The sequence below is a fragment of the Ascaphus truei genome, chromosome 5 (assembly GCF_040206685.1).
Source record: "Ascaphus truei isolate aAscTru1 chromosome 5, aAscTru1.hap1, whole genome shotgun sequence".
Taxonomy (NCBI): Eukaryota; Metazoa; Chordata; class Amphibia; order Anura; family Ascaphidae; genus Ascaphus; species Ascaphus truei.
Window position 1 is genome coordinate 191,935,298 of NC_134487.1, and position 144,179 is coordinate 192,079,476.

Consider the following 144,179-nt stretch of genomic DNA (forward strand, 5'->3'; position numbering starts at 1 on the left):
TCTCTGGCCATTTGCACAACAGTTTCTGTAACCTCTGCAACAATCTCTGTAATGTGACAAAATAACCAAAACTGTGAAGTGACAAAATATATGCTGAAATTGATATTATTCCGTTATTGTAAAATCTGTGAAATGTGTATTATTCATGTACTGTAACTAATATATTTTCTCCGCTTTCTTCTATGTACACTTTCTGCTATTACTCTGCCCGAGTCCTATATGAAGTTATTGTGCTGTTATGTGTAGCCTATATTTTCCCTTCTGCCCCTTCCCACCCCCTTCCTTTGGTTTGGCGGCCTATGGATGTTTACCTAGTCTGATTAATTCCCTTGGCCAATCAGATTATGCTGTATAGGGTATTTAATGAGAGGTTACATAGCGTCACCATGACTCCAGACGAAGCTACACTGTTTAGTGAAACGCGTAGAGTCGCTGCCTGTGACGTCATCAGCTACCGCCCGGAAGCCTACCGGTTGTTTCCCCGCGATACGAACTGTACCTTTGGCGTGCTCACCGTGTATAGGGTGCAGATCACTGGATGCCGATATCTTGCGCAGTGAAGATTAAGGACACAGAGGATCCCCGTTCCGGTCGTGACATTGGTGTGTCAGCTGATCCAGGCGACCCCTGCGGTCCGGAACGTGAGGTCCAAGACGGAGGAAACTGGAGCTGGTGATATCGCTTGTTTTATGGGCCCATTTTGATCTATGACACTGTAAGTGTTAATTTTATTGCGTGTATAAAGTGTTATTATTGTGTTACGCTATGGAAGCCTCTCTTCTTTCCCTATTACCCTGACTGACGAGGTGCCGTGTGTGCTGTTAACATCATATCAGTTATCCAGCTGTGGGGTTGTTCATCTATCATCTATTACTACAGAGTCAAGCATTTGCCACTGATCTCTGACATGCCTGATTTTATTTGATACCACGCGAGTCTCCATTCACCTGATAATTTCACATCACATCGTTTGATTCAAACATTATTTGCACTATTTTGTGCTTTTTATTCCTTTACATATCGATACCTGCGCTCCCCTGATTTTCGAGAAGTCTCTCTAATGCCTTGGACATCTGAGACAAAATCAGGGCACAATTTACACCAAACACCATTTAAATTGGATTGTTGGACCTCATTCCATGCCTCTACGATGTTTCTTACTGCATGAAGAATGTTGTAACCCTTTCAAAATTCTTTCAAGGTTGGACCTCTTTCCATATCAGTTGCTCTAATGACCTGGGCAAATGTTCGCCTAAGATAGTAGGCCTTGAATGAAGCAACAACCCCCTGGTCCATTGGCTGTATCAATGAGGTGGTGTTGGGGGGCATGAACACCACCATGACGTTTGGATGGTGGTCACCCAGGTACACTGGATGGCCAGGAGCATTGTCCAGGAGCAGCAATGCTTTAAAATCAATGTTTTGCCTTGTGCAATATAATTGCACAGCTGGAATAAAATGATGTTGGAACCAGTCCTCAAAAAGGCTCCCTGTTACCCATGCCTTATGGTTGGACTTCCAAATCACTGGAAGTGTGCTCTTTGCATAACCCTTGAATACCCTAGGGTTTTCTGCATGATAAACAAGCAAAGGTTTTAGCTTAATCACCTGCAGCATTTGAACCAAGCAGAAGAGTCAGCCTGTCCTTTGCAACTTTAAACCCAGGCATAGATTTTTCCTCTTTTCCTATGTAGCTTCTACTGGGCATTTTCTTGCAGTAGAGCCCAGTCTCGTCTGCATTTAATACTTGACAAGAACAATAGTCACCATCCTCTATAATTTTGGCTAATGTAACAGGGAAGGTTTTAGCTGCCTCCTCATCAGCACAAGCAGCTTCACCGGTCACTTTAATGTTATGCAAGTTTGCCCTCTCTTTAAACCGCATAAACCAGCCCTTACTTGTAGTGAACGTTTCATCAGTGGACCCTTCTCCATGCTGGTGCTTAATGTCCTCATAAAGACTCAAAGCCTTCGCCTGAATTAAGGCTAAACTAATGGGCACATGATGCTGGGATTGATCTTCCAGCCATATGATGAGGAGTTTTTCTACCTCTGCAATATGCCCAACACGTTGCCTTATTGTTGTACCTTGAATAGGAGCTGAGCCCTTAATCTGTTCCAGGATTCTTGCCTTATCTTTATAATTGTCACAATATTGTGCGAGGTATATCCAAGGCACGTCCAATTTCTGTGTTCGTCTCTCCATTCTCAGAGCTCTTTATAATGTTTTGTTTGGTCTCTAAAGTAATAGATTTTCTATTCCTTTTTGGAGCAACATCACTTTGCTTCTTGCTTTTATCAGGCATGTTTAAGGGCCTAAAATACACCACGAAACCCCCACACAGACTGTTCAGAATGATTTCCCTGACCTGCAGCCTTCTGATTGGGCAATTGTTGCAATTTTGCAAAGCGTCGTAAGAGCGTTGGAAAAGCCGTTCAGGCATCAGAAAAACTGCCATACGATTACATTGAACAGCGTCGGATAAGCCATTCGTCGTAAAATGAAGCGTTGTAAAACGAGGACTGCCTGTCCTATAGTATAGTCCTATAGTATAGTATAGTATAGTAAGAGTAAAACATCACTAGTATCTTTTAGATAGGATCTCTGATTTTTAACGAATGGCTGTAAGAAGCTATATAAATTCAGAGATAGGTTCCATGAACTCCAGTGCTCAATATTATTGGCCTTCCAGGCGGTTTCACAACATCCTTGTGCAATTTAGGAAGGAAATAGAAGACTGGGAATTTTGGATTTTCAATGTTAAGAAACTTAAATTCATTTTCCTTCAATATCCTTGTCCCCAAACCTGCCTTACCCAATAGTCACACACAGCATGCAGTGCTTCCACGGAAGCCAGGGATTCTGGGTAATTACATGTGTGACGGGCAAGGGTAACCAGGCTTCATAAATAAAGGTTAAGCCCTCTGGTTACCCTTGTGTCCCATGGGTCCCTGGCAGCCACCTAGCACTATAAGTATATATACAAGAAAGAGAGCCCCTCTTTCTATTGGCTGGCAGAGAGGGATTCCCACGCTCCCATTGGCTGCTCCTTCCCCCTCTGTTCTGGGGATAGCCGAGCGGAGTGTATGTAAGGTGCTGACCGAGAGAGCGAGGGTGCGCAACCAATCCGCGAGTCGATGAAGCTAAGACGGGCTTTTCAAAGTTGCTCTGTTCGAAATAACAGAGCGTCCGGCTTATTTTGGAAGCCTGAAAAGTTTGCCTCGTAGAGACCACGTCCCGTCTTTTGCGTCCAAGTTCTGAGAATTGAACTAGCGGCCGCGGCTAGGAATTGAAGCCGAAAAGAGGACCAGGAGAACCGGGTGTATATCCCGGCCAGGGTAAGCTCATCCAAGTGTGCGCCCTGCACCTAGGAAAGCCTAGATTTTTACTCTAGACCCCCAGGAAGTGTATCTTTAACTGTTCCATGTGTATGTCTTCTTGTTGTACGTGGGATTACCAAAATAAACTCAATTTGTTTTTACGATCTCGTTTTGCCTAATGAATGATCCCGCTAATATATACATGGTGTAAAAACTACCAGGTCCCCCATGACAATATGCATATGGGTACATACGCCTAACTACAGAGCTCTGGTAACTCAGGGCTCACAATGTACTGTTATCAAAATCCATAACGGACAGTATGTTCCGAGTTTAACATGAATTCACAAAGCCAATTACATGCAAAGACAACAGTCATCAGTTGTCTTATTAGCATAGGCTAAACGGCATGTTAAACCCTGCCTTGCGTTAACTTGAAATAACATGGCATTAAACCTGTCTTACCCCAATAGTGGTGTTACTCCCATCCAGACCCTGAATAGGTGTTTAATAACATTTAAAAAAAGATAAGACAGGAGAGGAAAAGAACACTGTAAATAACGGTATGCTTGTTAAATCTTAATTAACTGTGGTCCGTCACTTACGCAGACCCTGTAAAAGGCCTACTTCAGGGTATGGATGTGAGTAACGCCAGGTTTCGCTATGATCTAACTAATGCGTCGCTAAATCCCTGCGTTAACTATAACTGAGCTCTGTGGGCATGCGTTGTTAGTGGGAACGCCTCTTTTGCATATCATTAGCACTCACGTCCGTTACAGTTAAAGCAATGCCCTGTCTTAACAAAAACAGCACTTAACTCTGTGTTATTGAGCTTTGAAGATTCCCATTAGCCCTTAACAATGCGTTACCTTAAGTTATTACATTGTTAAGTCAATAACGGAGCTCTGAAGGTCTGGGCTCCAGTACTCAACCTGAAATTATTACTGAGTGCAATTGGGGGTAAAACCTATGATCAAAGCTCAATTATTATTCCCGGCTCACTCACAGGATGTAAGTGTGCTCTTATTATAAGTTGTAGCTCCCGTATCTGGTTCCCTGTGTGGGCTGTCACGAGGGTCCTGTCAAGTCTCGTATACAGTATACAGTAGCAACTGCAGAAAGAAATGAAGACAGTCGGACACAGGTTGTACCACTTCAAAAACAACGTTTCAGGAGGAAGTCCGCTCTTTGTTATAAAACCTATGATATAACTAAGTAAATGTATTCACCCATCAGCTGTACCACAAAGATAAACATGCAGATAGACAGCTTCAAGCAGGAGCGAGGTGTCTGCAGGACTACAGCCTCAACGCAACACTTTTCAACATCAATGATCTCATATTGAATGAGTCAGAGGTTGAATGCCTGCTGTATGCAGATGACCTGCTCATGTTAACTCCCACCGCAGAGGATATGCAGGTGCACTGAAAACTACTGCGAGTCCTGGGTCCTACAGAAGAACCTAAACCTACTGCGAGTCCTGGGTCCTACTGAAGAACCTAAACCCACTGCGAGTCCTGGGTCCTACAGAAGAACCTAAGCCTACTGTGAGACCTGGGTCCTACAGAAGAACCTAAACACACTGCAAGTCCTGGGTCCTACAGAAGATCCTAAACCTCCTGCAAACACTGAGTCCTGGACCCTAAAGGTGTACCTTGAAAGACCACAATCATCACCGTACAGAAAATAATAAAGTACCAAAACAAAGTCAACTTTTATGGCCAGTGCATCTTAACGGGGTCACAGCCAGTGCATCTGAGATGTCACCAAGACACCTGGTTCTGTCCCCACATTACCCAACTTTTATGTCCTTTCATGTCTATTAACTCTTTCTGTGAATTTAGCAACACACGAACAAAATGTCATGTTGATAAAGCATCCCTAAACACAGAGAGACAAGAGAGAGGAGAACATCCGTTTGTCTGAGATGTTACGTAAGAGACACGAGGATGGTCTGGGAGTTGATGCTTCCTGGTTGAGGTCGCATCTTGTGACCTGTGCTCTAGCACCGACATGTGACACTTCAGGAGTTGGGGTACCCTGTGTGGTGTAAGAGAATAGGGGACCAGCTGCCTTCATAATATCTGACTCTTTCCCCTTTCTTCCTGTACTTCTGTTACGTTCCATCTTTCTGTAACTTCCCATCTTTTTCACCTTCATTCTTAGGCTTGTTTCATAGTTGGTGTGTGCGAATGCTCGTGTTTCATAGTTGGTGTGTGCGAATGCTCGTGCACGTGACGCACACTTTTCTGTGTACGGGTCCTTGCTGTGAGCGACAGGCTATGACGCGCACGTGTGCGTATATATATATATGTGTGTGTGTGTATGTGTGTGTATAGATTATTTGAAAATTAATAATTTATTATATATTATATAATATTTTAAAAATTAAAAAAAAAAACACAGAAGTGAGAATGAATAATTTATTAACATGTGCAACTTTGATAAATATATACACACACACACACACACACACACACACACACACACACACACACACACATTGCAGCCTCACTCTGAGCGGCAGCAGCGCGAAAACATACTTTTCTGAGTGTTTCCCCCAAGCCACCCACTATATTACGGGCCTTACATGCGCTCTCTTTCCAGCTTTTTTGTCTTTTTCTATTTTTGCTTGTTTCTTTCTTGTTTTCGTTTCTCATCATTCCTGTTTCCAGTACTCTCTTTTGTTAATTTCACACTTGTTACCCTTCTCTATTTTATTCGCTCCCTCTCGTTACATTATTTTCTCTCTCCCTCTCTATCTTCCTCCTTTTCTCTCTCCACCTTTCGCTCACTCTATCTTTACCAGCACTTCAATGATAGAATAGGTTAATAGAACTGGGGCTGTATGATGACAGGTTTAGGGACACCCAGTGACCCCTCTATCACCCTCCTGTCCCCAAGAGATGATATAATGAGGTAATAAACTAAATATGTAACAACCATACAATAAATCAGCGCTGTAATATTGACCAATCAGAACGCTTTTTCCAGCTACAACCAAGGTCTATGGCAGTGTTTCCCAACTCCAGTCCTAGGGGAACCCCAACAGGTCAGGCCTTAAGGATATCCCTGCTCCAGCACAGGTGGTTCAATCAGCGGCTCAGTGATTTTGACTGAGCCACCTGTGCCGGAGCAGGGATATCCTTAAGACCTGACCTGTTGGGGCTCCCCGAGGACTGGAGTTGGGAAACACTGGTCTATGGTATTATCATTACAAGCGCCTTACCCATACAACTTGCACATGCCGAGCACTCTGATTGGGTCAGGATGTCATCATGAATACACACTATCCCTGCTCTACTTTAATTTAATGTTTCATGTCAAACCTGCACCCTGGCTCAGATCTACTAAACTTGAGTTAATATCACACACAATAAAACGTGTAAAAAAAAAACCTAAAGAATGCGCATTTTTTGGGTCGACAAATATCCTGTTATTCACAAATATTTCTAACTTCATAAAACCAGCGCGATTAGAAAAATAATTATCATATAAATTGACGTTGCACATCACAAAAGATAATGCAGTACATTTACCGCTTGAGATAAAATTGAGTTAAAAAAAATCACATGAGGGGAAAGGAATAGGATTTCTTACAAAACACTACGGCATCAAATAATTTAACATCGTTAATGCCTGAGCCTACCAATGTATTGCAAATGTAATGCTTTCAAGCACCAAATGGGGTTAATAAAACTCTGGTCCTACATGGGATTGACCCTTTAACCCATTAAACATGTCACTGTCTTTAGGTCACTTTGGTGCTACATGGGACTAACCCTTTCTTTAAGCTACTTTAGTCCTATATGGTACTGACCCTTTAGAGAATTAAAAAAGACATGCATAGTGGTAGAGATGGTGTTTTATGGTTGAGTGCTTTAAACTGTTTGCAGCTCAGATAGAGGTTGCTAGGTGCCACTGCCAGGCATGGGGTGGGGGCCCTTAAAGGATTCTTGGAATTCCCGAAGGGTAATCATCTCACAGAAGAGTTTTATCTGCAATCCCGTAACTTCCTCTGGCATCATCGAGGACAGGGAACAGGTTGCGTCATATGTATCTGACCGATAAAACATAATAATGACCTCATGGCCATAAATTAATCGACCACCCTACAGAAAAATCCCGTGGGAACATAGTGCCTCCAACCCTGGAAGAGACTTGTGTGTCATAGGGAGGAGCTGATTGTTATCACAAGCGGAGATCCTTTGTCCCACCCAGTCAATCTGTTTCCTACAAACGATGAAACCATAGACCATATTAGATTTTATCCCATCATTTATAACTCAGTAGTGTCATTATCTATGCCATATAAAAAGCACCTAACGTCATACAGTCGAACGAATGTCCTAATATTAAATATTCCAACTGTAGTACATTGCTGATTATTATCTCCTACTTTCTGACACCAAAAGGTTTCCTGTCTATTACATTCAGCACAGTATAAGGATCCCTTCATTCTATGTAATCTGGTCACTCTCCTACTCACTGTAAAATGTCAGACCCTATTACATTTTATCCCATCATTTACAATCCTGTAGAGATAGATATAAAACTGCGCACTAGAAACTGTGACTAACAAATAAATATTAATAAAATGTAAAAAGTGTCAAAATATAAGGTCACAACTACAAAAAAGAATACATGACCTTAGTAACGGAAATATAAACGGAGTTGGCTGCTAATCAGATGGGATGTCTCAGCATCACAGGAACTAAAACAGGGACAAGAAGAAGAGAGCACAACTCAGAAGTAATATAATATTCAGGGAAGAAGGTGGAGGTTAGTGTCCTGGACGTGCGGTACGTACCTCCACCTTTTTCACTAAATATTACATTACTTACTACACTATGAGTTGTGCGCTTTTCTTGTTTTTTTTTCTGTTATAATCCTGTAGAATTTCTTTCTAATAACCTCTCGGTCCTATACACTTTCAGCCCAGGATAATGAACATGCTGCAGTGTATAACGGTGCCGAGTATCTCTATACACTTCCACCCTCTGATAATTAAAATTATGTCTTGTATAATGATGCTTAGTATCTCTATACAATTCCAGCTCCAGATCATTTACATGCTGTATAATGGTGCCGAGTATCTCTACTGTATACACTTCCTCCCACTTATAATGAACATGCTGCACTGTATATTGATGCTGAGAATCTCTATACACTTCCTCCCACGGATAATGAACATGCTGCACTGTATATTGATGCTGAGAATCTCTATACACTTCCAGTCCCTGCTAATGAACATGCTGCACTGTATAATGATGCGGAGTATCTCTTTCCGCTAGAGCGCTCATACTGCATAACTAGAGGCCTCTCTCATTCAGACTGCAAAAACTTCAGGCCGCACTGTCCTTTTAAGGATCGCCACGCCCCCCCAATGACGTCACTCCGGGAAATGAATGAGGAAGTGCTGCACAACACACATCAGACACACAACATAACAACACACAGTCAGAGAATAGTGCACTGAGGCACACACAGCCACCCTTCTGGCTCCTGCACATGACACACCAGGTAAGGACTAGAAGTGTATATGTGTTGTGCCACACTGTGCCGCCCTCTCAGAACCCCCCCCCCCCCAGGGCAGGCTCTGTTGTGTTGTTGTGTGACACTTTGTTATCACTGCAGGATGTCCCCCCCAGCAGGACGAGCTGGCCTCCCCCCCCTACACACACACAGAGCTGCGGGTCCTGGGAAATGAAGGAGCGTTTGGGGACAGGAGGTTTCGGGTATGTCCTGCGCTGGCAGAACAAGGTGAGAGACCTTATTCCTGTACCACACTGTGGTGTCTGTGTCACTCTGTCCTATTTCTCTCACACTCTCCTTTTCTCTCACACTCTCACCCTTTCTCAAATCAAATAAGCTTTATTGGCTTGACTGAAAAACATTTCAGTATTGCCAAAGCATGAATAACAGGGGGTAGGGTATAATGGTTACACACTACATGAATAACAGGGGGTAGGGTATAATGGTTACACAGTACATGAATAACAGGGGGTAGGGTATAATGGTTACACAGTACATGAATAACAGGGGGTAGGGTATAATGGTTACACACTACATGAATAACGGGGTAGGGTATAATGGTTACACAGTACATGAATAACGGGGTAGGGTATAATGGTTGTGCAGTGCATGAATAATAGGGGGTAGGGTATAATGGTTACACAGTACATGAATAACAGGGGGTATGGTATAATGGTTACACACTACATGAATAACGGGGCAGGGTATAATGGTTACACACTACATGAATAACGTTGCAGGGTATAATGGTTACACACTACATGAATAACGGGGTAGGGTATAATGGTTACACTGTACATGAATTACAGGGGGTAGGGTATAATGATTACACACTACATAAATAGGGGGTGGGGTACAATGATAGATTACACACTACATGAATAATTGGGGGTAGGGTATAATGATTGCACAGTACATGGGTAACAGTTACACACAGGGATGTGGGGGTTGGTGTGCGTCTCTCAGCCTGTGACAGGTGCTGATATAGTGTGCAGCCAGTACTGCTGTGGTTTAATCTCCCAGGAGGATCGCTATTGTTTGGTTCTCTTCTATATTTTTAAAGTTCTGGTTAAGAGCTGTGAGTTTCTCCAGGTAGGGACTCCTCACTTCAGAGCATTGTGTGCAGCGCAGCAGGAAGTGTGTTTCATCTTCTACCTCTCCCAGCTCACATCGCTGGCACAGTCTCATCTCCCGGGGCTTCCAGTTCTGTCTGTTTCTATTTCCAGGCTGTGGGCACTCGTTCTGTACTGGCCCAAGGTCTGTCTCTGTTTTGGGTCTTTTACCTTCAGTAGGTAGGGTCCCAGAGGGTATTCTCTCTGTAGGCTGTGGTAGGTCTCCAGCTTCTTTGAGCGCTGGATATCATTTTCCCACATAGTCACACACTGCTTCTTCATTTCGCTGATGATTGAGCTGATTTGTTTTTTCTGCAGGTTGTTAATCTGTGTGGGGTTTTGTTCTTGGAGTGAGAGGACAAGTTGTTTGGCACAGGGTTTAGTGAGGAGGTCCTGGTTTTTCATTGCTCTGTAGCAGTAAGACTGTGGGTGGCTGTTGTTTAGGTGGGCCCAGAATGTCAGTGCTCTCTTCTGTACAGTGAGCAGTAGAGGAAAGCGGCCCAGCGCAGCCCGGCATGCATTGTTTGATGTACTCCTGTGTACTTGGAGAAAGGTTTTGCAGTATTTCGGGTGGGCTGGTATCCCATTTAGTGGAGTCTGGGTATGTCACAGGACCCCACACCTCGCTACCATACAGAAGGATGGGGGTGATGCTGTTGCATATTTTCATCCAGCTTCTTATTGGTGGTTTGAGGTGGTACATCTGTTTCCTTATTGCATAGAATGCTCTGCGGGCCTTCTCCTTCAGTGTATGTATGGCCAGGTTGAATTTCCCTGATGAGCTGATTGTTACTGTCGCGGCCGAGTTTATTCGAGCATTTGCCCGGTCTCGGCCGCGACAGTAACCGGGCGCGCGCCGAAGCCTCGGAGGAGCAGTCCTCCGATCGGGGCTTCCCCTTCCCCTCTCCGGGTCCCCCGGAACCCCCCACCGCCGTCCCCCACATCGCGGGACACCAGGGCTCCCTCGGGGGTGATGCGCGGCACGCCGAGGGGCTGCGGCTCGCAAGCCGGGACATATCCCGGCTTGCGGAATGAGCCGCAGTCAAATAAAGTGTGCCGCCTCTGTAGACCAAGGTATGTGTAGCTAGCTGTCTGTTCCAACCATATCGCAATTCACAGTGAATGACTGGATGTTGGATGTGTGTCGCTGTCTCACCTTCCTCTGTTCCTTCTCTCTCTGTAGGACACTGATGAACAGGTTGCTATTAAGCAGTGTCGCCAAGAGCTGAGCCCCAGAAACCGTGAGCGATGGTGCCTGGAAATTCAGATCATGAAGAAGTGCGTCTCTCCCTCACTCTCTTTCTGGGTCTATCTCTCACTCTGTCCTGGGCTCTCTCTCCCCCTCAGGGTCAAGGATACATTATTATCAGGACATTTTGTACATGTTGATAAAGTAATACACTAAATTGGTTAAGATAAAGGAACGGTCACAAAAAATAAGGTTTTCTTTCACTCTATCTTTCTCCCTGTCTCTCATATTCTATATCCCCTCCCCTCATTCTCACATTCTATATCTCCACTCCCCTCTCTCACTCTCGCATTCTATATCTCCACCCCCCCTCTCTCACACGTGTTCTCTCCACTCCCCTCTCTCTGTCGCGTGTTCTTCCCTTCCCTCTTCTCTCTCGCTCGCTCCCCCTCTTCTCTCTCGCTCGCTCCCCCTCTTCTCTCTCGCTCGGTCCCCCTCTTCTCTCTCGCTCGCTCGCTCCGCCTCTTCTCTCTCGCTCGCTCGCTCCCCCTCTTCTCTCTCGCTCGCTCCCCCTCTTCTCTCTCGCTCGCTCCCCCTCTTCTCTCTTGCTCGCTCGCTCTCTCGCTCCCCCGCTTCTCTCTCGCTCGCTCGCTCCCCCTCTTCTCTCTCGCTCGCTCGCTCCCCCTCTTCTCGCTTGCTCCCCCCTTTTCTCTCTCTCTCGCTCGCTCCCCCTCTTCTCTCTCGCTCGCTCGCTCCCCCTCTTCTCGCTCGCTCCCCCCTTTTCTCTCTCTTTCTCTCGCTCGCTCCGCCCCTTCTCTCAGGTTGAATCACAGGAACGTGGTCTCTGCTCGTGAGGTACCTGAGGGGCTGCAGAAATTGGCCCCCAACGACCTCCCACTGCTGGCCATGGAATACTGCGAGGGAGGAGACCTGCGCAAGGTATGTACTGGTGTGTTCTCCAAAAGATAAGGGGAGTGGGGGGCTGCACCATGTAAAAGGAGAAAAGAGAGACTACATAGAGCAGTATTCCTAGTGCAGGTGTAATCAGAACCGTGACGTAACCTTCAATGTTTCTACTCACAATGGAGTGATGTAAATGGGCATTTCCAAATCAGTGGCATAATGGTCCATGTGATGTCGGGTGGTCCCGGTGATCTCAGAGAGAGGGAGAGACACAGCAACAGACGGTATATGGAAAAATGTAAACTTTATATAAACGTGTAAAAGCAAGGCTTACAAAGGTGCTAGTCTTTACAGCATTAAAACCCACCGACTTCCCGAAAGCCGGCTGAGCCGCCATCCCACCGCTCCTGCTTCTTATGGGTCAGCTCACCTGGCTTTCGGGAAATTGGTGTGTTTTTAATGCTGTAATGACTATCGCTCTCTGAGATCACCGGGACCACCCGACATCACATCGACCATTATGCCACTGATTTGGAAATGCCCATTTACATCACTCCATTGTGAGTAGAAACATGGAAGGTTACGTCACGGTTCTGATTACACCTGCACTAGAAATTCTGCTCTATGTAGTCTCTCTTTTCCCCCTTTTACATGGTGCAGCCCCCCACTCCCCTTATCTTTTGGAGAATACGTTTTGAGAAGACGTTTGGAACAGTCTTTGTAAAGGGTTGAGTGGAGGATCACACCTCTTATATATCATCTGTGTATTAGCAAAATATATATCTATATCCGTTTCACACTGATTTGGTTATATACATAATCATCTTATCTGAGATCACTTTAGATTGTTTCACTTATCTATTTTATTTCTGCACTTAGATATTTAATTTTATAGGGAGTGTTGAGCGCCACTTGTTTTTTGTAGTCTATGTAGCGGTATGTGTGTGTGTGGTGACGCTGTGTGTGCCTGACATCTGTGAGCGTGCATGTGGCGCAAGTCTGGGAGTGACACGTGTGTGTTCACAGCGAGGCCGGCGAGGTGTTCCTTTGTTGAGAGCTTTCCCTTCCTTGCAGTACCTGAATCAGTATGAGAATTGCTGTGGGCTGCAGGAGGGAGCGATACTGACTCTGCTGTGCGACATTTGTGAGTAAACCGTCAAACACACAGACATATGCTCGCCGACACAGTTACACAAACACGTGTGGATGCAGTTGCAGCCAGACGCAGTTACACACACACACATGCGGATACAGTCACAGCCAGACGCAGTTACACACACACACATGCGGATGCAGTCACAGCCAGACGCAGTTACACACACACACATGCGGATGCAGTCACAGCCAGACGCAGTTACACACACACACACATGCGGATGCAGTCACAGCCAGACGCAGTTACACACACACACATGCGGATGCAGTCACAGCCAGACGCAGTTACACACACACACATGCGGATGCAGTCACAGCCAGATGCAGTTACACACACACACACATGCGGATGCAGTCACAGCCAGACGCAGTTACACACACACACACATGCGGATGCAGTTGCAGCCAGACGCAGTTACACACACACACATGCGGATGCAGTCACAGCCAGACGCAGTTACACACACACACACATGCGGATGCAGTTGCAGCCAGACGCAGTTACACACACACATGCGGATGCAGTCGCAGCCAGACGCAGTTACACACACACACACACATGCAGTCGCAGCCAGGCGCAGTTACACACACACACACACATGCGGATGCAGTCGCAGCCAGACGCAGTTACACACACACATGCGGATGCAGTCACAGCCAGACGCAGTTACACACACACATGCGGATGCAGTCACAGCCAGACGCAGTTACACACACATGCGGATGCAGTGGCGGACACAGAAGGACAGTGACACAGAGCCAGGACAGGACACTGACCCACACATACAACAGGACACTGACCTAATCACACACATTCACTTACACACAGGGCAGGGCACTAACCCCCCTCCCACGCACACATGCACACACACATTCACATACACACAGGGCAGGAAACTGCTGAACCCCCCCCCCTCCTCCCCCCCCCCACACACACACACACACACACACACACTCCAGAACACATACAGGGCAGGACACCGACACACACACACACACACACACACACACACACACACACACATTCCACAACACACACACAGATAAGGGCATTGACCCCCCCACCCACACACATTCGAAAACACACAGAGCAGGACACACACCCACACACATTCCAAAACACACACACAGGGTAGGACGCTGACCCACACACACATTCCATAACACACATAGGGCAGGACACTGGCGCACACATACATATTTACATATTCCAAAACGCACACAGGGTAGGGTACTGACCCTCCCCAGCCCCCCTCCTCTCCCCCCCCTCCACACACACACACACACAAAAACGCAGGGCGGAACACTGACCCACACACATTGCAAAGCACGCACAGATAAGGAAGAATCCAGGAAGGATCAGCCAGTGCGCTGCCGAAAAAAGCAGCGCTGGACGTAGTGACCAAACAAAAGGTATTACATAAAATATATACAAGTGGGGGACTGACAAATCCTCTGCGTAGGTGCTGTATCACTCTTTGATTTGTCAGTCCCCCACTTGTATGTATTTTATGTAATCCCTTTTGTTTGGTCACTACGTCCAGCGCTGCTTTTTTCGGCAGCGCACCGGCTGATCCTTCCTGGATTCAACCTTTGCTACACTTTTGCCTGGGAGCACGCCTGCAGGAGTCCTCGCAGCGGACCATGAGTTGTTTTATCAGACCTATTCAACATTATTGTGCTGACTCATGAGCCAGTTGATTTACAATACATACAATACATGTATGTGCATAAACACCCCCCCCCCCTCCCCCGGGTCGGTGTGGTTTGAATGCGCTGGCAGTTCCGCTTATGCGGGATGTCTGTGACTGCCTCCCATCTCCCTGAATAGCGTTTAGTCACACTTGCAATTCTTCATGCTGTTACATCCACGGTCACGAATACAGACATACAATTCTGGGCTTATTATAAGGACTTCTGCTGATATATTGCTCAAGTTTGAACTGAGGACTTTTATATTGATTACCAACTGTATGGTTTTTTTTGGACGCACCGGATTTTGGGACTGGTTTCCAGCCCATTTAACCAAAACACACACGGCAGGATACTGACCCACGCAAACACATTCCAAAACAAAGAGTAGGACACTGGCACCCCCCCCTTCCACACACACACAGCAGGACACTGATTTCCCCCCCTCCCCCCCAACACACACATTCCAGAACACACACACACAACAGAACACTGACACACACACACACATTCAAACAGCAGGACACTAACCCACATATATTTACACACACACACAGATATGCGCAGAGTGTGTGTGTATATATATATATATATATATATATATATATATATATATATATATATATATATATATATACACACACACACACACACACACACACACACACACACACACACACACACACACACACACACACACACACACACACACACACACACACACACACACACATACATATATACACACACACACACATACATATATACACACACACACACATACATATATACACACACACATACATACACACATACATACACACATACACACACACTGGTTGACAAATCACCAAAAAATCTACACACACACACACTGGTTGACAAATCACCAAAAAATCTACTCGCAACACAAAAAAATCTACTCGCCACCTAGTACCAAACGTGTGCTGCTTGGGCCAATATTTACTCGCCCGGGGGTTAAATCCACTCGCCCGGGGCAAATGTATAGGTTTGTCGAACACTGCATATACACATATACACATGTATCCTCCCTCACTGTTGCCTCCTTTGAATATTCCTGCCTAACACCTCCACCTTGCTTGGGGTGATTTCTGCCTCCCTCTTTACCTGAATAACTAATGGTAAACCTCTCACCAATCGGTAATAGTGAGAGCAACCGGTGCAAAGGAATAGTACCGACAGAACAAACAAACAAGAAGACACAGTCTCCCAAAGATCCCTTTTTAACTGCACAGCAAGGCTGCTATATGGAATAGGGGTACAATACTCCCTGACAGATAGTCTAATTAGCTGTATGGGGTACAGAAAGTAACCGCTCCCAGCACTGTGGGAGGACAGTTACCAATAAAAGCCTAGTGCAGGCCAAAATAATAAAGGGATGACGTCATCGCGTTGACGTCGGAGGTCACGGGCGAGACCGTTCTGGTGTACTGGGGGGCAGGTGTGTTTTGACTAGTGGCAGGCACTGCAGCCGGTATACAACTTGCGCACCGATTACCGTGAGTAGACATTGAGCTACAACATTTGCAATATGGTTTACTTTGGCTTTCCTGACACATAGGCTTTATTGGAGTTTGGCCATCAGATTACCATTTCTGCTGTGTCATTTGCATCTTGTCACTACTACCGTTGATTATACCGATACTTACCATGATTACACACCCTTGCCACTAACATTGAGAGGAGGCTTTATCTAGGGAGATATATATTGTTATGTTATACATAGGACTACGAACTCGGGAGAAGGGAAAAGGGATAGGGGAGGGGGAAGGGCAACCCTCGCTACAGCTAGGAGAAGTGATAGTGGTGCTACTATCTGGGGTGATAAATCGAGAGATCACACAGAGAGAAAAGAACTCCAATGGAGAGCACTCAATCACAGAACAAGGCAATGGAGATAGGGGTGTAGTAACATATGGTGAGGAGTGAATGAGTTAAAAATAGTTTAATGGGAGTAAATACTCAACTAAAATAAATGGAACACTAGGATAACAAATAATTTAGACTCAACGGTGAGCCAAAAAAGCGGCGAAATAAAAAGGCCGGATACAGCGCGTTACGTATGTGCTGCCTTCCTGAAAGTGTGACAGGATGCAGGTAAGTGAATATGTACAGCCAGGTAACCTGTTGACAGATACAAGAGCTGAGAGTCCAGCCACTAGTAAAGGCTTAGTGTTTAGCCACTGCTAGTAAGGGTACTCTCATGCAAACTAGTAATGTAGAGCAAACCTACCCATGAGATGGTACGGCCATAGGGTCAAGCAATGTGACCAAGAGAAGCACAGTGAGTGTCAAAGTAAATCTGGCTTCATGTGTAAGGGTCTGGATAGTGGTTAAGTCTGTTCTGACTGGCCCAGAATCACAGTAAGACCTCAGTCTCTAGTGTGTGTGTGTCGAGATAAGCACACTAAGTATAACACTAGGGCTGCAGCTCCCACTCACTTAGGGGGGCTGGTAAAGTCAGCTAACAGCTATGGTCAATGGTAGGCAGGTGTGCAGCTCGAACAGTAGTACACAAGTAGTGTCTACTTACAACAGTGTGGGTGAACAGGGTATCCGGACAAACTACAGCAGTCCCCGTGATGATGCTTAATAGCTATGCACCTACTTGCTAATGCTTGGTGCTTAAAGTCCTAACCGAGGGTGCTGCTGTAGATTAAAAACAAGGATATGCTAGTGCATACACATAGCTCGAGGCATAGAGCTAGTGGAAGAGGTCGCGCTCCGATCACGAGCGCTAGTCCCGCCCCTCTGACGTGATGACGTCACTGCCGACGTACGTTTCGCTAAACATGCTTTCTCAAGGCTGGACGGGAGCTTGTGTACAGCTCCCAGTATTTGCGAGAACATGTGCTCTGATAGGTTAGTAAGTGTCCTATTCTAGGACTGATGTTAAGTAAACAGAGTGGGTAGTGTTCGTATGTGTGTGTGCCAACAGCACTACGTGTGGACACCTGGTATATGCGGCTACACTCACAGCAAGACTAATTGGGCAGAGTCATGGGGAATAATGTAAGTATATGGCATGCGAAACGTACGTCGGCAGTGACGTCAGAGGGGCGGGACTTGCGCTCGTGATCGGAGCGCGACCGCTTCCACTAGCTCTATGCCTGGAGCTATGTGTATGCACTAGCATATCCTTGTTTGTAATCTACAGCAGCACCCTCGGTTAGGACTTTGAGCACCAAGCATTAGCAAGTAGGTGCATAGCTATTAAGCGTCATCACGGGGACTGCTGTAGTTTGTCCGGATACCCTGTTCACCCACACTGTTGTAAGTAGACACTACTTGTGTACTACTGTTCGAGCTGCACACCTGCCTACCATTGACCATAGCTGTTAGCTGACTTTACCAGCCCCCCTAAGTGAGTGGGAGCTGCAGCCCAAGTGTTATACTTAGTGTGCTTATCTCGACACACACACTAGAGACTGAGGTCTTACTGTGATTCTGGGCCAGTCAGAACAGACTTAACCACTATCCAGACCCTTACACATGAAGCCAGATTTACTTTGACACTCACTGTGCTTCTCTTGGTCACATTGCTTGACCCTATGGCCGTACCATCTCATGGGTAGGTTTGCTCTACATTACTAATTTGCATGAGAGTACCCTTACTAGCAGTGGCTAAACACTAAGTCTTTACTAGTGGCTGGACTCTCAGCACTTGTATCTGTCAACAGGTTACCTGGCTGTACATATTCACTTACCTGCATCCTGTCACACTTTCAGGAAGGCAGCACATACGTAACGCGCTGTATCCGGCCTTTTTATTTCGCCGCTTTTTTGGCTCACCGTTGAGTCTAAATTATTTGTTATCCTAGTGTTCCATTTATTTTAGTTGAGTATTTACTCCCATTAAACTATTTTTAACTCATTCACTCCTCACCATATGTTACTACACCCCTATCTCCATTGCCTTGTTCTGTGATTGAGTGCTCTCCATTGGGGTTCTTTTCTCTCTGTGTGATCTTATGTTATACATACACTAAGGTGTTCCAGAGTCTATTTAGACTTACATGTATATGATACATCCATATACCTGTCCATTCTGCCTTTGATAGATACCTCCTCACTTCACCCCACACCTAGATTCAGTTACCACCACTAGTGATTACTAGACCAATTATCTATTGGATTATCCACTCTATTCCCCTCTGGTGTTACCCATCACCCTGCGTTTTAATTGTTTTTATGCTATTTGAGTATGCGCCGTTGTTTTGCATTTAATAAAACTTTATTATTTTGCCTATATCAGGCTTTTATTGGTAACTGTCCTCCCACAGTGCTGGGAGCGGTTATTTTCTGTACCCCATACAGCTTATTAGACTATCTGTCAGGGAGTATTGTACCCCTATTCCATATAGCAGCCTTGTTGTGCAGTTAAAAAGGGATCTTTGGGAGACTGTGTCTTCTTGTTTGTTTGTTTGTTCCCTCTTTACCTACCTGGAGTAATTTCCTCCTGTTTGTCCGCAGCCTCTGCCCTCCGGTACCTGCATGAGAATCGAATCATCCACAGGGACCTGAAACCAGAGAACATCGTCCTGCAGCCGGGGGAGCACAGGGTGAGCGCAGGGCATGGGTGGGGAGAAGTGGGAGGAGATAGTGTGAGGTTGGTTGTACTGGCTTTGCCATTTTTAAGCCTGTAGGATGTGTCATACACACTTTAAGTTATGGCGGGTGACATGGTGTGCTCATTTGCATCTGGTGAGCAACAGACCCAAGAAGGGCCAATAGACCAGTAAGGTCCCCTACATCCCAGCACTCAATCACACTGCACAGTTAGATAGCAGCGGTATAACCAAAACAAGAACGAGCAGAGCTATGAGCATCCGATAACACAAATTGTATGTGATTGTATGTGATATAAAAGTAATTTTTTTTGTTTCAAATTTTTTTATTAGGCATTGATACAGTATGCATTTTTACAACTATATCTTGGCCTAATACAGGGTTTTTTTCTTTTTTGTTGTTAACAGAGATAGTTTCAACACTCTCCCGACCCTTCTTCCTGGGTTGACAGGGCTAGCGGGAGGGTAGAAACAGAAAGAGAGAGGGGGGGGGGGGGAGGGTCACATCCTCAGTTTCCGGTGGTGGGTTTCTCCTATGTCTCGTCTATTGCTTGTTGGGGGTGGGCAAGTTTTAATCTGCTGTTTGGGTCAGCCATGGTTCCCATATTTTATAGAAGGATACCGTTGTCCTTTTCAGAAAGGCTGATAGTTTCTCCATTACCATTACCTCTTGTATTCTTTTCTTAACTGTTTGCTTAGGGGGGGAGACACCTTCTTCCACGAGGCGGCCACCGCACATCTAGCCACCGTGAGAATGAAGGAGATTAATTTTCCTATTGGTCGGTCAATGTTCTCTATTGGCCTGGCCAATAAGTAGGTCAGCGGGTCAATGGGTATTGTGATATAAAAACAAATTTTAATAGTAATATAAAGTTCAAATGAAGGGTGTTCAAAAAACTTCCCGGTGCAAAAATGGACTTCAAAAATGGAAGCTCAGACACAGTACTAATGTAACTGTCACCCGCAATAGGGTAATGACCAGGCTGGGTAGCTTTTTGAGCCTGATACCACATCACATTGAGACTGGGAACAGCTGTGACATAGTACTTACCTAACATCAGTATTGCAAGTATACTTGCAGTTTTTAGTGACCTCTTGGTTGTTTTCACACACACAAGGTTTAGTACAGCTGGTACATTATCACTATTTCAGTGCTATCTTTACACACTCATACAGCCACAGTTATTGTACACTTTAAACGTGTCCAGATATAGGGTACATAAGATGACAGGGTATTAACCTTCTATTTCTATGTGGCTAAGGAAGAGGGGGGGGGGTTTCTCTTAACTCTCTTCCCCTAAGTTTAGTTACCTACGGCTGTACTATTTTACATTTCTACTAACTACAGGCACATTGTATATCTATCAGTTACCATCTGTAGTGACCCATGGATGCTACACGTTCTGCATACTTATTCTGAGTATGGAGATCTCTGTAATATAGTATCAATTGTAGAGTGGTCGTGGGAGGGGGGAATTTGCTTAGGAGCTCCCTTCCTCCAAGTAGGCTCATCTGTCTATTTGTGTTGGGCTACCCAGCCTGGTCATTACCCTATTGCGGGTGACAGTTACATTAGTACGGTATCTGAGCTTCCATTTTTGAAGCCCATTTTTGCACCGGGGAGTTTTTTTTAACACCCTTCATTTTAACTTTATATTACTATTAAAATTGCTTTTATATCACATACGTCATATAATTTCTGTTATTGGACGCTCTGCTCTTGTTTTGGTTATACCGCTGCTATCTAACTGTGCAGTGTGATTGAGTGCTGGGATGTAGGGGACCTTACTGGTCTATTGGCCCTTCTTGGGTCTGTTGCTCACTAGTTTTTCACATTGTGTCTACTGTTTGTTTTCCCCCACTGCACCGTCCACCCTATTCACTAACAACTAAATCTATATAATGGTTCCCAGCACTCAGTATGAAAAAACCGACACAAGCGTCAATATGTGAATGAAAATGGTATATTCAAGAGTAATACAGATCAAAAGCCAACCCTAATAGGAGCTAGGTAGGAATTTAGCATTGAACTAATCAGTAAAAAAAGGGGAGAGGGGGATGGAGGAATACATAGGGAACAAAACAGAGTAAAAAACAAGGGGGGGGGGAAAGGCATAAAGGACAACGTATAACAAACGGTCTGGTCGAGGTAATACAATGTAGGGTGGCAACGTTTCGGGGACTACAGCGCCCCTTCTTCAGGCCCGTTCCCACAGACTAGTACAGTCTGTGGTACTTTCCTAAGTAGTATACCTCCACCCAGACACTCCTCTCAAATTACCAACGTGTAATGATAAAAAGAAAGAAACTAGACCAGATGCACCCTAGTGTCAAAAATGAATAAACCGAACATATGTCTCAGGATAGAACAACAATGATTTTTGTCAACCTCAGGTCAGATAGCACAGTGATATTTTAAGCTAAAGAGAATATCCTCTGTAAGCTAAGCAATAGGCTGCACATGAGCTAAATCCACAATTAAGCCTAGTGGGAACTGTAATAAATCTGTCGGAGCACTCTGCTGCATGTGAGGGAAATACACAGAAAGACCTGGGATAAGCAGCAGTGAAACTGCAAGGAAAAAACACAATACAAATCCTCTGATATGTGCTGCTCTGCTCTCAATGAGGGTCCCCATTCACTAACGTTTAATATATGTAAGGAGTGCTGGTGTCATATTCGTTGTTGTAAGACATAAAAGTAACAATAGAAAAAGGAGTCCCTGCCCCGAAAAGCTTACACCTGTCTTACCGAAAGGTGGCGTTGGCTCCGTCCAGACCTAGAAATATGGCTTTTAGAGTGGAGAGAGACACACACACACACACACACACACACACACTTGTTTGAGGGGATATATATAGCACTTGGGGCGCTAATGAAATAGGACTCTCCTCTCCAGCAAAACCCATATTTCAGTGTCTGGATGGGAGTAACGCCACCTTTAGCTATGACCTAACTAACGGAGCTCTGTGCATAGGCGTTGTTACAGGGAACACCTCATTTGCATATCATTAGCACTCACGTCCGTTATGCGGACACAGAGGCCCGTTACGACTGAAAACCACGCTTAATGCAGCGTTAGTGAGCTTTGACGATAGGCGTTGGCACTTAACGAGACGTTAACACCTTGTTGCGTCAATAACGGAGCTTTGTGGATCTGGCCCAAAGGGCGAAGCCTGGGTTGGAGGTGGGACGAGCTACTAGAGGGCAACGTGCGTGAAGTCGGGACTAAAAACCAGAGGGTGGAACTTTTAGATGAAGGCGGGGCAAAAAACTGAAGGGCAGAGCCTGAAGGGAAGCCGAGACTAGATACCAGAGGGCAGAGCCGGGGTGGAGGTGAGGCTAGATACCAGAGGGCAGAGCCGGGGTGGAGGTGAGACTAGATACCAGAGGGCAGAGCCTGAAGGGAAGGTGAGACTAGATACCAGAGGGCAGAGCCGGGGTGGAGGTGAGGCTAGATACCAGAGGGCAGAGCCGGGGTGGAGGTGAGACTAGATACCAGAGGGCAGAGCCTGAAGGGAAGGTGAGACTAGATACCAGAGGGCAGAGCCGGGGTGGAGGTGAGGCTAGATACCAGAGGGCAGAGCCGGGGTGGAGGTGAGACTAGATACCAGAGGGCAGAGCCTGAAGGGAAGATGAGACTAGATACCAGAGGGCAGAGCCGGGGTGGAGGTGAGGCTAGATACCAGAGGGCAGAGCCGGGGTGGAGGTGAGGCTAGATACCAGAGGGCAGAGCCGGGGTGGAGGTGAGACTAGATACCAGAGGGCAGAGCCTGAAGGGAAGGTGAGACTAGATACCAGAGGGCAGAGCCGGGGTGGAGGTGAGGCTAGATACCAGAGGGCAGAGCCGGGGTGGAGGTGAGACTAGATACCAGAGGGCAGAGCCTGAAGGGAAGATGAGACTAGATACCAGAGGGCAGAGCCGGGGTGGAGGTGAGGCTAGATACCAGAGGGCAGAGCCGGGGTGGAGGTGAGGCTAGATACCAGAGGGCAGAGCCGGGGTGGAGGTGAGGCTAGATACCAGAGGGCAGAGCCTGAAGGGAAGATGAGACTAGATACCAGAGGGCAGAGCCGGGGTGGAGGTGAGGCTAGATACCAGAGGGCAGAGCCGGGGTGGAGGTGAGGCTAGATACCAGAGGGCAGAGCCGGGGTGGAGGTGAGACTAGATACCAGAGGGCAGAGCCTGAAGGGAAGGTGAGACTAGATACCAGAGGGCAGAGCCGGGGTGGAGGTGAGGCTAGATACCAGAGGGCAGAGCCGGGGTGGAGGTGAGACTAGATACCAGAGGGCAGAGCCTGAAGGGAAGATGAGACTAGATACCAGAGGGCAGAGCCGGGGTGGAGGTGAGGCTAGATACCAGAGGGCAGAGCCGGGGTGGAGGTGAGACTAGATACCAGAGGGTGGTGCCTTTGTGTGGAAGCAGGGATTGGATCCAGAGAGCAGGGCCTGCGGTGGAGGCGGAGCTAGGATTCACAGAATGGAACCTGGGGCGGGGGTTGGAATCCACAGGACAGAACCTGGTGTTGATGCAGGGGGGGGGAGGCGGGACCAGAGGCTGTAGCTGGGGTAAGATGGGTCGGGACCTGTCACTTTAGCCAGTAAACTCTTGTGCATACTTTCTGTACCTTGCTGTTTGCTGTTATAAAATTGCAAGTTCTTAGCTTGAGCATCTTTCAGTACGGTCTTATTTTCCTCACCAGCTGATCCATAAGATAATTGACCTGGGATACGCCAAGGAGCTGGATCAGGGCAGTCTGTGTACATCATTCGTTGGTACCTTGCAGTATCTGGTGAGTGACCTGTCCCAACACCCACCCCATAGAAGCCCTATAGCTGCTCCAAGCCAAGGTTTGCACCCTACATCCACTCCTTTTATTTGCTCTGTATTCACGCACGCATTCATTCACATGCACTCTTATTCACAGATGCTCAATCATATGCATTTTTATTAATGTGCACACTCAATCATATGTGATTTCATTCATGCATACGTGCTAATTCATATACTCATTCTTTCATACATATGCGCAGTTCATCATACACGCTCATTCACACGCGTGCTGTCGCTCATATGCGCGCTCATTCACACGTGCGCTCTCGCTCATATGCGCGCGCTCATTCACATGCGCGCTGTTGCTCATATGCGCTCTCATTCACACGCGTTCTCTCGCTCATATGCGCTCTCATTCACACTCGTTCTCTCGCTCATATGCGCTCTCATTCACACGCGTTCTCTCGCTCATATGCGCTCTCATTCACACGCGTTCTCTCGCTCATATGCGCTCTCATTCACACGCTCGCTCTCGCTCATATGCGCTCTCATTCACACGCGCTCTCATTCACACGCGCGCTCTCGCTCATCATACAGACATACAAAGGCAGAATACAGGATTATTGGCAATATACTGTAGTGTCAACTACAGTAGAGGAACGGAAACTGTGAGTCCTAATTTCAGGTATAAATAAACTAGAGATTGTGCAAAGATGGGCTACTGAAAATAATCATTTAGATCCTTCAAGATTGAGCAAGGTATATTTGTTTCAATAATAATTTATTCTTCATAGACAGCCTAATACAGGCATACACGTTCTGAGTGGAGAACTACTGTATCAGCATGATGGTATTTCTTAGGCTGCGGCCCCAGTACCTGCGCTGCACGCGCGTCAGCAGCCGATTTCCCTGGTCTGCAGGGAGCTGCAGACCAAAAGACAGGGGAGGCGTGACGGGGCCGTGACGTCACCCGGCAGGTTCGCCCTCATTGGCTGAACCTCCGGGGGACATGGCTTAGCGCTCCGTCGCGACTCCTGCTCTCAATTCTCTTGGGAGCAGGAGTCGCTGTCGGCGCAGCGGGCCCGGTCCCATGGTGCAGCGGCTATTGTCCCAGCAGCGTCCCCCACAGCGGGAACCTGGCCTTAGTTCTGTTCTCTGTGTCAAAGCAAAACCTTGATATAATTTTTCCGTTACATGGCAGTAACTCCTTTTCGTGATTAATCAGCAGTTATCTTTCAGACATTCATGGTAGAACAATGTCTTCCTAGACTTTTATCTCCAGACATCCTTGTGAGATGTCCATCAATCTCTGTTCTGAAAAATCTCCCTTATTCAGGACTGATGTAACTGTTCTTTGTATCTTACAATGATCTTTATTATCTTGTGCATACTTATCCTACAAATATTCCTAGGTTTCTAAAGATGCTCTTGTCTAACTGATTTAACTGTCTAACTGCTTTCACATCCCAGACTCATGAGGTCTGCTACGTTGAATTTCTACCCAATTTACAAAATCCTAATTATAATTGGCAGTTTATATAACAGATTAAATAGAAGATGAGACAAAATGGATTCCTGAATCACATGAGATCTGTCTGTCTGTCTATCTCCCCACATCCTCTCTCTCCCCTCTCTCCTCCCTCCTCCCTCCTCCCTCCTCTCTCCTTCTCCTCCCTCTCAATCCAGACACACCCACACACTTACCGACACAGTGAAGTGCTACCCTACAGCTGTTCTGTGATCAGCTGAGCCTAGCTGGCATCATCCTCTGATCTTCTCCTACCCGCCCAAACCGGCTCATTATAATCCGGGACTTCTGGTCACCGAACCTCAGCCGCTGTACCTCAGCAGCTGCCCACCGCGCAGGAATTGCCTGACCTCCCTCAACCATGCTTCCCACGGAACGAGGACTTGCTTGCGTGGAGCGTGGAGACTAGCTCCCTTCCTCCCGGCGCGCGGGACTCCCTCAAATGGAGCGAGGAGACTCTCCACTCCTTTCTGCGGTGCGCAGGAACTCCCTTGGGGAGGGAGGCAAGGGATACAGCATGGCGAGGAGAAGCAGCATGTGGAGAAGGGAGCCTAGCCCCTGCGGTCAGGTGCCCGCTCCTCAGCCTCTGCGTTGGGCTGGGAGATGCAGGTGGAAACACTGAAGATGCAGAAAAATGCTGGGAGACGCCGAACCACTCAACAGCGGGCTAAATGCACTCGCCGTGGGCGAGTGTATTTGTCGAGCCCTGCCTATAATTGTAACTACTCTTAATAGTTTCATAATATAGCCCTAGCCAATTCCAATCTGGCTTTTGCCCCAAACACTCCACAATTACTACCCCCCTAAAAGTTTGAATGAGATACAGTGAATCATAAGGTGTACTTAGTTTTTCACACTTGGTTTCTCCATTTTGATTTTATTTTTGTTAAATAAATCATGACACGGTGTAATATGTCATGTGTTGTTGTTCAAAAACCATAGAATTCAAAGAGGGTGTACTTTCTTTTTCACACAACTGTATGTTGCTACTTAGTCATGAACAGCAAGCTAGTGCTCATACTAAACAGGATACTGGTGTGCCTATAATGCTCTAAATAGTAGTTAAAAGTGCCATACAACCGTTTCTATGGAAGATCATTCAGACCCGATTCACCATATCTGCGTCATCGTGACGTCACTCCAAACGCACGTTTCACGCGTTGACTCGCGCTTCTTCAGGGGGAGGAGTACTCTACACCCAAATATACAGGGGTGGTTTTCCTGTGCATACCAATCATTACATGTATGGATGCCAACTTATCACTAATTAATTAAGGATTAAGGTATATTTCTGTTACTAGATCCTATTCTACACCCTAATATACAGGGGAGTCTTCACAAGCTCATTACACACACTGTGTCTCGAATTATTGCGTATTACATATTTTTGTGTAGCACTTTTAGGGTACAGATCAGTATGCAGACATACCTGCCACGTAATTATACTCTACACTTCACTTCTTCTCAAATTATGCACTTCTTTTTACCAGCCTCAGTATGTCTCTAACTCTATTCATATATCTCCATCTCTCCTTCCTTCACCACTTCTCTTTTCACATGAACTCCTTTCTTACCTGCGTCCTCTGACACCACACAGCTATATCCCCTGCACTAAAAAACACCCCTACAAATCATCCTCACACATCCTTTTTCTATCCATGCTTCTCCTCCTTGCCTCTGGGGATATCTCTCCCAATCCTGGTCCCTGTCTTATTCCTACATGCGCTCGTCCTCGCCTGCCAACTGCAACCTCTACTCATTCTGGTGTCAACCCCTCCAACCTCATACCCATCCCCTGCCACCCTCCCTCCTCTCTCCCATTCTCCTGTGCTCTTTGGAACGCACGCTCTCTTTCTAACAAGTTCCTCTCTGTACATGACTTCTTTCTCTCTCACTCTCTGCTCCTATTTGCTATAACTGAGACCTGGCTCACTCAGTCTGACTCTGCTCTGGAAGCTGCCCTCTCCTATGGTGGCCTTTCCTTCTCCCACACTCCGCGCACTGATGGCAGGGGTGGAGGCGTGGGGCTCCTGCTCTCCTCTCTCTGTCGTTACCGAACCCTTCCTATTCCTCCCTCTCTTGCTTTTCCCTTCTTTGAGGCTCACACTGTCCAGATTTTCTCTCCTCTCCCTGTTCATGTGGTGATCATCTATCGCCCACCTACCTCTACTCATCCCCCTTCTGCCTTTCTCTCTCACTTTGAATCCTGGCTCTCTTTCTTCCTCTCCTCAGACTCCCCTGTTCTTCTCCTTGGGGACTTCAATTGCCACATTGATGACCCCTCTCTCCCTTGGGCTTCCCGCTTTCTTTCTCTAACCTCTTCTTTTGGCCTTCAACAGTGGACTGCAGCCAGCACCCACAAGGATGGCCACTACTTAGACCTGGTTTTCACTAAGAACTTCTCTCTCTCCGATTTCTCCATTTCCCCTTTTCCTCTATCTGACCATTATCTCATCTCATTCTCTCTATCTCGCTTCTCCCCTTCTCCACCTCCATCTACACCCCTGTTCTGCAGAAACCTGCGCTCTATTCACTTACCTTACTTTGAGTCCACTTTACGCTCCTCCCTCTTCTCTCTCGGCTCTGCTACAGATCCCGACAACCTGGTCAGGAACTACAACTCTGTCTTGTCCTCCTCTCTTGATCTACATGCCCCACTTTCTCTCTGCCGCACTCGCCCTTCTAATCCTAGACCCTGGCTAAATTCCCACACACGCATGCTGCGTTCCTCCACTCGTTCCTCTGAACGCCTCTGGAGGAAGTCTCATATTCTCGCAGACTTCCTTCACTACAAATTTATGCTATCCTGTTTCAACTCTGCCCTCTTGCAAGCTAAACAAGCCTACTTTTCTGCACTAATCAACATGCACAAGTCTAACCCACGCCGACTGTTCTCTGTCTTTGATACTCTACTCAAACCACCCTCTGCTGCCTCTCCTTCCTCCATCTCCGCTCAGGACTTTGCTGACTATTTTAAGGAAAAGGTGGAATCCATACGTCAGAACATCCCCTCTGTTTCTGCTTCCCATCCTACACCTCTTCCTAACTCTCCTCCTGCCTTCCTTGACTCTTTTTCCACTGTCTCAGAGGATGATGTGTTGCTGTTGATCGCCACTTCTCCCTCTACCACTTGCCCTCTTGACCCCATTCCCTCCCATCTCCTAAAAACTCTTGCTCCTACTATAATCCCTACGCTCACACACATTTTTAACTCCTCCCTCTGCTCTGGAACCTTTCCATCCTCCTTCAAACATGCAACAGTCATACCATTACTCAAAAACAGCAAGCTTGACCCTACCTGTCTTTCTAACTATCGACCTGTCTCCCTCCTGCCTTTTGCCTCTAAACTCCTTGAACGTCTTGTATTCTCTCGCTTGCTCCATTTTCTCAACACCTATTCTCTCCTAGACCCTCTACAATCTGGCTTCCGCACTGCTCACTCCACGGAAACAGCCCTCACTAAAATAACTGACGACCTCCATGCTGCCAAAGACAGAGGTCACTACACTCTGCTCATATTACTCGACCTCTCTGCAGCATTTGATACTGTGGATCACCCTCTTCTCCTTCACATTCTCCATACTCTTGGTATTCGGAACAAAGCTCTATCCTGGATCTCATCCTACCTCTCCCATCGTACTTTCAGTGTCTCTTCTGCTAACACCTCCTCCTCCTCTATTGATCTCTCTGTCGGGGTACCCCAGGGCTCTGTCCTGGGACCTCTTCTCTTTTCTCTGTACACACTCTCTCTAGGTGACCTAATAACATCTTTTGGGTTTAAATATCACCTCTATGCTGACGACACACAAATATACTTTTCAACACCCGACCTTACACCTGCTATACAGACCAAAGTTTCTGAATGTCTTTCTGCTATATCATCCTGGATGGCCCTCCGTCGCCTTAAACTCAACATGGCTAAAACAGAGCTCCTCATACTTCCTCCCAAACCTGGCCCTATTACCTCCTTCCACATTACTGTTGGAACTACGATCATTCACCCAGTAGCCCAAGCACGCTGCCTAGGGGTCACACTCGACTCCTCTCTCATATTCGCCCCTCACATTCAAAACATTTCTAAAACTTGTCGCTTTTTCCTCCGCAATATAACAAAGATACGCCCTTTCCTCTGTTGCTCGACTGCTAAAACTCTGACTCAGGCCCTCATTCTCTCCCGTCTTGATTACTGTAACCTCCTGCTGTCCGGCCTTCCTGCCTCTCACCTGTCTCCCCTACAATCTATCCTAAATGCTGCTGCCAGAATCACTCTACTCTTTCCTAGATCTGTCTCAGCATCTCCCCTCCTGAAATCCCTCTCCTGGCTTCCAATCAAATCCCGCATCTCACACTCCATTCTTCTCCTCACTTTTAAAGCTTTACACTCTTCTGCCCCTCCTTACATCTCAGCCCTAATTTCTCGTTATGCACCATCCAGACGCTTGCGTTCTTCTCAAGGATGTCTTCTTTCTACCCCCTTTGTATCTAAAGCCCTCTCCCGCCTTAAACCTTTTTCACTGACTGCCCCACACCTCTGGAATGCCCTTCCCCTCAGTACCCGACTAGCACCCTCTCTATCCACCTTTAAGACCCACCTTAAGACACACTTGCTTAAAGAAGCATACGAATAGCACTGTGAACATTCTGAACACATGATACATAAAGATTGGCCCCCTGCAGACGCACTTACCAGAACTCCCTCCTACTGTCTCTGTACGTTCTCCCTACCTACCAATTAGATTGTAAGCTCCTCGGGGCAGGGACTCCTCTTCCTTAATGTTATGTTTATGTCTAAAGCACTTATTCCCATGATTTGTTATTTATATTATCTGTTATTTATTCGATTACCACATGTATTACTACTGTGAAGCGCTATGTACATTAATGGCGCTATATAAATAAAGACATACAATACAATACAACTCTACAATACTGATGGCAGCATTCTCATACATGAACTGACTGCCAATACTAAATGACCTTGTATTCATCATAGAGGATTTTAAACGCACTATTGTAAATATATCCCAGTCATATATTTATATATTGTGGCATATTCGTTGAATAAATACTTGATTTGTTTTTTATTTTAAGTGTTCAGTGTGAGTTTGAGCCATAGCTCAGAGATTCAATTTGTTCTCCACACCTAGCTGTAACCCATCTGCAAGAGTGCAACTTAAAGGGTATCTCTTGTGTTTCACTGATTAGGGAAACATGTATGTGTTTTATGTCTATCCATATTCCCTTTGCACCTCAGTATTTCTACATCACTGATTAATAGGTTGAGCGGTAGGACAACTGTCTGTCTCTATTTACTTGATGTAACCATATATTTGTCATAACTCTGTGCCCAGGACAAACTTGAAAACGAAAGGTAATTCTCAATGTATTACTTCCTGGTAAAACATGTTATACATAAAATAATATGTATTAATGCATTTATTTCTTTAAAAAACTGATATAGAAATGACTTAATTATAGCCAATTTGTTTCTGGATTAATGGATAACGTGCAATGCATGTCTGTGACGTGTGTAGCTGCCTGCATACCATTCAGAGAGGAGGGGGCTACGTGGGTGATAGTGCTGTGGATATTTACAGTACAAGACATGAGAGCTGTTAATTGCTCTTAGAGAGATGGATGGAGTAGACTGTCAAAAAATCTATATAGGAAAAATGATTGGGATAAGTCGCGGTGCAACAGGAACAAGGCAGTACCCTAACCCTTCCAAACAATAATAACAATACAAGTAGATCCCAGCACTCAATGAGAGAATACTCAAGAAATAAGCAAAAAATAATAAATTTAATGAAGAAATAAAAAATAATGACATACTGACACGTGATAGCCAAAATAAGGGGGGGGGGGAGGGGAAGGGAGGCAATGGCTCAAGGTGTGAGTAAAGCACCTAGGGGGAAAAACATGAATAGGAGGACAAGAGATATTGGAAGGAAGGGAGAGGGAAAACAGAAGAAGGGAGGGGGGTGTTGGCAAAAGGGAGAATAAAGGCAAACGAGGGGGCAACGTTTCGGGGATGGACCCCTTCTTCTGGCCCATTCCCAGTGTTCTGTTAGACCATAGGTACTTCCCTCATCCTTTATCCTGCCCTCCTAAAACCAAAACTGATAAACAATTGCAACCACAAAGTCTGTATGAGAATAAGCTCATATGCACCCAGAAGGGTACAGATAGGTGCTTTCATTGAGTGCTGCGATCTACTTGTATTGTTGGTAATTGCTCTTAGTTCAGCATTGTTCCCTACCCTGCATTTTCCTCGCAATTCTTTTCTTTTATATCGTTGCTAAACTTTTCTCCTGCTTCTTTTTCCACAAAGCATACTCTTTGTATTGTATGGAACAACCTTGTGTCTTATCTTTAAAGTATTGGTTTTGGACCCATAACACAGCACATTGATACTCTGATACTCTGGGTCTGGTTCAGATGCTTTCTGCCAGCTCTCCTGACATTTAGATGGTATCACTTCTTGGTCACAGATCAAGACCAGCTTGTTCACAGACGCAGACTTTCTTTTACATTGGCGTACTAAACTTCTTGCCATCAATTTCTTTAAATAAACTGTCATCCTGTTTTCCATAAGGAATCCCACAAATCGACATACCCTTCTTTGTAAGTGAGGCCAGCAACAAAATCTCAGTCACCTGAAATAAACTGCTGCTTCACACCTTTCATTTGCATTCCGATCCCTCTTCAGGAGTGACACTAGGCATCGCTGGACCAGGAGTGTCTCTTTGGTTCGGTTTGGTCTTGGTGGCCACCGTAGTCGCTTCTGGGTGTAAGATACTGCTCAGGAACTGATCTCCTTCTGGAAAGTGTCCTAAATCTACTGCTGGTTCAAGTGTGTCCGTACACTTTCATCAAAATGTGCCTGGAGTCTTTCTTGCCGTAAGGTACACCCTTTCTCTCATAGGCTTCCCCTTTAGAAGTGTACGTGGCACACAATGGGATGGAAGATTGTCCATTAGATCTGTCAAGATTGAGGCAGATATCTTTGTTCCAATAATCATTTAGTATTCAGAGACAGGAAGCATATTACAGGCATGCACGTATAGTACAGGTTCAGAGTGGAAACTAATCAGCATGATGGTATTTCTTAGTTCTGTGTTCTCTTTCCCTGAGCAAAACCTTTATACCATTTTTTTTGTAACCAGCTATTCGTGCCAGATACTCCTCTTTCTCACGATCGACCAGATTATACATAGCAATTAGTATTAAGAAAGTAAGAAAACAACATATTTTCATCTTTAACAGTTATCTTTCAGACATTGATGGTAGAAAAATAGGAAGACCTTGTTCTCTCTCCAGACATCCTTGTGAGATGTCTACTCATATTATCAATCTCTGTTCTGACAAACTTCCTTATTCAAGACTGATTTAACTGTTCTTTGTATCTTACAATTATCTTTATTATCCTACAAATATTCCTAGGTTTCTAAAGATGCTCTTGTCAAACTGATTTAACTGTCTAACTGCTTTCACATTCCAGACTCATGAGGTCTGCTACGTTCAATTTCTACCCAATTTACAAAATCCTAATTATAATTAGCAGTTTTATATAACATAGATAAAATAGAAGCTAATACGACTAGCATTCCTGAATCACATGAGACCTTTCTACAGTTACTGAAATGGTGTATGGTCATCTTAAAACGTCTCCAGAAAGATTGAAGGATCTTAATATGTACAGCTTGGAGGAGAGAGGGCAGAGGGGATACATAATAGAAATATATATATAACAGGCTTCGGCATAGTATAGAAGGGAATCGCATCTCGTGTTGAAATATCACCTCTATGCTGACGACACAAATTTACTTTTCGACCCCTGACCTTACAACTGCCGTACAGACCAAAGTTTATGAATGTCTCTCTGCGATATCATCCTGGATGGCCCTCTGCCGATTTAAACTTAACATGGCAAAAACAAAGCTCCTCATACTTCCTCCCAAAACTGGCCCCACTACCTTCCACATTACTGTTGGAAGTTCAGTCATACACCCAATAGCCCAAGTACGCTGCCTAGGGGTCACACTCGACTCCTCTCTCACTTTCTGCTCTCACAGGCAAAACGTATCTAAAACCTGTTGCTTTTTCCTCCGTAATATAGCAAAGATACACCCTTTCCTCTGTTACTCGACTGCTACAACTATGACTCGGGCCCTCATTCTCTCCCGTCTTGATTACTATAACCTCCTGCTCTCCGGCCTTCCTGCCTCTCACCTGTCTCCCCTACAATCTATCCTAAACGCTGCTGCCAGAATCGCTCTACTCTTTCCTAAATCTGTCTCAGCGCCTCTCCTGCTGAAATCCTTCTTCTGGCTTCCTATCAAATCCTGTATCACACATTCAATTTTCCTCCCCACCTTTTAAAGCTTTACACTCTTCTGCCCCTCCTTACATCTCAGCCCTAATTTCTCACTATGCACCATCCCGACTCCTGCATTCTGCTCAAGGATGTCTTCACTCTACCCCCTTTGTATCTAAAGCCCTCTCCTGCCTTAAACGTTTCTCACTTTCTGCCCCGCACCTCTGGAATGCCCTTCCCCTTAATACCCGACTAGCACCCTCTCTATCCACCTTTAAGACCCACCTTAAAACACACCTGCTTAACGAAGCAAATGAGTAGCTCCGTGGCTAACACTATACACCTGATACATAAAACTTGGCTCTTTGCAGGCCACTTACCAGTGCACTCCTTCTGTATCTGTATGTTCCTCCTACCGATTAGATTGTAAGCTCTTCGCAGCAGGGACTCCTTTTCCTAAATGTTCCTTTTATGTCTGAAGCACTTATTCCCATGATCTGTTATTTATATTATGTTATTTATATGATTGTCACGTGTAATACTACTGTGAAGTGCTATGTACATTAATGGCGCTTTATAAATAAAGTAGCAAGAAAATAACCAGGGTTGGCGCTCAAGAGAAGATAGTGCCACAAGGAAATAATCCAAATTAAAACAGTGAAATAGTGACACCCTCTGGTAACCAGGGCTCACTACAAGAAAATAACCCAAAAAAGTGCAATAAACATATATAATAAAACTAAAATGAATAAACAAAGGATACCCACTCCACCTAGACAAGATGGGAAAGTCTTCGTTTCCCCTGGGACGTAGTGGGTAGAGGTGACAAGGGAGCGGGACACCATGCACATGTAAAAGAGAGATCACAAAAATAGTACAGTACTGTATAGCACAAAAATGATAATCCTATGAAATTCTGCAAAGGTTATACTCACAAGCAGACAGTGAGTAAAGGCATTTCACACATAAAGTGTACACGAATAGTAGTCCCACGTAGAGGGGCGTCTGGGGACCAGGATGGGATGGATAGGGTGCACTACAGCAGAGGACAAGAACACACCATAGCACGAACTGTGCAACAATTTAATGAATTAAAAAACACTTCACAAGTGCTCACTTACAAAGTATAAGAAGTTATTAGGCAATAAGGAGGTACAGGCATATGATGATCTCACCGCCCCTTCCTCTCCAGGAATCGAGATTAGGTCCATTCCAAACCTAATCACGATTCCTGGAGAGGAAGGGGCGGTGAGATCATCATATGCCTGTACCTCCTTATTGCCTAATAACTTCTTATACTTTGTAAGTGAGCACTTGTGAAGTGTTTTTTAATTCATTAAATTGTTGCACAGTTCGCGCTATGGTGTGTTCTTGTCCTCTGCTGTAGTGCACCCTATCCATCCCATCCTGGTCCCCAGACGCCCCTCTACGTGGGACTACTGTTCGTGTACACTTTATGTGTGAAATGCCTTTACTCACTGTCTGCTTGTGAGTATAACCTTGTGACGACGTGATTGGTCAAAACTGGCGCTAATTAAATACTAGTGATCACTTAAAATACAGTGCATATATATAACACACATATAGTGACCTTAAAGAATGTTGTGACTAAAAATAGTGCAATAGTGAAAATATAATATAAGTTGTAACCCCCTGCTCAGACCCTCTGGAAGGGACTGTCTTGACTGGTCCCAGATGATAAATACGTATTTTCTCAACCCAGGGGGAGCATGTAGGGAAAAAAACAACAAAGAAAAAACACACTCAGTGCAGACAATAATGTTCAGGTGTGAGATAATGTGATGCTTGGCCCCTATGTGCTGCCTACTCACAGAATGTCAGTAGGATAGGTACAGTGGCGGGATATGTAGAGTCTGGTGGGTCTCTCTGGATATGAACAGGAAGCAGCTGGGACTGGGATGTCAGTAGCAGATGTACATGGAAAGATAAAGACAGACCTCCATGGTGCAGATCAATGGTATACAGATAAACTTTATGTAATAATAAAAATGTGCACTCACAATGTTTAAAATAAATACAGGCGTTTTGTCACTGTATAAGTGATAGGAAGGTAAGAGTGGTTGCCGCAGCTCACCGCACCGCCGATGTCCCGGATAGGTTTTTCCCCAGGATCCCTGTGGCTTCCTCTACACCATAACAGTGTGGGGATCTGCTGCCGAACCGGAAGTGACGCGACGGAGCTGATCGTGCCCACCGGAAGTGACGCGTCGCGCCGGAGACACCGCTGGAGGAGATCCCCACACTGTTATGGTGTAGAGGAAGCCACAGGGATCCTGGGGAAAAACCTATCCGGGACATCGGCGGTGCGGTGAGCTGCGGCAACCACTCTTACCTTCCTATCACTTATACAGTGACAAAACGCCTGTATTTATTTTAAACATTGTGCGTGCACATTTTTATTATTACATAAAGTTTATCTGTATACCATTGATCTGCACCATGGAGGTCTGTCTTTATCTTTCCATGTACATCTGCTACTGACATCCCAGTCCCAGCTGCTTCCTGTTCATATCCAGAGAGACCCACCAGACTCTACATATCCCGCCACTGTACCTATCCTACTGACATTCTGTGAGTAGGCAGCACATAGGGGCCAAGCATCACATTATCTCACACCTGAACATTATTGTCTGCACTGAGTGTGTTTTTTCTTTGTTGTTTTTTTCCCTACATGCTCCCCCTGGGTTGAGAAAATATGTGAGTATAACCTTTGCAGAATTTCATAGGATTATCATTTTTGTGCTATACAGTACTGTACTATTTTTGTGATCTCTCTTTTACATGTGCATGGTGTCCCGCTCCCTTGTCACCTCTACCCGCTTTATAAATAAAGACATACATACATACATACATACATACATACATACATTTTCAGAAACAGGGTAGTGCTAGAACAAGAGGTCATACTCTGAAGCTGGGGGGGGGGAGTCTCAGGAAAAGTGAGGAAGCCCTTCTTCATGGAAAGAGGTGGTGGATTAATGGAATAGCCTCCCAGCAGAGATGGTAGAGATTAATACAGTAAGGGAATAAAAAATAATTGGAATAGACACACGGCTATCCTAAACACAAGAGAGCCCAGGATCAAAGGGGGTCTGAGGTTTAAAGCAGGTCGTAAAATGTGCAAACTATGTGAGCAAAATGGTTATTATATGCTATCTAGTTCTTTGTTTGTGCCTCTCTTTCTCAGGCCCCAGAGTTACTGGAGCAGCAGAAGTACACTGTGACTGTTGATTACTGGAGTTTTGGGACGCTGGCTTTTGAGTGTATAACGGGATTTAGACCCTTCCTCCCAACCTGGCAGCCCGTTCAGTGGTGAGAACTATGTATGTATGTATGTATGTACATGTACCTTTTGATACTCTCCCTGCTGTGTCCTTCCAGTTGGACAAATGGTTTTATCAACAGTGGTTTTATTTATACTCTGTTTTTTTCCTTTCTTTAACCACGAATACCAACACTTTATTGACAAACATCTACAACACTTTGCACTGTCTATGCCAGGGGTGCGCAAACTGGGGTGCGCAACATTTTGTGGTGGGGGGGGGTGGATTGCGTGATGCCTCCAAGTCCCTTACCTTGTCTCCGGCGGCTTCTGGCAACGTCACAGATAAGGTAAGGGGGTGGGGGGGCGCAAGCAGGGGTGGAGAGCAGGCAGGGGGGCGCAGAGAAGGAAGTTTGGGCACCCCTGGACTATGCTGCAGTGAAGTAACTGATACAATAGTAGTTCACGCCATTTTCTTTTATCAATCTATCGATAGCTTTAGATGGAGATCTAGATGTATTGATAGAGATCTATATCTGTGAATGTACATACACTGTGTAATTACATACATTCACCCATCCACTCACACACATCTACATAGAGGACTTTTCTGTGGTCTGTATCCAGCCTCCATCTTATATCCCATTTATGCAATAGGACTTTTAATGAGTGTAGAAGCAGCTGCCTTTTAGGAGGAGTAAGTCCCTGCACCTTATGGTGTGTGTTTTTGGAGTGCAGGCATGCAAAGGTGCGTCAGAAGAGTAACGAGAATATAGTGGTGTACGAGGACCTCCAGGTAGAGGTGAAGTTCTCCAGCGTCCTTCCAACACCCAATCATCTCAACGGGTGAGCAGTGTCATTCCTGGCAGAGCATCTTACGGGCATTTGCTCCCTGTTTCTGTGTCTGTCTGTCTCTCAGGAACTTGGCTGTCCGATAAGAGCGTTGACTGCAGTGCATGTTAATATGGATCTCTTGCTCTCAGGATCCTGGCTTTGAAATTAGAGCACTGGCTGCAATGTATGTTGATGTGGCACCCCAGGCAAAGAGGATCGGACCCACAGAACCCAAATGTCGGCTGCTTCCAGGCCCTGGACTCCATCCTCAGCCTCAAGGTGAATGAGTGTGCGACAGAGAGAGAGCGTGAGTGCAGTATGCGAGAGAGAGAGAGAGAGAGGGGCCTTATGGATGTTTATGCATCAGAGTATTTATGTGCACATCTAGGTGTATACGTGTGTGCAGTACATGCACATGAGTATGTTTTATATGTGTGTGTGCTCTACTGTATAGTAAGTGAATGATTGAATATGTGTGAACATGCATCTGTGTACATGTGTACCTGTGTTTATGTGCTTCTGTGGCGTGAGTTTTTTAAATTAAATCTAGTATAGCATGTTGTTCATATAGGTATGTGTGATCTCTATTTATGATTAGGGGTATGTATATCAGTGTGTAAATGTATCTAAATCTGTATATTTATATATTTGCATATATTCAACTATAATTGGGTAATCCTTGTATGAAAAAGTGTACTTTTTAATGTGATATATATTCCATATTTTTTCCATGATGACCTTCTTGAATCAAAACCAGTCTTTTCTTAAATATCTGATGGGGTTTATATTAACCAATTCCATGCCTTTTTATTTAATTTTTTAAACAAAATGATGTATGAATTAGACAAACCTATGAGTAATTAAGAGTGAAGGTATGTGAAAAAGTAAGTGAAGCCCTGGGTTTATCAGCTAAATTAAAAGGGATAATTAGAATCAGGTGTTTTAATAATTAAGTAGATCTTCAGGTGTGAGTTCGGGAGAACACGCCCTATATAAAGATCAGAACCTTTGTGAGTTTGTTGTTCACCATACATGTTTGTGGAAACATGTCATGCCATGATCAAAAGAAATCAATGAAGACCTCATAAAAGCTGTTATTGATGCTCATCAGTCTAGAAATGGTTACAAAACCATTTCTAAGGATTTGGGGCTTGCCTAATCCACTTTCAGACCGATAGTCTACAAATGGAGAAAATTCAAGACCAAAGTCACTTTACGCAGGAGCGGTCGTCCTATCAAAATTTCTCCAAGAAGAAACTGGTAAATCATCCACAAAGTCACAAAGAACCCTAGAGTAACATCCAAGGATCTGCAGGCCACTCTTGCCTTGGCGAATGTGAATGTTCAGGACTCGAGTATCATAAAAAGGCTGAACAAGAATGGTGTTCATGAAAAGATAGCCAGGAGGAAACAAATGTTCTCTAAAAAGAACATTGCTGCTCGTCTGAAGTTCGCCAAAGAGCACATAGATGATCCACAAGACTACTGGAACAATGTTCTCTGGACAGACAAGTCAAAGGTAGAACTGTTTGACGAAAACCAAACACTGTGTTCGAACAGAGGAACCTCATCTCAACTGTCAATCATGGTGGTGGGAGTGGGATGGTTTGGGGCTGTTTTGATGCCTCAGGACCTGGACTGCTTGCCGTCATTGACACAACCATGGACTCTGCATTGTGTTTTTAGATTCTAGAGGAGAATGTCAGGCCATCCATACGTGAGCTGAAACGGAAGTGGGTCATGAAGCAAGACAATGATCCTAAACATACAAGTAGATCTATAAAAGAATGGTTGCAGAAGAAGAAATTCTACGTTTTAGAATTGCCAAGTCAAAATCCGGACCTATATCACCATCAAAATGTTGTCGCAGGACCTGAAGCGAGCTGTCCATGCAAGGAAGCCCTTATATGTCATTGTCCTTGAAGCAGTTTTGCAAGGAGAAATGGGCCAAAATTCCTCAAAACTGATGTGAGAGACTAACCACCAGTTACTGGAAATGCTTTGTTGAAGCTCATGGGGGCGCCACCAGGTACCGAATCTAAAGGTTTACATATTTTTTCACACAGGATATTGAATGTTGAAGCATTTGTGGATAAATATATGTTAAAGTATCAGGTTTTTGTGTCATTTGTTTCATCAGGTTATCTTTATCTATTATTAGGACTTAGATTAAGATCTAATCACCGTTTGAAAGTGTATGTATGTATGTATGTGCTCCCCTCTCCCCCTGCTACTGTCTATACTGAACGTGTGTGTGTACCTGTGTGCATATATAGATAAGAGACAAAGAAGACCTCAAGAACTACAGACCAATTAGTCTACTTCCAATCATTTACAGGATTTTTACAAAGATACTCCATAATTGACTGTAGCAGACCCTGGATTTTGTCCATCCTAGAGAACAACTGGGATTTTGCAATGGATACAACACAATGCGCCACATCCAAGTTGTACAAGAAGTGATTTCCCACTCGGTGTAGGATTCCTACATTTATGAAAAACCATTTGATTCTATTTGCACCCAAGCAATAATAAATGCATTCTGAAGAGAAACTGTTGAAGAAACGTACATTAATATTATAAAGAACATTGATAAGAATTAGATTGTATGATGATACAAGCAAAGGTGTGCAACAGGGAAACGCCATGTCATCCAAAGCTTTTCACACTTGGAGAATTGTTTACGATGGTAAATTGGGAAGAAAAAGGAATCAAAATCAACAGTGAATACTTGAGTCACCTACGATTTGCAGATGACCATTATTTTTGCCACAAGTCCAGAAATCTTCCAGTAACAAATCCGAGAACTCGCCAAGGAAGTATGAAAGGGGGCTTCCTTATAAATGTTTTGCAAGACCAAAGTGATGTTCAACAAATGTATCAACTGTACAAAGATCAAAATAAATGGAATAGAATTAGAAGAATGTGAGGGCTATGTCTACCTTGACCCACAAGTATTATGGATGGGTTTTGAATTAAATCAATAGGAGAATCAAGATGGGATAAAGTACATTTAGAAAAAACAATAGTCTTGCAAGGGAACCAACCTTCCAATGTGCCTCAAAGGGAAAGTGTTTCACCAGTGTATCCAACCTGTGCTCACGTATGGCTGTAAAATGTCAAGACAATTTAGAAGCTTGGGACAATGCAAAATATGGAGATATGTATGTTGGGTTTTGCCCAAAGAGACATAAAAAAGAATGAATGTGTTCGGAAGCAAACAAAAGTCTGCGACATCATCACAAGGGTGAAGAAATAAAAATGACAGTGGGCTGTACATAGCTCAAAAATAAATAACATTGATTTGACAAAGATGGTACTCGACTGGATTTCAAGAGATGTCAAAAGACCAAGAAGATGACCAAAAGTAAGATGGGGGGATGAAATCCAAAATCTTCCAATACCTGGAAGATCATTGTGGAGGCCCTCATCCAGCCGTGGATTAACAACGGCTGAAGATGATGATGTGTGTTCCACTCATGCCTAGCTGCTCTTCATGTCTGTATATATGCATGTGTAAAATATATTTTTTGGTACAGTGCCTAAATATACATGTATAAATAACTAATAAATAAAATGGTCTTTTAGTTTAACATTTTGGCCAAATTGTTGTAAGCCCTTGAGCCAAACTTCACGGCAGACCACGTTTCAAGGATCCCTACACTAATATAAATTCTTAATAACCTGTGCATTGCCAGGAAGAATGATTTATAATAAATCTGTCAATATAAGTTGCAAAAGTTCTAAGTCTGATTGAAGCTTTTATTAACCTGTACATTACCTGGAAAAGCACTCTGTAATAGATTTGTCACAATCACACTGCATGCAGGCAAGTTCCCCTGATAGTTGGAGATGCCATGGAGTGAGCTTTTAACCATTTAAATGTGGGAGGGAGTGAGCTTCAATTGGATAGGAGGTTGCCACCCTCCAAAACAGCCAAGACTAGCTGCACAAGAATTATAAAACATACAGAACACCTACAAGCTCAAATTGAACCCCCAAAATACCCACAACATATATATAAGCATATAAGTTTCACAGAGGAGTGCTACTGAGCATGGCAATATGTATTTAAAACCAGAGACATAACATAAAACACAGACAAAGCTCAGTGCACATCCAGAAATGGTTTTCTGGATGTGCACTGAGGTTTGTCTGTGTTTTATGTTATGTCTCTGGTTTTAAATACATATTGCCATGCTCAGTAGCACTCCTCTGTGAAACTTATATGCTTATATATATGTTGTGGGTATTTTGGGGGTTCAATTTGAGCTTGTAGGTGTTCTGTATGTTGTGTAAAATATATGTATGTATGTATATGTAACCCCCGTTCCCCGTAACTAAGGGAACTACGCATGCTGCCATTACCTGTGGCTCACAGAAGGCCTAAGCCTCTGCCCCTGGGAGCCTGGGATGATTGCGTTCTCTCTGGATACAGCGCCTCCACTGGGAGGGATCCTAGCGCTGCAGGATAACCCCTAACAGGAACCAATGCCATCAGTGAATAAATATACACACACGGGTATACTTAACTATATTTACTAACACACACAAAGAAACATTTAACCACAATAATAATACAAGGCCCCACAATGCAATAGTCACACAATAGCACCACCCGGTGGAACCCCCAAAGTACTGAGGGTGCCCTGGGCACCTAACCACCCCGGTGTCCACAGAGTCAGGCCTACCCAAAGAGTGTGTGGAGTAGCGCTACCCATTGTGTATGGCCGTTGGTGCACGTTGGGTACCTTCCTGGCCTTAGGCCAGACCAGGCCGACTTAGATGGTGGATCCGCAGAACCGCAACGTATACCACGACGTGGTCTACTGGATGCTCCATCCATTCTGACGGCGTCCACCACTTGAGGGAGCTCCAACTGGAGGGTGTCCCTTAATGTCTCTGATAATGCGCCTGTGGTCTGGTCCCAGACCGCAGCTCACCACGTGGCGTCTGTCACCGGTGCACTGACACTGATGTGCTATTGGGGAAGAGTCCCTATCTGGGGGCCTTCCCTATAGCACAACAAGCTATATGGTGGTCGGGGCCTAGCTGTGACTTATGGGGGTATCTGGCCTAGTCCAGGGGAGCACTCCTCCCTGGACACTACCTTACCCCTTCTAGTCCTGCTCCCGACTTGCTTGCTACACCGTTTTGCGCCAAACTGTATCTCTTCCTGCTCGTGGAGGCTCCTGGGACATGTAGTCCCTTGTGGAGCCGTTCCTAAGATGGCTACCACAGCTTGAGTATCACTGCGCATGCGCATCTCTTACATCGTGCATGTGCAATATCCAAGATGGCCGCTGCCTGCACCCGAGCATTCCCCGCTCACGTGGGGCTCCGGCAGCTCAGTCACCCGGCTACTCTTCCCTCCCTGCACCGGTGGTAAGAGGGAGCTCTGATCGCCGCAGTCGCCCCACCCCTCCCACACCCGGCATGGAAGTAAGGGGCTCGGCTACATCTAGATATAGGGAGAGGGATATGGATATATATATATATATATATCTGTGGGAAAAAAAGAGAAAAGAAAACAGGCGCGCACCTAGTGCATTAACGTAATAAATGTTTTATAGAACTTAAAATCAAGCAAATGCCCACTCACAAGAGTACTGAAAATATAAGCAGGTATGAGATTGGCTCTCATGTGGCAGCAACGCTGTCCAATAGAGATGATGGCGTCCTCTCGTGCCTCTCCTCTGTGTAACCGGATGGCCGGAAGTGAAGTACTTCCAACTCGGTGCTCCATTTGAGGTGTCCCTCCGGGAACCAGCAGCTTCAGAGTCTTAGTGCCGGCAACAATAGCACGGGAGACCAGGAACCAGCGTCTCTCCTCCAACAGCACCAAAGATCATGGGCAAGTGACGGCTTCAGTCAGACCACGCCCTACGCGTTTCATCATCTATGATGATGACTTCATCAGGGGATACCCACTAGACGCCCCTTCCGAGTATTTATAGGGAGTTACTTTGCATACTTTCATTATTTAATCAATTATACAATTAACCAATAAAAAATGTGTCTATCACAAAGTCAATCACATAGTGTTGTGGGGACCCAATTGAGTTGTTTAGAGAATAAGTCCAAAATAGGACACAAAGGGATATTGCAATCAATTTAAATTAGACTAAAGAACTATTAACAGTAAGTGAATTGTTTTATGATATATCAAGTGTTTTGTATGTAGTTAATTATAATTATAATCACAAGTGAGGATTAAGGAAATCCATATAGAACCAAAGAGTATATAGTATGGTGAATGTACAAAGAATTGAATCCCTGCAATACTCACTTTATATAATAATTCAATTTTACTTCGCAGAACTCTATTGGTAACCAGATTTAAAGTGACATCTGGTTTATCTTTTTAATAAAATCATTTTTTTCTTTTTGTTTTTAATATGACCCATAATTTTTCAGAATCTGGAAAAGAATTTAAATTGTAACTAATCTGAACATTATACTAGTATATTTATCTCAACAACAATTGACCACATAATTGAATCAAAAAAAAATTTCACATTTTTTTTTAACTCATAAAGTGCATATACTAAACGAATCATATTTTCTAACCCATACAATACACATAATAAACATACCTAATGTCACACGTAAAATAGCAGTGTGAGTGCCAGGTTTATTGATTCCAATGTGGAGCCAGAGTAGTAGCAGCAAATGGATTTGAAGCAAGAACAGAAGAAAAACATGGCTTGCTTATATACTGTATGGTGCAAATATATATATATATTAATATGTGTTATGATTTTGCTAATACGTGTTCTAACTATTAAAAATGTAAATGTGAAATTAATAATGATACCTGTGATGGTGATAATAAATTATGTATTATGTGAAAAATAAAGTAAATGTGTGAAGTGTGAATGTTGTGAATGTAATGATATATATTAAATGCCTATTAGTGACTGTATGTGTAGTGAATGTAATTACTATGTGTTTAAAGTAAAAAATAAATTTATTATGTGTTTAAAGTAAAAAAAAATCAATATAGACCATTTGTGAACAAAAAACAAATATATTAATAAAGATGATATTAATCATCCCATAAGTCAACCACTAATGTCCTTTCTATGTTACTGAATACACATAAATGTATGATAGATATATATAACAGAGATCTTACTGACCAGACATATGACCATAGCCCGGAGGGAATGCAAAGGCATTTAACCCAGACCTCTGGGAGAACACCCACAATTTGGAGTGGTCACACTATGGTACTTATGTCAATATGGTCATTGTGTCCCTTTGGGTAGGTGGCATCTAAAATATACATCCAAAATGTTTCTCTTGTGCACAGTCTTTGGAACCGATCACCTCCCATATATGAAGGGGGAAAGTATTCTATGCCCATAATTAATAGGGATTTTGGATCCTTTAAATGATTAGTACAAAAGTGGCAGGAGAGGCTATGTGTTTGGCACCCATGGATAACATTTCTTCGGTGCTCCAAAAACCGTGTACTCAGAGCCCTTGATGTACGGCCCACATAGTGTAGGCCGCATTCACACGAGATGAGATATACAACATACTCACTTAGACAGTTAATATAGTCTGTTATTTCATATTAGGTGCCATTTGAGTATGATTTAAATTTATTTGTTTTTATTAAATGTCTACAAGTAAGACATCTGCCTTTCCCGCATCCAAAATTCCCCACTTGTTTGATTGAATCGGAAGTTTTTAATTTTTTAGTTTTTAATTTACTTGGAGCTATCAATGTTTTGATACTCCTTGCTTTTCTAAAAATTACAGGAGCATATTTTGGCAATAGATGACCAATTACGGGATCGTTACACAAAATATTCCAGTGACCATTTAGAACATTTCTAATTTGATGGGCGGATTGGTTATATTGTGTAATGAATTTTGGTGTAAATCCCCCTCTTTTTTCTCCCTCTTTTTTCCTCATTCCTGGTTTTACGTAATGATTCGGATTTAGCTTTAGATTGTTCTAATAACGTATCCCGATTCAAAAGACTGGCATCTAGAAATGCCTTGTTAACAATAGACATGTCGTACCCTTTCTCCTGAAATTTATTTGACAGATCTTTGCCTTGTATTAGAAAATCAGTAGCCATTGAGCAATTGCGCCTAATCCTGTGAAATTGACTTTTTGGTACATTATCTAGCCATTTTTTATAATGGTTACTACCATATTGTAAGTAACTGTTCGTCGATACAGATTTGAAGTGTGTTTCTGTTTGGATTTGTTGTTCAACACCTATGAATAGCTCCAAGTCCAAGAAAATTATAGTATCTGGATGTATGTTATAAGTGAATTTCAGACCCATCTGGTTATCGGTGAAAGATGTCAGAATCTCCTCCAGGATTTCCCTCTCACCATCCCAAATAATAAGAATATCATCTATGAAACGGCCATAGAAGAACAGACCCACCCCCAGTCGAGCGTTCTCCCACACATGGATACTCTCCCACAGTCCCATGTAGAGATTAGCATAACTGGGGGCAAATCTGGTCCCCATATATATTTGTGTGTGTGATGCGTGCCCTATAGTATAAATCTGTAAAATATTTAATGCCAGAATATAAAAGATATGAGGTAACACACTCACAAAAGGAGCTAGAACATGCGCATTTAGAGAAAAGATTCTCTGTGGGTAAGTACTCATCTGCAGGGGGTTCACACCAGATAATCGGACCTCCACTGAATCTACTAAAATCACAAAAATACTCAATACACATTGGAAAGTTCTAAAACGGGATCCACACCTTGGTGGGATTCTCCCGAGCTATGCATCAGTAGTTTACAAGAAAGCCACAAATATCAAACATTTGATTGCACCTAGTAAACGTAGAAGTATCAAAACTACCAATGTGACAACTGCTAATGGTAATTTTAGGTGCAGGCGGCCCAGATGCATAATGTGCCATCAAATATATGTATTTGACTGTTTGAAGTGACACACTAACGGGAGCATCCACAAGGTCAAGTGACACATTGAATGTCGGACGACACATGTGTTGTACATGTTAAGTTGCCCTTGCGGCATTCAATACATTGGGAGGACTATTCATCCTGTCAATGTTAGATTTTTAGAACATAGGAGGAGTATTGCCAGGGGTTTGACCACACATAGTGTGTCCTGGCACTTTTTTTTTCACTACCACAACCGAAACTCTGGGCTCCTGTCTGTTATGGGCCTGGAGTCGATCTCTCCCTCCATTTTGGGAAGTGATAGGTTCCAGACCCTGTGCAGAAGGGTGTCCTTTTGGATTTACACACTGGGTACTGTGAGTCTGGCTGGTTTGAATGAGTGTCTGGACACCAGTACCCTGGTCTAAATACTACTGTCCCGGCTGTTTTGCTTCACAAGGATGAATTCTTTCAAAGTTTGTATTACTGGTTCCTGATGGTAATGGCAATAAGTACTGTATTTTAATATAACTCTTGTTAAATATTAATTAAATCTAATCACAAGATCACCTATATTGAATTATTTTGAACGCACAATTGTTTATTTTTTATTTTCCACCTCTCTTTGTTTCCACCTCTCCCTCCATTCCCCTTCCTCTTTGCCCCCCTACCTCTCCCTTCTCGTCCCTTCCCCATAGACTTCGTTTTATTCTGGTATTGTATATCTAGTTAGCGCTGACTGCTTTTCTTTTGTGTGTGTGTGTGTGTGTATATTATTTATTTATTTTATTCATGTGCACCCCTGGCCCCCAGCTTCTGTGTGTGCTCAACATGGTGTCTGGACGTCTGCACATCTACCCGGTGACAGAGGAGGAGACCCTAGAGTCTTTGAAGTGTTTCCTGCAGCGAGACACAGGGATCCCCGAGGAGGAGCAGGAGCTGTTGCAGGCGTCTGGGCTGGCACTGGACCCCCTGCAGCCCATCGTACTGTATGTGTCCGACAACATGGTAAGAACCCCCTCCTCCCTGCAGGGACACTAGGACCAATCGTAACTCTGCTTTACTGGTTCACCCGCTTATTTTACTATAACCGATGTCTTGTGAACTGGGTCTCATAAATTCTACCCCATTCCGCCTTGTCTCATTGTGTACAGTGACTCAAGGCTCCGACTAATTTCTTTCTTCAACCAATTAGAATGGCCTGAGCACCTTCTTGTCTTACTATTACTTATAACTTACTTATGTGCCTTGTGCCTTTATATGCCTTGTGCGCAACTTCTGACAGACTCTGCCTTTTAACCCTTTTGGTTTAACCATTTAAAAAAACTCCATCCTGTTTTTCTGGGGCACACCCACTTCTCCAGGAAGAGGGAGATGCTACTGTTCTTTTAAACTTATAAGAATCTCTTGTATGAGACACCATCTTATCCCATGAGCGGAAAGTTCCTGGCCCTTTAAACCTTTTAAATTTGAGTTTTTTTTCACACATCAAACTTCCATAAGAGGGAACAAAAACAAACCCTATTACATTTTAGGAAACCCATATGTGAGATGGCCTCATATCACATATAAGCGATGTGCCATTGACCTATAGCAGATCTACAGTACACGAGACACCATTTTATTACACGAGGGAACTCCTGGGACTCTATTTAATTTACAGGAATCCCATGTATTACGACCTCTTACCACATAGAGGGGGATACCACTGTTCATATTGACTTCTAGTAATGTACAGACACCTTCTTATCACATACAATTGAGGTGCCACTTTATAGAAATGTGAATCTGACACAGACGTTTCTCCAAGTAGATTCTATTTTATTTAAGCACAGCAAACAATTAGGATTAATAGGATATACTTACCTCAGTGTGATGAGGACATGCCCCCTGTCTAGGCAGAGTCTCTCGTAAAGCATCAGTATATTTACTTATAATAAACATTAACCCTTCTTCATTCTCACCTCATTGCTATTATGCTTAGTGTAGGGCCTCAGTGGTCTTGTTTCTGTTCTTCTCAAAGACAGGGGAGCGCAGATTATTACTCAGAATAAAATTAATTAGGCACACACTAGTGTAATATGTTCCCACAATATAAGGGACTTGGGGGTCAGTTGGTCATGCTACTCACATAGTCCCAATTTTGTCAAGCATAATTCCCAATCTGTGGCAAAAACCGCAGCAATTATCCGTGTGGCAGGCAACCTCAATGGAACAGAGATAAGAGATGAGGGTGCTGACTGTCTGGAAACTTTCTTTTTCATTCAAATTAAACAATAAAATGCGCACTCAGAGCATGAACGCTATAAAACATATAACTGCATAAAATGCAGGGCTCCCTGGCTGTAGTCTCACCGCTCTGTCTTGAGTCGGCGTGTCCAATATCCAGATGGAGGGTGGTACACTGCGTTTTACTAGACCCTCAGACTCTATGCGTTTCACTTTTACGAGGCTGCCTCAGTCAATGTCTAAGTCCTGCCCTGGCTTTATCTTCTTTCAACGCTTTTCTACTATCTTCTTTCTTTGGCTTGGGTGCACTTCTTTCTGTGTTAGCAGATTTTTGCTTTGTCAGTTAAGCATGTATCAATCATCTTTGTCTTTGGGCGATGTTAATTTAGCAATAAACGTGTTGCTGTTCTGGCAAGTTTCATACAGGTTTGTTTACCTGTATTTATTAGACATCTTTGTCACGGGAGACCAGTGCTTATTCCACAAAAATACCTGTATCCTTTGACCAAAACGTGAGAGAAAATAAATTGTAATTTATTCACACAAACACACACAGCTTGATTTACAAAATAACACGAAATAACACTTACGAGAATGAGGTAAAACGAAATAAATGGTTTCCAGAACGAAAGTCCACGAAATACAGTCTCTAGGTATCAATTCCCAGAAGCGGAGTTGATACGCAAACGAGACGCAAAACCGTTTTTGGCTAGGGGCGCCGCTTTGAGACCCTGTTTCTCCGCTGAAAGAAACCTCTTCGTTCTGCACTTGCAGAATTCGTTTCCAAGTCCTGAGTTCTAACAAACTTTCGTAGCGGGGTACAATCCTTGGTTATGATGGAATAGTGTCTGTACCGCACGCTATACCTTCAGATGGATCACAGAAGAACACCGTTGAACACCTGCCTGATAGCCTGCACAGGCTTATAACACCCTCCCAAGCCTATCTGGGTAATACACAGCCAATCTTGGCGTGGGAAGCAAATTCCCACCGAATGGCAAGTTTGCCAACAATTCCTGCAGCCGGGCAAAGGGTTTCACGGTATGCCAAGGGTCATGCGCTAACTTTACACTTAACCCGCATAAAATACCTGACCAAGCCCCCATGCACGGCGGCAGAATGTCTGCCTTTCTCCAGGATGCCCAGACATCTGCTAGGCAAACTGTTTATATGCATTTCCTGACATTTAGCACTTTCCCCAGGTCGGTGTCTTTTGAAGCCACAGACTTTTGCAGACACTGGAGCCTGCTCCCCAGGGAGTCCCAGAAGCCCAGACTTACATTATACATGTCTCATTCCTGATCATAAATTACAATAGTGAATCCTTAATGTATCCGCTGTCCTGCCTGACTGAAATGTAAATGTCCCGGTTACTATATCTTTAAAATACTAAACTCCGAGCCACTTCTCATTTATGCCTTTAAATAAATGTTAGTCTCAGAACTATACTGGATTATATGTCTATCCCCTAGCACTCTGCATACCCAAAATTAGAACGCTAGGATCTTCCTATCAAAAGTTAGCAGCTTAATTATGTGAGGGCTATGATGTGGTTTGTGGTTGTTACGCTTTGCTCACCACAAACTAGACGAGACCCCTGTGCTGAGATGGGAATAAGCAAACACCAGCCACAGACATGGGGACCCCGTCCGGAATGTAGGATGGTCTTGCTGGCTGAGTCTAGGGCAGGAGAGATCAGAATAAATGTATACTTGCCGGGTCTGATGCAGGAGAGGTCCGGAGCGTGGGAGGTACTATTGCCAAGGTCAGGACTGGAGAAGAGCGGATCATCGAAGTTCAAAGCCAGGGTCAGGGTAGGAGAGGTGCGGAGAGCCAGGTGAAGCCGAGATCAGTATTCCAGAGAGCGAAGGGTCCAAGGGCAGACTGGGTCGGTACACGGGAGATCAGAACTAGGAACAAGGTAACAGAACAGGAACGAGGCAGGTTAAGCAGAGGCAAACACAGGTAACGTGAGTCTATGCTCAGCCAAAGTGCCAGTGGCACAGCTGAGCATAAGTAGCAGGCACTGACCAATCCCCCAGGGGGTGGAGCGGAGCGGAGCCGCGACCCCTGCAGAATCCAGTGATAGGCTGAATGGAATAAGGCAGCTGCAAGAGGTGGAGCTAATGAGCTCTTCTTGACTCATCGCTCGGGTCCGTTGCACGTTGGTGACGCGCCGTGCGTCCAGCCTCTAATCCCGCAATGTGGGATCTGTGCCTGCGCACCACGCCAGTGGGGGGCGCCGATCCTGCGGGGAGCACTCTGCGCATGCGGTAAGAGGCGCGTGAGGGAGACCGGCAACGCGGAGGACCGACAGCGAGTGTCTGAGCGGGCCGCGGGTAAGTGCGGGCGCGCGGGACCTGCGCGGGGACGCGTGTGGATCCGCAAGTCCTTACAGTGCAATGTTGCAATCCCCGGACTCAATCGATAACCGCAGACGTACTTTACCAATTGACCTTAATTGAATGATGAGACCACATTATACACTGTTGCGATCCGGCATCTTTTCATGACCGCAGACCACTTAACTAATTTAACTTGCGGTTAAGTCTTCCCTTGCTTGTCTGTGGTTACACAGTGATGTAGTGTTGTAATGCCGGACTCGACCACAAAACCACAGACACGCTTACCCAATCTGCCTTTACACAGAGCTAGAGGCCCCTTATTCCTAGCGGGCGCATTTTAGACATATTATTACAGATTAATATAACTGCAGCGAGCCAATGTAGCTCATTTTAACGCGTGTGGTCCTCTTATCTCTAGCCGGACGCACACAGACAATTCTAATGCATGTACAGGCTCTTAACTCTCAGTGGGCTGCAGAGCTGACACTTCACATTTATAATGTGGCTCATGGGACCCTGCTACATGCCTTATACAGTCGTTACATGGTATTAATCTCGCCCCCTTATTCCTGGGGGATAGACACAGGCATTTCAAATACATTTGCAGTATTATTACCCTGGTTGGGTTGCAGAGCTGACACTCTACAATTCCCAACCTGGTTCAGGGGCACCCAGCCGGGCCAAATACCTTTTATTAATGTCCTGTGAACCCCTTCACCGTCACAATCTTATCTTCTTCAATCTAACCCAATTCTGCATTGGAACAAGAACCCACTGCTTGTTGGTTCTTGATTGCAGTCTCATCCTATTACGCAGTCACTCTCTTATGATGATCTTGTCCAACACACTTACTCTTTGCGATATGGGAGTGTTCCCATATGTGACACTAATAATTTATAGGAAAGCCTTGTGTGAGGTGCCTTCTTATCACGTAAGAGGAAGGTGCTACTGACCCTATTAATCTGAACTGCTTTGCCCACAGTTGAATGGTCGGCATCATGGCGAAAATGACCTCATATTTCTCTTTGATAACCGGAAGACCGTGTACGAACCCCAGATATCTCTGCGTCCCCACCCGGACAGTGTCACCTGCATATGTGAGTGATAAGGTGACAGACCTATGACCCTGTATGTTCCTACCCACACAGGGTGACGCAGAGGAGACTTTTGGCCTATGGAGTCTGTCTCCACCTCCTCCCCCCACAGGATGACAGACAGAAGGGGACTGGGATGTTCTTTGACACGTGGTCTTTAGTCTCTCACAGCAGGGTGACCGTGACGTATGAGCCACCTAGCATGTCTGTCTCTGGATGGTGGCAGTGACACAAACAGAAGGGATTTATGGCCTATGGTGACACAGACAGAATGACCCATGGAATCTGTCCCGACAGGTTTTCTCAGACCAAAGAGACCTATTACCAATCCAGCCTCTCTCCCACTGCAGGGTGACAGTGACACAGTCAGAAGGGACACAAGCAATCCAGTCAGTCCCTCCCTCCACTGGGTGACAGTGACACAGATAAAAGGGACATATAACCAGTTTGCCTCTCCCTGCAAGGTGACACAATGACAGACAAAAGGAATCTACGACCCATCCAGTCTGCTCCTCCCCCTGTAGTGTGACACAGACAGAAGGGACATTTGACAAGTCTGTCCATACGCGTGTAGTGTGACAGTGACACTGAAGGGACCTATGACCAGAGTAGCACGGTGACACCCTCCTTCCTCCTTCTCTCTATCAGTGCAGGACCCCAAGCGACCCCTGACGTACGTTCAGCTCCGTAGGGTGTGGGGACAGATATGGCAGACAATCCGCACACTCAAAGAGGACTGTACTCGCCTGCAGCAGGGACAGCGAGCATCCATGTAAGAGGGGTAAACATTGGGTGATGGGGCCCAACATTATATGTATGTATGTATGTATGTATGTAAGCAGCAAGCACTCCAATGTAGATATCCAGAAAGGCCTGGTGCTAGTCCCATAAATAATGTAAAGAGTACGTTACCAACCAGCAGGGCAGCAGAACAGCAAAGAGACAGCACTCAGAGGTAAACAAGCAAAAGAATGTATTGAAACAGACACAAAAATCCAATGTTTCGATCCCCAGAGGGATCTTCTTCCTAGAGAGAGAACGAGAATGTAATTATTTTTTTTAGTAAGGCAATTTTTAATGCGTCAAGCGAAACCGCGCAATAAAAATAAATGGATCTGCTGAATAACAAATCGTGATAGTTGCGTTAAAAAAATAATAGCGATACGTGTGTGTTTTCATGAAAAAAGGGACTTCTTTCGTTTTTCATCATATTGTCTATATTTCTCAATACCCATTACAATGTGCACAAGTGTAGGGCTGTTATATAGATTAACCCTGTATAAGATGCAAAATGTAGACCATCAACTGATAAGTAAATTGATGTCGCTGTATTATGTCAACAAATACCAGATACACTGCGGGAGGTTCATGTTCATTAAACATGAAATAGGAGTTTTTGCTTCATTGTGTGTGTGCGCGCGCGTAATCTATGTATTTGTGTGTATTTTTAGGGTGAACCTTCTGCGATATAACACAGAGCTTTCTAAAAAGAAGAATGCAATGACATCTGCATGTGAGCAGCTAAAAGCCAAACTGGATTTCTTCCATAGCAGTATCAAGATTGATCTAGAAAAGTATAGCGAGCAGATGGAGTTCGGGATTAGTAAGTTCTGGCTATGTGATCCCATTTTACACTGTTTATCTTTTTCTTTGATGTTTAAAATACAATGCTTGAGTAGGGAACACAGTTCAACATAGCGGGTTCTAGGATCCCTTAAACATGTCCCTGTCATTAGTACACTTGCGTCTTAGGAGGAACAGACCCCTTTAAATTGTCAGTTCAATGTACTGCATCACTGTAATTGGCTCCTTAGAAAAATTAAATTCCCTTAACGTAACTGTTTTAACTACCTGTATCCGATTAAAAAGAATATATTTCGCTTTTCTCCAGAAACACAGAATCTCAGCATTTCATCTTCTATCAGCATATTGTAAAAGCTGTAAAAATGTTACAACAAAGATTCAGTTATCAAATGAGTTTATTTCAAGTGCACACAGCGGAGACAGCTTCAAAACAAAAAGCTCTCCCCCAGATAACATGGTATGCCATATATTTATACCCTAAAACCTAAAGCTCCACCCCTTTATGGGGGGGGAGCTTGCACGTCACTAAATATTACCTCATACTCATTTTGTAATACATAACAATACTAAAGCTGATGTCATTTTGTAATACATAATAATACTGTATGTAAGCTAAAAATCATTATGGGGTTAAATGTGATGTCAGTTCTTCCACTTGGCACATTGTGTGAGAAACAGTTTATCTTAGACTACTAACGAGGCTTTCTCAAAATATCTGGCCTGTTTACACTTTCAATTTGAAGCTGATTGGATGAGGAAAGATCAATAAAGTCAGCTAGGAGCAAAAACATTCCATTCTCTCTTTCACACAGATTTCTTCACAGAAATAAGACTCACAGAGACAAGACAAGATGGCGGACTAAAATATTCAAACAAAATGGCTTCTTTGACCCTAATGCTGTTACGTCAGACCCCTTAATGTCTCAACTTCGTCAATATCTACTGTATGTCTGTTTCTTCCAGCATCTGAGAAGCTGCTGTCAGCCTGGAGGGAGATGGAGCAAGCGGTGGAGCTGTGTGGAAGGGTAAGCAGGAGGGAGATGGAGCAAGTGGTGGAGCTGTGTGGAAGGGTAAGCAGGAGGGAGATGGAGCAAGTGGTGGAGCTGTGTGGAAGGGTAAGCAGGAGGGAGATGGAGCAAGTGGTGGAGCTGTGTGGAAGGGTAAGCAGGAGGGAGATGGAGCAAGTGGTGGGGCTGTGTGGAAGGGTAAGCAGGGGGGAGATGGAGCAAGCGGTGGAGCTGTGTGGAAGGGTAAGCAGGAGGGAGATGGAGCAAGCGGTGGGGCTGTGTGGAAGGGTAAGCAGGGGGGAGATGGAGCAGGCGGTGGAGCTGTGTGGAAGGGTAAGCAGGGGGGAGATGGAGCAAGCGGTGGAGCTGTGTGGAAGGGTAAGCAGGAGGGAGATGGAGCAAGCAGTGGGGCTGTGTGGAAGGGTAAGCAGGGGGAGATGGAGCAAGTGGTGGAGCTGTGTGGAAGGGTAAGCAGGGGGGAGATGGGGCAAGTGGTGGAGCTGTGTGGAAGGGTAAGCATGAGGGAGATGGAGCAAGCGGTGGAGCTGTGTGGAAGGGTAAGCAGGGGGAGATGGAGCAAGTGGTGGAGCTGTGTGGAAGGGTAAGCAGGAGGGAGATGGAGCAAGCGGTGGAGCTGTGTGGAAGGGTAAGCAGGAGGGAGATGGAGCAAGCGGTGGGGCTGTGTGGAAGGGTAAGCAGGAGGGAGATGGAGCAGGCGGTGGAGCTGTGTGGAAGGGTAAGCAGGGGGAGATGGAGCAAGCGGTGGAGCTGTGTGGAAGGGTAAGCAGGAGGGAGATGGAGCAAGCGGTGGAGCTGTGTGGAAGGGTAAGCAGGAGGGAGATGGAGCAAGCGGTGGAGCTGTGTGGAAGGGTAAGCAGGAGGGAGATGGAGCAAGCGGTGGGGCTGTGTGGAAGGGTAAGCAGGAGGGAGATGGAGCAGGCGGTGGAGCTGTGTGGAAGGGTAAGCAGGGGGAGATGGAGCAAGCGGTGGAGCTGTGTGGAAGGGTAAGCAGGAGGGAGATGGAGCAAGCGGTGGAGCTGTGTGGAAGGGTAAGCAGGAGGGAGATGGAGCAAGCGGTGGGGCTGTGTGGAAGGGTAAGCAGGAGGGAGATGGAGCAGGCGGTGGAGCTGTGTGGAAGGGTAAGCAGGGGGGAGATGGAGCAAGTGGTGGAGCTGTGTGGAAGGGTAAGCAGGAGTGAGATGGAGCAAGTGGTGGAGCTGTGTGGAAGGATAAGCAGGAGGGAGATGGAGCAAGCGGTGGGGCTGTGTGGAAGGGTAAGCAGGAGGGAGATGGAGCAGGCGGTGGAGCTGTGTGGAAGGGTAAGCAGGAGGGAGATGGAGCAGGCGGTGGAGCTGTGTGGAAGGGTAAGCAGGAGGGAGAAGAGGATGGAACAGAATAGGGAGAGAAGGAATTTGAGAGTAAGCACAGTGGGGAGGGGAAGCAAGAGATATTGCACCACATGAAGAGAATGAAGTGCAGCTCCATGTGAGCGTGCCTGATAAATCACATCTATGTACAGTCCTTTATTACAAATTATCCACCATCACGTGATCATCCCAAAATGGAGAAGGCAGTAGAGGTGTGAATCCCTAGCAGAGGGGCCCCCGAAATGTTGCTGCTACAGTTTCACACCTCTGCTACTTTCTCGTTTTGTGATTCTATAATGATTCATAAAAAGTTAATTTGTATCCATAAATTTTATATATTGTTTTTAAAGTGTAGTGTGCTTTCCCCCCCGCCCCTCCCCCCCATGACATCTGTGGTACCGCTTATATCACAGTTGTCGTCATTTTTTTCCTTCTATTTCTTTATTTCTTCTTAATTTCTTTTTCTTTCCATTTGTGTGCTCCTTGTAGCTGGGGTCTGTTTGATTTATGTAATTGAAGCAGTTGCTAATGCTCCTTGTGGATGGAGTTGGATGTTTGACTGTGCAGCTCCTAAAGGGGAAAAAGCTGCACACCACATGACAATAATAAAAAAGATACAACTACCGCTGCTCCTGGTTCAGGATTCTCTGTGAGGATCCAGCTTACAATGGAAAGTATAAGAAACAGGGCTCCACGGATTTTAAGATACATTTGTTGCCAACACATTGACTGACGTTTCGGCCACAATTGGCCTTTCTCAAAGCAGAATGGCATAATACTAAAAAGTCCCTAATACCAACTTCTTATAGCCCCAACACCAGGTGTCCCATATCTCCAATCAGCTCATCATTATCCAGCGCCGTCGCTCAGCTTCTGATCCTTCCTGTGTTAATCCCCAGCTTGTTCCTCATTGGTCCTCCATCCCTCCAATCGCAGCTTCATCCGGCGTTCTCGCGTGAACGTGATGTCATCGTTTTTTTTCTGAGTCCCTCTGTGGTTCCTGATGCGATCCTCCTTCCGAGAAAGAAAGACCTCCTCCTTCTGTGAGGATCAGAAGCTGAGCGACGGTGCTGGATAATGATGAGCTGATTGGCGATATGGGACACCTGGTGTTGGGGCTACAAGAAGTTGGTATTAGGGACTTTTTAGTATTATGCCATTCTGCTTTGAGAAAGGCCAATTGTGGCCGAAACGTCAGTCAATTTGTTGGCAATAAATGTATCTTACATTCCGTGGAGCCCTGACTGTGCAGCTCCTCATGGAAAAAGGTCTGAAGATTTGACATATGATGGGCTGTGTCAGTAGTTGATTGACATGATAGGAGGACGAGTGGCAGCATCACATTGTGGGGTCTTATAATTAACAGGTATAGGTGGCGCAGCTCCTCATTGGTGGAGTCTGCTGATTTCGAGGATAGGTGGTGTGTAGCTTATTGTGGACAGGATTTGATGTTTGATTGACTCCTCATAGGAGCAGGAAGTACAGCTCCTTGTGGAGAAAATGATGGCATTGCAGACAGACAGCGTCGATCTGCAGAGAAACCCCCTGGGAAGGAGGCATCGTGGGACCCTCGACGACATGTGAGTGAGGAATTTCCCAGGGGCCACAGAACAAGCTTTTCTTGCCAAAGAAGTCTGTGAAGCATTGCACTACAGGTCTATTTGTCAGGAAAGGGGTTAAATCCCAGGTCCCCGACAGTACCGTCTATTGTCATCAGTATTTGTGATTGAAGTTTTAGAAGTTAGTCTCCTGGGCCTGGATTTGCAAAGCTGTTAGCCGCTTCTTTCATGATCTGACAGACAGACAGACAGGGCACTTGACAAATAATGTAAAAATGTATATTAGTGTGCTAATCATCCAGGGGATCGTATAGAGACTCAAAAAGGACAGGCATTCCTTACTGCACAAAAGGTGCATTTATTAGCTCAACGTTTCAGCCTATACATGAGTCTTTCTCAAGAGCAACTAAATCGTGAATAAAGCAAACCAGTTACACCACCACCTAACCCTGTGACACAGTTGAAATTGGCGTCAAAACCTTCAATTTGAACCCCCGTGACGGCGTTGTTGTGACGTGGATAGTGTGCAGGGTCAAGGGGCCCAAAGTGTAAATATAAACAGGAGACAGATGCCGAGGATCGAGAGGCTGACAAGAGTACACAGTAATATGTTACAAAAAAGATACATCACAAAAGCAGATACATCAATCGCAACAAAGTATATGAATAAGCTTAAGGTTGATCGCGGTGAACTGCATGCATATACACTGTGTAACACAATTGGCAAACAGGGCAACTTGCAGGAAGCTGAGAGTTGAACACCTAAAGCTGCTACTGTAAGTGGAGAAACCTAAATATCGCAAGTACAGTCAATGGATCACCCCTCATGTTCCTAATCAGATCGCTGATACAGTATAATTGGTAGGGTCTCGGAACCAGAAGCATGTGTATGGCTGTGGCACTGGCTCAGCACAGCTAAAACCAGTCCTGTTTCCTGATTGCCAAAACTCACTGTGAGATCTTGATATAGGCACCCCCTTCAGTCCATCTACAGGTCGAATAGTATAAAAGACAACTGGCAATGTAGATTAGCGGAGCCACACAGTACGGACACGCCCCCTGTATTGATCCATGTCAAGCTGAGAGCTGAACACTTAAAGCTGCTAAGTGAAGAAACACCAATATCACAAGGGGGTCAGAGCCATAGGACGAGAAGACGAACCTGAGGGGACCTTTATCTATAAGGTTGTAATACTCATTGTTATATTTCCCCTGTTTTAGAATTTCACCAGGGAGCGCCCGGGTTTTTCCTTGTTCCATAGCCGGTAACCTGGGAGTTCAGTCAGCGGTTCATCCACCATGATCCCAATCAGATCGCTGGTATAGGTGGCAATGTCTCCGTTCTAGATGTGGGTATGGCTGTGGCTTTGCCTCAATAAAGATGGCTAAAACCATTCCTGTTTCCTGATAGACAACGCTCACTGTGAGATTGATTACTGCAGATATATTGATGACCTGTTCTTTATTTGAAGAGGTATTCGCACTTTACTCACTGACTCTATATGCTTAATGTCCTACTTACACCTATCAGACTCACAATGTCTTGTGATGAACATAATATACGTTACCTCAACGTCAAACTGACTGTCTCTGATGGATTACTCTCTACTACTTTATTCTCTAATCCAACAGAAATACCCTCCTGCACGCCAGCAGCTTCCAACCTTACCCCTGAAGACGGGATTACCCTGTTCACAAATGATCTGGGTAGCCAGAATTGCTAGTGATCCCACTGAACGGTTGGCATAACTCAGCCAGATGCTGCTCAAATTCATCAAAAGGGGCTACGCCAGCCAGGATGTGGAACGTGCAGCGAAGATTGACAGGGATACCTTACTAGCTGCACCCAATAAAAGGAACGGGATAAAATGTAACATCATTGTTAATAGATTCAGCCCTATCTCTAAAGGCTTCTGTTTCAAACGCAACAGGCACATACTGTCGAATGATGACAGCCTTGATGTTTCCTTCAAAACCCCCCATGTTTAAATGTAACGGGCAGAAACCTTAGAGACCTCCTGGTTACCAAAAATCCAGTGAATAAATATAGTCAATTGTTGAAACCGAAGGACAAACTTGTGTGCTATAAATGCACAGGCTGTGTTATGTCTAGCAGCATGATCTCGGGCACCAAGTTTAATGACCCTCTCACGGGTGAACCGTACATCATTCGACAATATATAACCAGTTCTTCCACGTATGTGGTATACTTCATTGTATGTCTGTGTAGACTCTACTATGTGGGCAAAACCCAAAAACCGTTCAAGGAATGTATTATTTATTTATAAAAATATTTTACCAGGAAGTAATTCATCGAGAGTTACCTCGTTTTCACATATGTCCTGGTCATAGGAGTTAAAATGACAAATAATACATGGTTACAAATACAGTTACATAAATGAACGGTATACATTATATACAAGACATTGCATGCATACTTAAAGATAATATATATTATGGGCGTATGTAACAGTTACAGACCAGATTAAAATGTGAGACAGCTTTGGTTTTGAAAGAACTTAAACTGGTGGTGGATGTGAGAGTCTCCAGTAGGTTGTTTCAGTTTGGGGGGGCACGGTAAGAGGAGGAGGAGCGGCCAGATACTTTGTTGAACCTTGGGATCATGAACAGTCTTTTGGAGTCTGATCTCAGTTGATAGGTGCTGCATGTGGTAGGGGTGAGGAGCTTGTTCAGATAGATGGGTAGCTTGCCCAGAAAGTATTTGAAGGCAAGACAGGAAAAATGAACTTTGCGCCTAGACTCAAGTGATGACCAGTCTAGTTCTTTGAGCATTTCGCAGTGATGTGTGTTATAGTTGCATTGGAGAACAAAATGGCATATTGAATTGTGAGGGTGTCAAGTTTGCTAAGGTGGATCTGGCGTGCCGAGCCATATACCATAGTCGATAATTGGCATTAGCATCTGCTGTGTGATACGCTTTCTGGCCAGCAGGCTTAGGGAGGATTTGTTCCTGTAGAGCAGGGGTGAGCAAACTTTTTATGCCGAGCCCCCCTTTTCATCCATGAAATTTCTCGGGCCCCCCCTGCCTGATGTAATCAAAATCACATGACGTCAGCGCACGTAAGCTGGTTCAGCCAATGAGGGCGAACCAGCTTTGTGACGCCCCCGCCACGCGTCTACAATCTCCTGCAGCCAAGTTCACAAATCGCTTGGGCTGCAGGCGTGCGCGCAGGCAGTATACTAGTATTGGATCACTGTTTATTTTATTGTTTGCTGGCATCTGGTAATATGTTTTTTTCTGGTGCACAAAGGCAATCCATTTGAGGGGGCATTCATCCACCTCTTTGCTACATCCCTTCCCTCTCCCATTTGCTTTCCCCAGTGTCATCCACTCCTACCTACCAGATTTATGTATGATTTATTTATTCCTGTTTTAAACGTTGCCCAGGGATCAGGGAACCCCATAACCAAACTCAAGGGGGGTACTGATGAATCTCCCCTGCTGATCAATACTCCGAAGTGACCCCTCTGACCCAAAGAAGAACCCTCAGCCCCCCAAAACTCATCCTCCCAAGCCCCTCAATTCTGCCATCTCTGCCTGACCTTCATCCCACTATTTAGCCATTGAATCTCTCCCTCACCTTCCCCAGTGTCTCTCTCTCACCTTCCCCCCAGTGTCTCTCTCCCACCTCTCCATCCCCCTCCCCCCAATGTCTCCCACCTCTCCATGTCTCTCTCCCCCTCCCCCCTCCCCCCAACATGTCTCCCACCTCTCCATATCTCTCCCCCCAATATTTCTCCCACCTCTCCATGTCTCTCTCCCCCTCCCCCCAATATGTCTCCCACCTCTCCATGTCTCTCTCCACCTCCCCCCAATATGTCTCCCATCTCTCCATGACTCTCTCCCCCTCCCCCCAATATGTCTCCCACCTCTCCATGGCTTTCTTTATCTCCCCCCCCCCAATATGTCTCCCACCTCTCCATGGCTTTCTTTATCTCCCCCCAATATGTCTCCCACCTCTCCATGGCTCTCTTTCTGTCTCCCATCTCTCCATGGCTCTCTTTATCTCCCCCCAATATGTCTCCCACCTCTCCATGGCTCTCTTTCTCTCCCACCAATATGTCTCCCACCTCTCCATGGCTCTCTTTCTCTCTCCCTCCCCCCAATATGTCTCCCACCTCTCCATGGCTTTCTTTATCTCCCCCCAATATGTCTCCCACCTCTCCATGGCTCTCTTTCTCTCTCCCTCCCCCCAATATGTCTCCCACCTCTACACACACAACACACAAATACTTACTTTCACTCTTAAGCCTGCTTCAGTCCCCCATGTACGCTGAAAACTGGGACAGGAGGAGATGGGGCTGTCTGTGTGCAGTGAGAAGCCCCGCCCCCACAGCAAGGCAGACATCACACAGAAGCAGCCTCTGCACGGAGCTTCTGGCCGCCCGTGCACAGCTCTGCCCGCCCCCAGGTTTCTCCGCACGCAGCCCGCGCCCCCCCTACATAATCGTGCGCCCCCCCAAGGGGGCGCGCCCCACAGTTTGCGCACCGCTGCTGTAGAGTACACCTAGTTTGGCATAGGTTTTAGATGTCAGGGTATCAATGTGCATCCCGAATGGTAGGTAGGAGTCAAACCATATGCCCAGGTATTAAAAACTAGTAACAGGATGGTGTTAGCGTTGGTTCTGATCTGGAGCTCTGTCACTGGTATCTTTAAAAATTTAGTCTTGATCCCGAATACCATTGTTACAGTCTTGTCAGTGTTTAAAAACCAGTTTGTTTTGGGAAATCCAGTTTTCAAGTCTCAAAAAGTCAGACTGAAGTATGTGTTCAATTTTGGAGAGGCTATGGCTGTATGCTTTATAGGATTATGTCATCTGCATACATGTGTATTGAAGCTTCCTTACAAGCTGTGGGAAGATCATTGATGAACACTGAGAAGAGTAGGGGCCCCAGAACAGAGCCTTGCGGGACACCACAGGTGATATCCAGGGGGTTGTAGCTAGAGCCTGAGATGGACACATGTTGGGATCTACCTGATAGGTAGGACTGAACCAATTTAAAGCATGCTTCTCTATTCCAGAGCACTGGAGTTTAAGCAGGATAGCATGATCAACAGTATCAAAAGCCTTTGCAAAATCTAGGAATATTGCTTGCACCAGTGAGTTGTCCCCGTTCCATTCCACACTGGATTTCATTGCAAACTTTTAGCAGGGTAGTTACGGTAGAGTGTTTGGGGCGAAAGCCAGATTGGAATTGGCTAGGGAAATTTGTCTTGGTATAGTAATCGCTTAATTGGGAGTGGACACATTTTTCCATGACTTTGGATAGTATTGGGAGAAGAGAGATTGGCCTGTAGTTTGAGACAGTGTTTTTGTCCCAACTTTTGAAGATTGGGACAACTCTGGCAGTTTTCCAAGTCTTGGGGATATGGCCTGCAGACAGGATAGAGTTGACTATGGAAGCAATTGGTTTGGCAATGGCTGGGGCACCAAGTCTTAGGAACTTCGATTGTAGTAAGTCAGGGGTCAACATTGGCTGCTTAGTTTTAATTTGAGGATCGCTTGTGTAATCTCTTCGGATACTGGGCCAAATTGAAAATTGTGGGCGGTGCTGGGAGGGAGTGGGGCAATATGGGTACTCCCAGGATGAGATTCCTGTTTGTGGTAAGGGTTGTGTTTCGCTAATAAGTTAGTAGCACACCCCACAAAGTAGGTAGAGAAGAAGCGCTCAAATGCTAGGTATAATAACCAATAATAGCCAATGCCAACATAAAGTTTATATTTTTGATTCCGGGTCCTCTCCTTGCTCCAGTCGGATCGTGCGCTCCTCTCCACCATCTGCACCCCACAAAGTAGTAATTGAATGCATTTGCAATGTCAGTGGGGTTTGTCAGAGTAATATCCCCCTTAGTGATATTACTTGGTTGTTGATGGTTAGAAGGCTGGAATATGTTGTTGATAACCTTCCAGAAGTTAGCTGGGTTTGATGTATTCTGGTGGTGATTGTCAGAGTAATATTGTGCTTTTGCATGCCTTGTTTGCCTTGTGCACATGTTCCGCAGGCATCTGTAGTGATTTGAGAACCTTGGTAGTGCCAGTTAGTTTGCAGCTTTTCCACAAGGCGTCCCTGAACTGGTAGAGTGCTATAAGGTCAGTTGTAACCCATGGAAGGTGGGCCCCCTGTACCCTTATTCTGCGTAGTGGAGCATGGGTATCACAGAGTTTGAAGAACTCCGATTGGAAATAGTCGAGCGCAGAATCAGGGTCGGGAATTAAATCGATTCTGTACCAAGGGCAGTTGGTAAGGTCATCCAGAAACTGTTGTGAGTTAAAGTTTATAAATGTTCTAGTGAGGAGAATTTTAGTGCTTGATTGGGGTGGTTTAATTTTCCTTACACAGTACACTATTACATGGTCACTGAAAATGTCAGGAAGGATGCCAGAGGATTGGATTCTGCTGGGATTTGAGGAGAGAATCCAGTCTAGCAAGAAATGGTTGTGCAATTTCAGATTTGACTGTGTGGGTTGGGAAATTAGTTGTGATAGGTTAAGCGACTTGATTTGTATCTGGATTTTGTGGTTTTTAGGGTTGAGCCAATTGAAGTTGAAATCCCCAAAAACAAGCAGCTCACTCTTCTCATTCAGAGAGAAAATGGAGCCAAGAAACTGGGTGATATCAGTCAGGGACTGTAGAGGGGCTTTAGGGGGGCGATAGATGCCAGCTAGCAAGATGGGCTTAGAAAAGGGGAGGCAGATTTTGCCAACTAGGATTTCAAAAGAGGGTGGGCTTGGGTAGCAATTTATCAGTGAAAATTGTAAGGTGTCTGCAATATAAAATAACACCCCTCCTCCTCTCTTTGACCTATCTCTCCTAGAAATGGAGTATCCCTGAATGGCAATATTTGCATCGGGGGTTTTAGGTGTTAGCCATGTTTCTGTAAGAATGATGGCTTTGGGTTTATGCATAAGGCACCATGCTCTTAGTTCGTCCAGTTTGGGAAGGAGGCTCCGGATATTTATGTGGGCGACAGACCTTTTTGGAATGTAAAGGTGGCATTCTCAGGGGTATGGGACAGAGCTGAAATGGGAGGACCTGGGTATGGTCGTTCACAGGTCCAGTATCAGGGCTGCAATTTAGACTGGTAAGACTGATCAGCCTGTGGCTAAACACTTTTTAACACATAGACACCAACTAGCATCTATGAAGTGCATGCCATTTGATCAGGTTATGAGACCAATTCGAGGTGGAAATATGGATCGCATGCTACTTCAATGTGAGAGTCTCTGGATCCATAAACTCAATACCGTGTTTCCCAAAGGCCTGACCACCAGTCTAGCCCTTTCATGTTTCTTGACACCTGCGAGTTAGACACATTTGTCCTATGTATGTCGTGTACTGGTTAAGCATGTGCACAGACTAGAGGTGGTTTATAAATCCCAAATGATTGTGTTGTCTATTTTCTGTTTATCATCACCCGGAGGGAAGCACTTACAGACATAGGAGATTTTGTACCCCACTGTCCAGGACTTTTTATTACTACCTACCTATGTATCTGTCTGGGATTACAAATCTGCCCTATGGTTAGTGATTCCAATGTGCTATGTGCGATCACTTTATGGGACTACTGTGATATAGGATGGCCTGTGCGCCCCTACTTCACCAATCACTAGTGCATGATTGACGCATTCTATATCTACGCATCAAATGTTTTGTCATCCAGCATGTTAATGCTCTGCTTTACAAATTATGCATGAGTTAGCCTGACCTAATGATAGTTACTATAGGTAAGATAACACTATAGCCCTCCTATGTGAACCGTTCAATGTGGTACAAGGTGTAGATAAACAGAGTTATATCACATTTGATTAACGACTCCAGAGGTGGGTCAGTGCTATTAACTGACCCCCAGATTTTGCCGGTATACACCTGGACTGGTTTTCAGCTTCGGATCTGACTTGGATTAATACAGGGGACGTGTCCACACTGCATGGCTCCGCTAATCTACATTGCCCTGCTGTCTTTTATACTACTCAACCTGTAGCTGGACTGAAGGAAGTGCCTATACCAGGAGCTCGCAGTGAGTGTTGGCCATCAGGAAACAAGACTGGTTTTAGCTATCTGTGTTGAGCCAGTGCCACAGCATTGCACATGCTTCTGGAACTGAGATCTTATCAATTATATCAGCGATCTGATTGGGATCATGAGGGTTGATCCATTGACTGTGAACCCCCAGGTACTGACTGTACTTGCGATATGTATGTTTCTCAACTTAGCAGCTTTAGGCCTCGGATATAGTGGGGGGGCGCGCATGGCGTCGCCCGCACCTGTCGCCCGAGCAATCTGTGGACTGAGATGGCTTGCAACGGGGAGGCGTGACGGTGATTCCCCTGACTGTGAACCACCAGGTTACTAACTGTACTTGCAATATTTATGTTTCTCCTCTTAGCAGCTTTAAGTGTTCAGCTCTCCGCTTGTTGCAGGTTGCCCCGTTTGCCAATTGTGTTACACAGTATATATGCATGCAGTCCACCTTGACCAACCTTAAGCTATTCATATACTTTGTTGCAATCAATTATATCCATTTTTGTGATGTATCCTTCTGTAACATCTTACTGTGTACTCTTGTCAGCCTCTCGATCCGTGACATCGGTTTCCTGTTTATATTTACACTTTGGGCCCGTTGGCCCCGCACACTATCCACGTCACTGGAATTCTAATTGAAGGTTTTGGTGCCAATTTCAACTGTGTCACAAGGTTAGGTGGTGGGTATAACATGTATATACGTGAAGATAGACGCTCATACACGTGTATGGACTCACAAGCTGTATATCAACATATAGATAGATGGGAACTTCAATAAATCATTCCATCATTGTATAATGCAGAGTTAAGGGGGGACATATACATGGGACCTAGCGGTCAGTCAGCACGACTACCGCAGATATGGTTTACCCTGCTTACCCCCCTTAATATATACACTTCCCTAAATAGGGACCAAGGTAACAATAAATGAGGGCTAATGCCCATTACCTTTCCATTAAGTGTATAGGAATACGAAATCCATCCAGGTGAAGTTCCACTGCGTGCAGTCCTGATAGAAGGAACCAGAATGTAGAGAAGCAAGGAGCACAGCTGGGTTGAAAATCTGCAGGAAGGTTCCTGTAGAAAAAATGAATGAAGGGCACAACTCCGTTCTAAAACTGAGGGTGGTTTATTTAATAAGTGCACAGGGACAGAAACACAGCCCACACACCGACATGTTTCGTCCCACGGGACTTTATCAAGGTGTATCACATAACACAACCTCCTTACCTTTAATAGCCCCAGTTCGCGCCAAAATCGCCCGATTGGGTACACTGCGCATGCGCGCCAGTGACGCGTCGCATCTCCGTGACACCGCCCCCCCTCTGGCACAAGTCCTGGAGAGTAGAGACCACGTCACTGAGATGCGTCCGTTTCCACCGTGGAACGCATGCCAGCTGGGCTCCCATCGGATAGAGGCGGAAGGGGGTTAACAAATACATTTTTTTTTACATTTTTTTACACAACAACTTTATTAGTTAAAAAAAAGAAGACAAACACATTTAGCCCAGAGCTGAACATTGCAAAACCCGCAATGATAGTTCAGCATAGGGGTACAATAAAAAAGAGAGAAGTGCTCACATTTGATAACCTATGATAAATAAAGAAAAAAAGAAGAGGATGTTTTAGCAATCCAAGAACTATAATTGGACTTTAATCATGTTGAATGGGACTATATTATAATCTTAGTATATAAGTAGTATAAGTATACCTACAAAGAGTACCATAATATGATAACTATAATACTATCAAGCCATATCTAATCAATAAACTTGAATTGTACTTTTGAAGTCCAAATATAGACTGATTTTATGTGATTGACTGTGTAAGGTAATTTTATATGGAAGAAAAAACTTTTTTATTTTATTATCAATTAAAAGAATATATTTTTTTTGTGCATATTTATTTTCTCTTATTCATAACCCATATAAAGATGGTACAGAAGGACATGGAACATGGATTCCCCCATCAAGACATATGTTAATATTTAAACAAATGATCGATGTATATTAGCATCATAAAGAACCCTCCTCCACTATAAAAAGTGGGAGAGGTCCCAATCGATATTCATGCCGTGAGGCATCCTGGTTCTTAATGTGAAGATCCAGAATGCCTCACGTTGGTCAAGCTTCTTGACTCTGTCACCCCCTCTGGGTGACAGCTGAATGGACTCAATACCTTGAAATTTAAAGTTTTTTAATCCACCTTTGCTGCAGTTGGTGAAATGTTTGGGGACAGGGTGGTCCAGGTTCCCTTTAGAGATCAATCGGATATGCTCCATAATTCGCACTTTGAGGTTCCTAATGGTTCTTCCAACATATTGGCCACCGCACCCGCAAGTGATGAGGTAGACAATATATGTGGAGTTGCAGTTGATAAATGATCTAGTGGCATGAGATTTTCCAGTTTGACTGGATACACATTTGTTTGATTTATTAATGTATCCACAAATTTTGCATTTCCCACAGGGGAAAGAACCATTAGGAACTGTATTGCAATGTACCTTTTTAGAGGAAAAGAGACTTGGGGTAAGAGAATTCGCAACCGTCTTGGCCTTCCTATAAACAACATTTGGACCTGCAGTAATATATTGTTTTAATATGGGGTCCAAGGAGAGTACCGACCAATGTTTTTTAAGAATAAATCTGACTTGTTCAGCTTGTGAGCTAAATGAGGTAATAAACAGGGGTGTGTCATTAAATCTTAAGCCTCTTTTAGAGCGGTGGAATAGTTCTGATCTATTGGTAGACGAGACCTCCTGAATGGCCCTTTTTAAATCATCTGGTTTGTAGCCCCGTTGTACAAAACGATCAAATAGTTCTTTTACACGTTCATTATAATCTTCCTCGTTAGAACAATTACGTCGTAAGCGAATGAATTGGCCCTTTGGGATACCTTTAAGGAGGGGCCCTGGGTGACAGCTGTTGGCACGTAAAAAGGTATTACGTGAGTTAGGTTTGCGATAAATGTCGGATTGAATAGATAAATTCATGTCAATGTATAGGTATAAATCTAAGTAGTGAATGTGATGGTGATTATATGTGTACGTGAAATTGAGATTATAAACATTAGTATTTAAAGTGTTAATAAAAGATAAAAGTGAAGTGACATCACCCTCCCAAATGAAAATAAGATCATCGATGAAACGTTTGTAAAAGAAAATGTGCTCCCTGAATTTGTTCCCATCTCCAAACACGTGGACAGACTCCCACCACCCCATAAAGAGGTTGGCGTAACTGGGAGCGAAGCTTGTTCCCATGGCTGTACCACGTGTTTGGAGATAGTGAACCCCATCAAACAAAAAATAATTGTGCGTTAACAAAAAGTGAATGGAATCTAATAAAAACGTTGTCTGTGCTGGTGATATGTCTGTGCGTGAAAGAAAGTGACCAACAGCTGACAGTCCGTATTTATGTGTAATCATTGTGTACAAGGACGTCACGTCCAGTGTGACCCAGATCATATTAGGTTTCCATACAATTTGATCAATATATGTCAGGAGGTCTCCACTATCAAGTATGAAAGAGGGCAGAGATTTTACAATGGGTTGTAAGAACCGATCGACATAGCGTGAAACACCATCCCCCAAAGATCCAATACTGGATATTATGGGCCTCCCCGGAGGGTGGATCAGAGTTTTGTGAATCTTTGGGAGATGGTGAAACACTGCAACAGTCGGGGTAGCATTAAATAAGAATTCTCTCTCATTTTCATCAAGAACACATAACATGGTTCCTTCATCAAGGAGTGATTTTAATTCTCCCTGAAATCTCTTAGTGGGGTCTGTTGTTAGTACAGCATAGGAACAAGTATCACAGAGCTGTCTCAAGGCCTCCCTGTGATAGTCATCCCTATGCTGCACCACTACCGCTCCCCCCTTGTCCGCATTCTTAATAATCAGATTTTTGTTCTTCTTTAGTTCATCTAGTGCAATACTTTCACCTCTAGTGAGGTTATCTTTGTAATGCGTATAACGCGGGGTATCAAAAGAAAAGCCCTTTTCTAGAAGCATAAGGTCCCTCTCTACTAGGCTCTCAAAAGTAGATAGGTATTTCCCTTTCATAAATGTGGGAAAAAACAGGGACCTTTTCTTGAGACCAGATGGTCTTCTCCCCAGGAAGTTATCTGGGTCGTACTCTTCCACCGAATCACCCCCCAGTTCTTCCAAGTCTTGGATGGTATAATGTTCCTTAAAGGATAAAAAGGGGTTACTAACATCTTCAACATTCTGAATATTTGGAACAGTAGTATTAGAACTTCTAGCGTCATAGAACTTTTTTAAGGTGCATTTTCGAATAAACTTATGTAGGTCAATTACAGTATCAAAAATATTGAATTTACACTCTGGTGCGAACTTTAACCCTTTAGTTAGAAGAGAAAGTTCATCTGAGGAAAGTTCAACGTTTGATAGATTAATAACACCATTCAAAAGTTCTTTTTCCGCTTGTGTGGTGCTCCTTTTCCTTGATTTCCTCTTCCCCCTTCTCGTCGCTTTTCGTTTTTTGACGGATAGCTCGTTGAGGGACCGTCATAGTGGGCCTCTGATGTCCCAGTTGGTTGTTCATAGCGAGACCTTGCTCCCTGCTGGCGTTGCTCTTTAGGCCTCTCCTGATAGGGAAAATTATTTCCTTGTTGTGAAAAAAATGAAACAGAGTGACTGGCATTATCTGAGTATGACAACTCAGACTCAACATTTTGAACCTCATTAGGTGAAGAAGTTTTCTTCAAGATTGATTTTTGTGACCAGGAATTGCTTCTGGACCTACCAGGTGTAGAGAAGCCAGACTGCTGGTCCCTACTCCCTCTTCTTGGCTGTGCTATTCTTTCCCATGAGTAAACTTGCTTTTTCTCATAGTCCATTTTATCACGTGAGAACTTTACATCTTTCTTTCCCATTATTTCCTTCTCTGCCTCCTTAATAAACAGGGCCAGCTTTTTGTCACTTTCTTTGAAGCCCTCCATTTTTGAAAATTTGGACAGTTTTGTTTGCAAGCATTTAATCTCCTTTCGTATCCCTGATTTTTCTTTATTTTTGAGTCTTAAGATAAGGTCAATGAGTTTGAATGAGCATTCATTCAGAATGGTTTTCCAGTCATTTTCGAACTCTTGACTAGGAAAACCAAAAGTGGGGGATTTCTTGATTCTGAGTCCCCTAGGGATACGTTTGACTCTTGCATAGTTTTCAAGGGAGATAATGTCCCACCAAAGTCTTGTATCAACAATCAATAGTTTTTCCAGCCTCAAGAAGTAATCATGCAAATCCGAGAGGTCCTCACATTCCACCTCTGCATTATCATCAAACAATCTCTGTGCTTTCTTTGTTCTCACACCATAGTCAAGGTAATTAAACACAAAGTCTGTATTATTAGAGTCCTGTAAAGTGTCCTCTGTACCATCCTCCGTCTCCATACTGAACAATAGATTGCACTGGTATTTAAATATATAGAGGAATATTCTGTGGGTATTACCACCATAAACCAGTACAAAACTCAATAAAAAATATGAGTATCCAACCCTACAGTTTGATAGGAGTTGCCCTTTTTTTTTTTTTTTTTTTTTTTTTTTTTTTTTTTTTTTTTATAAAAAATATGTCGAGTCACACAGTAGAGCAATCATCCGATAGGATCCAACATGTATATACGTGAAGATAGACGCTCATACACGTGTATGGACTCACAAGCTGTATATCAACATATAGATAGATGGGAACTTCAATAAATCATTCCATCATTGTATAATGCAGAGTTAAGGGGGGACATATACATGGGACCTAGCGGTCAGTCAGCACGACTACCGCAGATATGGTTTACCCTGCTTACCCCCCTTAATATATACACTTCCCTAAATAGGGACCAAGGTAACAATAAATGAGGGCTAATGCCCATTACCTTTCCATTAAGTGTATAGGAATACGAAATCCATCCAGGTGAAGTTCCACTGCGTGCAGTCCTGATAGAAGGAACCAGAATGTAGAGAAGCAAGGAGCACAGCTGGGTTGAAAATCTGCAGGAAGGTTCCTGTAGAAAAAATGAATGAAGGGCACAACTCCGTTCTAAAACTGAGGGTGGTTTATTTAATAAGTGCACAGGGACAGAAACACAGCCCACACACCGACATGTTTCGTCCCACGGGACTTTATCAAGGTGTATCACATAACACAACCTCCTTACCTTTAATAGCCCCAGTTCGCGCCAAAATCGCCCGATTGGGTACACTGCGCATGCGCGCCAGTGACGCGTCGCATCTCCGTGACACCGCCCCCCCTCTGGCACAAGTCCTGGAGAGTAGAGACCACGTCACTGAGATGCGTCCGTTTCCACCGTGGAACGCATGCCAGCTGGGCTCCCATCGGATAGAGGCGGAAGGGGGTTAACAAATACATTTTTTTTTACATTTTTTTACACAACAACTTTATTAGTTAAAAAAAAGAAGACAAACACATTTAGCCCAGAGCTGAACATTGCAAAACCCGCAATGATAGTTCAGCATAGGGGTACAATAAAAAAGAGAGAAGTGCTCACATTTGATAACCTATGATAAATAAAGAAAAAAAGAAGAGGATGTTTTAGCAATCCAAGAACTATAATTGGACTTTAATCATGTTGAATGGGACTATATTATAATCTTAGTATATAAGTAGTATAAGTATACCTACAAAGAGTACCATAATATGATAACTATAATACTATCAAGCCATATCTAATCAATAAACTTGAATTGTACTTTTGAAGTCCAAATATAGACTGATTTTATGTGATTGACTGTGTAAGGTAATTTTATATGGAAGAAAAAACTTTTTTATTTTATTATCAATTAAAAGAATATATTTTTTATGCATATTTATTTTCTCTTATTCATAACCCATATAAAGATGGTACAGAAGGACATGGAACATGGATTCCCCCATCAAGACATATGTTAATATTTAAACAAATGATCGATGTATATTAGCATCATAAAGAACCCTCCTCCACTATAAAAAGTGGGAGAGGTCCCAATCGATATTCATGCCGTGAGGCATCCTGGTTCTTAATGTGAAGATCCAGAATGCCTCACGTTGGTCAAGCTTCTTGACTCTGTCACCCCCTCTGGGTGACAGCTGAATGGACTCAATACCTTGAAATTTAAAGTTTTTTAATCCACCTTTGCTGCAGTTGGTGAAATGTTTGGGGACAGGGTGGTCCAGGTTCCCTTTAGAGATCAATCGGATATGCTCCATAATTCGCACTTTGAGGTTCCTAATGGTTCTTCCAACATATTGGCCACCGCACCCGCAAGTGATGAGGTAGACAATATATGTGGAGTTGCAGTTGATAAATGATCTAGTGGCATGAGATTTTCCAGTTTGACTGGATACACATTTGTTTGATTTATTAATGTATCCACAAATTTTGCATTTCCCACAGGGGAAAGAACCATTAGGAACTGTATTGCAATGTACCTTTTTAGAGGAAAAGAGACTTGGGGTAAGAGAATTCGCAACCGTCTTGGCCTTCCTATAAACAACATTTGGACCTGCAGTAATATATTGTTTTAATATGGGGTCCAAGGAGAGTACCGACCAATGTTTTTTAAGAATAAATCTGACTTGTTCAGCTTGTGAGCTAAATGAGGTAATAAACAGGGGTGTGTCATTAAATCTTAAGCCTCTTTTAGAGCGGTGGAATAGTTCTGATCTATTGGTAGACGAGACCTCCTGAATGGCCCTTTTTAAATCATCTGGTTTGTAGCCCCGTTGTACAAAACGATCAAATAGTTCTTTTACACGTTCATTATAATCTTCCTCGTTAGAACAATTACGTCGTAAGCGAATGAATTGGCCCTTTGGGATACCTTTAAGGAGGGGCCCTGGGTGACAGCTGTTGGCACGTAAAAAGGTATTACGTGAGTTAGGTTTGCGATAAATGTCGGATTGAATAGATAAATTCATGTCAATGTATAGGTATAAATCTAAGTAGTGAATGTGATGGTGATTATATGTGTACGTGAAATTGAGATTATAAACATTAGTATTTAAAGTGTTAATAAAAGATAAAAGTGAAGTGACATCACCCTCCCAAATGAAAATAAGATCATCGATGAAACGTTTGTAAAAGAAAATGTGCTCCCTGAATTTGTTCCCATCTCCAAACACGTGGACAGACTCCCACCACCCCATAAAGAGGTTGGCGTAACTGGGAGCGAAGCTTGTTCCCATGGCTGTACCACGTGTTTGGAGATAGTGAACCCCATCAAACAAAAAATAATTGTGCGTTAACAAAAAGTGAATGGAATCTAATAAAAACGTTGTCTGTGCTGGTGATATGTCTGTGCGTGAAAGAAAGTGACCAACAGCTGACAGTCCGTATTTATGTGTAATCATTGTGTACAAGGACGTCACGTCCAGTGTGACCCAGATCATATTAGGTTTCCATACAATTTGATCAATATATGTCAGGAGGTCTCCACTATCAAGTATGAAAGAGGGCAGAGATTTTACAATGGGTTGTAAGAACCGATCGACATAGCGTGAAACACCATCCCCCAAAGATCCAATACTGGATATTATGGGCCTCCCCGGAGGGTGGATCAGAGTTTTGTGAATCTTTGGGAGATGGTGAAACACTGCAACAGTCGGGGTAGCATTAAATAAGAATTCTCTCTCATTTTCATCAAGAACACATAACATGGTTCCTTCATCAAGGAGTGATTTTAATTCTCCCTGAAATCTCTTAGTGGGGTCTGTTGTTAGTACAGCATAGGAACAAGTATCACAGAGCTGTCTCAAGGCCTCCCTGTGATAGTCATCCCTATGCTGCACCACTACCGCTCCCCCCTTGTCCGCATTCTTAATAATCAGATTTTTGTTCTTCTTTAGTTCATCTAGTGCAATACTTTCACCTCTAGTGAGGTTATCTTTGTAATGCGTATAACGCGGGGTATCAAAAGAAAAGCCCTTTTCTAGAAGCATAAGGTCCCTCTCTACTAGGCTCTCAAAAGTAGATAGGTATTCCCTTTCATAAATGTGGGAAAAAACAGGGACCTTTTCTTGAGACCAGATGGTCTTCTCCCCAGGAAGTTATCTGGGTCGTACTCTTCCACCGAATCACCCCCCAGTTCTTCCAAGTCTTGGATGGTATAATGTTCCTTAAAGGATAAAAAGGGGTTACTAACATCTTCAACATTCTGAATATTTGGAACAGTAGTATTAGAACTTCTAGCGTCATAGAACTTTTTTAAGGTGCATTTTCGAATAAACTTATGTAGGTCAATTACAGTATCAAAAATATTGAATTTACACTCTGGTGCGAACTTTAACCCTTTAGTTAGAAGAGAAAGTTCATCTGAGGAAAGTTCAACGTTTGATAGATTAATAACACCATTCAAAAGTTCTTTTTCCGCTTGTGTGGTGCTCCTTTTCCTTGATTTCCTCTTCCCCCTTCTCGTCGCTTTTCGTTTTTTGACGGATAGCTCGTTGAGGGACCGTCATAGTGGGCCTCTGATGTCCCAGTTGGTTGTTCATAGCGAGACCTTGCTCCCTGCTGGCGTTGCTCTTTAGGCCTCTCCTGATAGGGAAAAATATTTCCTTGTTGTGAAAAAAATGAAACAGAGTGACTGGCATTATCTGAGTATGACAACTCAGACTCAACATATATTTAAATACCAGTGCAATCTATTGTTCAGTATGGAGACGGAGGATGGTACAGAGGACACTTTACAGGACTCTAATAATACAGACTTTGTGTTTAATTACCTTGACTATGGTGTGAGAACAAAGAAAGCACAGAGATTGTTTGATGATAATGCAGAGGTGGAATGTGAGGACCTCTCGGATTTGCATGATTACTTCTTGAGGCTGGAAAAACTATTGATTGTTGATACAAGACTTTGGTGGGACATTATCTCCCTTGAAAACTATGCAAGAGTCAAACGTATCCCTAGGGGACTCAGAATCAAGAAATCCCCCACTTTTGGTTTTCCTAGTCAAGAGTTCGAAAATGACTGGAAAACCATTCTGAATGAATGCTCATTCAAACTCATTGACCTTATCTTAAGACTCAAAAATAAAGAAAAATCAGGGATACGAAAGGAGATTAAATGCTTGCAAACAAAACTGTCCAAATTTTCAAAAATGGAGGGCTTCAAAGAAAGTGACAAAAAGCTGGCCCTGTTTATTAAGGAGGCAGAGAAGGAAATAATGGGAAAGAAAGATGTAAAGTTCTCACGTGATAAAATGGACTATGAGAAAAAGCAAGTTTACTCATGGGAAAGAATAGCACAGCCAAGAAGAGGGAGTAGGGACCAGCAGTCTGGCTTCTCTACACCTGGTAGGTCCAGAAGCAATTCCTGGTCACAAAAATCAATCTTGAAGAAAACTTCTTCACCTAATGAGGTTCAAAATGTTGAGTCTGAGTTGTCATACTCAGATAATGCCAGTCACTCTGTTTCATTTTTTTCACAACAAGGAAATTATTTTCCCTATCAGGAGAGGCCTAAAGAGCAACGCCAGCAGGGAGCAAGGTCTCGCTATGAACAACCAACTGGGACATCAGAGGCCCACTATGACGGTCCCTCAACGAGCTATCCGTCAAAAAACGAAAAGCGACGAGAAGGGGGAAGAGGAAATCAAGGAAAAGGAGCACCACACAAGCGGAAAAAGAACTTTTGAATGGTGTTATTAATCTATCAAACGTTGAACTTTCCTCAGATGAACTTTCTCTTCTAACTAAAGGGTTAAAGTTCGCACCAGAGTGTAAATTCAATATTTTTGATACTGTAATTGACCTACATAAGTTTATTCGAAAATGCACCTAAAAAAGTTCTATGACGCTAGAAGTTCTAATACTACTGTTCCAAATATTCAGAATGTTGAAGATGTTAGTAACCCCTTTTTATCCTTTAAGGAACATTATACCATCCAAGACTTGGAAGAACTGGGGGGTGATTCGGTGGAAGAGTACGACCCAGATAACTTCCTGGGGAGAAGACCATCTGGTCTCAAGAAAAGGTCCCTGTTTTTTTCCCACATTTATGAAAGGGAAATACCTATCTACTTTTGAGAGCCTAGTAGAGAGGGACCTTATGCTTCTAGAAAAGGGCTTTTCTTTTGATACCCCGCGTTATACGCATTACAAAGATAACCTCACTAGAGGTGAAAGTATTGCACTAGATGAACTAAAGAAGAACAAAAATCTGATTATTAAGAATGCGGACAAGGGGGGAGCGGTAGTGGTGCAGCATAGGGATGACTATCACAGGGAGGCCTTGAGACAGCTCTGTGATACTTGTTCCTATGCTGTACTAACAACAGACCCCACTAAGAGATTTCAGGGAGAATTAAAATCACTCCTTGATGAAGGAACCATGTTATGTGTTCTTGATGAAAATGAGAGAGAATTCTTATTTAATGCTACCCCGACTGTTGCAGTGTTTCACCATCTCCCAAAGATTCACAAAACTCTGATCCACCCTCCGGGGAGGCCCATAATATCCAGTATTGGATCTTTGGGGGATGGTGTTTCACGCTATGTCGATCGGTTCTTACAACCCATTGTAAAATCTCTGCCCTCTTTCATACTTGATAGTGGAGACCTCCTGACATATATTGATCAAATTGTATGGAAACCTAATATGATCTGGGTCACACTGGACGTGACGTCCTTGTACACAATGATTACACATAAATACGGACTGTCAGCTGTTGGTCACTTTCTTTCACGCACAGACATATCACCAGCACAGACAACGTTTTTATTAGATTCCATTCACTTTTTGTTAACGCACAATTATTTTTTGTTTGATGGGGTTCACTATCTCCAAACACGTGGTACAGCCATGGGAACAAGCTTCGCTCCCAGTTACGCCAACCTCTTTATGGGGTGGTGGGAGTCTGTCCACGTGTTTGGAGATGGGAACAAATTCAGGGAGCACATTTTCTTTTACAAACGTTTCATCGATGATCTTATTTTCATTTGGGAGGGTGATGTCACTTCACTTTTATCTTTTATTAACACTTTAAATACTAATGTTTATAATCTCAATTTCACGTACACATATAATCACCATCACATTCACTACTTAGATTTATACCTATACATTGACATGAATTTATCTATTCAATCCGACATTTATCGCAAACCTAACTCACGTAATACCTTTTTACGTGCCAACAGCTGTCACCCAGGGCCCCTCCTTAAAGGTATCCCAAAGGGCCAATTCATTCGCTTACGACGTAATTGTTCTAACGAGGAAGATTATAATGAACGTGTAAAAGAACTATTTGATCGTTTTGTACAACGGGGCTACAAACCAGATGATTTAAAAAGGGCCATTCAGGAGGTCTCGTCTACCAATAGATCAGAACTATTCCACCGCTCTAAAAGAGGCTTAAGATTTAATGACACACCCCTGTTTATTACCTCATTTAGCTCACAAGCTGAACAAGTCAGATTTATTCTTAAAAAACATTGGTCGGTACTCTCCTTGGACCCCATATTAAAACAATATATTACTGCAGGTCCAAATGTTGTTTATAGGAAGGCCAAGACGGTTGCGAATTCTCTTACCCCAAGTCTCTTTTCCTCTAAAAAGGTACATTGCAATACAGTTCCTAATGGTTCTTTCCCCTGTGGGAAATGCAAAATTTGTGGATACATTAATAAATCAAACAAATGTGTATCCAGTCAAACTGGAAAATCTCATGCCACTAGATCATTTATCAACTGCAACTCCACATATATTGTCTACCTCATCACTTGCGGGTGCGGTGGCCAATATGTTGGAAGAACCATTAGGAACCTCAAAGTGCGAATTATGGAGCATATCCGATTGATCTCTAAAGGGAACCTGGACCACCCTGTCCCCAAACATTTCACCAACTGCAGCAAAGGTGGATTAAAAAACTTTAAATTTCAAGGTATTGAGTCCATTCAGCTGTCACCCAGAGGGGGTGACAGAGTCAAGAAGCTTGACCAACGTGAGGCATTCTGGATCTTCACATTAAGAACCAGGATGCCTCACGGCATGAATATCGATTGGGACCTCTCCCACTTTTTATAGTGGAGGAGGGTTCTTTATGATGCTAATATACATCGATCATTTGTTTAAATATTAACATATGTCTTGATGGGGGAATCCATGTTCCATGTCCTTCTGTACCATCTTTATATGGGTTATGAATAAGAGAAAATAAATATGCATAAAAAATATATTCTTTTAATTGATAATAAAATAAAAAAGTTTTTTCTTCCATATAAAATTACCTTACACAGTCAATCACATAAAATCAGTCTATATTTGGACTTCAAAAGTACAATTCAAGTTTATTGATTAGATATGGCTTGATAGTATTATAGTTATCATATTATGGTACTCTTTGTAGGTATACTTATACTACTTATATACTAAGATTATAATATAGTCCCATTCAACATGATTAAAGTCCAATTATAGTTCTTGGATTGCTAAAACATCCTCTTCTTTTTTTCTTTATTTATCATAGGTTATCAAATGTGAGCACTTCTCTCTTTTTTATTGTACCCCTATGCTGAACTATCATTGCGGGTTTTGCAATGTTCAGCTCTGGGCTAAATGTGTTTGTCTTCTTTTTTTTAACTAATAAAGTTGTTGTGTAAAAAAATGTAAAAAAAAAAATGTATTTGTTAACCCCCTTCCGCCTCTATCCGATGGGAGCCCAGCTGGCATGCGTTCCACGGTGGAAACGGACGCATCTCAGTGACGTGGTCTCTACTCTCCAGGACTTGTGCCAGAGGGGGGGCGGTGTCACGGAGATGCGACGCGTCACTGGCGCGCATGCGCAGTGTACCCAATCGGGCGATTTTGGCGCGAACTGGGGCTATTAAAGGTAAGGAGGTTGTGTTATGTGATACACCTTGATAAAGTCCCGTGGGACGAAACATGTCGGTGTGTGGGCTGTGTTTCTGTCCCTGTGCACTTATTAAATAAACCACCCTCAGTTTTAGAACGGAGTTGTGCCCTTCATTCATTTTTTCTACAGGAACCTTCCTGCAGATTTTCAACCCAGCTGTGCTCCTTGCTTCTCTACATTCTGGTTCCTTCTATCAGGACTGCACGCAGTGGAACTTCACCTGGATGGATTTCGTATTCCTATACACTTAATGGAAAGGTAATGGGCATTAGCCCTCATTTATTGTTACCTTGGTCCCTATTTAGGGAAGTGTATATATTAAGGGGGGTAAGCAGGGTAAACCATATCTGCGGTAGTCGTGCTGACTGACCGCTAGGTCCCATGTATATGTCCCCCCTTAACTCTGCATTATACAATGATGGAATGATTTATTGAAGTTCCCATCTATCTATATGTTGATATACAGCTTGTGAGTCCATACACGTGTATGAGCGTCTATCTTCACGTATATACATGTTGGATCCTATCGGATGATTGCTCTACTGTGTGACTCGACATATTTTTTATAAAAAAAAAAAAAAAAAAAAAAAAAAGGGCAACTCCTATCAAACTGTAGGGTTGGATACTCATATTTTTTATTGAGTTTTGTACTGGTTTATGGTGGTAATACCCACAGAATATTCCTCTATATATTTAAATACCAGTGCAATCTATTGTTCAGTATGGAGACGGAGGATGGTACAGAGGACACTTTACAGGACTCTAATAATACAGACTTTGTGTTTAATTACCTTGACTATGGTGTGAGAACAAAGAAAGCACAGAGATTGTTTGATGATAATGCAGAGGTGGAATGTGAGGACCTCTCGGATTTGCATGATTACTTCTTGAGGCTGGAAAAACTATTGATTGTTGATACAAGACTTTGGTGGGACATTATCTCCCTTGAAAACTATGCAAGAGTCAAACGTATCCCTAGGGGACTCAGAATCAAGAAATCCCCCACTTTTGGTTTTCCTAGTCAAGAGTTCGAAAATGACTGGAAAACCATTCTGAATGAATGCTCATTCAAACTCATTGACCTTATCTTAAGACTCAAAAATAAAGAAAAATCAGGGATACGAAAGGAGATTAAATGCTTGCAAACAAAACTGTCCAAATTTTCAAAAATGGAGGGCTTCAAAGAAAGTGACAAAAAGCTGGCCCTGTTTATTAAGGAGGCAGAGAAGGAAATAATGGGAAAGAAAGATGTAAAGTTCTCACGTGATAAAATGGACTATGAGAAAAAGCAAGTTTACTCATGGGAAAGAATAGCACAGCCAAGAAGAGGGAGTAGGGACCAGCAGTCTGGCTTCTCTACACCTGGTAGGTCCAGAAGCAATTCCTGGTCACAAAAATCAATCTTGAAGAAAACTTCTTCACCTAATGAGGTTCAAAATGTTGAGTCTGAGTTGTCATACTCAGATAATGCCAGTCACTCTGTTTCATTTTTTTCACAACAAGGAAATAATTTTCCCTATCAGGAGAGGCCTAAAGAGCAACGCCAGCAGGGAGCAAGGTCTCGCTATGAACAACCAACTGGGACATCAGAGGCCCACTATGACGGTCCCTCAACGAGCTATCCGTCAAAAAACGAAAAGCGACGAGAAGGGGGAAGAGGAAATCAAGGAAAAGGAGCACCACACAAGCGGAAAAAGAACTTTTGAATGGTGTTATTAATCTATCAAACGTTGAACTTTCCTCAGATGAACTTTCTCTTCTAACTAAAGGGTTAAAGTTCGCACCAGAGTGTAAATTCAATATTTTTGATACTGTAATTGACCTACATAAGTTTATTCGAAAATGCACCTTAAAAAAGTTCTATGACGCTAGAAGTTCTAATACTACTGTTCCAAATATTCAGAATGTTGAAGATGTTAGTAACCCCTTTTTATCCTTTAAGGAACATTATACCATCCAAGACTTGGAAGAACTGGGGGGTGATTCGGTGGAAGAGTACGACCCAGATAACTTCCTGGGGAGAAGACCATCTGGTCTCAAGAAAAGGTCCCTGTTTTTTCCCACATTTATGAAAGGGAAATACCTATCTACTTTTGAGAGCCTAGTAGAGAGGGACCTTATGCTTCTAGAAAAGGGCTTTTCTTTTGATACCCCGCGTTATACGCATTACAAAGATAACCTCACTAGAGGTGAAAGTATTGCACTAGATGAACTAAAGAAGAACAAAAATCTGATTATTAAGAATGCGGACAAGGGGGGAGCGGTAGTGGTGCAGCATAGGGATGACTATCACAGGGAGGCCTTGAGACAGCTCTGTGATACTTGTTCCTATGCTGTACTAACAACAGACCCCACTAAGAGATTTCAGGGAGAATTAAAATCACTCCTTGATGAAGGAACCATGTTATGTGTTCTTGATGAAAATGAGAGAGAATTCTTATTTAATGCTACCCCGACTGTTGCAGTGTTTCACCATCTCCCAAAGATTCACAAAACTCTGATCCACCCTCCGGGGAGGCCCATAATATCCAGTATTGGATCTTTGGGGGATGGTGTTTCACGCTATGTCGATCGGTTCTTACAACCCATTGTAAAATCTCTGCCCTCTTTCATACTTGATAGTGGAGACCTCCTGACATATATTGATCAAATTGTATGGAAACCTAATATGATCTGGGTCACACTGGACGTGACGTCCTTGTACACAATGATTACACATAAATACGGACTGTCAGCTGTTGGTCACTTTCTTTCACGCACAGACATATCACCAGCACAGACAACGTTTTTATTAGATTCCATTCACTTTTTGTTAACGCACAATTATTTTTTGTTTGATGGGGTTCACTATCTCCAAACACGTGGTACAGCCATGGGAACAAGCTTCGCTCCCAGTTACGCCAACCTCTTTATGGGGTGGTGGGAGTCTGTCCACGTGTTTGGAGATGGGAACAAATTCAGGGAGCACATTTTCTTTTACAAACGTTTCATCGATGATCTTATTTTCATTTGGGAGGGTGATGTCACTTCACTTTTATCTTTTATTAACACTTTAAATACTAATGTTTATAATCTCAATTTCACGTACACATATAATCACCATCACATTCACTACTTAGATTTATACCTATACATTGACATGAATTTATCTATTCAATCCGACATTTATCGCAAACCTAACTCACGTAATACCTTTTTACGTGCCAACAGCTGTCACCCAGGGCCCCTCCTTAAAGGTATCCCAAAGGGCCAATTCATTCGCTTACGACGTAATTGTTCTAACGAGGAAGATTATAATGAACGTGTAAAAGAACTATTTGATCGTTTTGTACAACGGGGCTACAAACCAGATGATTTAAAAAGGGCCATTCAGGAGGTCTCGTCTACCAATAGATCAGAACTATTCCACCGCTCTAAAAGAGGCTTAAGATTTAATGACACACCCCTGTTTATTACCTCATTTAGCTCACAAGCTGAACAAGTCAGATTTATTCTTAAAAAACATTGGTCGGTACTCTCCTTGGACCCCATATTAAAACAATATATTACTGCAGGTCCAAATGTTGTTTATAGGAAGGCCAAGACGGTTGCGAATTCTCTTACCCCAAGTCTCTTTTCCTCTAAAAAGGTACATTGCAATACAGTTCCTAATGGTTCTTTCCCCTGTGGGAAATGCAAAATTTGTGGATACATTAATAAATCAAACAAATGTGTATCCAGTCAAACTGGAAAATCTCATGCCACTAGATCATTTATCAACTGCAACTCCACATATATTGTCTACCTCATCACTTGCGGGTGCGGTGGCCAATATGTTGGAAGAACCATTAGGAACCTCAAAGTGCGAATTATGGAGCATATCCGATTGATCTCTAAAGGGAACCTGGACCACCCTGTCCCCAAACATTTCACCAACTGCAGCAAAGGTGGATTAAAAAACTTTAAATTTCAAGGTATTGAGTCCATTCAGCTGTCACCCAGAGGGGGTGACAGAGTCAAGAAGCTTGACCAACGTGAGGCATTCTGGATCTTCACATTAAGAACCAGGATGCCTCACGGCATGAATATCGATTGGGACCTCTCCCACTTTTTATAGTGGAGGAGGGTTCTTTATGATGCTAATATACATCGATCATTTGTTTAAATATTAACATATGTCTTGATGGGGGAATCCATGTTCCATGTCCTTCTGTACCATCTTTATATGGGTTATGAATAAGAGAAAATAAATATGCATAAAAAATATATTCTTTTAATTGATAATAAAATAAAAAAGTTTTTTCTTCCATATAAAATTACCTTACACAGTCAATCACATAAAATCAGTCTATATTTGGACTTCAAAAGTACAATTCAAGTTTATTGATTAGATATGGCTTGATAGTATTATAGTTATCATATTATGGTACTCTTTGTAGGTATACTTATACTACTTATATACTAAGATTATAATATAGTCCCATTCAACATGATTAAAGTCCAATTATAGTTCTTGGATTGCTAAAACATCCTCTTCTTTTTTTCTTTATTTATCATAGGTTATCAAATGTGAGCACTTCTCTCTTTTTTATTGTACCCCTATGCTGAACTATCATTGCGGGTTTTGCAATGTTCAGCTCTGGGCTAAATGTGTTTGTCTTCTTTTTTTTAACTAATAAAGTTGTTGTGTAAAAAAATGTAAAAAAAAAATGTATTTGTTAACCCCCTTCCGCCTCTATCCGATGGGAGCCCAGCTGGCATGCGTTCCACGGTGGAAACGGACGCATCTCAGTGACGTGGTCTCTACTCTCCAGGACTTGTGCCAGAGGGGGGGCGGTGTCACGGAGATGCGACGCGTCACTGGCGCGCATGCGCAGTGTACCCAATCGGGCGATTTTGGCGCGAACTGGGGCTATTAAAGGTAAGGAGGTTGTGTTATGTGATACACCTTGATAAAGTCCCGTGGGACGAAACATGTCGGTGTGTGGGCTGTGTTTCTGTCCCTGTGCACTTATTAAATAAACCACCCTCAGTTTTAGAACGGAGTTGTGCCCTTCATTCATTTTTTCTACAGGAACCTTCCTGCAGATTTTCAACCCAGCTGTGCTCCTTGCTTCTCTACATTCTAGGTGGTGGGTATAACTGATTTGCTTTATTCACAGTTAGGTTGCTCTTGAGAGGATCGTGTATGGGCTGAAACATTGAGCTAATCCAACTTTTTAGCAATGAGGAGTGCCTGTCCTTTTCGAATCTATCTATATACATTGTATATTTTGTCTATTGTCCCCATGCCAGTACACACAATGGGGTTTATGTCCCACCACTACGCTGTAAGAGCTGTTTTTTGACCTGTGTGTGTAGTCGTTCTCTCAGAAGCTCCAACAATGAAAGAAGACCTTGGAGTTACAGGGGGGCTTCCAGGATGCTGGTCCCACCCATATACAAAATCCTATGATAGAAGTCTGAAATGTATCCTCCTAGAGCTAGGTTCACGCCGTACAAACCGGCTGTATTCCCTGATTGATGTCTGATACATCCTCTGAAGCCTGGTTCCTGCCGGCTTTCACGCCATGCAAACCATCTGGATCATCTGATCAAGGTCTGAGACAATTCTGGAAGCCAGGTCCCTACCAGCTCTGACGTCACGCAAAACAGTCTGGATCTGCTTATCAAGGTCTACCTCTTTCAGGACCCTGCCTGCTATGATACCACACAAAACCATCTAGGTGCCAGAATAATGGAAAGGAGATAGCTTCTGGGGCCAGTTCCCGGTCGGGCCATAGGCCGTGCGGCACAACTGGAAGTGTGTATTGCCACGACCAGAAGTAATCTCCGATTCCTCGTTATGACTCCAAAACCTCACCCAAAAGCTAATATCTCACAGCTGCTTGTTGCTGCTTCCTGAGCTTCATTATGTCAGCTACTAATGCTCCTGAACAGGTGGCTTCTAGGCCTAAGAATTACCTAATATTTCGGCAAAGAAAACTTGCCCCACCTGCATTAAGTCTCTCCCAGCTGAGAAATCTTCAGCTCAGATGAATGAGTTTTTCTCATGGCTAAAATCTTCAGTCTTGGAGACCTGTGAGGCTTTCTGACTAGAAGCTTATAAGAGATCAAGATCCTCTTCTGCAGACTGATATACAAGGCACCTATGACTCTGACTGGCTATAATCTTCATAAAGAAGAAACAGAGGCCACAGAAATCACTGAAAATGTAAATGTACAAATTGTGGATAAACTCCATTAGAGGTATGAGACAAGCTATGGACATTGAGGATGCCCAGCAAGATCTTAGTACAGCGGATCGAGTATTTTTTGCCTTAAAAAGCAGTAACGGTTTTTCCTGTCCACCAAGTAATCAGATATATCAATCATAATGAAAGGCTACATCCAGACGAGGGTTTCAAGTGCAGAGCATTTAGAGCGATTGTATCCCTTCTCTGATCAAGATACCAACCAGTGGGAACATCCTCCAAAGATGAATCCGGTTATTGCCAGAATTACCTGGGGGGGCAACGATTCCTCTGGAGGATGGATCCTTCCAGAATCCAATGGATAGGGAACATAGTCGAAACTCAAAAGACAGTATTCTAATATTGGAACAACTTTCAAGCCTATGATATTCTTGGCATGCATGGCCCTCAGTCTGGTGTAAACAGGAGCACAATCCGTAAGGATTCTCTGTCTATCAAGGAAGCCGGTGATGTCATGTATGATGCTTCATTTGAAGTCCTCAGCTCTAGCAGTTTTGGTTAGAAGATCTTTCACGGTTACGATATTGGTCAGTTGATACTTTTTCCATGGATAGACTTCAGTGAGGCACTAGAATCTACTAAGGCCTCAGGCGGAAGAGGAAGTTTCCTTCCTCAAGATAGATCAAGGACTGCTGAGGTGTAGACAGAATCACATGCTTTTTCGTAATCTCCAAATCCTAAACTGAATGGTAGATTGTATTCATTACTTCGGGAAATTACTTTTTGTACAACTTGGATGGGGTCCATTGTGCTGTATTCACTGCGAAATCCTGCTTTTTTATTAATTAATGTGTATCCTTCCCTTAAATCCTTATCTCACTGCCTCAATGTGGCAGGAAGGTGGCAACGGGTGATCAGGAAGATGTACAGTGATACTTGTGTTGGTAGGTTCAACCATACAATAAAAGCTTGAACGATATACCTGGCTAAAGTTGAAAAGGTACTTCTGAAAATGCAAATGAGTCTGACATGGCAAGTAATACAGAACACACCAAAAAGCAATTACCCCCATTTTCTGGAATCTGGATTTTCCCCGGGCTTAACAATGTTCAGGATGAAGGCAGAGGGTGTGTTTGTTTGTTTGTGTGTGTGTGTATACACACAGACACATATTTAATATACATATATAGACACACACACTGTATATACATATAGTTATACACATTCATAGACACCCACACACACTTCTATTTATATACATCTATACAATCTGTTTCTTTCAGAGAGGAGCAGGCAAGGGATCTGTATCGGAGGTTGCGAGAGAGGCCAAGAGGTGAGGAAGGGAGCAGGATGTCACGGTTTGTAGGGAGAGGTATAATAAGGGGGTAGGAGAGGAAATGTGGTGTGGCTGGTGAGTGACCAATTCCCACCTCAGAAGTGGCTGCATTAATGTCAGGATCCCATTGTAACCTCCCCTGGCCCGGTTCTTAAGAAGTTAACATCAGTTGACTATGTACATGGCTTTGCTCAGTTTCTCATACCTTATCGGGGTGCTGGGTCCGCGCAAGCTGGGCGTAGATATGCTGATGGAATAATGAAGGGAGGCAGGAACTTTTATAGTACAAACAAGAGCTTTATTGAGAGCCGTCCACAATGCTCCTGACACATTGACATTATCCATAATAGACATACTTCTTGTATCTTCACAGTGTTTGTACTATTTATATCTTCCCATATGAGCACCCACTCTTAATGCGCTAGGGAGGTATTTACGCTTGTTGCTGTTACTGTCATCTTAAGTGGCCATCTTCTGCGTAGCGTCCATAACGCTCTATCAATTGGGTCCCATCTTGGGTTACCCTTAATATCATGAACCATGGGATCATTATCCTGGTGCAGGGTACGGCGTGCACTCTGTTTCTGAGGGACCAGTGCATCTCTTAGCAGTGCTGATCCAACTAGGTTCCAGGGCTACTATTTGGGTAATAGCTATAGGATATAGGCTTCTTCTTTGTGAGTCTATACATTTCTGTAGTGCCATGGCTACGGACTCTAACTGGATAGGACACTTTCCCTCACTATAAAATAACAAACAGGGAGACAGTATAATTATACATTAAGTATACACTTTTTTTAAATAACTTAAATTCATTAAGTATACACTTAAAGATATATACATTACCAATCGTGAGGCCCCCACCAACTGTCACTTCCAGAGACCTGAGTTCTAGAACCTTCGGGGCAGTCTTATATACCCTGCCGATGACATCACTGATCACCTGACATAACCTGGGCATGGCTTCTTTTCTGCCAAGTCACTCTTTACCATACGTGAGCCCACGCAGTTAACCCATTAGGGTTATTAACCCCATAACTCTATAGTGGTCCCAGAGGGGGGCTACACCGCTGCAGAAGTGAATGCACTGAGGTCAGGCAAGATTCTACCGCAGAGGTGCCTGCACTAATGTTAGGATCCCATGCCATTGGGGGATGCATGAGTCAAGATACCACCCAAGAGTGGGTTGCACAGTTGTCTTTGACTTGGCTTTCTCCCTGCAGATCAGAGGACAGGAGGGGACAGTCAGGAGATGGTGCGTCTCCTGCTCCAGGCCATCCAGAGCTTCGAGAAGAGGGTCCTGCTCATATACGACCAGCTCAGGTATATGCCCCCTCTCATTCAGCGCCCTGTGGGACCCAGTGCCAACCTCACTGACTGTGCTCTATTCTCCACAGTAAGACCGTGGTTTGCAAACAGAAGGCCCTTGAGCTGTCCCCAAGGGTGAAGGAGGTGATGACTCAGATGCGGGAAGACGAAAAGATGGTTGTGAAGAGGCAGGAGAAGAGGCAACAGGAGCTGTGGAACCTACTGAAGATAGCGTGTGTGAGGAACACCTATCATCCGCTTACATAAGGACCCATACCTATCAGAGATATGAGGGACACATACATCTACATACTGCAGAGACTTTAGGGACATACCCTGCATCTGTATACTGCAGAGAGATCAGGGACACACATCCCCAATCTACATACTACAGAGACTTTATCCACATATATATCTCCTATCTACCTACGGCAGAGACCTCAGGGACACATACCCCCTATCTTAATACTATCAATGCATCAGGAATATCTACGCACATCTACATACTACAGAGAAATCAGGGACACATAGCCCCATCTTCAGCACATATTGCCAAGGCATCAGGGACACATACCCCCATCTTTATTCTGCAGATACATCAAGGACACCCCCTCCCCACCAATTTAAATACTACAGAGACTTTAGGGACATATACCGCCTATCTACATTCTAGACATCAGGGACACATATACTCCCATCTACAGCACAAAATGCAGAGGCATCAGGTACACTTACCACCATCTACATACACCAGAGAAATCATGGGCACATATCCCCCCTCCCCATCTACATACTTCTGGACACATGGGGTCCATACGTACATCTCGGACCTCCCACTATGTGATTCCCTACTTCTAGGGCATGCTGCGGTTGCATTCCCGCAGCTTTCCTCTGCAACGGGGATAGCAAGTCTGGCTACATCTGTACTAGAGAGGTACCAGAGACAAATACCTTCCGTCTACATACTAAACAGGCATTGGGGACACATACCTCTCACCGCCTTCTACTAAACAAACTTTGGGGAGACACATCTCTCACCTCCTCCTAGTACACGGGCATGGGGACCATATACCTCACACCTCCCTTATACAGAGGTTAATTTAGATATGTGACTATCCCTGCAGAGTAAAGTGCGTGGTCCTGTTAGTGGCAGTCCGGACAGCTTGGGGACATCTCGGATTGGGACTCCATCCCAACTGCTGTCACAGCCCCCGGTTCTGCCATCCAGCTTAACACAAGATTACGAGAGGAAGAGGCGAGTGTAACATTTGGATGGAAGGATGAGAGAGGGGGGTTTGGTGGGAAGAAAGGTAGGAGAGGAGGAAATGAAAGATGAGGATGAGGGGGGGGGAGACATACAGGGATTAGATGGGAGTGATGAGAAGAGGCAGACACGTTGAAGGAGATAAATTAAGAAGGGCGTGAGGGATAAGAGACAGAATGTCAGAATGGAAAGTTGATGGAGAATGCATATAAAAGGAGGGAGAGGAAAGAGATGAAGAATTGAGGAAAGGATGGGAGAAGAGTGGAAGAACAAAAAGGTGTGTTAAAAGAGCAGAAGTATGGAAGATAGGAGTAAAGTCATGGCATAGGGGGATGTAAGATATAGAAGGAAGTGAGAGAAGGATGAGATGACAAGGAAATATACAGTAAGAGGGAGCAAGGAAGAAGAGAGTGAGTGTCACGGGAGGCCAGGTTATTTACACCTTTTTACCAGGATCATACATTTGAGCAAAACAAGGTAATTAAATAAATTGAAGGTTATGCGCACAAATTCACTTACACACAATGATGCACAAAAAGTCCACACAGAACCGAGTGGTTCCGTCCTTCTTGGGCACGAGAACTACCGGAGAAGCCCAAGGACTCTGAGACGGGACAATTACCACTAGGGCCAGCATCTCTTCTACCTCCCTCTCTATACTCCCCTTCACCTCTGCTGATACCCGATAGGCATGCTTATGCAGAGGACTCTGATCCCCGGTGTGGACTGGGTGATCAGAGATGTGTCCTGCCTGGCTTATCAGTGAACGGGACCCTATGCTGTTCTAGCATAGATCGTGCTTGCACCCGCTGGGGTGCACTGAGCTGAGACCCTATTTCTACCTGCTCCACTGTGCCCCCTTGCCTAGCTTCCCCTAGGAGGTCACGCAGAGCTTGGCTCGCCGGGTCCCCCATTGGTGGGCTACAGATAGCCATCACTGATGCCACACTCTCAAAATACTCCTTCAACATATTAATGTGAAAGGTCCTATGTCTTCCTGTCCATCTAACTGTACAACATAGTTGCACTCGTTCATCCGCTGGAGTACAGTATACGGGGCAGCCATCAGTTTGTTCTGCTGTGTGGGCTTCAGAACAAGCACTTGCTGCCCAGGGATGAACTCTCTGCTATGGGCATGTTGGTCATACCAAGTCTTCTCCTTGGTTTGCGCCTCCCTGAGGTTAGCCTGTGCTAACCCCATAAGCATTTCTAACCGGTCCCCAAGATCCACTACATACTGAAGCACAGAAGCATCAGTAGCAGTAGTCTTTCCATCCCTCACAGAATAGGTCAAGCGGTCCCCGGACCCTGTGGCCATATAGAAGCTCGACAGGAGAGAAGCCAGTGGACTCTTGCAGTACCTCTCGGTATGCAAACGGCAAACGCTGCAGATGAGTCTCCCAGCCTTTCCCTTCAGCCTCTATAAATGCCCGAAGCATCTGCTTTAGGGTACCATTGAACCGCTCACATAGTCCGTTTGTCTGGGGGTGGCAAGATGTTGTGTGCTGGTGCTTCACCCCGCACGCATCCCAGAGACACTGAAGCAATTCAGACATAAATTGCGACCATTGAGCAGTTAGAATCTCACTAGGAAATCCTACTCTAGAGAAAATCACTATCAATGCCTTAGCCACTGCACTCGCCTCAATGGTGGCAAGTGCTACAGCCTAAGGGTACCTGGTGGTAAAATCCGCCACCGTGAGTATGTAACGCTTGCCGGTCCAGCTAGGGATCTTCAGAGGTCCCACTATGTTCATAGCTACTCTCTGAAAGGGTTCCCTAATTACCAGTTTTGGGTTCGGGGGAGCCTTCACACGGTCACCCGCTTTACCTACTCGCTGGTAGGCATCACAGGACTGGCAAAAGTCTGCTACTGCCCTAAATGCCCCCGGCCAGTAGAAACGCTGCAAGACCTGGGCATGTGGCTGGGCTCTGGTGCGATTTACCCCCTGATGCCCCGCTAGTGGAATGGAGTGGGCTACCTGCAGTAACTGCTGCTTATACTCCCTGGGTAACACTAACTGTTTCCTACCTCTCCACGCTATCTGGAGCGGTAGGTGGCATGCTCCCTATACAAGAGATCACGGTGCCAAAGATACCGGTTTGACCCACTCTCAGAGGCAGACTGATGCCCGGCGTCTCATGCCCTCCAAGTCGGGACCGCACCTCTTCTCTGAACTGTTCCACCAGCTCTGGCCACTCTCCCTCAGTCACTAAGTCGGGTGATGGGGTAACAGGCAAGTTGGAAGGAAGGTCAGTACATTGTCTTGACTGTCTGGCTTACCTGCCTGGTCTCCATAGAGACCTCCTGGAGCTGTTTGTCCCAAATGCAGGGGGACGGCGAGATCCTCAGTGGGCATGGTACCAACGGTTCCCATGCCTGGGCAAGTGCCCTGCTCTTGCTTCTGGTGATGGCTGCAAACGGAGCAGCCTCCTCCGCAAATGAGCAGATTAGGTGCCCTAGGTCGTTACCGAGTAGCACCTCAGTATCCAACCCAGGCAAAACACCCACATCTCTCATACCTCGACTGTCGCCCCAGTCAAGGAACACCAGGGCGACCTGGATTGACCTATGTCCCCCATCTGGCATGGTGACCTGAATCCCTGTTCCCGGGAGCAGATCCTCTTGATTGACCATATCAGGTCTCACCAGAGTAACAGTGGCACCGGAGTCAAGCAAGCCGGCTGCCTGGCGAGCTCCGGTGGTCACTGGCCACAAATGCTTTCTCCTCACATCGTTGGAATGCAACTCGACCGTTGCAACCTGATGCCTGTCTGCCGCTTCTGCTGTGCCACTTGCTGAAGGGGTAGAACTCTCCGTCTGGGTCCACTTCTGGATGGCTGGCCGCTGCTTCTCTGTGTGTGCCAGTTGTAAGGCGGTGACTGGCTTTGCAGCTGGAGTGCGTTGCCCCTGAGGGGGTTTGTTGGAATGGTGCTGCTCAGGGCAATCTGGCTTGATGTGCCCAGTCCGATTTACACTGGTAGCACCACTTCTCGTGCCTGAACTCTGTAGTCTTGGGTGTGCTCCCCTCCGCAGCTGCTTTCGGCTTCATGTGGAGTACCGTTGTGGGACTCCGTGCCCTTGTGTGTCCGAGCCGGATTGGCTCATTTCTGGCCAGACACTTTCCTGCCCGACAGCGCACGGCTGGTGACGTACTCATCAGCCAGGCTGGCTGTCCCCCGGCTTTTGCTGGCTTTTTGTCAAGACCCAATCCCTCACCTCCGGCTGCCACTGCTGTGGAAACTGCTCCTTGAACATTAAGTCCAGTAAGCTGTGGTTCTTGCTGGCTTGGCATCCTTCCACCCACAGAGTGCCATGCTGGATTAGTCGGGAAGCAAAAATCATAAGTATTTCTCGGCTGGTCTTGTTCCCAGACCCGAACATGCCACTGTATGCCTCTGGAGTGATGGCATACTGGCACAGTAATAAAGCCTTCACATGTTGGTAGTCATTGCTGTCCGCTGACGGTATCCACTGGAAGGTCTGCAGAGCGATCCCCATCAATAGCGGCGACGACCGCAAATCCCAGTCCCGTTCTGGCACACAGAACCGAAGACTTTGATCCTCAAAAACCTTGAGGAATCCATCGATGTTGTCAGTGCCATCTACAAACTTGCTGAAGCTGTTGTGTGACACCTTTTGGCAGGGGAGGTTGCTCTGGGTTCCGCCAGGGTCTTTGGGGATGCACACCATGAGAGGCTGCAGTCAACTGCAACCTCTGCTCGAAGGTGACCCCCTCTCCCCAAGTGGAGAGGAGAGAAGTAAGTTCTGCGGCAGGGAGACCGGTAGCAATTCGGGCTACTACAGCTGCACTCCCTGGTTCCTGCTCGCTCTCTGATTCCTCTTCTTCCCCTTTCTCCACCTCCTCTGCCTCCACTTCCACCAGGGCTGGACAATCTTCCTGTACCGTGGCCGGAATGGTGGCCCCTGCCTCAGCAGGTGAAGCTATGCCCGCTTCATGTCGCTCGAAATCCTTCTCCAGCAAAGTCTTTGCCCGACCGGCAGTTGGTAGTCCGTATCCCTCACACCGGGTTATGATCCGGGGATGGTCCCAGGTCCGGTAACGACCTGATCATCTATCCATCTTTAAACTTAAAGTGACAGAGAGAACCTGCGCTTTTCATGCTTTGTGCAATGTGTGTAAGTCACTACTTTTTTGAGAGCTCGCAATCTACGAGTTCGTCTTTATGCTTGAATTCCCAGCAGGATTTTATAGCATAAAGCTCAATGATCCCACCGCTGCCACCGGTAAATAAGGCCTGTCACGGGAGACCAGGTTATTCACACCTTTTTACCAGGATCATACATTGAGCAAAACAAGGTAATGAAATAAATTGAAGTTTATTCTCACAAATTCGCTTACACACAATGATACACAAAATACAGACAAAAAGACACACTTTGGGACTGGGGTCAAAAACTAGACTTTCCTAGGTGCAGGGAACTCTATAGAAGAATTTTACCCTGACCGGGACTTAGCCCGGAATCTCCTGGTACCAAAATCGTCGAAGTTCCACACGCCACTGGTACGTTCTCTTCTGAGAACTTGGTCCCTCCTGACTGCAAGTTACTCCAAATCCTCTGGAACTCAAATCGGCAAGAATTCACAGCCGTGTCCACTACGTTCGATTTTGAGAACTTGGCCGCAGAAAGCTGGACTTGGCCTCTCGCAGGCAGGCTTTTCTGGTTTGAAATTGAAGTCGGTTGCTCTGCTATTCGCGCAAGCGCAACTTTGAAAAGCCCTCCTGCGCTCTTACTACCGGAGAACTACAATCTGATTGGCTCACAGATTCTTATAGTATTCTGAGTTTCATTCACAAAACTCAGTAACCAATCAACGTGTGGGAAAATTCCCAAGCAACCAATCAGAGCCAAGCCAGGTCAGCGGGAAATCTAAAATAGCTAAGTGACATGTGCAAGTTTGCCACCTCTCTCCCTGGCTATCTTAATGCCACCTGCTGGGACAGGCTCCACCATGTCTGGCAGAGCAAGTGGCAGCCAGGACGATTGCCACTGATCTCCGGACCTGGTACTCCGCCTTTCCCCGCTGACCAAATGCTATTCACACCTCTGGCATTCTCTGACTGCTTTGAACTCCGATGTCCAGCAGACTCACTGGTGCCTATGGGTTAGCTCGGGCAGCCTGTTTGGACATCGGTTCCGAATGTAACAAGCATATTACATTACATTATTAAAATATATTTTAATATGCTAAGGTATATGTTTAACATACTTCTGAGTCTCTGGGTACAGGGGACAGAATAAGAAAGATGTTGTACTTTTATACCTAGCTGCCTTATTCCCCATACACTATCTTTTGGACTCAGTCTTGACTCTCAGAGCCCCCCTTCAACCTTATATACGGTTGGTGGCACCCACAAACCCTACACTGGTTCTGGGTCACCTTGGCACTAGCTGGGGTACCCCCATTAACCTAGGGATTCCCTCAGCTACAGAGATGCCTATTCATCCCTATTCATCATTCTCCTCTCTGGGTTGTGCTGAAGCAGGGTACCCTAGTTATGAGTCGCGCTTGCGTTTTCAAGGGGAGATATTGCCTGGACAATGTGCCTACATGTATCCGAGAATCAGGCATGATTCTCGGGTACATTTATAGGTGAACCGACCAGTCCGGACCCCAACCTCCTAAGCACATAATGTTAACGGATCCTCCGCAAAACCACCCCTTGAAACTCATACTCTAGCAATCCCTGCTCGCTGCCATGCCCGGATAGGGAAAAAAACCAAAAATACTTTTATTACAGACAGTATATAGAAACAGTACAATGTTACTGGGCCCAAGAGCTAACTCTCTTGAACCCTTATACACGGATCAGAGGTAACAAAACGGTCTTAGCCTTTATGTGAGAGCCTGGTTACCCCCTACCATCACAGTGATGGAAGGCTAGAAATGCAGCGATGGGGGAGAGAGACAAAGGGAGTGGAAGGGAGAATGGAATGAGTGAGAGTGAATGGAAGTGGAGAGACACAATATTCCTCTTATAATGAAGGGTCTCTCTCACAGTGAGGATATTCTGTCCGAGTCCCGGAGTCTATGTGGGCAGCTGGAGTCTGCAATGAAGAACTCGCTGAGAGGACAGGACATCAGTCTTATGGTAACTGCCACCCGGACCCCCATTTCCTGTCCCCCCGATACCCCCACTCGCAGCCACTCAAGCACCACTTTTTCTCGTCATCCTCCTGTCCCGCTCTTCCTCTCCCTCCATGCGTGATGCCCCTAATAAGAAGATTGTGCCATTGGCCCTATTAATTCCTTGTTATCCAATAAGAAGGAGGCACCACTGGCCCTTTTAACTTGTAGAAATCCTGGGTGTAAGAAGCTCTTATTGGATGAGAGGGGGACCTCTGACTATTAATGTACAGGAATTATGTACAATACAAGTCTTATCACATAGAAGGGAGGCAAAACTGATCCTATAAACTTATAGGAATCCTGTACATAAGATACCTTCTTATCCCATAAGGGGAAGGTGTCACTGACCCGATTATTTTAATAGGCACTCTGTGTATCATAAGAGGGAGTGGCCACGGATCATATTAACTTATAGGATTCCCATGCGTGAGACTCCCACTAATGAGATAAGAGGAATTTGCTACTGATGCTGTACATTTCTTATCAGTCTGAATAAGGGCAATAGCGATGTTTGACATTAAAATGTGAACTGACTTACCCCCTGTCCATGTGAATTGTGAACGAATGGAACATTCTGGGCACCGACGGGGCGGGCACAGTATCTATGTCAACAGTCTGAGCTTCATTTTTATTTTTTAAAGTCCTGTGAGTGGTTGGGAGCCTATAAGATTCAGCGTTCTGATTGGCCTGTTATTTCTGTCTATACCCCCGCAGGCCTTGGATTGGTCATGGCTTCCGATGCAGGAGGAGGAGTCAGAAGGGTGGCAGATCACAGCCACATGATGCCGTGTGTCTGCAACGACGGAGGGAGAAAATATGGAGCCTGTGTCTTTAAATCCTTAGTCCCATTGAGTATTGGCGATTTAGATTTGCAATAAAGATAAGCACTTTACAGTAGCCATATAAAACCCACTTCTCTACCATCTGAAATGTCTGCTTCGTAGTATGAGATATTTTAATAGGTTTTTTTAAATTTCAGCCCTAGAAGCCGAAACCCCAACAGCAAACCCCATAGAATACAAAGATCACACGCTACTCCTTATTAGGGGCTTGTTAAGGGATCAGCCATAAATGAAATGCTGCGGGGATCCTAAAGCTGGATTGAGCTCTAGAGTGTTGATAAGGAAGTTCAATACAGCAGCCATAATTGAGTCCCCATAAAAACGATTTGCTGTGGATATTTGTCTGTGGCTGGAAAACCACTGGAGGGTTTAACCGTGATGTTTGGGATTATGAGGAAAATGGGAAAGTAAAGGGGATTTCTAGAGAATATTTTTTTTTGAATTGTGTGAATCCGACTGGTGTTCAACAAAATGTTCTTACCATGAATATCTATTTTCTTCCTTGCATGTCAATAATAAAAAGATTTTATAATGATTTGTTTCTGAATAACGAGATTTTAGCATGACAAATTTTTCTTAAATTCCCCTCTAGGTCTTTATCATTTACATTCCAAAAATACATATTTTGTGTCAATATACTTTTTTTTTTAAGTGAAACTTCTTTAGTGGCACCTAGTTATGATGGGACAAAACTGGAGAGATGGGAGACGAAATGTGAAACGGAAGTGACGTCACTGCTCCCCCCCCCCCCGCTCCCCCCACATGACTGCTGTAACATGCGGCGGCATTAGCCGCCAGCGCCGCTCCTAACAGCCGCCGCTCCCCTCACACTCGGCGCCGCTCCTAACGGCTGCCGCTCCCCCCACACGCCGCTCCCCTCACACTCGCCGCCGCTCCTAACGGCCGCCATTCCCCCCACACTACTGCACAGACATGGGCGATTGATGCGCATGCGCAGATGTGACCGCCGGGTCCCTCAGGCCAGGAAGCTATCTGTGCGAGCATGCACACAATCGGCCGATGATGCGAGGCAGCGCATGCGCAGAGTCGCCCGCCCCTCATAGCAGCGTCGGAGGCTGAAGAGGAAGCAGCGCCGAGAGCGGAGATTCAGCCGTCCCGATCGAACGATGACAGCACAAGGGTGCTGGGGGCAGGACAAGGGTGCTGGGGGGAGGACAAGGGTGCTGGGGGGAGGACAAGGGTGCTGGGGGAGGACAAGGGTGCTGGGGGGAGGATAAGGGTGCTGGGTGGAGGACAAGGGTGCTGGGGAGAGGACAAGGGTGCTGGGGGCCGGACAAGGGTGCTGGGGACCGGACAAGGGTGCTGGGGGGAGTCAGGAGAGAGGGGGCAGGACAAAGACAGAGAGACATACACATCAGACACAGATACACTGACTGACACATACACACTGACTGACACACACACACACACACTGACTGACACACACACACACACACACTGACTGACACACACACTGACACGCACGCACACACTGACACATGCGCACGCACACTGACACACGCACGCACGCACACACTCTGACACACACACTGACTGACACACACACCCCATTGATGCGCCGAACACCCCCCACCCATGTTAGCTCCCCCACCCGCTCAACATCCATGATGTTGCCACTGCACTGCTGCCAATAAACATGACCCCAATCAAATTTACTCATGCTCTAAGCAGTAACAATATTATTGTTACTTTATAGGTTGCTGACAACACACAAAGAAGTTTCACTTACTATGCGCGTGCACAGCACACACAGCTTTTTTTTTTATCCTCTGTTTTTTTATCAACTTTCCAATGTACATGTCATTATTAATGTGATTTATTCAACCCTTAAATTTACAATCCCACTCAAAACCATTGTGCACAATTAGTCATAAAATTACCATCAGTATCAAAATCTACTGATTTTTAAACAATTGTAGTTTAAGCATCAGCAACTGTAGCAGTAATCTCTAGCTGCTAAATCCTTTCCCAGAATCCTTTGCCTATCTTGCCGTCTATTGGTGCTCTGTGACAAACGCCCCTCTTTTGTAGTGCTGACGTCTGCCTGGGTTCTTCCCGACACAGTCTTCTAGGGTTAATTATACAACAAACAGGATCATGCAAAGTATTATGCTGCTTAACTCAGGCTTCTGCCTGCTTTATTTTCATCCAAGTAAGGTACTGCAGCTTTAACATGTGTAGGTTAGAGGTACTCAGATACTTTCATTCAGCAGTTCACTCATTTCATTGTTACAGTATTTCCCCCACTGTTATTTCAAGTAAAAAGAAACCAAATTATATAAACAAAATCCTATCCCTTTCAGGGATCTAACTACACATCAAAATCAGTCTCTCTAACAGCTGCTGGCCAACTAAACTGGTTCCCCAGCTTAAAACAATGCTCTCTCATTTAGGGTCACTTAGATACAGCACAGTCTTTTAGCAACAGCAGTAAACATTTGTTTTTGTCTTATCTGTTCGTGGCGGGAACTCGGTCCCGTGTCCAGGCAAATCCTCTGGTACTGTAATACTTGGAGGGGCCGTCAACCCCGATACTGGATGCAGGGGAGCAGCGATACCCCCAGCCTCCAGGCTCCAAGGAGAGAGAGTGAAATGCAAAACCTCTCTGCTCTAAATACCTGTGCATGTGATTAGAAGAGCAGGTGAGGGAGAACTAGAGCCATTGTAATCTGTGGTCTGGATTTTCCATCCAGCTGCCTGAGGTAATGGGAAGCTGTGGAACGGATCATTTGTAACTATTCCTGCACTTTCTGCTCTAAAATGGGGCAGAAAGCTGCCTAACATCTTTGGACTATGTCACATATCCCCCTCCCCAGCTCACACCTACTGGGGTGAGCGGCCATGGACCTCACTGGGGTGAGCGTCCTACCTGAAATACTTGAGCTAACTCCTCAGTACAACATTAAGTATTCACATGACACGAATATGAACTTTTTCCACGGCAATTATGGACAATAGGTTTCGTCATAAGAGACTATACTTGGCAAACATATTTTTTTTGTTGCTCTCTATTAGGGAACTATTTTGAAAAATAAATGTCTAGCACACATTCTTGCAACCCAGGATCTGCTAAATATATTCACAAAACCAGACAATTTCTATTACCTCCCTGGGTTTTTCTACTCTAGAATATGAACCTCATAAATTTACCAACCGAAAAGGGCATTTTTTTTTTTTTTTTTTTTTTTCCATATTGTAAGCAACCAATATTTTTTTTTTTTTTCCTTATACTACAGCCTTGTAATCTTAAGGGCCATCAACCCTGTATATTAATTTGTAGTTTAGCTACATTTTCAACACAGAGAACCAATATAACATTGTAATATTGACAAAATGCTTATTTGCAAAGTTAAGTGTCCGTGACATAGTCCACACGTGTAATAAAAAAAATTAATCGGTCAGTTCCCCCAAACATTTTTTTTTTTTTTTTTTTTTTTTGACTTCCAGTCTATTGCATCCTTTGACTTTATTTCATAGCCCGCTGCAACCTGCAAATGACTGGACTGTTTCTTTAGCTTCTGATGAGACCCTTGGACCGGATTCTCCTTGGCTCCACAGTGTGGTCCAGATTGGTGAGATATGGAACTATTCAGGCGCCGTGTTAACCTTCGTTGTTTTTTCTTTTCAATCTTTGATTTCCCTTTTGTGGCCATTACCAGGCCTTTGGGTTTTGGAGACCTAGTTGCCTCTGTACAAACGTAGTCCATATTAACCACGTCATCAGGATCTGTCAACAAGTTTGTGTTTTCAGGAACTGCTACCCACTTGGCTAAAACATCTTCTGTGGTGTCCTGGGTGTGTCCACTGGTTTGATAATCTTCTGGACAACGTAAATGAAATGGAGGATCTGGATTTTTGAATCCCAGATCAGGGAGAATATTCTCAGGAGGGTGCCTATCTGTTTCTGGAATAACAGCAGCACAATCAAAGTCAATTCTTTCTCCTTCCTCTTTGTCATCAGTGAGGGCATTGAGTTTACGTTCCCTGGTCTCCTTTTGTGACCGTGTCTCTTTTAGCCTTGGAATCTCTTTCTCCAACTTCATCTTTATAGCAAATCGTAATATTGCAACAGCATTGAAGATACACGTATAGGAACGTACAGCTTGCTTGGTTAGGAGGTAGGATTGATAGCCCGACTGAACCACTTTAGCCGCTTCTCCCATGTCCGTCATCTGTTTCAGAGCGAGGTTTAACTCTGTTTCATTTTCTCTATTCTTGACCTGCAGCTGCAGGTGCTCCTTCTGGGTCTTGTCCAGCTCCAGCTGCAGCCGGGCCCCCTCATTTGCCGTGTGGTCCAGCTGCTTGTAGATATCGGCCATCTCGCTTTCATAGCGCAATGTCAGGCAGACCACCTGACGGACGGAGATCTCCTCTCTCTTGGCGCACTGTATCTCGCGCTCAGCCATCTGCTTCTGCAGCTCTTCAACCTGATCGTGCCAGACCTCCCTCAGGGTCTTCACCTCTATCTGGTGCTTGCTCTGGGTTTGCATCAGCGCCTCCATTTTTTGGAGCTCTGCAGTTTGTGTCGCCTGGATCGCCGCTGATTCTGTATTCTGCAGTGCTTCCTGCATTTCTAACTTTTCCTGGATCAATTGCTTCTCCACTTTTTCTGCTTGGTGAAGCTTCTCATCACCTTCACTGATCTGGTCAGTCAAGTCTGAATTTTTCTGTGTCAGACTTACATTCTCTCTTTTTACAGTCTCTAAATTACTCAGGGCATTCTCATAGGTTTCTTTCAATATTCCCAGCTCTGTGTTCAGACCGTGGCCCTCCAGGAGTGAGTTTTGCACCTCTGTGCTGAGCGTGTGAACCTCTTGTAGAGCCTTCCCGTATTTCTGTTTTAGGATAGCAATCAATTTGTCAGACTTCATCTGTTTTTCATCCATGGTGACAATTACGGTGTTGGCCTTTTCCAGACTGGTCGTCACCTCTTCCAGCTCACTCCGTAAGAGAGACTCTGTTTTCTTCAAAGCCTCGTGCTCTTGTAAAGCTGGAAGTATACACCTCTGTAACTCGGCGTTCGCTTCTCGCACCTTATTGTTAGATTCTTGCTCCTTCTTCCAACATTCTCGCTCCTTCACCAAATCCTGCCACAGGACTTCATAATTATGGCGGGCAGCTTGGAGTGCAGAAACCAAAGCCTCTTTATCCTGGTTCAAGGATTCAGCTTCCCTTTGCTCCTCCTTTTCCTTTGCCACTGTTCCCGTGACAATTCTGCCGATCACTCCGGTCTGCAGCACATCTCGGCGCCTTTCTGACGCATGTCCTGACAGCGCAGGTTCAAGTGGCTCGGTCACTTCCCCTGTGACTTGAGGGACAGTTTTCTTTTTCTTCTTCTTTCTTTTTGCTTTATTAGCTCCAGAGATATCAGTGGTACTGGGCACACGCTCACTGGTATCAGCTTCCACATCTTGCTTGCACTCACAGGGCATTGCTTGCTTTTGCAGCTGTTTGTCTTTGAAAATTTTGGGGCACACATCTTCCATGTGACCTACTTTATGACAGGCCCAGCATACTAAATTCATCTGTGGGTACGGCTCTCCTCCAGGGGCCACATACGAGTCGTCATCATCATCATCATCGTATGGCCTGAAGGGACACTGTTTTTCATGATTATGTACATTACAAAACAAACATTTCACGTCGGCCATTTTAGAAACCCGGCAGGAACAATTTGCTAGCTGCAATTTCACTCACTTCAGCAACTTGCATACAGCACTTGCTAGCTGCAAATTCACTCACTTCAGCAAAATGCATTAGCTTTACAAACAGCACTTGCTAGATGCAATTTTTTTTTTTTTTTTTTTCTTCAGCAAAACATTTTGGTTTTTTGTTTGGGTTCAGGGTGCTATTGCATCCACACTTCGCACATTCTCTGTGTATGCTAGAAGCACAACTGATATACACAGTGGGACAGACTTCACTCATAGCATCTGTACTTTAGTTCAGCTCGGCGGCCATTTTAAACCCCCGCATTTATTTGCAAACCCACAGACTTTTTAGTGTCGACCCGCATTCTCCACCATATGTGACAAACGCCCCTCTTTTGTAGTGCTGACGTCTGCCTGGGTTCTTCCCGACACAGTCTTCTAGGGTTAATTATACAACAAACAGGATCATGCAAAGTATTATGCTGCTTAACTCAGGCTTCTGCCTGCTTTATTTTCATCCAAGTAAGGTACTGCAGCTTTAACATGTGTAGGTTAGAGGTACTCAGATACTTTCATTCAGCAGTTCACTCATTTCATTGTTACAGTATTTCCCCCACTGTTATTTCAAGTAAAAAGAAACCAAATTATATAAACAAAATCCTATCCCTTTCAGGGATCTAACTACACATCAAAATCAGTCTCTCTAACAGCTGCTGGCCAACTAAACTGGTTCCCCAGCTTAAAACAATGCTCTCTCATTTAGGGTCACTTAGATACAGCACAGTCTTTTAGCAACAGCAGTAAACATTTGTTTTTGTCTTATCTGTTCGTGGCGGGAACTCGGTCCCGTGTCCAGGCAAATCCTCTGGTACTGTAATACTTGGAGGGGCCGTCAACCCCGATACTGGATGCAGGGGAGCAGCGATACCCCCAGCCTCCAGGCTCCAAGGAGAGAGAGTGAAATGCAAAACCTCTCTGCTCTAAATACCTGTGCATGTGATTAGAAGAGCAGGTGAGGGAGAACTAGAGCCATTGTAATCTGTGGTCTGGATTTTCCATCCAGCTGCCTGAGGTAATGGGAAGCTGTGGAACGGATCATTTGTAACTATTCCTGCACTTTCTGCTCTAAAATGGGGCAGAAAGCTGCCTAACATCTTTGGACTATGTCACAGCTCTCTTAATGCTTCTATCTGCCATGTTGGTTTATCCCACCAGCAGAAATACTTGATATTTGACTTCTGCGTGTCGCAGAAAAATTAATGTATTTTCCCTTGATAGAAAGACAGAAGTGTATTTTAATGATCAGTATTGGTTTATGATGAAATTGCAATAAGTTTTGATTGGAAATTAGGGGCATTGCTGAAGGGCGACACAGACTTTGTAAGGGGAGAATCCGTAAACATGACTGTCGTTGGTTCACTTTTGCACTTCACTTTGTGGAGGAGAAAGGTACTTCAGTCAGAGTGCCAATATAACCCAAACTGATGGTCACCCAGGCACATCTATTATGTTGGGGGGGAAACCTTTAACCCCTTCAGTGCCAGAGGGACCAGCAACACATTGCAGAGTAATCTAAATAACAGTATATTTCACTGCATAGAGTGATCCGCTCTGCCTCAGTATTGTGGGACCGGTGCTAGAGAGGGGATGTACAGTAGATATTACCAATCAGTGGCGGATGTCCCATTAGGCCCTAGCCTAGGGCGGCAAAAGTACTTTTGCCGCGCTATCGGGCCTGATGGGAAGTCACTTAGTTGTTGCAGCCGCCTCCTTACCTGCCACCCTCCTCCTCCTGAACCGCAGCATCAAATGACGCCACAGACTTCACACAGACTGGTTGCCATGGCAATGCGACGCCGCAGCATCAAACAACGTCGTGACTTCGCGTTACCACGGCAACGCCATGTGACGTCACGGTGCCGTCCGCAGCGTCATTTGACCCTGTGGTTCAGGAGGAGGAGTGGGGTGGCAGCAAGGAGGCGGCAACAGCTAAGCACATTGGGGCAGCGGATTTTCAAATCCACCGCTGTTATCAATACTAAAGAAGAGAAAAGTTCCCTCCTGAAATCTGCAATATCTTATATCAAATATATAATACGCAACTTTTAAAGTTAATCGTAGATTAATTGAAACATCATAATATTTACAGACACAAAGAAAGTTATGGTGAGTAAAAAAGTGCCAAAAATCCTCCACCGTATACTGTACAGTAAATAAAAAAGCTACTTGTGAGCACATTTCTTCACAAGTCCAGGGGAGCATGGAAGATTATCAACATGAAATGAGAAGAAATAATATCTAAGTGCAGGTGTCTTGTGCAACTTGGGAATTATGAAGATCTTGGTTCTTGTATGATGCCTACTCACAGTGCAGTAGGTGTAAGATTAGCAACTCCAAAACTGTGGCAAATTATCTTGGTTATTTTCAGAAGAGATGTACCCCAATATGAGAAGAGAGAGAGAGTACCATTGCGTAAGTCAGTGTGTAGGTTGAGAAGATCCTTCATGACCTTGCTCTCTAAGTCCCTTCCCTGTTTGGAGTGCTTCCCATTCGGCAGTAATGTATGAAATACTTCTCCCACAGTACTGTGGCGACTGAGAGCTTTCTGATCTTTTGTCGGGAACACTTGAGAGTAGTACATTCCTGATTCCTCTTGAATCGAGCTCTATGCACAAGAAGTCCATGCAGACTAGATCCATGGGGCCAGAGTTTTTCCGATGGCCTATTGGGGCTGCCCGGGTGGGCAGTGTCTTTCGCTGGATGCACCTTAGGCCTTTCCGGCAATGCCGTTGTACGACTCCTGCATCTTGGGCCAGAAGAATCGATCCCTCACTAACCCGAAGGTCTTATCCACCCCCAGGTATCCATAGTTGTGATGCAGGGAGTGCAATACATGGTACTGCAGGCTTCAGGGCAGAACCAGTTGTCTCCTGTTAGGGTGCTTGTGGTAGGGGACAATCCGGTAGAGGAGGCCACGCTCTATTTGGAATTTGTCCCATTCTTGCATGATGACCGCGACGGTACCAGCAGGGACACGTTTCACAATAAAGGGATTATCCAGGTGAATGGCTTTGCATAAAGTGTTGGCCACGGGATCACGCATCTAGGCTTGTACTAACTCCTTCCACTCTAGGATGGTGTCCTGGGTGATGGCCATGCCGTCGGGATGACAGTAGGCAGCGGGGAGCGCCTTTGGGTGAGATCCCAGTGAATCGGACACTCTCAACTCAGAGAACGCGACTTTATCCTCCACTATTGCAGCAGTGGAGCACATTGCTCGCATCCCAGGTCCCGGGATTTCTTCCCACAGATCGTCGTCTGGTGTTGTACTCAGTCCAGGTCACCTGGAGAGAGCATCGGCTCCAATGTTTAGAGGCCCCAGTTTATATTTCAAGGTGAACTGATAATTGGAGAGAGCCGCGAGCCATCTGTGACCAGTGGCATCCAATTTGGCGGACGTAAGGATATATGTCAGAGGGTTGTTGTCCATTCGGACTTCGAAAGAAACACTGTACAGATAATTGTGGAGTTTCTCCACTACTGCCCACTTGAGGGCGAGGAACTCAAGTTTATGAACCGGATAGTCCTGTTCACTTGGAGTTAGACTTCGGCTCACTTACGCCACTGGGCGAAGGCCAGCAGGATACTTCTGGTGTAGTACAGCTCCCAGCCCGTTGAAACTGGCATCCACATGCAGGATGTGTGGTTTCTCCAGATCGGCGTAAGCCAGGACTGGGGCTTCCGTGAGGATTCTCGAGTCCTGTAAATGCCTTTTTGCAGGCAGATGTCCACTTGTCTTCGAAGGGTGCTCGTGAAGAGGCGGCCTTCTGACAAGGTTCCTATGGGTAGATCTTTAGTAGGTTGTTGAGGACCTTGGCTTTACTAGACTATACCTCTATGAAGTGGCGGTAGTATCCACAGAACCCCAGGAAGGATCGGAACTCCATCACGTTGTCTGATCTCGGCCAGTTCACATGGCTTTGACCAACTTCAGGCCTTCCTTGCCCAGTCTATCCAACACCTTCAGGAAGCATTCCTCACGTCCTTCGAGAGTTCTTCCGAACACGATGATGTCATCGAGGTAGACTAGGCACTCCCAAGGATTCATATCCTCAATGGCCTTCTCCATCAACCACTGGAAAGTCGCCGGGGCACCGCAAATGCCTTGGGGCATTCGGGTAAACTGATAGAAGCCGAGGGGACAGAAAAACACCATCTTCTCCTGGTCTTCGGAGCTCATGGGTACCTGGTAGTACCCAGATCTCAGGTCCAGCACGCTGAACCACTGGCTCCCTGTCAACACGTTGAGGATCTCTTCTATTCACGGCAGAGTGTACTGGCCGGGTACGGTATGCCTGTTCAGGGTCCGATAGTCTACGCACAGGTGGACTGACCCATTTTTCTTGCGTACCACCACAATCGGAGAGGCATAGAGGCTACTGGATTCGGTCACGATGCCCGCTGTCTCCATCTCCTTCAGGATGTCCCTCATATCCTCCACATCTCTGGGAGCGATACATTTTGAACGCTTTCAGAATGGCATGGTATCATTCAGATGGATCGTGTGCGGGGTGTTCTTGCTGTAGCCTACGTCAATCTCTCTAGTGGAGAACACCTCCCGGCGTTCCACCAGCTTGGCACTTAGCCATCTCTTCCAGTCTTCTGACAGGGTTAATTCCCCAAAATCAAACTGCAACATGGCAGGCTCATCTCACATGGTAGCAGTGTTTACACGCACCATTGTTTCTATGGTAGTGACCGGGTATATTCGACCCAGTCTCTGACCGACGTCGAATGGTACAGTATGAGGGGAGATGTTTTGGATCGTCACCGTAATTCTCTTTAGAATGGAGGATCTCCACTCCCGTATCTCTGGGACCTTCTTGTACCCTCTCTTGAGGTCTTCCGCGGTTGTGGTCTCTAGAGAAAAATACCGATCTGCTTTGTCATGTCCTAGATAGTTGATTACTGCTGCCATGTGCCTCATTCCCCCTGGTGGAATCTCGACCAACCCCGCCTCGTGATTGAAGATTTCACCATACTCCTCTTGTGCCGTGACCCTATAGCACGCGCCGGATTCTTTCTCCATTTCCCTCCATATTCACCTTCACTGACGCACGCAAGAGAAGCGGAGGAAAGAAGAGTGCAGGACCCAGGTCGGAGAGCTGACAGAGGTAAGGGATTTCCCTTTGAGCCCCGATTTTGCTTAGTGGTCTGCATTTGCCCTTCATACTCTGCTCTCACATCGGCTCACACTGACACCTACGGGTGCTGAGACTGTTTACCAGAGCGCAGGACAGATTTTGTCTCAGCTGGTCATAGAAGGGCAGGTAGATAATGGTCACCAGTGACCCGGTATCCAGCAAAGCCGAGGAATATATGCCTTCCATGAGAACTCTTACAATGGCGGCCGGCCCCACTCTACTGTAAGGGTCCTGTTGGGGTCTTCGGACATCAGGGTTGGCATTGAGGTCAGGGTTAGGAGCTGAGCTCGTAGGCACCCTGGGGGCAGAAGAGGCGCCACTAGAGTAGAGGTGTCTTTGGCACTTTCTGCCTCTTTAGGCTTTGGTGCCGTTGCCTCTTTGGCCTCTTGCTTGCGAGATTCTTTGTGCTTCTAGGGAGGTGCAGATGAGTGTAGGCTTCATGCCCTTTCACCATGCCTAGAGGTCTTCGAGAGTAGGAGGATCCCCTTGCAGTAAGGAGCACCGAATCATTACAATGATGTGATGGGTGGGTATAGCCCCCCGCACAAACTGTTTCCGGCGGTACTCATTTACTTCTGTGTCTTTAATGATTTTATGAGAGCGTAGGTTCCACAAAACCAGCTGGATCCGCTGAATAAATTCAGACGGTAGTACTTGGAACAGAGCTCACTTTCGTCTTCTTCTAAGCCATAGGTCCACATCAGTGAAGCCACCAGCATTTGTGCCGTGACATCTGCATTTTGGTCCCGGTACATTCTCACCATGGTAGAGGCGGGGGTCTTAGACACTCCATTATCCACTGTCTTTTTACAGTGTCTGGACAGGATCATTCTTCTAGGACCTGTAAGGTGTAGATATCATGGGAGACCAGTACTTTTACACCGGGCACTACCTTCCCCTTCTGAGTCCTGGCTCCAACTGCTTCCTGCAGAGCAATACAGAAGATGGCCGCCGTTACTAGGATCCAGTGCACATGTGCATCTTCCCCCAAATGGCCGCTGCACCTGGAAACATTGTGGCAACATGGCGGCCCCCGCTAGTCAGGTGTGCTGCGAAGCCTCCAGAACACCGGAGCTCCCTCTCCCCACTGCCAACACGAAGCCGCAATCTCCCTGCACTCCACCGGCAGCCACAGTAGCCTCCCCCTTCCCCGTGCCCGCATCGGAGGTAAGGGGGGGGGGACAGGGGGACACAGCTACATTGGCAATGCATTTCTTTAAGGTAAAAAAGGTGTATTACAGGCGCCAAAATTATAACGGATATATCACACCAAATGCAGGGCCAAGGTAAGGCTCAGGATAGATGAGTTGTACTTGAAAGAGAAGAAGACAAAAATACAAAACATAGCGTAATACTGTAGATATATAGGACAAACAACATACAAGACTAAAAACTAGCAGCTGAGATCAAGGTGAAAATTATTAAAAAAACATTTAATGAAACATGTAATTATACTATGACAATGGACATATTTTTCCTATGTCCATTGTCATAGTATAATTACATGTTTCCTTAAATGTTTTTTTAATAATTTTCACCTTGATCTCAGCTGCTAGTTTTTAGTCTTGTATGTTGTTTGTCCTATATATCTACAGTATTACGCTATGTTTTGTATTTTTGTCTTCTTCTCTTTCAAGTACAACTCATCTATCCTGAGCCTTACCTTGGCCCTGCATTTGGTGTGATATATCCTTTATCATTTTGGCGCCTGTAATACACCTTTTTTACCTTGTATCTCATTCTGACCAGGGGGTCAGTTTTAGTATTTAGGCAGCCCCTGCAAAGAGTCCAATCTACTTTGCAAGGTTTTACTCTGTATTTACTTAGTGTGTACTTACTATCTAGTTAGCGCTCACCTGCTCTGTGTTTCCAATGCATTTCTTTAACCCAAACTGTGCTGAAAAAGCTGTTTAATACAGCAGCCATAAGCTTACAGGGATCCATGTTAATATGGATAAGAAGCAAAAAGTGACACACTGAGGTGTCATTTGCATGTAATTTAACAAAATCCCTGCCTGCAGTGGAAGCAATGTATGCTAACAAATACTGGGAAAATGCTGGTTTGTGGACTTGTCTAAGACGTGAATGTGTTCACATGTAGTATTTTTATTTGCCATCTTTTCAAAATGAGCACCAACCTAAACAATATTTACAAAAGTCACAAGTCACAGAGGTGATCATTATTGGTGGAAGTATTTTATGTTCTTATATTGTTTTGCACTATAAGGTATATCTCCTCATTCACAGAAATCACCTTCCTTTCAAAGAGCATTATTGTTTCCAAAAAAATTAAAATAATATCAGACATTGCTCATTGCAACAGAATTGTAGCTATTGGTCCACTTTATTATTGATACACTTACAATAACTCTACAAAGATAAAGGAAATTTGGTCCAACAGCAACCATTGCAACAACTATTCAGATTGCTAGGGTTCAAGATATACTGAAGAAATGGAAGGGGCTCTTATATCTACATATATTTATATTCATTTCCCCTCATAGGCAACAGTAGGTCTCTAAAAGATAATTATTTCTATGGTTTGAGTATACATTCAGGGTTGAACATTTTATAAATATGTTGTGTTTCTTTTATGCTATTATTAATGTTAAAAGGTAAGTATTATATATTTTATATGGAACATGTATGTATACGCATCACAGTAGTAATACAAGTGACATAATATTATAAGACATTGTAGCGCACTTTCCCCCACCCCCTGGGAGATATGGCGGCTACGGTGTGTGTCGTGCGTTACCTGTGGCTCACAGGAGGCCTGAACCTCCGCTGCTTGGAGCCTGGGGTGCACCTGATCCGATGGGTGACAGCGGATCCTAACTATGTGGGACAGCCCCGTGCAGGACCATATAGTATATGAACAATACATATTGATATAGTAAAACAATAGCAATTTACTGTATGCATAAAAACAATCAAAAACAATAATACCACTACCGCAACACTAGGCCTCGCAGGGCCCCAACCCCTCACCGTGCCTTCCCAACACCGTGTCCACACCCCTGTAGGGTTTACCACCAATTTACTGATGTGCCCCTGTGTGAGACAGCACTGCCCCACTAAATTGAAGAGGTGAAAGGGTTCACATTGTTGAGGAGGGTACCTGCCGGGTGGTCCCACACCCGGGTGTGCTGATGATGTTAGATGGGATCCACGGATCCAGAGTAGGTAACCACGAAGCCTCCTCCTCTACATTGGGTGGGTCCAGCGTGGATTGTCCCACCTTTAAGAGTCTCTGTGGTAGTAGGTGTCTGGTCCCAGACAACCTGAGGACAGGATACAGCCATGTCCTGTCTGTGTCCCTCACACTGGTACTACAGGGGCAGTGTCCCTATCTATGGGCCTGCCCCCTGAAGCAAACACAAGCTGAGGGGAGTAGGGGCCTAGCTGGGGCCTAATAGGGGTATCTGGCCTAGTGCAGGTGCCACAGACACCTGCACACATAACCTACCCCTTCCTTGTCCCAGCTCTGACTGTCATGGTCTCAGATTCGTGCCAAACCTAACCCCTAGCTGGTCGTGATCCTGGCAGCCCTAATGGCTGTTCGCGCCCATGTGATCGCAGCCCCTCGGGCTGCTGAGGGTTGTAGTTCCCCATACCGAGCCTAGTTCCCTACTGGCCATCTCGCGCACCTACACTGCGCATGCGCGGCATCTTGCACATGCGCAATCGCACCTAAGATGGCGGCGCACTGCAAGGGAAGCCACCGGTGCCACCGGCGACCGGGTCGCCCATTACACAACCCCCCTCAGTGCCGTCCACGGTTCTGTTAAATCACTCTGACAGAGCGTCTCCCTCGGGGTGGTACGAGGTTGTTCAGGACTTAGTGATATTGAGGCGCTTGAGTAACTCACAGATGAGTTTACTCTCAAAGTCCCGGCCTTGATCTGGCGGTTAGACCAGGCCATAATGGATGAAGTATCGCACCCACAGGATCTTCACCACCGTGATGGCCTTCTGGTCTTTGGTGGGGAAGGCTTGAACGTATCATGTATAATGGTCCGTGATGACCAACACGTTGCCGATGCCTCGGGCGTCGGGTTCAATGCACAGAAAATCCATGCACATCAAATCCATGGAGCCCGAACTCTTCAAGTGAGCCATTGGTGCGGTTCGAGTAGGGAAGGTCTAATGCTGGATGCACCGTGAGCATCGGCGACAATGTTGTTCTACTGCCTCTCTCAGGAGAACTGGTCGCGCAACAGTCCAAAGGTCTTTTCTATGCCGAGGTGGCCATGGTCACCGTGCAGAGCTTTCAGGACCATATGTTGTAGGTTCCTGGGCAGAACCAGTTGCTTTCTATTTGGGTTGCTGTGGTACTGTACCACCGGATAGAGGAGACTGTTATCGATCTCAAATGTATCTGCTTCTCGCATGAATATGGCGACCATGTCACTGGGAGCACGTTTCAGGATTTCAGGCTTGTTTTTCTGAATGGCCTGTCAGATAAGGCCGGCTACTGGATCCCGTAACTAATTATTGTAACATGTCCTTCCATCTAATGATCTTGTTGTGAGTGATATTCATCCCTTCGGGGTCACAGTAAGTGGCGGGAATGGCTTTGGAGTGGCATCCTAAGGAATCTGCAGCCCTCAACTTTGAGAAGGCCACTCTATCTTCTATGACAGCTGCCGTGTTGCACATAGCTCACATCCCTGGTCCAGGGATCTCCTCCCAGAGGTCATCATCGGGAGTGGTGCTCAGTCCAGATCTTCGGGATAGGGCATCCGCTCCAATATTCAGAGGCCCTGGTTTATATTTCAGGGTGAACTTGTAGTTCGATAGAGCTGCCAGCCATCGGTGGCCGGTAGCATCCAACTTGGCTGATGTTAATATGTATGTTAACGGATAGTTATCCGTCCTCACTTCGAAAGTGACGCCATAAAGGTAATCATGGAGTTTATCCATAACCCTTGCCAAAAGGCTGCGTCCAGGGCTACGTCGTTCCAGTCGGTTTCGGCAGCTATAGTTCTGAACTCGAGCGTATTTGGCGACTTAACAACTACGTTGGGAAACATGAAAAAGTGCAGAGGAAGCACATACCTTACGACGGGGTGTATCAAACACTTTCCGGAATTCCTGGGCAAAGACTCCAATATCCTGCGTGAGGTCGGTTCTTCTCTCCCAGATGGGAGATGCCCAGGGAAGAGCGTCATCTACAAGGAGAGAAAAAACATACGCCACCTTGGCGCGGGTGCCATAAAGCGTGAAGGATTCATTTCAAATTGTATAAAGCATTGATTAAAAAAACCTCGACATTCATGAGGGTCACCCTCATAACGATTGGGGGTAGGTAAACGAGGTTCAAGAGAAATAGGCAAAGATGGAGTAGTGGGGGGAGAGTGCGGTTCTTGCAACGCACGAGAAAGGATGCGAAAGTCCTCCTGAAGGGAGAGCAAGGCTTGCTTGCTACCCACAATTTTTTCCTCCAAGGTAGTCAGGTGTCTTGCATGTGTGCGCAGGACTCCTCCTACCTCAGCGGGGTCGAAGTTTGTGTGGCTCAGCATACTGTAACGCGTAGCTCACCACAAACGAAGCGCGACCATTGTGCAGAGGTAGGGAATTGGTTAACGCTGACCCACAGCCGCGCGGGCGCGCCTAGGTTGTAGAGTAGTCGTTCAAGCCAGGTCAGGGTTATATATTGGAGAATGGTTAAGGTACTTCCCAAGTTCAGGACTGGAGAGTTTCGGATCGTCGTAGTTCGTAGCCAGTTCAGGATTGGAGAGTATCGGATAGTCGGGGTACGTAGCCAGGTTCAGGATAGGAGAATGTTGGATCGTTGGAGTACATAGCCAAGGTCAGGATTGGAGACTGGAGAATCATCGTACAAGCCGGATCAGGAGTAGAGAGAAGCGGAATCCAAGGAGCTAGCAGGGTTCAGGCAACAAGAGGTTAAACAGGATACAAGGCAAGGCAGGATTCAGCAACAAGGATGTGGCAAGGTATGGCGTCACAATGACTATGCTCAGCAATGACTGACTGCAGACTGAGAGTGTATATAGGAGGAGCCTCCAATAGCCAGCCAGGGTGGAACCAGGAAGTGAGAGTTGATTGGCTGCTGGTGCACACAGGTGTGCCCTATAATGCAGACTAATCAGGATTGAGGGTGTAACTGCTCGCGCGCCGTGCTGCGCGCATCACGGAGTCCGGGGGCAGAGTTTAAAGCGCGCGTCACTCCCACGCCGATTCCTGATACCAGAGGGGGCGGGACCAGTCACGCGCCGACCCGCGTGCGTCACTGTCACGCTTGTGCTCTCCTCACAAGCGCAGGGAAAGGGAAGGACCCGGTAGCGAGGTGGGGAGACCGCAGGGGACATGAAGGGAGTGAGTTGCCGCGCAGCTGGGGATCGCCGCACGTAGTCACGTGACCGCGCCGCGCGCATGAGAATGCGCAACGCGTCCGGAGGTGCGGTGCCTGGCTCAGAGACACGAGTGATCCAACTGCACGCGTGCGTATGCTCTGACAGCAGAGCGGGAGTGCGCGCGCTCTGAGGCCCCAACGTGGGGGTTGCGGGAAGTCAATGCTTCAGCACAGGAGTCTGGAACGGGAACCAGAAACATGGAACAGGAACATGGGCATGGAAGGAGCCGGGGAGGTAGAGTCCAGAGCACAAGGTAACATCCACAAGGGAATAGCTACTTGGAGGACGTCCAGCCTCCTTAAAGGGATAGTGCCAGAAACAGCAAGGTGCAGCGAAACTAAACATAACATAAGGGTTCTTAGTCTAATCCAGCGTTTCCCAAACTTTTTTTTTCCGTGACCCGGTTATTTTTGAACTTCTCCTTCGTGACCCACTAAAAATTTTATCGCCTATAGGTAAAATAAAACCGTTATGAATGTCCATACAGATTTCATATATTCTCCCAATCCCCTCTATTCTCTCTCTCCCACCCCCCCCCCCCCCCACCCTCTCTCTGACCTGCACAGACGCACACAGTCACTGACCTACAGACACTCACACAGACAGACCAAACACACACAGCCACTGCTGGCCTGCACAGACACACACACAGCCACTGATACACATAGTGGCTGTGGCTGATACACACAGATCCATACACACACAGATCCATACACATACACAGATACATACATACATACATACATACATACATACATACATACATACATACATATATACACACACACACAAAGATACATACACCCACTCTCTCCCCCATACACACACACAGATACATACACACAAAGATACATACACCCACTCTCTCCCCCATACACACACACAGCCACTGATACACAAACACTCCCCTATATATACACACACACTATCTCTCCCCTATACAAACTCGCAGCCACTGATACACTCACCTATACACACACACTGATACACACTCTCTCTCTCCCCTACACACACACACACACTCTCTCCCCTATATATACACACGCACGCACCCACTGATACACACACACACACACACTCTCTCTCTCTCCCACACACACACACACACTCTCCCCTATATACACACACTCCCCTATACACACACACAGCCACTGATACACACACATTCCCCTATATACACACACACACACACACACACACAATTTATTACAGAGGCAGCGACGGATGTGAGTGACTGGAGAGGGGGGGGGGGTGGGGGAGAGAGGAAAGGCCAAGCAATCCGAGCAGGCGGCTCCACGCCTCCCTCTGCCCGCCAGCGACCGCGCAGCCACCACTGCCCACCCCCTGCGCCTATCTCCTGCACCAAGGGGACTGAGGGGAAGGGAGCGCCAGGAACGGAGGCACAGGTGCGCCCCCGCACCACTTCCTACCTCCTATCATGCCGGGCATGGTGTCCTGTGGGGGGACGGAGCATGTCATGGGCGGCAACATCATGATGCGGGGCTGCAGTTGGAGCCCGAGTCAGCGAATCACCGTTGACACCACAGCGATAGCAGCCTGCACCTCACCTCGGGACGCCGCAAGGAGGGAGGGGGGGACGCCGCAAGGAGGGAGGGGGGGACGCCGCAAGGAGGGAGGGGGGACGCCGCAAGGAGGGAGGGGGGGACGCCGCAAGGAGGGAGGGGGGGGACGCCACAAGGAGGGAGGGGGGGACGCCGCAAGGAGGGAGGGGGGGGGGGACGCCGCAAGGAGGGAGGGGGGGGACGCCACAAGGAGGGAGGGAGGGGACGCAGCAAGGAGGAAGGGGGGGTGACGTCGCAAGGAGGGAGGGGGGGGACGCCGCAAGGAGGGAGGGGGGGACGCCGCAAGGAGGGAGGGGGGGACGCCACAAGGAGGGAGGTGGGGGACGCCGCAAGGAGGGAGGTGGGGGACGCCGCAAGGAGGGAGGGGGGGACGCCGCAAGGAGGGAGGGGGGGGATGCCGCAAGGAGGGAGGGGGGGACGCCACAAGGAGGGAGGGGGGATGCCGCAAGGAGGGAGGGGGGGATGCCGCAAGGAGGGAGTGGGGGACGCCGCAAGGAGGGAGGGGGGGATGCCGCAAGGAGGGAGGGGGGGATGCCGCAAGGAGGGAGGGGGGGACGCCGTACGGCCAGTCTCGCTGCGACCCGGCAATTTTGCTTCCGTGACCCGGTGCCGGGTCGCGACCCACCATTTGGGAAACGCTGGTCTAATCCATTGGCCAAGGAATTATAAGCCTGCTACCACGTCAAGGTGAACCTACACTACCCGACGGTAAACTAACCTCAGTAGTATAAGAATGACTGTCCCAGACTTCCGGAATCCTAAAGGAGATGAGTAAAGGTCCCAAGGAGGTCCAGGCAGGATCAGCATGCAATGATGGTAGTACTTGCAGGAACCCAGATAGGTAGCCACTGAGTGCTATTTAAAGGAAGCAGCAGCTGTAAGCAATGAGAAAGTCAGAGAGAGGCTTACTTCCTGTCAGGAGGAGGAGGGCAGGATTTCCCAGCAAGCAAGATGGTGTCGTTTGCTTCAGAATCCTTAAAGACACCGTATCTTGACTCGCAGCTAGAGGGCGGCGATCAGAAGGAAACAGGTAAGGAAGGAACACGCCGCAGGGGGCTTGTTCCGCGCATCGTTACAGTCACGGAGGTCAGAGGGCGGGGCCTGACTAACGTGTCAGCAGGGAGGCTGGCCGAACGTCCACTTCGTGTGACAGTGATGGGGGCAGGGTCTGAATCCGAGGGCGGTTGTACAGAGTGTGCAAGGTCCGCGCGCTCGTACTTGGACCATGAGACTGCGCATGCTGGGTATCCGTCACGGAAGGCTTGTTGAGGTGAGGAGACGGTCTGCGACCACCAGGATGGTGAATCCTCACATTGAGTTAGACGGTCTAGTACTTTTAACAGCCGTTCTTCATGTTCCTCCAAGGTCTTACCAAAGACGATGATATCATCCAGATAGACCAAGCATTCCCGGGGTTCATGTCACCGATGGTCTTCTCCATAAGGCGCTGAAAGGTTGCGGGAGCTCCACAGATGCCTTGGGGCATGCGCTAAAATTGATAGAAGACCAGGGGACAGATGAAGGCAGTCTTCACCTGGTCTTCTGCACTCATCGGTACCTGGTAGTACCCGGACCGCAAGTCCAGGACACTGAACCACTGGCTCCCAGTTAGTGCGTTGAGAATCTCTTCCATGCGGGAAAGAGTGTACTGATCGGGGACGGTGCGATTTTTCAGTGTCTGGTAGTCGACACACAATCTGACCGAACCATTCTTCTTTCTCACCACCACGATGGGCGAGGCGTAGGTACTCCGGGATTCGGTCACAATCCCTGCAGTCTACATCTCTTGTAAGACGTCCATTACATCGTCCACATCCCGAGGAGCGATGCAACGAGAACATTTCACGGAAGGGGGTGGCGTCACTGAGCCGGATAGTGTGTTGGGCATTTCGGCTGCAGCCACGTCTATCTCACCTGGGGAGAATACAGCCCGACGTTCTTCCAATCTGCCCGGTAGTCGGTCTTTCCACTTGGCCGGCAGGGTTGAGTCTCCGAAGTTGAAAGGCAGCTCGGCTGGATGCTCTGACACTGCAGCGGTATAGTCTCCACGGGAGTGACAGGGTATATTCACCCCAATCTTCGCCCCTGATCAAAGGCCATGGGATGTGGGGAGATATTTTGGCCGAATACTTTAATTCTTCCAGGAATCTTGGAGTACCACTCCCGCACTTCCGACACCAGCTATTAGCCTTGCTGCTCATCTTCCACAGGCGTACTCTCCAGAGAAAAGAGGTGATCGTCCTCGTCTAGGACAGGGTAGCAGCACAATGCAGCCATGCTCTTTACTCCCCCTGGTGGGATCTCTGGTAACTGTGGTGATAGGGGGTTAATCAGGCCATTAATAAAGGTATTATACCCGGCTGATTAACCCTAAATCGCATTGGGAAGGCGTTAACTGTATGTGCACCACACTGATCTGTTTTCCCCTACACCATCTTTATTGTCCCCATTTTGCAGCTCAATCCCTAGCTGCAGTAATAGAACTGTATATGAACTGTGCCAATTGGTTTTGCGACACAAGGGGGAGCTGCGAGCGCTAAACCAAGCGCTGATTGAAGAAGCGTGGCTTTGTATGGGTGGCCGCTTTGAAACATTGGTATCGCTTTCTAAGCCCTAGACCTCGCAACCGCAAGGTTAATTGATTAAGTGGTTTGCGGTCTAGCTGAAGTGGTTTCTGTCAAAATGTATCCATTACCTTGTTAGCTTCTTAACTTGAAAGGGGGAAAGTATATTGGCGTAGGAAGTAGGTGAACCCGCAAAACCACATCATAGCCCGTTCAATTAAATAAGCTAACTCGCGATAGGCGTGAGCTAGCACTCTAATTTTTGGAGTTCAGCTAGGAATAAAGAACCCATACACACACATATAAAGTTTATAGTAGTGGCATAAGCAGAACATACTTTATTAATAATCTGTGTTATACTGTTGGTTTTAAATGTAGAGGCGGGAAGGTTTTTCTGTCAGCCCAGGAATAAATCCTTTAACATGCAAGTATGTTAAGGATGAATGAACTGAGGGATTTCTCAACTCCGTACTACAAAGACACCCTGCAGAGAGGGTGCCTCAATGTCTATGAAAAGTCCGGTGTTGAAAAGCCTCAGCAATCCTAGGTGTTAGGATGGCCGGGATATTGTAAGTGCCAGATACCGAAGTAAAGTATGGGTACTTCACACTTGGTGGCCAAACCCCAGACTTACTGTCCCCAGGTAAGGGGCTGACCCCGGTATGCTAAGGAGCTCAGGTTTGAAGTTGACACATGCTCCGTGCAAACCGGGAGGCAACTCCTGCCCTTTCTGCAAAGTACTGGCAAGTCGGGGATAGGTGGGAGAAATTATTCCCACGAGAGGATTGGGTGCATATGTTAGGTATAGGACACTTAACCTTATAAATATGCCTGCAGCCCAGTTCCAGTGAGATTCACCTGTTGTAAAAACGATTGAACCAAGTTCCAGCATCAGCAGTTCCGAAGTGTGAGGGGTTAATAATATCGTAACCAAGGATCATCCCCCTCTTCTGGAATTCGTTAGAGCTAAGGGTTCCCGAACGAACCCTGTAAGGACTGAACAAACTTTTACCTTTTGGCAGAAATATAGGGGTGGCAACTTGTGCCCCTAGCCAGGAACTGCTACACGGATCATTGTGCGCACCCACTTGCATGCGTGCAGGGGTGCCCAGAGACTTTGTTTCGTTCCAAGGACAATTGATTTCGTTCCCCCATCCCAGTAAGTGTTTTATTAAGTGTATATTGTGAAGATTTGTGTGTTTGTCTCAAAATAAATAAATTACAATTTATTTTACTCAACTTGTGTGCTCAGTGCAGAATCCCGGTATTAATTTGTGCATAAGTCTTGGTTTCCCGTGACAGTAACCCCACCTGTAGGTTGAAGAGATCTCCATGCTTGTCTTGTGCGGATATCTTACAACACTACAACACTCTTCCAGAAGGATGGGGTGGATGGTCAGACTATCCAAAGGCAGTTCGTCGGCTTCCTGCAGATAGGCCCTGATTATTGCCCACACTAGTTCGATGTTAGTTCCCAGTATGATCGGGGAACTGGGATGCTCTTGGGGTTTGGGGCATACAAGCTCCTCCACATCCATAGTGTGCGATTTGTTTGTGTTCAGCTGAAGTATCTCCAGCCAAACCTTCACTACTCCGTCGATGGGGTAGTCCTCTTTGCTAAGTGCCCTCAGTTTCATGTGCTCAACCGATTGCAAGGGTCGGTGTTGGAGATGTTAGTTATAGAACCCTCTGTACATGATGGTCACTTGTGACCCGGTGTCCAGCAACGCTGATGAATAGACACCGTCCACGACGACGCGTATGATGGCGACGGGCCTACCCGCTGTAAGCGTCCAATGGTGGGATTCTATCATTGGGGCTTGGCTCGGAATGGTTTTTCGGAGGGCGAGGAAGTGGTTTCTTCGGTCTGGACTTTGCAGATCATGGATTGGGAAGAGTTTTGCCTAATCTAAGTTTTTTTTTCTCTGAACATTCCTTTGCGAAGTGTTCCTTCTGGCCACAGCTGTAGCAGCGGTTGAAGTGACCCTCGCCCGCTGTGGAGGGGAGAGATAATCTTCTCGGCGGCAGTGAGACTGGTGGAGGCTGCCCCTGGGGAGTCAGACCCTCAAATTTCTCTTTAGCCCTAGATGGTTTTTCTGGAGTTTCCCTGCTCTCTCCTTTGGAAGAGTCCCGGGGCGCCTTGGGGGCCTGGAACCTCAGTATGGCCTCCTGATCTTGGATTTGGTCCATTTGGTCCTCAAAGTTGGGAGGATTCATGATAGAGATTGTGCAGCAGACCCTGGCCACCAGGGGATGTGTGAGTGATGATCCTCGCAAAAAAATTCTGGTCCTATAAGAATTTAGATTGGCTTTCTGGATGACCTTCTTGTTGGTCAGGGTCCACAGCATCATCTGTAGCTGCCGTAGGAAGTCGGATAAATTCCCCCCCCCCCCTCCTTCTGTTTGAGGGCAAAGAATTGCACCAACAACCCACTTGGGTTGTCCTTTTGTCCATATGCCTTGGTTAGGGCATGTATCAGTTCATTAGCCTCGGCTTCTTCATGGTCTTCGCAGTAGAGCCATAAGAGGTTGGAAGCCGGTAGTCGTAGATACTCCACAATTCTCTGTCTCTTAACCGCGTCCATGCACGTCCACTCGGGCAGAACATGAACCGCATGGTCCCACCGTTCTTCAAATGCCTCTTCTCCCACGGGTGTGGGTCATGTCCCAGAGAAAACCTTCAACTTGCGGTAGGGCGGGATCGGTGCCAGCTGACTTATCTTCTCAGTAAGTTTTTTCAAGGCCTCCACGAATAACTGAGCTTCACCTGAACCACAGGCACTGTGGCAGCTTAGTACGGACCGGCGACTGCCGGCATCGCTCCCTGGTGGAGAGACGGCTAGGGGTGTCTGACACTCCTCTATGCTTGGGGCAGCTCAGGTGGCCTCTTGTTCTTGTGCTCAGTCTAGGGTAGACACCAGGCCTGAGATCTCAGCAGTGCCTCCAAATGTAGTGCACTTTCCCCCACCATCAGCCACGGTGTGTGTGGTGCGTTACCTGAGGCTCACAGGAGGTCTGAACCTCCACTGCTGGGAGAATTGGGTGTACCTGATCCGATGGGTGACAGCGCTTCCACCTGCGCGGGTGTCCTAACTATGTGGGATAGCCCCGTGCAGGACCACATATGAACAATACACACTGATATAGTAAAACAATAGCAATTTACTGTATGCATAGAAACAATCATAAACAATAACACCACTACCACAACACTAGGCCTTGCAGGGCCGCAACCCCTCATTGTGCCTTCCCAGCACCGTGTCCATGGCACCCAAACAGCCTGGTGTCCAAATAAGCCACCCGCCCAAGTGTATGAGACAGCAATGCCCCACTAAAATGAAGAGGTGAGTTGGTGCACTTTGTTGAGTAGGGTACCTGCCGGGTGGTCCCACACCCGGGCGCGCTGATGTTGTCAGATGGGATCCACGGATCCAGAGTAGGTAACCGCGAACCCTCCGCCTCTAAATTGGGTGGGTCCCGCGTGGATTGTACCACCTTTAAAAGTCTCTGTGGTAGTAGGTGTCTGGTCCCAGACCACCTGAGGACAGGATACAGCCGTGTCCTGTCTGTGTCCCTCATACTGGTACTACATGGGCAGTGTCCCTATCTATGGGCCTGTCCCTGCAGCAACCACAAGCTGAGGGGAGTCGGGCCTAGCTGGGGCCTAATAGGGGGTATCTGGCCCAGTGCAGGTGCCACAGACATCTGCACACATAACCTACCCCTTCCTTGTCCCAGCTCCGACTGGCAGGGTCTCAGATTTGCGCCAAACCTAACCCCTAGCTGGTCGTTATCCTGGAAGCCCTAATGGCTGTTCGCGCCCATGTGACCGCAGCCCCTAGGGCTTCTGGGGGTTGTTACTCCCTATACGGAGCCTTGTTCCCTACTGGCCGTCTCGTACGCCTACACTGTGCATACCCAGCATCTTGCGCAGCGCAATTGCACCTAAAATGGTGGCGCCCTGCAAGGGAAGCCCCGGTGCCTCCGGCGACCGGGTTGACCATCACACAATCCCCCACAGTGCTGTTCGCACCTAACCTGGGTGCGCGCACTCAATCGGAGGAAAGGGGGCCCAGGGGGATCCATGCTATATTATAATGTGAACAAGTGTTTCAGATATAAAAGTAACATTAGGAAAATGTGTCCCTGCCCCAAAGATCTTACAATCAGTTTTCAGGCTGGATATTACTCTTCTTTGTATAGCCATGGCTGGTCTGCTATCTTTCTGCCCCCCCTGTCATGTAAGTTCTGATAGCTACAGACAGTGACAGTCTACATTTAGTGCTAGATTTAGTATAGGCAATGTAAATTGTATTGTATTGTATGTCTTTATTTATATAGTGCCATTGATGTACATAGCAGTAGTAATAGACAACAATCATATAAATAACAAATAATATAAATAACAGGTCATGGGAATAAGTGCTTCAGTCATAAATGTAACATTTAGGAAGAGGAGCTTACAATCTAATTGGTAGGTAGGAAGAATGTACAGAGACAATGGGAGGGCATTCTGGTAAGTGCGTCTGCAAGGGGCCAAGCTTGATGTATCATGAGTAAAGTATTAGCCACGGTGCTACTCATATACTTCTTTAAGCAAGTGTGTCTTAAGGTGGGTCTTAAAGGTGGATAGAGGGTGCTAGTCGGGTATTGAGGGGAAGGGCATTCCAGAGGTGCGGGACAGTAAGTGAGAAAGGTTTACGGCGGGAGAGGGCTTTAGATACAAAGGGGGTAGAAAGAAGACATCCTTGAGAAGAACACAAGAGTCGGGATGGTGCATAACGAGAAATTAGGGCTGAGATGTAAGGAGGGGCAGAAGAGCGTAAAGCTTTAAAAGTGAGGAGGAGACACTAAGACAGATTTAGGAACGAGTAGAGTGATTCTGGCAGCAGCGGTTAGGATAGATTGTAGGGGAGACAGGTGAGTGGCAGGAAGGTCGGACAGCAGGAGGTTACAGTAATCGAGACGTGAGAGAATGAGGACCCGAGTCAGAGTTTTAGCGGTCTAGCAACAGAGGAAAGGGCGTATCTTTGTGATATTGTGGATGAAAAACGACAGGTTTTAGAAACTTTCAGAATGTGAGAGGAGGATATGAGAGAGGAGTCGAGTGTGACCCCTAGGCAGCATGTTTGGGCTACTGGATGTATGATAGTGCTTCCAACAGTAATGTGGAAGGAGGTAGAAGGGCCAGGTTTAGGAGGAAGTATGAGGAGCTCAGTTTTTGCCATGTTAAGTTTAAGGCAGTGGAGGGCCATCCAGGATGATATAGCTGAGAGACATTCAGAAACTTTGGTTTGTACAGTAGGTGTAAGGTCAGGGGTTGAAAAGTAAATTTGTGTGTCGTCAGCATAGAGGTGATATTTAAACCCAAGAGATGTGATTAGGTCACCTAGAGAAAGTGTGTACAGAGAAAAGGGATCCCAGGACAGAGTCCTGGGGTACCCCCACAGAGAGAGCGATAGAGAAGGTGTTAGCAGAAGAGACACTGAAAGTACGATGGGAGAGGTAAGAGGAGATCCAGGATAGAGCTTTGTTCCGAATACCAAGAGTATGGAGAATGTGAAGGAGAAGAGGGTGATCCATGGTGTCAAATGCTGCAGAGAGGTCGAGTAATATGAGCAGAGTGTAATGACGTCTGTCTTTGGCAGCATGGAGGTCATTAGTTATTTTAGTGAGGGCTGTTTTAGTCGAGGGAGCAGTGCGGAAGCCAGATTGTAGAGGGTCTAGGAGAGAATAGGTGTTGAGAAAATGGAACAAGCAAGAGAATACAAGACGTTCAAGGAGTTTAGAGGCAAAAGGCAGGAGGGAGACAGGTCATTAGTTACAGTAGAAAGACAGGTAGGGTCAAGCTTGCTGTTTTTGAGTAATGGTATAACTGTTGCATGCTTGAAGGAGGATGGAAAGGTACCAGAGTAGAGGGAGGAGTTAAAAATGTGTGTGAGCGTAGGGATTAAAGTAGGAGCAAGAGGTTTTAGGAGATGGGAGGGAATGGGGTCAAGAGAGCAAGTGGTAGAGGGAGAAGAGGCGATCAAAAGCAATACATCCTCCTCTGAGACAGTGGAAAAAGAGTCAAGGAAGGCAGGAGGATAGTTAGGAAGCGGTGTAGGATGGGAGGAGGAAACAGAGGAGATGTTCTGACATATGGATTCCACCTTTTTCTTAAATTAGTCAGCAAAGTCCTGAGGTGAGATGGGGAAGACGAGGCAGCTGAGGGTGGTTTGAGTAGAAAGTCAAAGGCAGAGAAGAATCGGTGTGGATTAGACTTGTGCGTGTTGATTAATAAAGAAAAGTAGTTTTATTTATCTTGAGAGAGGGCAGAGTTGAAACAGGATAGCATACATTTGTAGTGGAGGAAGTCTGCGAGAGTGTGAGATTTCCTCCATAGGTATTCAGAAGAACGAATGGAGGAATGCAGCATGCGCGTGTGGGAATTTAGCCAGGGTCTGGGGTTAGAAGGAAGGACGGCAGAGAGAAAGCGGGGCATGTAGATCAAGAGAGGATAAGGCAGAGTTGTAGTTCCTGACCAGGTTGTCAGAGTCTGTAGCAGAACTGAGAGAGGAGTGAGAGGAGAGGGAGGGGCGTTAAGTGGACTAAGGCTGGTAGGTTAATAGAGCGCAGGTTTCTGCAGAACCGGGGGGGGAGGTGGAGAAGGGGAGAAGTGAGAGAGAATGAGATGAGGTGATGTCAGAGAGAGGAAAGGGGGAAATGGAAAAATCAGAGAGAAAAGTTTTTAATGAAAACCAGGTCTAGGTAGTGGCCATCCTTGTGGGTGCTGGCTGCAGTCCACTGTTGGAGGCCAAAAGAAGAGGTTAAAGAGAGAAAGCGGGAAGCCCAAGGGAGACAGGGATCATCAATGTGGCAGTTGATGTCTCCAAGGAGAAGAACAGGGGAGTCTGAGGAGAGAAAGAAATTGAGCCAGGATCCAAAGTGAGAGAAAGGCAGAGGGGGGATGAGTAGAGGTAGGTGGGCGATAGATGACTGCCACGTGGACAGGGAGAGGAGAGAAGATCTGGGCAGTGTGAGCCTCAAAGGAGGGAAAAGCAAGAGAGGGAGGAGTAGGGAGGGTACGGTAACGGCAGAGAGAGGAGAGCAGGAGCCCCACGCCTCCATCCCTGTTATCAGGACACGGAGTGTGGGAGAAAGAAAGGCCACCATAAGAGAGGGCAACTTCCAGAGCAGAGTCAGACTGAGTGAGTCAGGTCTCAGTTATAGCAAATAGGAGCGGAGAGTGAGAGAGAAAGAAGTCATGCACAGAGAGGAACTTGTTAGAAAGGGAGCGAGCATTCCAAAGGGTACAGGAGAAAGGGAGAGAGGGTGACAGGGGATGGGTATGAGGTTGGAGGGGTTGACACCAGAAGGAGTAGAGGTTGCATTTGGCAGGCGAGGACGAGAGCATGTAGGAATAAGGCAAGGACCAGGATTGGGAGAAATATCCACAGAAGCAAGGCGAAGCATGGATATCCAGTAATGAAGAGCAGGGTTGGAGCACTGCAAAAAAGGCTGGCCAGGACGCGGCTCTAGATAAAATTATTTAATAGGCATAATGCCAAAAAAAAAACAATACAGGTCAATCCTCTGACGCGTTTCGTGCCACGCGGGGCACTTTATCAAAGAGTACTAGGTGGAGGTAGTAGTAGGTGGAGGAAAGTGTTCACTGTGGGGATTCACCATATGATTGGCGAGTTTACGTACCCAGGATCATCATACACCCTCCACGCTATTTAGTTCCCCTCCCTTCTCAAGAAGGGCTCCCTGTGTTTATTCAGTGACAGAATATAGAGCCGTATTAAGGACTTTGCATTTCTTATACCTCAGGATCCGTTCTGCCTATTTACATTGTTGAATTCATCATTACAAGTGGATATATCTATTAACTCCTCGATATGTTAGAACAGTGATTCCGTGGAACCCTGGGGCTCCTTGAAGCAGTCTCAGGGGTTCCTCCTATGGACCACAGACTCCCCCTGGGGGTGTTTTTTTTTTGGTATGTATTTTGTAGGGTGGATTGAGAGAGAGTGGGGTAATTGACGGAAGGTAGGGGCGATTTGAGAGAAGAGAGGGGGGCAGGAGGGAGTGAGTGAGGAAAAGTGAGGCGCAAGGGATAAATACATGCGAGGCGAGAGAGTTAGTGAGATGGATGGGAGAGAAATACATGGGTAGAGGGTGGGAAATAGAGGTGGCTCGTGAGGTGTGAAATGTTGTGACTGACCCCTGTCGAACCTAATATGTGTCAGCCAGATAGGGGTTCCCCGAGATTTTTCAAAATACTTCAAGGGTTCCTCCAAACAAAAAAGGTTGGAAATCACTTCGTTAGAAGCACCCTTTCAGGACTTGTCCTATTTTTGTATTGAGAAGCATGGATAGAAAGAGAATGTGTGAGGATGATTTGTGGGGGGGTGATTTAGTGCAGGAGGTATAGCTGTGTAGTGTCAGAGGGCGCAGGTAAGAAAGGAGTTCATGTGAACTGAGAAGTGGCGAAGAAAGGATTGATGGAGATATATGAATAGAGTTGGAGACATGAGGCTGGTAGAAAGTGCATAATTTGAAAAGAAGTGAGGCCATAACAAATATAAATAGTAAAGGCACATCACAGCAATAGTAAAGTGCTGAGATGTGCAGTCTGGGATAGATGATATCCTCCTTTCCAGCGTAGTTCAAATGCAGGAATCAGGGCTAGGAGGCGGGGTTGCCACCTCTCCGGGTTTCACCCGGAGACTTCAGGTTTGGCATCCCCTTCTCCGGGCTACGGGTTTGTCCCTGAAATCTCCGGGTGGGCGGGTTGTTGCAGACAGGGCAGGCATAGTAAGTGACTTCTCATTGCTACATCACTCACAGATCCTTTGCATTTCTCACAGGACTATCTGTGTGCAGAACTCATTTCCTCCCATCGCTGCCTACTACATCCGGGTCACAGCCCTATGCTCTACTGCGCATGCTCACACGTAGGGCATCATGGGAGTTGTAGTTTTTATTAGACAAGATTGATTGACACATAAGCAACACAGTAACATTCCCAGAAACCCTGCTAGGAAACACACACCACCCCCATGTGTCTTACCTCCTCTATCTCTTCTCCCCCCTCTCTTCCTCTCTTCTCCCCTCTCTCTCTTCTCACCCCCTCTCTTTTCAGTAAAGCTGCTTCAGTTCCTCCCTTTTGATAGCAATGAGGTAACCTTGTCTTTGTTAAATTAATTCAAGTAAAGTAAACTGAGATAAACCATTGTAAGTAATTAATATTGATCAGCGACGACTCTGTCTGCAACAATTGTCATCAGCGTTAGTTATAAATAATAGAAATTATGTAAGGTAATATATAATTCCATATACCATTAACGCAGCAAGTGCCCGCAACAGCAGTCTCCCGCCATCTCCCCCTGAAACTACTGTCAATATGGCTGCGCGGCGTAAAATGGCGCTGTGTTGCCATGCCAACGGGAACGCCACGTGACGTGGCAGTATCATGTGATGCTCGTTGCCATGACAATGAGACGCCACATGATGTCACGTCATGCGGTGCCACGTTGTCATGGCAACTTGACGCCGCGTAACGTTACATAGCATACCGTTGTCATGGCAACAGTGTCATTTAAAAAAAAATCTCCAGGTTGAACATCAGTCGAAGGTGGCAACCCTGCCAGTAGGTGTTGTCCTCTTGTTCACAAATAACATGCAGGGCACTGCTAACCTTGGCTGAAACCCAAGTGATTACATGTGATTTCGGCAGTGTGTTACTTTTACAATTTTGTTAATTAAGTTGTATATTAAATAATATGCCTTTTCCTGGTCGGAAGTTGCTGCAGTAGGCACGAGAACACCATAGAGATTCCACAAGACGCCTGTAAGCCGTTCTACAATCCCTGCTACTCTATGGTACTAATGGAAGTTGGCCGATGGATACTCCCTTCAATAGCGTGTCAGCCAATAGGAAGATAGAAGCCCCGCCCAGTGAGTGACCGGAGGGGAGGGAAGGGACCCGGAGATAGTGGAACCAATGGGGGCGAGCGGTGGGTGGGTCACGTGGTGAGCAGCTGCGCATGCGTTTGCGGTGTGAGACAGAGACCTTCAGCTGACAGGTGATATGGGGCAAATGCAGGGGAGGCGCATGGAGATGGTTCAAATTCAGGGGATGGGGTTATAAAGATGGTTCATATACAAGGGGAAGGATATGAAGAGGGTTCATAAAGGGTGAGGGATATGGCATAGGGTCATATACCGAAGGAGGTCTATGAATAGCGATCATATACAGGGGAAGGGTATGAAGAGCGGTCATATACAGGGGAAGGGTATGAAGAGCGGTCATATACAGGGGAAGGGTATGAAGAGCGGTCATATACAGGGGAAGGGTATGAAGATGGCCATATACAGGGGGAGGTGTATGAAGATGGCCATATACAGGGGGAGGTGTATGAAGATGGCCATATACAGGGGGAGGTGTATGAAGATGGCCATATACAGGGGGAGGTGTATGAAGATGGCCATATACAGGGGGAGGTATATGACTAGGGGTCATACAGGGGGAGGTATATGACTAGGGGTCATACAGGGGGAGGGGTATGAATAGGGGTCATACAGGGGGAGGTATATGAATAGGGGTCATACAGGGGGAGAGGTATATGAATAGGGGTCATACAGGGGGAGAGGTGTATGAATAGGGGTCATATACAGGGGGAGAGGTATGAAGAGGGGTCATATACTGGGGGGGGGGTGTTTGAAGAGGGGTCATATACAGGAGGAGGTGAAGAGGGAACAGGTACATGGATGTTTGTAGAGAGCTCTCGCTCTCTCTCGTTCTCTCTCTCGTTCTCGCTCTCTCTCTCGTTCTCGCTCTCTCTCTCGTTCTCGCTCTCTCTCTCGTTCTCGCTCTCTCTCTCGTTCTCGTTCTCGCTCTCTCTCTCGTTCTCGCTCTCTCTCTCGTTCTCGCTCTCTTGTTCTCTCGTTCTCTCTGTTGTTCTCGTTCTCTCTCTTGTTCTCGTTCTCTCTCTTGTTCTCGTTCTCTCTCTTGTTCTCGTTCTCTCTCTTGTTCTCGTTCTCTCTCTTGTTCTCGTTCTCTCTCGCGCGCGCGCTCTTTATGGTGGGTGAAAAAGGCAACAAAAAACCTCCACCGTTGGCATATAGCCAATAAAGAATATCACTTGTGAGCACATTCACATGTCTTAGGCTTAGTCCATAGAGACTGAAGCCGTGCAGAGGCGCGCTGAGGGAAAGCGGTGCCTTAGAGCGCGCGCCGTCCGTGGGCGTGTCTGCGGTGCGGGCCAGTGACGTCACGGAGCTGGTTCGCCCTCATTGGGTAAACCGCTCACGTGACCGGCCCTGCGCTCCAGCGAGCTGAAAAACTAAAGATTTCTTAAGACACGCTTCCGCAGGCGTGTGGAAGCGTGCGCGAGCCCCTGCTAAAGCCGCTCTCATTGCGGCTGCAGGGGCTCAGTGCCGAGCAGCAGCATGCCTCAACACGGGTCAGCGCCTAAGCGCTGACCATGCCCGAGGCCTTAGGATGAGTCCATGGTGACTGCAGCCGTCCGGGGGGCGTGTCGGTGGCGGGCCAGTGACATCACGGAGCTGGTTCGCCCTCATTGGGCGAACCGCTCACGTGACCGGCCCTGCGCTCCCGTGAGCGCTCAAATTATAAATTTGATAAGACCTACGCTTCCGCACGCTTGCTCCTGCTAAAGCCGCTCTCATTGCGGCTGCAGGGTTCACTGCCGAGCGTCAGCACAGGTGCTGACCATGCCCGAGGCCTTAGGCACGTTCTATAGTGCCGGGTGCGTCCTACGCCGTGCGCGCACGCTGATTTTTAGTTGGCTGACGTAAGTCAGCCTTTCTATAGAAGGGCCGCGCGCACGGCAGGGAGAGGGGAGCCGACAGACAGCGGCGAAGATGAGGAAATTAATATTTTCGTGTGTGTGTGTGTGTGTGTGTGTGTGTGTGTGTGTTTGCAGAAGTAAAAAAAAAAAATATTTATTAAAGTTTTTTTTCTTTAAAAAAAATCTTATCTAGGACATACTTTCACTCACACAACCCATGCACACACATACATACATACACACATATACCTTACCTGCAGCTCCCGGCACTATATACACGAAAAGCATGCGGCACGTGAACGCGCGGCCGCATGCTGTATATTACAGCCCTTAGACAGGACTGCAACCCTGGATTTCAACCGTTATCCCCTGCTGCAGTGGGAGCACTGTATGCTAGGTGATTGTGGTTGAAAGGCAAGGTTGCAGACCTGTCTAAGACATGTGAATGTGCTCACAAGTGATATTCTTTATTGGCGATGTGTATATATATATATATATATGTGTGTGTGTATGTGTATATATATGCATGTAGCAACTGTAAATATTCCTGTATATTCATTTGCATGTCTTAAACAGGTCTGCAACCCTGTCTTTCACCATTATCACACAGCACTTCCACTGCAGCAAGGGTTTCTGGGAAATGACATGCAAATGAGCACACAGTGCCACCTTTTATCTCAAGCTCACATTACATGTATGTATGTGTGTGTGTGTGTGTGTATGTATATACTGTATATATATATATATGTGTATATGTGTCTTTATTTATATAGCGCCATAAATGTACATAGCGCTTCACAGTAGTAATACATATCATATAAATAACAGGTCATGGGAATAAGTGCTTCAGACATAAAAGTAACATTAAGGAAGAGGAGTCCCTGCTCCGAGGAGCTTACAAACTAATTGGTAGGTAGGGGAACATATAGAGACAGTAGGAGGGAATTCTAGTAAGTGCGTCTGCAGGGGGCCAAGCTTAATGTATCATGTGTCCACGATTATCCAGTGCTATTCATATGCTTCTTTAAGCAAATGTGTCTTAAGGTGGGTCTTAAAGGTGGATAGAGAGGGTGCTAGTCGGGTATTGAGGGGAAGGGCATTCCAGAGGTGTGGGGCAGAAAGTGAGAAAGGTTTAAGGCGGGAGAGGGCTTTAGATACAAAGGGGGTAGAAAGAAGACATCCTTGAGAAGAACACAAGAGTCGGGATGGTGCATAACGAGAAATTAGGGCTGAGATGTAAGGAGGGGCAGAAGAGTGTAAAGCTTTAAAAGTGAGGAGGAGAATTCAGTGTGAGATACGGAATTTGATCGGAAGCCAGGAGAGGGATTTCAGGAGGGGAGATGCGGAGACAGATTTAGGAAAGAGTAGAGTGATTCTGGCAGCAGCGTTTAGAATAGATTGTAGGGGAGACAGGTGAGAGGCAGGAAGGCCGGACAGCAGGAGGTTGCAGTAATTGAGACGTGAGAGAATGAGAGCCCGAGTCAGAATTTTAGCAGTCGAGTAACAGAGGAAAGGGCGTATCTTTGTTATATTGCGGAGGAAAAAGCAACAAGTTTTAGAAACGTTTTGAATATGAGAGGAGAATGATAGAGAAGAATCGAGTGTGACCCCTAGGCAGCGTGCTTGGGCTACTGGGTGAATGATCGTATTTCCAACAGTAATGTGGAAGGAGGTAGTAGGGCCAGGTTTGGGAGGAAGTATAAGGAGCTCTGTTTTTCCATGTTAAGTTATATATTATATATCTCTATATCTCTCTATCAGAAATAGCCGTGTTAGTCCAGTTTCGACAGTGCAGAATAAAGGAATACTTTAGTGTTAGGTGAGACCTTTTTTATTTGGACTAACAACTTATGTCATAGGACAAGCTTTCGAGAGTTTTCCTCTCTTCCTCAGGTCAGCGATACTGATATACAAAGATTTCTATGACTTGGACAGGGATTGGAAAAAAAAAGAATCCCCAATTCTCACCTTCCTTATCTCTGTTTTAACACCCTTCCAGTGCCTTCCCTGCCCCACCTCGTATACATCTCTCTGTTCTTTATTCTTCCTTCCCCCCCCCCCCCCCCCCAATCCCTGTCTGTCATAGAAACCTTTGAATATCAGTATCGCTGAGCTGAGGAAGAGAAGAAAACTCTCGAAAGCTTGTCCTATGACATAAGTTGTTAGTCCAAATAAAAAAGGTCTCACCTAATACTGAAGTACTCCTTTATTCTGATAGATAGATCTATCTCAACAAAAGATGAGCGCACAATCCTATTGACCTAAAAAAATAAAGTCTATTTATAAGACCTGTGTATCCTGAGGTGTCCTCCTAAGATATTAGTAATAACCGGTAGGTGACTCCGAACTTTAGCCGACACACAGAGTTAATTCAGATGAAGACAGTACACTGAGCTCCTAACAGGACAAGCCTCACATATGCTGACTCGGGGAAACGCTGATTTGCGCACCCGTCAGCTAGGGCTGATTGTGCCGGAGAAAGATAGGCGGTCTGTTGTGGCAATCATAATGGGGAGTAGCTGATGTCATGCACTAGAGTCGGAGACAGCGTCCCTCCGCCGGGGTGATTTCTCACAGCTCCGTGGGCAAGAACAGTGGTGGTATACCAACCACCAGTATGTCACGTCTAGACCTCCAGAGGCGGAAGTGTGGAGTCCACAGATGAAAGCAAATCTGGCTACCGCAATCAGAGTGGGGGATAATAAATCAGTTCTGTACTATGAGAAAATACTTGTAGCATTAAAAAAAATTACATTTTTAATGTATTATAATGTAACATACATTTTTTGTTTCTATAGCAACCATTTACAAAGCCACATCCCCTTCCACTTCTGAAACAGGCTCTGGCACACCCCCTTTTGAGCCCTGCCCTCTCCAGCAGTGCACCAATTGTATCCAGGGATTTATTTTTTATTCATAAATTGTTTTACCAGAAAGTAATACATTGAGGTACCTCTCGTTTTCAAGTATGTTCTGGGCATAGAGTTATGGTGACAAATAGTACATGGTTACAGTTACCTAAGTGAACAGGGTGTACATTATATACAACACATAGCATGCACAGTTAGAGATAATATATATTGTGGGCGTATGTAACGGGTACAGACCAGATTAAAATGTGAGACAGCTTTAGGCTGCGCATATAGTGCCGGCGACAGCGACACGACGTTGCGTCAAAACAAATGCATTGCCGCCATCGCGTTCGCTTATAGCCGGCACTATAAGCGTAGCCTTCGTTTTGAAAAAACTGAATTGCCTGTTCACATGATCTTCCACACAGAACTTTGTATCTTTGGTCCTCTTCTCATCACAGGAGAAAGGATCGATCTGCAGCTTAGCTAATTTATCATTGTGTGAATTGTACTGATGCACATATTAAAGGAAAAATAAAAATTGGCAGCTTTTAGCTTTAAAAGTCTGATCATGTTTCTAAACAGAATAATGCAGAAAGGGCACAATACTCATGTGTACAACAACAAATGTTAAGACTGGGGAACCACATGGAGAGCAACATACAGTATGTAGCATGTGTAGTTACAGTGAGGAATAAACACAATGAAGATAGGTAGCAAATAAGTCATATCCCATGGCTGTGTCTGCGTATACTTGCAACATTCCAAATAGACTACACCTGGGGGGCGCTAGATTTTTTTTTGGGGGTGGGGTGGCAGTTATAGACGTCCCGTGCTCTCCCCCCAGGCATTTAAATTAAATGCTGGGGGGCCGTGCGAGGCCTCTATAACACACTTCCCTTCTAGTGACGCATCTTCATGGTAACCCGGCGACACGTGTGAACTTTGTGAAGAGTGAGAACTTTGTGTGGGGAGCAGAGTGTGAGGAGGGGGGTTAGTGGTTTTGTCTGCTGGGGGTAGGTATGTGGTCTCAGTAAGAGAATGGGGGAGGTGCATGTGGTGTTTATGATTGACAGAGGGTGAGGGTATTGTGTGAGAAGGGGGCGGGGAATGTGGTGTGTTGAGTAAAAGGGTGAGTACAGTATATGTGAGGGTGCCAGAAGAAGGTGGGTCAGTGTGTTGGTGTGTGTGTGTATATATGTAAGTGAGGAGTAATGAAGAGCAGGAGTGCCCTGAGATTTTTAAAATCTTTCAGCGGTGCCCCTGCTCAATAAAGCTGAGAACCACTGGACGACACAGTGGTAGGAGTAAACAGCACTAAGTCCGACTCAGAAGGTTAATGTCGAGAAGGTTACAATTTGTCCATTAGTTCAGTATATTTGATATCTTCGCTGGCAAGAGTTGCAAGTGGATACGCAATTTAGTGCCATCCATAGCATGGTTGCTCCAACACATTTTCTGATTTCATCCTCCCGTCCTACTTTTGGTCATTGTCTTGGCCTTTTAATCTCTCTTTGAATCCAGTTGAGTACCATCTTTGTCCAACAATGATCACTTCTTCTTACGATATGTCTGGCCCATTGCCATTTTAATTTCTTCACCCTTGTGATGGTTTCACAAACTTTTGTTTGGTTTTGAACCCATTCATTCTTTTTCCTGTCTCTTTAGGTAATACCCAGCATACATCTATAGTTATACGTACACACCTACACATACACACGGTTATATGGAGCAGTAGGAGGGGTTATGTGGAGTAGTTAAGAGATTTGGGACATTCCTAAAGTTTATTTTTCCCTTTAGGAACCATGGCCGTACCACCTTCCTATGCAGACCTTGGCAAAGCTGCACGCGATGTTTTCAACAAAGGATACGGTGAGTAGGAAGGTCTTGGAATTTGGGTTGTGATTCGTCAAAAAGACTACATTTACATTATTTATATCACAAAAACAAGTATGACAAAAGTTTGGAAATGCAGAGTCCTTCTGAGTTTGGTTTATCCTTAAACTCCAAATCAGAACTCCAATGCATGGTGTTTAGGATAGAGGAGCTGTTCTAAAAACTGGGCTATAGACCAGAGATAAATTGTATTGTATAAATGCTTTATATACAATGGAGGCAGGGAAACGGACCACAGAAAAGTCCTATTGTATAAGGAGGATATATGATATGGTCTCTGTCCTATAAACCGGTACAGATCATAGAAAAATCCTATTGTGTAAATGGTATATATTATTAAGCCTGCACCCTATACATTTAGGCTGCGCTTATAGTTCTGGCGATGCGGCCGATGACGTCACCCGTCGCCATTGCGAAAGTTGTAATCAGGTTTGGAGACGTCGCTGGCGACAAGGGGAGTGAAGTCAGCAAGGGGGAAGGCAGAGGGGCTATGTGATTGGCTTATAGACAGTGGCATGGGGAGACCGTCTCTGCAAAATCAAATTCTAGTGACTACAAGGATTTTGGTAGCGCCGTAGCTCCATCGCCGTCGCGTCCACTATATAAGCGCACGCGACGGCATCAATACAATTGTTTTGAAGCGACGTCGCTGGCACTATAAGCGCAGCCTTAGGAAAGTCATATTATTTTCTGTGTTTAGGGTTTGGCCTGGTGAAGCTCGACTTGAAGACTAAGTCATCCAGTGGGGTGGTAAGTAGTTGTAGTGTATGGTACGGGTTCTGCTATATGTGGTCCACTCATGGTTCTTTTTTAAAATGATATATATATATATTTATATATAATGTGCTCTTTTTCCCCCCCCTTTCCATGCGGCCTTGTGATTGTATATCCTACAGATGGTAAGAATAAAATCGTACATTAATAATGTCAGAATGAAATGAGTGTCTCAGAAGTTGAAATCTAAGGCAGGCAAATGGGAATTTCACCTTCTCTATTAAACCCTTCAGTGCCAAAGAGATTCATCCCAACGTGTTCATTTTACAGAGGGTTTCTAATAGGGAAAATATATTGGACTTCTAGGAAGGGAACATAAGGGATTTCTAATAAGGAAACGAAAGGGGATAATGTTGGCAAGTTTTTTTTGTAGGGACAATATAGTGGATTTATTAAAGCTGAATAATCTTTGAGCAGTATTATTGGTACTGGCCCTTGGCAGGGAAGGGGTTTAAAGGAGTGTAGAGCCCCTCAAAAAGTCACATTGTGGTATTTTTTGGGGGGGTTTCCAGGAGTTTTCAAGCAGCGGGTCATCAAACACAGACACGGGTAAAGCATCTGGGAACCTTGAGACGAAATACAAGTTGAAGGATGCGGGCATCAGTGTCACCCAGAAGTGGAACACTGACAACACTCTGGGGACAGAAGTGACAATGGAAGACAAGGTGAGGCGGGAGACAGTATGAGCCAGGGAGTTGGAGGTTTTTTTTCAGTCAGGCTGAGGATAATGTGACATGTCTCTCTCTCCTATTACTGCAGATGGCTATTGGGTTGAAGCTGTCACTGGACACCACGTTTGTACCCAATACAGGGTGAGTGACACCCCCTTTGTGTCTATGTGTCACTTGCTTTAGAGACCGTATGTATCAAACCTTCCTTGTCTACTTCTCCCCCTCCCCCTTTTTCTCCCTCTCGTCAGTCTTTCTCGCTTTCTCTCTCTCAAGTCTTCTTTTTCTATCCCTTTCTCCCTCTCTCCCTCTCTTTTTCTCTCCCTCTTTTTTCCACTCTTTCCTCTCCTCCCTCCTTTTTCTATCACTTTCTCTTCCTCCTCTCCCTCTCTTCTCTCTTCCCCCCTTCTCTCTCTCTCTCGTTCTCTCTCTCTCTCTCTTGCTCTCTGACCCCCCCTGCCCGCTCGCTCGCTCTCTGACCCCCCCCCTGCCCGCTCGCTCGCTCTCTGGCCCCCCTGCCCACTCCGCTCGCTCTCTGGCCCCCCTGCCCGCTCTCTGACCTCCCTGCCTGCTCGCTTGCTCCTCTGACCCCCCTGCCCGCTCACTCTCTGACCGCCTACCCGCTCGCTCTCTGACCCACCTGCCCGCTCGCTCGCTCTCTGACCCACCTGCCCGCTCGCTCTCTGACCCCCCTGCCCGCGCGCTCGCTCTCTGACCCCCCTGCCCGCACGCTCGCTCTCTGACCCCCCTGCCCGCTCGCTCTCTGACCCCCCTGCCTGCTCGCTCTCTGACCCCCCTGCCCGCTCGCTCGCTCTCTGACCCCCCTGCCCGCTCGCTTGCTCTCTGACCCCCCTGCCCGCTCGCTCGCTCTCTGACCCCCCTGCCCGCTCGCTCGCTCTCTGACCCCCCTGCCCGCTCGCTCGCTCTCTGACCCCCCTGCCCGCTCGCTCGCTCTCTGACCCCCCTGCCCGCTCGCTCTCTGACCCCCCTGCCCGCTCGCTCTCTGACCCCCCTGCCCGCTCGCTCGCTCTCTGACCCCCCTGCCCGCTCGCTCGCTCTCTGACCCCCCTGCCCGCTCGCTCGCTCTCTGACCCCCCTGCCCGCTCGCTCGCTCTCTGACCCCCCTGCCCGCTCGCTCGCTCTCTGACCCCCCTGCCCGCTCGCTCTCTGAACCCCCTGCCCGCTCGCTCTCTGAACCCCCTGTCCGCTCGCTCTCTGACCCCTCTGCCCGCTCGCTCGCTCTCTGACCCCCCTGCCCGCTCGCTCGCTCTCTGACCCCCCTGCCTGCTCGCTCGCTCTCTGACCCCCCTGCCCGCTCGCTCTCACACACCCTACTTTCTCTGACCTACTCTGTCACCCTCCACCCCTACTCTGTCACTCTCTCCCCCTTCTCTCCCTCCTCTCTTTCTCACTCCCGTGTCTCTCCCGATCCCTTCTATTTTCTCATCTCCATCTTTCTCCATTTTGCTTAACTCTCATTCTCTCTCGTTTCCCGCACTCCATTCATGTATTCCCTTTTCTTCTCACCTCTCTTCCACCGCCCCCCCCCCCTATTTTCCCCCCAGTAAGAAGAGTGCTAAGCTGCGGACCTCTTATAAGAGAGACAACGCTAACCTGGGCGGTGACATAGACCTTGACTTGGCTGGCCCCACCATATACGGCTGGGGGGTACTGGGCTATCAGGGCTGGCTGGCTGGCTACCAGATGGCTTTCGACACCGCCAAGTCCAGACTGGCACAAAACAACTTTGCCTTGGGCTACACGGCAGGGGACTTCCAGCTGCACACCAACGTGTGAGTGTATATAGTCGGAGTATCTGTTTGCTCAGAATGACGGTGATGTTCTGTATAATGATACAGAGTATGTCTATACTCCTCTAGTCCCTGGTAAGAAACTTGCTGCACTGTATAATGATGTTGAGTATCTCTATACACTTCCAGTCCCTGATGATGAACATGTTTTACTGTATAACGATGTTGTGCTATAGCTGTATCTGTGTGTTCATGAGACAGATATGCCGCCTCTTCACCACCACACTTCCCTCCCCTCCCAGGAATGATGGCACAGAGTTTGGAGGCTCTATCTACCAGAAGGTCAATAAACATGTGGAGACGTCGGTGAGCCTAGCATGGAGCGCGGGCAGCAACAACACACGCTTTGGCATTGGGGCCAAGTACCAACTGGACTCCAGCACTACCATCTCTGTGAGTGCCACCCCCTGCTCTCCTAGTGCTTCCTCTTCCCCTGGGGCTTCTCCTCTTCCCCTTTTTCTACCTCCCTCCCTCTCTTGACCTCTCAATCTTTCTTTTCAACGCCTTACTCTTTATAACCCTATCCCCTTCTCTTTACAGTCTCTACTACTCTCTCTCCCACCTTTCTTTCGCTCTCTCCCCCCATCTCATTTTATCTCGCATCATCCCTTGCTTTCCTTCTTCCACTAACTCTCCCTCTTCTCCTAACCCCTCTCACTTACTTTCTATCTATCTCATCCCCACACCCACTCTCCCACCTCTTTCTCTGCTTCTTTCTCTCTCCCTTCTCCCTGTTTTCAATGCATTTTTTTAAATACAGTTTTGTGTAATGTTCCCTTTCTAGGCTAAAATGAACAACGCCAGTCTGATTGGAGTTGGTTATACACAGACTTTGCGACCTGGTAAGTGCGTGTCCGTTTGTGGAAATCCATGGAAACTCTGTGACGGCCATGGTACGTTAAGGCGTCTGGGAAATACGGAGTCCTGATATAGATATAGAAAAGGTGGAAAGAATTGAGAGAGAGAGAGAGATACTATACATATTTTATTGTTGATGCCTAGAAACGGATTATAACGTTAAGCATTAGGCATCCTGCCAAGGTGAATTTCCTAAACATTTTTTTTATCTAGAAAGCACCACCAACCCCCCCAAAATAAAGCTCTTATATACATCTTTGTGTGTCTCATATATAGATATATATAGATAGATAGTGTGTATATATCATCTTCAGGCCTTGGCGATGCACTGCTGGTTGAAGGTCTCACCCAATGATCTTCCAGGTACTGCAGTTGCAATTCTCTCTTTCTTGTTGCTTCGAAAAATTCTCTGATTTCATCCTCATCCTGCCGCCTTACTTTTGGTCTTTTAATTATCCTTGGAATCCAGTTGAACTCTTTCTTCAACAATGGTAATTTGTATTTGTGATATGTCCGGCTCGCTGCCATTTGAATTTCTTCACCCTTGTGATGATGTCACTGACTTTTTTTTGTTTTCGAACCGATTCGTTCTTTTTCCTGTCTGTTTGGGTAAAGATAACCTAACAGGGACTGGGGACTTAGCTATATCCCGAGTAAACTGTTCAAACCTTATGGATATAAGATATATATGTAGGAGTACATATATAACACACTGCCATCTCTAGGCTGCTTCTGTACTTGGGTATTTAGATGTTTTGGGAACATAAAGCTACTTAGTCCATTCGAAGTTAGAGCACTAGTTACCTAAGTCTCTAACTCTGTTTCCTAGCTGTTTACACACAGTAGTATGATACAGACATACAGGTACACCTACATTTAGTTGTTATATTCCCCCTGTTTCCCTTATTCACTGTACTTGGGACGTTTTCATTGGTACTTTGTACACTTGTTTAAGGGGTTGTGGACTTACCTGTAGTCCATAGTCCTCTCATACTAGTTGGACCACAGATACACAAAAAGAAAAGCAATCCCTGACGTATTCAAAATGATATATAAACCAAATTACCACTGTCCATATAAGTGTCCAGAAGAGATGTTGTGAGTGTGTTTCTTGGAGAGTACAGATTCCCCCCCCCCCCCCCATCCTTTGCTATAACAGGATTGCACTATCACTGTGTTTCTTTTACATGTGCCCTTCGATGGCTTGTGCTCCCTGAGTTTTTTCATTTCTACTGTCTTAAGAGAACCAAGGAGAGAGGTTCAGCGCAGGTTGAGACGCCAGTATCGGGTTGTGTTCATAATTTTCATATTCCCTATACCCCCTCCTTTGAGGGATATTCACTGTCACCAGAGCATCGGGTGTTGTTTTTGCTTTTCACCAACTAGTCCTGTCTGAGCTGCTACCGGCACTCCCTTCCAATATAAGTTTCTTGGGAAACAGGCGGTCCCCAGAGCTGAAATTAATGCGGTTCAGCATCTAAGACGCCTGCTTCAAATCTTTTTTTTTTTTTATTAATTTTGTATTTATTTAGTGTCAACAGTTCTGCTGCTTTGAGCAGGCACCTACATTAAATACTGTACCTAATATTTCCTATTGTCTTAAGGACTAAGCTACACAATTTCAAGAGAAGGTAGCAGTCTGGGACTACACAACAAGGGAATAACGTTAACGTGCCGGAAGGGTTAAATAAATGAAGCATGTATGCTATCTGCGATTCAGTGCAATTAAAACTGGCAAGAAAAAAACCCAGAAATACAATTCCCTTACTGTTATGAAGGAAAAATTGTGAGTGCGCAAGTTCCTTAGTGAAAAGTTATATCTATATTTAAAAAGAAAAGGGAGAAAGCACACCATAGGAAATAAATATATAGGCTCCTGCACGCGTCATAAAAACCTAAACTAGAGATATTTCACCAAAATCTGCAGAAGAAGAGCAGAAGACACGGCACATCAGATAAGTGAAAAAGAAAAAAAAAGCTGTATTTAAGGCATACAAAAGAATCCAATGTTTCGGGGCCAACTCAAGGCCCCTTCATTAGGGAGGTGTGACATACATCAGTAACACAATAAAAGGGAATTAGCCATACATGTATAGTCTACCAGTTCTTGCAGTGCTTCCTCACTGGCGAGAGTCCGGCAGCTGTAGGTACAGTAGTCTTATATTGGTTTGAATGAACGCTTTGGTTTAACCTCTGTGGATTCTTAGCCCCCTCTGCCTTCTTCCTGAGTGCTGTCAAACCCAGGGACACTCCAGCATATGGAGAATGAAGACCATTGCTTTTCGTGTGTTCCACATTTGGGGGGGGAGGGGGGGGTTAGGCCTTACTTGCCATGTCGGTCTCGTTTATATGTTGGCAAGTACCTTTCCCATTTTAGCCGGGTATATTGTTCAAGTTTTCATAGTCTGGTTAAACCTACCAGCACATGTACCCCTATACATTTTCTCCCGATTTTGTCTTATTGCCTCACAAATCAGTGAATTAATTAATTAAGAACTGCTCTGGAAGGAAACAGGGTTTGGACATGGGGTATGAAACAAGTTGATGTAATAAGTACTGAGGATTACAGTGTAAAATGAGAGCTGGGTGGACAACGACGGAGTGCTGACACAGGGAATCCTACAGGGTGAGGAACTAGTTGATAAAATCCAGTAATATATAATAGGTTGTGTGTAGAAAACTGACGAATTGTTTGAGACTGTATGGGGCTTTTATGGGGTTAGGAAAGTTTTGTACTGTATGGGTCTGATGTTATATTGAACTGTCCTCTTTATATACAGTAGCATTAATTTTATATGGGATTAAGTTTTTATGGAACAGCGCTTTCTATGTGGAACCATGCTCCCTATATGGGATCAAGTTTCTGTTGGACAGTGTTCCAATATGAGATCGAGTTTCTATATGATTGATCTGATATGAAGGAAAAAAAGATGAATCCTTTTTACAGTCAATCCCATAAATTGATATCTGCCTAATATAGGATTGTTCCCATCCCTCTTCCAGGCGTGAAACTGACCCTTTCTGCTCTGATCAACGGAAAGAACTTTAATGCAGGCGGCCACAAGGTGGGCCTGGGCTTCGAACTGGAGGCGTAATGGGAGCAGATGAAATAGGAAGGCCCTCCACCCCCTCTTACCTCCTGAGACGACCACAAAACAGAAATGTGAGAGATCAGTTGAACGGCGCATTATACAGGGTGTATGAGCAGTGCCAACATTACCCTATAACTCCAGGATTAACGTGGGAAAGTTTGGGAGTAGTTTCACCCGTCACTTAGCTGCTAAGCCGAAGAGCTAAATAGGGCAGCCATGCTACTAGTTTGACCACTTTGACTTTCTGTTCTCTAGAAATGCTATTGTCTTTTAAGTGTCTAGAAACTTCTTTAGAAACTTCTTTTTTTTCCTATTTAAATACCATATATATATAATTTTTTTATTTTAGTTTTTTCCAACCACTGTTGAGATCTTTCTATAAAGTTCTCTAGCATGGTCTATTTACCTTTTCGTTAGGTTGTATAAACCTCTTTAGATCTTTCCGAAACCTCTCTACATCCGCTAAACACTCTCTCTACATCTGCTAAACACTCTGAACATCTTTCTTGAATTTTCTATAAACCTCTCTTCAGATCTCTCCATAAACCTCTAGTTCTTTCTATACGTTTCTCTAGCTCTATCTCAAGAAACCTTCTTCTATAACCTCGCTAGGTGTTTCTGTGAACCTCTTTAGTTCTCCATCAACCTCTCCAAGTCCCTCTCTATAAACGTTTCTGGATCTCTCCACAAACCTATTTCAATAGACCTATCAATATGTCTCACTCTAGATTACTCTTGAAGGGCCTTATTCTATCACACAGACAGCTGACCCTAAAAGGAACTCTCAAATGGAAGTTGTAAACCCAAATTACCTTATCCCACTTTCCCATCAACCCCCACCCACCTACCTCTATGCACATCCCACACTCCACACCAAGGGTCGTGCTCTCAGCGTGTCAATGTATATTTTGTACTGGATTTTGCTGCTCTCACAATACGAGTGAATAAATTGTAATGCACGACCCATCATCCGGATTGTTTTCATTAAACAAAAAACATAATATTTGGAGGTGGCAAAATAAAGATGGTTGTCTGAACTTTATAGTGTGCAGTTGTTTCTTTGACATGTATGTTCCTAATTTCTATCGATGTCCCCACGGCAGGGCACACATGTTGAACATAGCTCCACCCTCCTGGAATGGACAGGGCTGTAGGGTTTGTGGCATGCTGCCGCCGGATCAATTGTGGGGGATATAGGATAGGTGGGTTCCCGGTAGCTCTCTATTCCACCCCTTAGGTAATTTAATTATTTATCAAATGTTTTACCAGGAAGTAATACATTGAGAGTTACCTCTCGTTTTCAAGTATGTCCTGGGCATAGAGTTATGATGACAAATAATACATGGTTACAAGTACATAATTACATAAGTGAACAGGGTATATATACAAGACATTATATATACACAAGACATTGAATGCACAGTTAAAGATAATATATATTATAGGCATATGCAACCGTTACAGACCAGATTAAAATGTGAGACAGCTTTAGTTTTGAAAGAACTTGCACTGGTGCCGGCTGTGAGAGTTTCCGGTAGATTGTTCCAGTTGTGGGGAGCACGGTAAGAGGAGGAGGAGCAGCTGGATACTTTGCTGAACTTTTGGACCATGAACAGTCTTTTGGTGTCAGATCACAGATGGTAAGTGCTGCATGTGGTAGGGGTGAGGAGCTTGTTCAGATAGACGGATAGCTTGCCCAGAAAGTATTTGAGTCAAGACAAGAAA

At 45.5% G+C, this 144,179-nt stretch overlaps 2 protein-coding genes across 4 annotated transcripts; both read left to right on the forward strand.

The window, feature by feature from the left end:
* Positions 1-8,690: 8,690 nt before the first annotated feature.
* Positions 8,691-97,834, forward strand: IKBKB (inhibitor of nuclear factor kappa B kinase subunit beta). Of its 3 annotated transcripts, none has more exons than XR_012801793.1 (22): positions 8,691-8,844; positions 8,959-9,084; positions 11,152-11,246; positions 11,979-12,096; positions 13,135-13,204; positions 19,402-19,490; positions 24,197-24,286; positions 37,321-37,445; positions 38,134-38,241; positions 38,379-38,508; positions 47,936-48,130; positions 52,679-52,793; positions 53,439-53,562; positions 54,242-54,393; positions 55,338-55,399; positions 58,219-58,328; positions 87,678-87,727; positions 88,954-89,053; positions 89,128-89,271; positions 90,163-90,293; positions 96,329-96,419; positions 97,172-97,219. XR_012801793.1 is itself a non-coding variant. In XM_075601539.1 (22 exons), exons 1-22 carry the CDS (start codon positions 8,833-8,835, stop codon positions 97,238-97,240), a joined length of 2,310 nt encoding a protein of 769 aa, XP_075457654.1. In that variant the 5' UTR covers positions 8,691-8,832; the 3' UTR covers positions 97,241-97,834. The 3 variants fall into 3 exon arrangements, 2 of the variants coding, with proteins under 2 accessions (XP_075457654.1, XP_075457655.1); XM_075601539.1 differs by having other exon boundaries at positions 89,128-89,275; positions 97,172-97,834; XM_075601540.1 differs by lacking the exons at positions 87,678-87,727; positions 88,954-89,053; positions 89,128-89,271; ... (1 more) ...; positions 96,329-96,419; positions 97,172-97,219 and adding an exon at positions 76,820-77,080.
* A 30,852-nt stretch (positions 97,835-128,686) lies between these two features.
* Positions 128,687-143,496, forward strand: VDAC3 (voltage dependent anion channel 3). Its single transcript, XM_075601541.1, has 9 exons — positions 128,687-128,775; positions 135,156-135,227; positions 135,952-136,001; positions 136,538-136,690; positions 136,785-136,837; positions 138,259-138,486; positions 138,747-138,897; positions 139,289-139,346; positions 142,366-143,496. The coding sequence occupies exons 2-9, from the start codon at positions 135,161-135,163 to the stop codon at positions 142,455-142,457; spliced, it is 852 nt and encodes a 283-aa protein (XP_075457656.1). The 5' UTR covers positions 128,687-128,775; positions 135,156-135,160; the 3' UTR covers positions 142,458-143,496.
* Positions 143,497-144,179: the final 683 nt, after the last annotated feature.

Coding starts and splice junctions, on each gene's coding strand:
- IKBKB (XM_075601539.1), top strand. Junction 12,097..13,134: donor AGGGAGGAGACCTGCGCAAG/GTATGTACTGGT, acceptor CCTTCCTTGCAG/TACCTGAATCAGTATGAGAA. Junction 52,794..53,438: donor GGACAGTGTCACCTGCATAT/GTGAGTGATAAG, acceptor TCTCTCTATCAG/TGCAGGACCCCAAGCGACCC.
- VDAC3 (XM_075601541.1), top strand. CDS start 135,161: ATGGCCGTACCACCTTCCTATGCAGACCTTGGCAAAGCTGCACGCGAT. Junction 136,002..136,537: donor CTAAGTCATCCAGTGGGGTG/GTAAGTAGTTGT, acceptor GGGGGTTTCCAG/GAGTTTTCAAGCAGCGGGTC. Junction 136,691..136,784: donor AAGTGACAATGGAAGACAAG/GTGAGGCGGGAG, acceptor CTATTACTGCAG/ATGGCTATTGGGTTGAAGCT.